General features: G+C 39.4%; 3 protein-coding genes across 4 annotated transcripts; all 3 read left to right on the forward strand.

Annotated features, from left to right (window-relative positions):
• The first annotated feature begins 4313 nt into the window (after window positions 1–4313).
• Window positions 4314–22417, forward strand: slc25a14 (solute carrier family 25 member 14). 2 transcript variants are annotated; one of them, XM_063011752.1, is made up of 9 exons: window positions 4314–4389; window positions 5091–5189; window positions 6143–6281; window positions 7655–7749; window positions 13554–13639; window positions 14762–14857; window positions 16263–16387; window positions 17077–17290; window positions 19142–22417. In XM_063011752.1, exons 1-9 carry the CDS (start codon window positions 4377–4379, stop codon window positions 19181–19183), a joined length of 909 nt encoding a protein of 302 aa, XP_062867822.1. In that variant the 5' UTR covers window positions 4314–4376; the 3' UTR covers window positions 19184–22417. The 2 variants fall into 2 exon arrangements, with proteins under 2 accessions (XP_062867822.1, XP_062867823.1); XM_063011753.1 differs by lacking the exon at window positions 4314–4389 and adding an exon at window positions 4402–4497.
• Window positions 22418–28746: 6329 nt separating this feature from the next.
• On the forward strand, window positions 28747–75728 carry pof1b (POF1B actin binding protein). The gene is made up of 13 exons (XM_063011271.1): window positions 28747–29244; window positions 34128–34199; window positions 59976–60151; window positions 64779–64809; window positions 65016–65093; window positions 65294–65386; window positions 68470–68583; window positions 69617–69769; window positions 69947–70066; window positions 71985–72113; window positions 72643–72713; window positions 73481–73627; window positions 73926–75728. Exons 1-12 carry the CDS (start codon window positions 28828–28830, stop codon window positions 73605–73607), a joined length of 1581 nt encoding a protein of 526 aa, XP_062867341.1. The 5' UTR covers window positions 28747–28827; the 3' UTR covers window positions 73608–73627; window positions 73926–75728.
• A 29407-nt stretch (window positions 75729–105135) lies between these two features.
• Window positions 105136–113243, forward strand: LOC134330282 (protein sprouty homolog 2). The gene is made up of 2 exons (XM_063011339.1): window positions 105136–105511; window positions 109726–113243. Exon 2 carries the CDS (start codon window positions 109794–109796, stop codon window positions 110643–110645), a length of 852 nt encoding a protein of 283 aa, XP_062867409.1. The 5' UTR covers window positions 105136–105511; window positions 109726–109793; the 3' UTR covers window positions 110646–113243.
• The last annotated feature ends 30936 nt before the right edge of the window (window positions 113244–144179 follow it).

A 144179-nucleotide genomic window follows, 5' to 3' on the forward strand; every position in this document is an offset into this window, starting at 1 on the left:
TTAAAGAGGAGAATTATGTCCATGCTGTTGTGTTGTTTGTATTGCTTGGCCTCCATCTTTTGCCTTCACCCAGGCAGGCACAACTGTTTCTCTCATGGCAACAGGTAAGTCTTTGCTTTCTGTGTTAATGGGATTTAATAACTATAACTATAGGGCAAGACAGGTCAGTATGGTGCACTTCTCCAAACATGCCCAGCTTTTTAATAATGTTGCATGACCATCAGTTTGAAAGACAGTGGCTGGCATGTGTCTTGGAGGAAGCACTGTTAGCCTTTACACTTAGCCAGACACAACTAGTATGTGGTAATGATTGTCACTATTGCTAGACAAATGCTTTTAAAAGTGCTTTTAAAAAGTGCATTCAAACTAACTGCTGGTATCTTTCCCTCCATCTGTTGCAGAAATCTGGTGACAGTTTTTCAGCAGCTGTACCAGCGAGTAGTGAGGCTGCTGTGAGGAGTCCCCTGTTTCTACACACTGGAGGCAAGATACAATTATACCAATCATCTGCAACCTTCTTCACAATGTAGATTTCCATATCCTGATACTGGATTATGAACTTTTGAGACTTGAACACATCAACAACCTTTTTAATAACATGGGAAATTATTTTATATGATGGTTTTACTAAAAATGTATTAAAAAAAGAAATTGGTGAGGACATTACTGCAGGTTGAAGTGGTATTTGAGAGTGACAGCTGTAAGGTTAAGGACTGATTGCGGTTTCAGTGACACAGATATTTATCATCTGTGTAGGAAGAGTAATGTGGATATGTAGAAAGTAGTCAATTTAAACTCAGAGCCAAAGTGGAAAAAATGGATGATTCTTAAAAAATGCTAATTCTTTAAATATAAATAACCCAAAACTCAATTGCATCACATTAAAGAACTATATAAGTTTTTTAACATTGTGGGATTTATATTTAAGTTTCTGTTTGACCATGTGCTGTTTTAACAAATGTAATAATTAAAGACAACACAAAAGAGAGGCTTGCAAACCTTTCTGAAATATGATTCTGTCAAAGAGTGGTAATTCTTTGCTCTAAAGTACCTAGTTAGAACTGGCCAGACATGTTATTAGATTATTGAAGTGAATCTACTTAGGTAATTCATAATTGTGTTTCACTTTGCAGAAAAGTGTGTTTACTGCCACATAATGTTATACATCTTCTCATGTGCATTGTTTCTATTTCACTGTCAGTCTATACATGATACCCAATAAATCGTTTTATGCTGTTCTGGTGTATTATTTTAAACAGAGAAAGTAATAAAAAAGTAAATATAAATATCATATACATCTATACTGGTTTATATTTAAGAGCAAAAGTGGTACTTTATCTGTTTAATATTGGTCATGGGTCCAGCAAACACTGGGTGCCAGACAAAAGGCTGGACATGGCTTTCTTGGTCAGGGTCCATGCGTACATTTTTTATTGATTGGTCAAATGCAATTACAATACAAGCACTGTTAAACTGTCTGTGTGTAATCTGAAGAGAAAATGCAACAATACCATGAGTCTAGCATTCAAAAAGAGAGCATTTTTAAAACAAATTTAAAAATGCAATACATGGGTTTGCAGAGGTCAGCAAAGTGAGGCCATGAAAAAATCCAACCACAACAACCACGATTTGGCAAGTCACTACTGTTGTTACAGCTGCTGTTTGCAGGTACTGTGGCATATTGCTGTGTCCCAAAGAGAATGCCGTCACAACATCACCTGTAGCAAACACTTCCTTTCACAAATACCCTTGTACATTTGGAAACAGACTATGGCACAGATAGTTCTGTATTTGGATGCATACCATATTGTACTGTAGGGTACTCTGTAATGGGAAAGGGGCAAGAGGTAGAGTATGGGTAGGGTGTCCATACGTTCGGTATTAGGGCAGACAGACAGTTTTTTCATCTGCCTGTTTGCAGTCTGGCTCAATGCCTGGACAGACACGTGGAAGCTAACCGAACGCTTGTAACAATCATAATTAATTCGCCTGTCATTGGCTTACAAATAAGTTCAAAGAAATTACTTGTATTTCATATGCTTGAAGCCACCACTTTCCATAAGGTCATCAACCACTTTATTGCAGAATGTCCAGCACTGAAATACTAGTTAATTACTAAGTTTAAATAACTGTTCACACTGTCAACATGCCAAAACGAAAAAGAACATACATCTCTAAGTGGTCAGTGCACCACTCTTTTGATATGAAAGAGAAGGAAAGATGAATTTCATGCTTTTTGTACTGAAGTATCACAAGTAGACTCTAAATGTGGTGAGTAGAACATTCATTAATATGGCAATTTTCTAGATAATATGGTTGCATTACAATAATATCAATTAAGGTTTTCATTTTGTGTGCTGTAGACATGATCCTGACTACTGTCATGTCCTCCTTTTTGGGGTCTGGTGTCCTTGTTTTGGGGGTTATGGAAGTGGCCATACTATATACAAGTATGGGTCACATGGCAATGGAAGCAGCTGTTAAATGTGGAGTTACTGTTTTAAAAAATGTACCATAACGTGCAATAGAAAAAAGACGTTACAACTTTATTTCCAAAATATTATATTATTCTTTAAGTCTGGCTCATGTTGATCCAGGACTCAGGACTCGTACTAGCATCCAGGTGGTGAAATAAACTTGGGGTGCTCGGTGGGTAGCACTGTCGCCTCACAGCAAGAAGGTCCTGCGTTCTATCCCAGGTGGAGCGTTCCGGGTTCTTTCTGTGTGGAGTTTTCATGTTCTCCAAGTGGCCAAGAGCGACACACACACAGGCGACACAGACTTTTTTCCCCGATCGCGTATTAAATCCGTTATCTGATATACAGTACAATCTAGCGCACTGTGTAGGGAACATAAATCAATTGTCTAATATACTGTCTAGTGCACTATGTAGGGAACATAAATCCGTTATCTGATATACAATTTAGTGCACTATGTAGGGAACACAAATCATCATCTAGTTATACTTTCTAGTGCACTATGTAGTGAACATGAATGCGTTATCTAATACACTATCTAGTGCACTATGTAGGGAACATAAATCCGTGATCTGATACACTATCTAGTGCACTATGTAAGGAACACAAATCATCATCTAGTTATACTTTCTAGTGCACTATGTAGTAAACATAAATGCGTTATCTAATACACTATCTAGTGCACTATGTAGGGAACATAAACCAATTGTCTAATTCACTATCTAGTGCACTATGTAGGGAACATAAATTCATATCTAAAATACTATCTAGTGCACTATGTAGGGAACATAAATCCGTTATCTGATATACAATTTAGTGCACTATGTAGGGAACCTAAATCCGTTAACTAATACGCTACCTAAAGCATTGTGTAAGAAACATAAGTCTATTATCTAGTACACTAGCTAGTGCACTAAGTATGGAACATAAATTCTTTTCTAATATACAATCTAGTGCACTATGTAGGGAACATAAATCTATTATCTTTCACACTATCTAGTGCACTATGTAGTACACATTAATGTGTTTGTGACGCGAACAGTTAGCTTAGTAGCTCAGTTAGCAGCTCCTAAAAGTTCTGTTATCACCCATATCCTTTGGTGTGTGCGAGAGGGTTTTTTTTTAGCTTGGGGGCTTGGGGGGTTGGGGTCGAGGTCCGGGGGTACCTCCCTGAAATGAGTTTTTGCAACTTGGGATGTCTGAGTAACTACTGTTTTTGTCACGAGTGTAACCATAGAGTGTAAAACATGACATTAAAATCCTAATAAATGAATAAACTTTTCCTGTAGAGACGACTACCCACCTCTTCACTAAATAGTTAAATGGGAACTAACATTATGTCTCCTAAGAGAAATACTAAAGAAGAGGTCGTACAAGATGGCGACCGGTGAAAACGTACTTTAAGTTTTGTCCGTTATGCTCGTCTTAACTCGTCTCTCACCTCACATATAAATTATAGTTTTTTCCTGCAGATTGATGTAGGAACGTTTTCGCAAATGTTTTATGTAAAAAAGAAAATATAAAACGTTGTGTTGTTAAAAGAAAGACCGACGCACCGAAACAGAAGTTCGATTTGATGAGCTAACAGGTGTGGCTTGCTAAGTAGCGGGATGGAGAAGTTGAGTAAAACAGTGACAAAAAGAGAAATACTAAAGAAATACTAATGAAAATGCACTTAAAAGTAAATATATCAGAAATTCCAATTTTTATTACCCTGAAATGGAAACAAAGTAAGGAATAATGTTGTATTTTCACATGTAAGCATTATTTACCGTGTTAAATAAAATGTAGCTAATGAAGCAAAGTTAACTGAAGTGTTTTGAAGTGCAGGGTGACTTTGGAGCTGCGTCACGCGCAAAAGTGGGCTGAACTTCCGGTGAACGGTGCTTCCTGTTAGAAATGAAAGCGAGCGGTGAGGCTGGAGAAGTTTTACTGTGCTAACTAATGTAGCACTTATACTTGTTGCAGCTCAATGGAGTCAGAAATTAAATAACGGCAACATTTCTTCGTTTTGTATAAGGTAGGTTTGCTCTGTATGTGAGAATTGTTGGAGTTCGGAGGCGCATTGTTTTCCAGTTTATTGTCGTGAGAGGAGTTAGCTACATAAATAACGGACAGCTAATTACACTATATATAGCAAACTAGCTTTATATGTTTACATGTGAAACATTGAACTCTAGCAGATTTTACACTAAGTTATGAAGCGCCGCTGTTTAGAAAACTAGTGAAAGTGGTTTACTGTTAGTATGTAGTTGTTTTGAGTGAGCACTGCTCGCTAATGTGACTCAAATGTGCTCACAAGGTTTCGGAGAATTTTATCTGTACAGAAACGCTGTCACTCAACCGGCCGCTCACCGAACTGGCTACAACGAGAGATCATTTCGACCAATCGCTAGCTCGTATTTTCTGATTGACAGCGTTTCCAGCCAATTAAATCTCCACAATATTGCGATGGCGCTTGCATGAATCTTTAATGCGGTCTTTTCCCCCCTCACTAGTGCACTGCACGTTTGGCTATGCGGCACACTACATTAGGAGCGTTAACGACCATGTTACACAGCGTACGATTAAAACAGCTTATTTTTAATCATTTTGCTTTCTTGCTATTTCTAGTGGGCCTCCACCAGGCTGAAGGAGCCGCCACGGAAATGGCCAGCCTGAATTGGAAGCCGTTCGTGTACGGGGGGATGGCCTCGATCGTCGCTGAATTCGGTCAGTGGGCTGCACCTGTTTCCTTCTGCATGATAATCTGCTTTTATTTTAAAATGTCATTCAGTCAGAATCATGATATGTATCGGATCCGATCATGCACGGCTGTGAATTTCTGTATCAGCACGAAATTGGCACATCATTTCTGTGTAGTTGCGCAAAAATGCCAACCGGTTGGGTACCGAGCGATCGGTCCAAACGTACACATTGACTGGGTTTAATATAGAGTTGCCAGGTGTCAGGATTTGATCGGACAGTCAGTTGTTTAGCTTTGCTGTTAAGATTTGAAGATAAGGTTTATAAACATCTGATTTCAGTGAAGAGCTCAAATTTGCTTGGTGTAGATCAGGGGCTGCAATATTACCATTTGCTATTTTGAAGGGTCTTTTTACTGAATATTTGTAATCTTTAAATTGGTCTTGCAGTCTCCTTTCATTGGCCCATGTTAGCATTTTAAAAAATTGTATGATCCAAGCCATTTTTACAATTTTCACATTGTATATTTATTGATGCATGAATCATATTTCTTCATTTTTGTGGTATACTGGCAGCAGCATATTCATGTTAAAAATAATAAATGTTTGAACAGATAATTGGTTTCGTTCTGTTACACGTGAACTGACTTACATCCACCTGAAGTTACAGTAGTTTGGGTTATGCACAGTTGTAATATAACTTAACCCTCAAATAGACTGAAATCAAGTTGTTGTTTTGCATAAGTCTTATGCCAGCAAAGCTGAGAGGAAAACACAGCCATATTGGCCAGAAAAACATGGGCATATTGGCCAGAAGTTATTAAATAATTAAAGAAAATGTTGTGATGGGCCATCTACCATTACAGCCCCTTTACAACCCACCAGTTGTTAACCACTGCTGTTAAAGATTTAGTCCTTTAGTGTAAATAGAGTGCTACTTCATCCTTTAATTTTATGTTATTTGCCTTTTAAATTCTGCAGGTACTTTCCCTATCGATCTGACCAAAACACGTCTCCAGGTCCAAGGCCAGTCGCAGTGTATGGAAGTCCGCTACAGGGGCATGTTCCATGCTTTGCTCAGGATCGGCCGAGAAGAGGGTGTCCGAGCCTTGTACTCTGGGTAGGGGCATGTGATCTGTATGTCAGCGCAACTGAATGTCAGCGCAGGGTCAATGCCATTTTCAGATGCTCACTTGACAGTTTAACTATGCTACTGCCATTTGTTTTGAGAGATTTGCAGAAAAACACTCTCACTTGCAGTCAAGTTTATGACTGGTTCTTGGCCAGCAGTCGAAATGACCACTGATCTTTCTGAGCTGTCTGTGACCCTAGCTGCAATCATTTAAAAATAGATGATATTAAAACCAGGTGTTGTGTAGAGATAGTTGAGTGAGCTGCTGTATCTAGTACATATTTCTGGCATGATCAGTGTGGCTGCTGTTCTTAGTATGCAGCTTGATTGCTGGGCTGGAGGTTCAGAACATTACATAGACCATTAAATAGACCAGTGTCGGATTTATAGATAAAGTAGTTTATCTATTTTCTTCCTAGTTTTTATACTCGTACGTTATTCACAAATGCATTTCTGTAAGCTTTGTGTTTACCATTGGCTTTGTAGAGATAGGGTTTATTGCAAAAAAGAAATACTCTGTTTTTAAATAAACAACTGTATTTTTATGTAATAGTTCTTACATATTTTAACTCCCTGCCTTTAACTAAACTTCTTAAAACCAGTTCCATTTTCAACCAGAAATCTTTTTAACCAAATCTTGTTCTTTCCTATCTGCACTCATCTCTGTCAAATGAACATTAGGTAAAGCAAATGCGTTTATTCAAAGTGACTTCCGATTGTGACTGACTACAATTATGCAATTAAGTAGTAAGAGCCTTGCTCGGTGGCAATCTGGCAATGGTGTGGTTTGAATCGGCAACCTTCCATATTACGTTTTCAGTAACTTTACCTCTGAGCTACCATGGCCCTAACCTATCTGGGTTGAGCATCAATGATGTGTATCTAATTGTACAATAACTAAGGAAAATAATTAAAGAGTCAGATAAGTAGACAGATTACGCAATCACAGCGCTTATTAATTTTATTTTAATTACATGTTTAATCGCTACTTCATCCTGATCAGTGTCTCGGTGGGGCCGGTTTTCCCTGAATCACCGGATGTAATGCACTGCCATACCTCAGATAGGATGCCGATCCATCACAGAGCCTTAGCCATCTTCCCCTCAGACATAGACAATTTTGTCTGTTTGTAGACCCCCAATCTGCCTAAAGCACTGCTGCCATTTCGAACCCTGGAACCCAGTGAAAATAGGCTGTGTCACCCAAATCCCCCCCCCCCCCCCCCCCAGTTTAAAAGCAAGATTAAAACTTATGTCGATCTTTATAACTAAATAAAATTACTTGAACGTTCTGTTTGTTCTTTCTCTCTCACTCTGTCTGCCAGTATTAATATCACTAATATAGGCTTTTTTCCATTTAAGGATTTCGCCTGCACTCCTAAGGCAAGCTTCTTATGGGACGATTAAGATTGGCACATACAATACACTGAAGAAATTATTTGTGAGCAACCCTGAAGGTAAGTATGGAGAATTCTTTTTTTATTCATGTCATTATTCATAGGAGCGACATACAGTTGCTATTTGTACTTAACCATAGTAAGTGGTCATCTAAAGTAAAATATTTTCATTGCCAAAAAGATGGGATTACGTAAATAGCCTATTCTCTAAGATTAAGGAAGCCCCTTTTCTGTTCCAGCAATAATGTGCGTCTTTGCACAAAGCAAGGTCTATAAAGACAAAAGCACAGAGCCCTAACCTCAGCCTCGCTGAGCAGCTTTGGATTGAACTGGAAAATGACTAACATCAGTGCCCAGCCATACAAATGCTTTTTTTTTTTTTAATTGTGTGGGCACAAATTCCCACAGGCATTCTTCAAAGTCTTGTGAAAAGCCTTATCTAAAGAGTGGCTGTTATAGCTGACAAGATCACATAGAGGTCACTCTATTTTAATTCTATTTGTTTTTTAAATAGAATAGAATAAAATGCCTTTATTTGTCATATATACATATACAGTTGTATAGTACAATGAAATTCTTTCTTCGCATATCCCAGCTTGTTTGGAAGCTGGGGTCAGAGCGCAGGGTCAGCCATCGTACGGCGCCCCTGGAGCAGAGCGGGTTAAGGGCCTTGTTTAAGGGCCCGACAGTGGCTGCAAGGCAGAGCTGGGATTTGAAATGGGATGTCCAACAAGATCATGGTCAGATGATCAAATACATTTGGCTCTATACTTTGTCTCTCATTCACTGCTTGAATAAAATTATGTGGACACCCAGTCATCACATCTGTATGTGTTTGTTAAACATCTTATTTCTCAGATGTTGGTGCTATAACAGCGGCCCCTCATCTGGGAGAGCTTTCTATTAGATTTAGCAGGGATGTCCTTGCATTCAGTCATAATGCAATGCATTAGTGAGGCATAGCTTACAATAGGTGCTTTAATCCATCCCAAAGGGGTTAGTGCCAGACAAACTCTTCCACATCAGACTCAACTATATTTTTTGACCTTGCCTTATGCATAAGGAATCATTTAGCATAAAGAAAAGTTCTTATAATATTTATAGTATTGATAATATTACTAATAATATTTCAGTATTTTGAGGACCTAAATGAATTAAACAGGTTAAATCAGATGTAACTTCTTGGCTGGAATGAAAAGCTCTTTCTGTAAAGCCCCTTGCTTTATTACTCTAGAGCAGGGTGTTTCAAACCCTGGGGATCACGAGCCAGTTAAAAAGTGGGTCGCAGAGAAAAATAATAATAATAATTACATAAACTTGTACGCAAACGCCCGCTTGTGAAGGCCTTATGTTATGTCTTGTATAGAGAGAGTAAGATGCATTGTGTTGCCTGGGTCGTGTAAAAAAATCATGGATAAAATGTGGGTTGCTTAAAAAAAAGTTTGAAAAACCCTGTGGGGCACATCAAAGGGGTGCGAGTACCTGTCCAAGGGGCATGACATTACAAGATTTTAATTTTTTTTTACTTCTTAAAGTAAAACAATTCATTTTTCACCCACAGGAGACTAGTCTAGTTTGATTAGTCTCGCTGACCACGCACACACACATTTACTGTTCTCCAGTTCAGTCTGAAAAAAGGACATTCGGCTAGCAAAACTTAAAAACAGGGCTAACAGTAAAGATAAATCGGTGACACAAACAATGACTGCTGTTATAGAACATGGGTGTGTGTGTGTCGTTAAGAGAGCTGTATAGTGGGAGATGCTCTGTTAACAATATCGCTATAAGTGAGTCCTGAGTTGATTTGTATAAAGCGAAGCAAGTTCAAGGTCGGCACACGGAAGAGGGCGCATATCCAAAAAGGTTGAAAACCCCTGCTCTAGAGAACAGGTTTCTATCTTTTTAGAGTTCTGCGGTGAGATGCCTTGTAGAAATAGTTGCTTGGCCATGGAAAACCATTCCATAAAGCACAATATGAACAGCTCTTTGTGGCTCAGCAGTGTCTTATTAGCCTAATCCTGCATTCACCAGCTGTCACACGCAAAGTGGGCAGAGTCGGCAACGTGAGAAGTTGAGCAAGATGTAACTTTATGCAAATTAGGACTGAAGTGCTGTGGTGATTACCAATAAGAATTGAGCGCCGAGCAGAGTGGTATGCGTTTCATCACCGCCACCGTGAAACCACGCCACGCTTCGTTTTTGGTTTCTAGATAGATAATTGTTCCTACTAGAGATGGAAGCAGTGTAAAGCACCCGCAAATAGACGTCAATGACAGACTATTTGTCTAGACCAGGGGTTTTCAACCTTTTTGGACATGCGCCCCCCTTCGTGTGCCAACCGTGAACTTGCGCCACGCCCCCCTACTCTTCGTCAACCACTGCACAGAAATCATTGACAAGACAATCATTCTGACAAGGTAAAATAACGTCAACATTCATTATAACAGTAAACACGGAGAGATGACTGAGAAAAGAAACTTACGCTGCGCTTAAAATGAATTGACTCCTGAGTCACTTATAATCGATACTGTGAACAGAGCGTCTCTCTTAAAGACACAAACACGTCCTATAACGGCGGTCGTTGCTTTTGACACCGGTTATCTTCGCTGATAGCTCTATTTTGAAGGTTTTTTTTCAGACGGAACTGAATAACATTAAACGTGCGTGTGAGCGTGGTCAGTTAGAGTAATGAGATATGTCTCCCGTGGGTGAAAAATGAATTGTTTTAGAAGTAAAAAAATCTCGTAATGTCACGCCCCCCGGTCAGGCACTCGTGCGCCCCACAGATTGAAAACCCCTGGTCTAGACTGCACAGACAGTGATGCACTATGCAGGGATGAAATTTATAGACATGCAATTACTCTTCAGGATTTTTATTTTTAGTGGATCACATCTGATTTTTGGTAAAAACTGGGTGGGAAGTTATCTGATTTGTGGTCAGATTGTGATTGGTTTTTTTTCTATAAACTCGATATTAGCCAGTAATGTACATTACACTGCTATAGCATTTGCTTTTTCCCCCATGGCATCAATTAAACTGTGTCAACCGAATGGTGATAATGATGCTGCTGGTGTGAACAAAGGGCAATGAGCAATCAGCAATTCGAGCTTTGAAAGGCAGGAAATTGCTGATGGTGTGAACGCAGGGTTAGATTCAAGGTCAAATCTGGTACATGTCTATATGGGCCAATAATTGATTAACTTCTAGGATGGTGTTGTGTTAATTACTGAGTTCTCTGGTCAATACCATTAGACTGCCAGTGTTCTAACTGGTTGGATGCTTGCTTTTTAAACCTTGTTTACAAGGGGTGTCTGTGTACATTTGGCTCCAACATGCTCCAACTACTGTACCTCTTTAGGTGGTACATGTTGATAGAACGATCATACTTGTGTAGCATCTACATCACATCCTGGCTTTTCTAACAACCTTCAGGTCAATTGTTGTGACTTTTGTCTTTTAAAGCAGAGTGCATTCACCATCACTAATGCACCATTTAAGCAAAGTGCAGACAGGAGCAGGAGAGTGCTGTTTCAGAGTGCCCATCTGCAGCTTATCTGGCACCAGCGCCATCACCCACTTTTACCCTGCCGAACAAACAGGAAATTACTTGAACCCCTGCCACGATCAGTTTGTTCAATTTACAATGGCTCTGTTTAATTTACTGTGTCTTTTTTCTTGTTTTCCTTTGTTTGTTCGTTCTTCTTTTGTAAATCTCACTGCATGCTTTGCCAAGAGTGTTACCACTAGGGCTGGGTATCGCCACTAATTTCCTGGATCGATTCGATTCCGATTCACAAGGTCCCGATTCGATCTTCGATTCGATTTTCGATTCGATTTTCGATTCAACACATTTAGGCATATTTGAGTTACATTAACAGGTTTTGTTTAAATATGTACAGATGTTCAGAGAACGAATGTGATAATTGTACAAAGAACACTCATTATTAAAAATATTTGTGTATTTTGTTTACATAAATAATTAATCCAAAACAGAAAACAGTAACATTCATTTTTTATTATTATTTTATATGTCTGACACGCTACAACATTGTAAATGTAATGTAAACATACACCTGGCTGTTGAACAGCTTATGCCAAGTTTACACTACACGACACTCTGATTAACACCTGGTCGCTGTAATGTTCACACTGCACGACTCACAGGCGATGGGGGTTTTTACACTACACCATCTATCACCGGGGGAATCACAGGCGAGCTTCTCTGGTCTCCAAAACTACGTTTTGTCACGAAAACACACGTGAGAAGTGATGAAAGGTTTAATGATACCACGTCCAAACATGCACATCAACAAGTAGCGAGAGATGAAAGTTTGTGCGCTGATGAAATAAATGAATCTGAGTGGATTTGGCAACACGAGCAGCATGGCTTGTTCTATAGTGAGTTGGAGGTTAATAAATATTTTGTTTTGTAGAGAACGATCAGGTCAGAAATACTGTAAAACTCGCGTGTGCTGATGTATTCTGATAGAAACTATATTGCGCTCCACCACCTGTTTACAACCTCTCCCCTGTGTTTCCCCTCGCTGTTTCTCACATTGATTGAGAGCCGAGTTTTGATCGCAGAGCGAACACCGAGTTCCTCCCGAATCCAGCACCGACCCGTCGCCGAGCGAAAATCAGTGCAAAAAGTTGTGTAGTGGTCATAACTTGAGCTTCTGCCATGCTAAACTGATGTGCAGGTCAGATCTCGTTGCATGAAAAAACACTGGCTGGTCACGCGAAATTAAAGGGGGTAACAGATTTCCGTGTGCACCGTAAAAAGGGGCGTATTTAAAAGATCGATCTCGCGTTTATATGAATCGATATCGGATCGTTCAAATAAAGATCGATTCGAATCGAAAAATCTATTTTATAAACCCACCCCTAGTTACCACTGTGTCGATTGTTTATTTTGATACAGGCTTTGCTTTGCCTGCTGGTGTAGGATTCCAGTGTCAAAATAAATAGCACGTGCTGGACCATGCCAACTATTGGACACATTAAGCAAGGCATTACTGTGACTATTGTTGTACACTTGATCCATATAAGTATTTTTTGCCTTCTACTAATGTTGTACCTACTTTCAGTGAGGGGTGGCTAAGTGGGTAGCACTGTCGCCTTACAGCAAGAAGGTCCTGGGTTTAATCCCCAGGTGGGGTGGTCCAGGTCCTTTCTGTGTGGAGTTTGCATGTTCTCCCCGTGTTCTCCCCTACCGTTCCTGTAATAAATGTAACCAAAAGTGTAAAACATGATGTTAAAATCCTAATAAACAAACTTTCAGGGCTAGATTAACAGTGGAGAATTACATTAAGTTTTGCCTACATTTGGGTACTGTACTGAAAAGTGCTGTGAATGCTCTTTCAGTATAGCAGAAGTTAGATCATGTTTGCCATTTTTTCAGTTGTATTGAACCTGTTTTACTGTGTGCTGCTAGCACCATCCCAGAAGCAGGTTAACACACTTATGGTAGAATTGAGGAAAGTGCACAAGTGTCCTCCCAAATTATTTTTCTTTAAATAGTTTTTTATTCTCAAAATAGAAAAAATCACGGCACTTAATCTGGGGTTAGGTAACTGCATGTGTTTTTCACTGGTAGTTGGGGGTGGCTCGGTGGGTTGCACTATCTCCTTGCAGCTAGAAGGTCCTGAGTTTAATTTCTAGTTTGGGAGGTCTGGGTTCTTTCTCTGTGGTGTTTGCATGTTCTCCTCGTGCGTGGGTTTTCTTTCTGAGCTTGGGTTTCCTCCCAGAGTCCAAAAACATGAAAGTGTGGTGAAATGGAGATACAAAATTGTCCACAACTGTGTTTGACACAGTTTTATATTTAGAAAAAGATTTTAATCTGAGTACCATCTTTATTTTGCAGATGAGACCATGGTCATCAATGTATTCTGTGGTGTTGTGTCTGGAGTTTTGTCCTCATCTTTAGCAAATCCCACAGATGTTCTTAAGGTAAGATGTTCTTTTTTTATTTCAGTTCCATTTTTTACCACTGTTTCATCCTGACCAAGGGTGGCACTTTGGATCGGTGGGTAGCACTATTGCCTTACAGTGGGCTGGATTTTGAAATAGAGCAGTCCGGGTCCTCTGTGGGGAGTTTGCATGTTCTCATCGTGTCTGCATGGGTTTCCTCCAGGAGCTCCGGTTTCTCCAACAGTCCAAAGACTTGCGTGTTAGTTTAATTGTCTCCTCCCTATTTGTGTCATTTATTGCAAACCTCATCTTCAGTTTATTATACTCGCGCTGCTCATCGTATTTCACTGAAGGTTCCTAAAACGAACACCATTTTTGGTCAGTCATCATTTCAAGTGGCTGCAGCCATAGACTGGAACAAACTGCAAGAAACTCTAAGGCTGGATACATTTATTTCTAAGACATCTTTCAAAAAACTAATTACAGATATCTTAAGAGATACATGCAGCTGTATGACAAATTGATTCTTCTTTTATACTGTTGCTGGGTGATTCGACTATGTGTTGTGTATTGTATTGTGATCATTGTTGTTTGTTTTCAATGTCATGTAAATTTGTTTGTATGATTATTCCTCAAGAGGCTTTGCCTTTTGCCAGGCCGCCATTGTAAATAAGAAGCAGTTCTTAATGACTTGCCTGGTTAAATAAAGGTAAAATAAATAAAATAAAATTGGGGATACAAAATTGCCAGTGACTGTGTTTGATATTTAGGTTGAACTGATGAATCATGTGTAACCTGTAACTACCTGTCCTGTCAAGAATGTAACCAAAGTGTGTAAATCATGATGTTAAAATCATAAAAATTTAAAAAATAAATATTTTGGTCGGTCCTGTTCCTTTGGAATCACTGGGTGCAACAAAGTAACACACCATGGACAGGATGCCATTCCATTGTAGGGCCACCCCCCAAACATAGCAGTCATGTATGTATGTAGACGTCCGACTGGCCAATAGTACCATTGGGATCCACGGTTTGAATTTGCTACAGAACAAATTTTAATGTTTTTATCAGCTTTGAAAAATGTAAGCAATAATCAATGTAACCTTAATATACTGTAGTAGTTTTGTGGTGTTTCATTGTCTCTTTCTGCTGTGTGTGCAGATTCGTATGCAGGCTCAGGGCAGTCTGCTACAGGGCAGCATGATGGCCAACTTCATCAATATCTACCAGACTGAGGGCACCAGAGGACTCTGGAGGGTAAGGCAATGCAAAATGGTTTCTGATCATATACTTAACCCTTCAGTTGTCTTCAGTAATTTTGGTTTAGGTTTTGTTGATGCATGCAGTTTAAATGCTTTAAGCTTTTTAAAGTTCATTTCATTTCATTTTCATCCTTTGGTTTATCCTGGTCAGGGTCGCAGCAGGTCCAGATCTACTGGAAAACATTGGGTGCAAGTCAGGAATATCCTGGACAGGGTGCCAATGCGTTGCAAAGCTCTCCTCATCAAGACATAGCCAAAAGACTGCTGTACCACCTGAAAAGGCTTTCATTCTTTCCTCAGTTGACCTTTTAAGGGCTGATTTTGGAGCAGCCTCTCAGCCCATGGTGATTTAAAGCTGTACATAGTGTCACCTGTGTTCCAGCAGCTAATTCTATTTAATTCATGACAAACCTTGGTGGTTATTGAAATACATCTGACCATCTGAACAAATTTCCCCTCTACATAAGATGACCGGTTTCCTCTTTGACCTTGGCAGGGACACCACTGAACCATGTAATATGAAATAGGTGCAGTCAAACTATTTACATAGCCACAGGGAACTCACCGCCTACGGTCAGTCAATCACTAACAAGGCATTAGGTGGAAAAGTGAAGAAAAGTTATATGATGTGTTATAGAACTTTCTAGAATGCCAATTAATATTGTTGTTATACCGTGAAGGATCCACAATGTTAAGATTCAGGCAAAATACGTTCTTGGAAAACGAATGTTTTGATAGAGGAGATATTGTGTAAGGTGCTTTTGAATAGGTACAGTGTGTGGCTGAAAGTACCGAACATCCCTCTTAGTAATTGAGTCTGTGAGTTTAAGTTTATTGAAGCAATAATATAAAATAATTATATGCTTCCAAGTTTCCTGTTCCAGCATGACTGTACTCCTGTGCACAAAGTGAGCTCCATAAATACGTGGAGCTTTAGGATAAATCAGAACGTTGGTTGTGAGTCAGGCCTTTTTCGATCCAAAAAAACTGCTCTTTTGATTAGATGGATGCAAATTTCCACACACACCCACACACTTGAAAAAGCTGCACAGAGCTTCCCCACAAGAGTGATAAACGGCTACAAATAGGATGTCCAACAAGCTTATGGTCAGCTTTTGGCCATAAAGTGTAGTTAAATAATCAGTAAACATTTAAACATTGGTTGAATTTCTGTGATGGATTGGCGCCCTGTCCACTGTGTTCCTGCTTTGCTGCAACCCTGACCAGGTTGAAGTGGTTGATGAAAATGAAATGATACTATAACACTTTGGTGTCTGTGCATTTTAAAAACATCTGAGTCTAAATATAGCTGATTTGTCTTGTTTTTTGTTAGAAAAGTAATTGTATTGTATCAGATTTAGATCATAGTCTGACCTGGTGTACTGAATTGTGTGTTGCAGGGCGTAATCCCTACAGCACAGAGAGCCGCTATCGTGGTGGGTGTCGAGCTTCCAGTGTATGACATAACCAAGAAGCACTTGATTCATTCTGGGTTGATGGGAGACACTGTTTTGACGCATTTCATGTGAGTAGAGCCTAATTTAGAAAGTGCAGAAAATCGCAAAATGATACCATTCTATATCAGCTGGAAATGGAAATGAACACGTGTTTCTTAGGGATGTAACGATACACTCTACCCACAATGCGATGCGATTCACGATACTGGGTTCACGATACAATTTTTTCCCGACTTTTTTTAAACAAAATTTAATTGAAGACATTATGACAAAGTTTCCTTTTATTACTTCTCTTAAAAAAATAAAATACTGTATTTGTGCTTATCATTTATCTAAATAATGAATGCCCTTTTATTTTTGAGTCAGGTACAAACTATGCAAAACAATGCTGCACATTTCCCTTTTTGTGTAAAAAAAGAAAAGAAATAAATCCCACATTAAATAAATAAATGAATAATAAAAATAAAGAAAGTATCCTCACATAAATAAATTTGGCTGAAAAATTCCAAACCTGGCAACCCTGTAGTGACGTCAACCAGGCCAGGTGAATAGTGCCAGTGCCCTCTGCTGTTTAAAGTGAATATTGATTCATTATACATGTAAACCGATTCGAATCGTTACAAATGTGAATCGATTTTTAACTGTCTTGTGGTGCATCGTTACAGTTACATCCCTAGTGTTTATTGTATTTATATATAGGAATCCTGATTTAGACCTGATCTAATCAAACATCTTATTTGTAATGTTATGTCTACAGTTCCAGTTTTGCTTGTGGTCTGGCTGGGGCGCTTGCCTCTAACCCTGTAGATGTGGTGAGGACTCGTATGATGAATCAGCGTGTGCTCTCTGGGAACCTCTTGTATAAAGGCACACTGGATGGACTCATGCAGACGTGGAGAAACGAAGGATTCTTCGCTCTCTATAAGGGCTTCTGGCCTAACTGGCTGCGTCTAGGGCCCTGGAACATCATTGTATCCTTCAAAAAAAACTATTCTCTGTTTTGTCCAAGCACACTGCATTCATAGAGGACCACACTGGAGGCATGTATTCCTTATTTTGTTTGTGAAATATGCTTAAATAGGAACAGTACTTTTTATACGACGGTATTGGGTCATAACTTGGTTATTTTATTTTTAGTAATTTTACTGGTGTGCTCCTTTAATAGAATTCAGATTTGTTTACAATGACTGGCCACTAGAGGTCGGTATATTATCACGAAGCATTGTGTCTTTTCTACGTTTTGTTTAGATACTGCTTTAACACACTGAAGGGTGGACAGAATATCAGAAACGAACATTTAAAGGACTAAATACAAATATTCCTGCCTTTTTTTAATAACAGCTTTAATGTTTTTATGGTATTGAGTATTGAAGCATTGATATTAAGTTACATAAAACATTACAATTTTACAATTCATAATACACTGTCTGGCCAAAAAAAAGGTCACCACCTGGATTTAACTAAGCAACTAGGTAAGAGCCTCCCATTGGATAATTACTGCATGGGTGATTATGTTTCAGCTGGCAACAAGTTATTTAACCCTAACTGATGCAGTGAGTAGCTTCTCATTTGTTAAACAACCATGTCGAAAGACACATCCTGTGGTCGTGGAAAAGATGTTAATCTGTTTCAGAAGGGTCAAAATATTGCCAGAGAAAACATCTAAGGAGATTGCTGAAACTACTAAAATTGGGATAAGAACTGTCCAGCGCATTATTAAAAAGTGGAAGGACAGTGGGGAAACATCATGTTCGAGGAAGGAATGTGGTCGGAAAAAAATCTTGAATGATCGTGATCGGCAATCACTTAAACGTTTGGTGAAATCAAATGGTAGAAAAACTACAGTAGAACTCAGGGATGTTTAATAGTGAAAGTAAGAGCATTTCCACACGAACAATGAACTGAAAAGAACTCAAGGGATTGGGACTAAACAGCTGTGTAACCTTAAGAAAACCACTTGTCAGTGAGGCTAACCGGCAAAAACGGCTTCAATTTGCTAGGGAGCATAAAGATTGGACTCTGGAGCAATGGAAGAAGATCATGTGGACTGATGAGTCCAGATTTACCCTGTTCCAGAGTGATGTGCACATCAGGGTAAGAAAAGAGGCGGCTGAAGTGATGCACCCATCATGCCTAGTGCCTACCGTACAAGCCTGTGGGGGCAGTGCTATGATCTGGGGTTGCTGCAGTTGGTCAGGTCTAGGTTCAGCAACGTTATGTGCCCAAAGAATGAGGTCAGCTGACTACCTGAATATACTGAACGACCAGGTTATTCCATCAATGGATTTTTCTTCCCTGATGGCACGGGCATATTCCAAGATGACAATGCCGGGATTCATCGAGCTCAAATTGTGAAAGAGTGGTTCGGGGAGCATGAGACATCATTTTCACACATGGATTGGCCACCACAGAGTCCAGACTTGAACCCCATTGAGAATCTTTGGGATGTGCTGGAGAAGACTTTGGGCAGTGGTCCAAATCTCCCATCATCAATACAAGATCTTGGGGGGAAATTAATGCAACTCTGGACAGAAATAAATGTTGTGACATCGCAGAAGCTTGTGGAAACGATGCCACAGCGAAAGAGTGCCATAATCAAAGCTAAAGACGGTCCAACCAAATATTAGAGTGTGTGACCTTTTTTTTGGCCAGGCAGTGTATAAATTCTTTAATTAATTAGGTATCACATTCTGTTGTTTTTTTATATGTATTAAATACAAATAGATAGGGGAATCATTAATTTGTTTTGCAGAAGCATTCCCAGTGTTAAACTGTTTCACTTATTGCGTCTATATGGTTGCTGTCCTTGACTAAGTGTTCAGTTCTTCATCACCTATGAACAGCTGAAGAAGCTTCCATTATAGCTGCACCATTGACACTCCAAATGCTAAAGAAAGTGTGTATGTGTGTGTGGGGTGGGAGCAAGAAACACCCCACGCCCTTCCTGCCTTTGTCCTTCCTCAAGCATTAACAAGCACTCCTTCATCGCATTACCTGCACGCTGATTTAAGTCTGATAGTTTTTGGTGTTTTTTTTTTTTTGCATAGTTTTGAAATTTTAATTTATTTTGCATCCAAAGCCTTTTTTATTTTATCCAGGCAGCTACATTTTCAAACAACTGTTACAGTTTGTAATGATGTCAGCAAGTAGCCATGTATACAAATGTTGCGGGGAAATCAGAAACTGGAAACATCTTCAAACTGAAGAGTAATTTTATATTAACAAGTGCATCGAGTCCCTTCAGTTTAGTGATCGGGGCTTGGTAATGGTTGTGGCATGGATTCAGTCAACGGAACAGAACTGGTTACGCAATGGATACAAGAGTATCGATACTAAATATGTGAAATGCATTTAGGGTAAATGCACTCCGAATAAATGCTTTTAAAGAGTATTCTACTCAGATTTGCTTTATGCTTTAGTGCTGCACAATTATGTTGCCTGTAATTGCTTAAAAAGACTAAAGCCAAATTATGACCCTGCTCTGAACGTTACTGTAGGCAAGAGGATGGCTCAATCTAAATCTCTGGATCTCTAAATCTTTGGAATATACATTCTGCTACATTCAGTCTTAAGGATAAGTCAAGTTCTCTTTAAGTCAGGTTCTCTTTAAGGACACTTCAGTTAAGTTTAATGAATGTTTCCATTCTAGTGCATATATTGAGTGTATTAAGTGTGTAAACGATTTACTGACTAACTTATTTATTAAAACATAAGGAAACTGTACTGCAGTTAATCAGTAATTATTCTTAATGCAAATACCTTTGAAACCAGTTAGTTGACTGTATTGGCTCATTTATAAATATCACATCACTACTGTACATACTCATACACTGTGGTGTGCTAAACCCCGATGCACATCTTAAGTGCAGAACTTTCTTATTTGAATTAAGCCTAGGACTGGCTGGAGATTTAAATTGGGCCTGTCTGGAATCTTTTTTGCTCACATTGTTTCGTTTTGCTAAACTTTTTGTGCTGTGACGTCTGTAGCATTTTGTGATTTACACGTTTTGTGTGTAGCATTTTCCAGAATAATCTTTTGGATCACGCACAGAACTGAGAGCACTGAACGCAGGGTCTTGGCTGTCTTTATATAAAGTGTTTGTATGTATGGGCGTTTGTTTATAGACAAGCATGTGTGAAATATAGATTAGCTGTGGTAAATTGTACAGAATTCTGTTGTACATTAGAATGTATTAGTCTGTTCTTTTAGTCCATCAGATGCTAAATTTGTTGCCAAAGTGTACTGTACTGTAAAGAACTGCACTGGTATTGTTCAAAACAACACATCAGTACTGTTACATACTTTACGTTGGTGAGTCCTAAAGATTTCATTACTGAGCTTTTTATTTTATCTATATCAATGCTTTTAATATGCATTTGTATTGTAGTTATGGGTTTGGGTGCTTGTATTACTTTTCTTTTACACAAGATTAAATCAGTAATACGGATTTGCTTCCAGAGTCATTGTGTACATACATTTAATACAAAATAAAAAAGTAAAGGCTTATGAGCAATTCTAATAGACAAACAGTGGTGGAAACTAGTGAACACAACACTGAGCCTTTTCATGTCTGTAATGGTTACACTGATTAATAATTCACAGTCCAGGTTGAAATAAAGGGTGTGAACTCTGGTATTACATAACTTTTGGAATCTCTTTCCGGTTATTGCTATTCTAACTCACACAGGAAAGAGACTTTTTGTGTTCAAATCCAGGCTTCTTTAGGCCATGCCACATAATTTTAGTTTCGGGTCAGTACCATTCCACGAACGTCATGAACATTTAACCATGGTTTTGACTAAGTATTGTGTTTTGCATCGTCTTTTTTCATTATCCATCTCTTGTAGGTTTGGGTTGATGGACAGCGGTAGCTAAACCAAATTTTGTTCATAAAGTGTGTGTTGCTCATAAGTGGGCATTTGTTGTGTACTGAAATTGCATGAGTGCTTTTGATATGGACTTTTGAATGTTGTTTGTTGAGTAGGAACATAGAGGTAGTTTTAAATGACTTGATTAATTACAAATTTAAGTATCTCTTGTAGCTCCTTCATCTAACACTGTCAGCTGAGAAGAGTTTAGAAATGGTATATGTAACTAACTGTCTTGCCCAAAATAGTGATGCAAAAATGTAGTGGTGTTGCATTGATGCTAAAAGGCAACAATAATAACAATAATAACTAAGCGTACATTTATTTTATATAAAATATGAATTGACGCTAAAATTACAGGCATTACTTGGGCATTCCAAGTGTACTGATGATACGAAGCTGTTTCCAATTCAGTATTTTGACAATGTTATTTGTATGATCTACCCCCCCCCCCCCCCCCATGTTTTTGTTTGCTATGCAGAGTTTGAGTTTTGTTTCACACAGTATTAACAATGGAAAACTCTTTCAAATGCAGGAAAAACCAAAAACACACTCGAGCCAAATCATTAAAATTTTATGCCCTGTCCTCAATACTTAAAGCCTAGTTTTGTTTATTTCTTTCACTTTGTTTTGTCTGTTTAGCACGTTGACTGAATTGTTCATATTTTATATTAGATCATTTTTTAAATGGAAGCACTTTTCCAAATTAATTTCATGTATGGATTATTTGCAAAATTTAAAATTGATTATGCATAGCAATGTTTAAGCTATGTTTAAGCAGATGTTAAACAAATTATATTGTCCTTCTATCAAGCATATGGTTTGTTTCTGTTGTACTTCAGAGAACAAAATCTGTAAACTTTGTTCAGGCAAGTAGAATATGAAAAACTGTATTGGATCGAGAAAGGAAGCGCCATGTAACTGCATGTAAATGTAGATTTGGATCAAGGAAAACAATGCTTACACAGATTGTATTAACTGATGTATGACTTTTACTTTTGCTTTAACTCCAGTCAGAATTATTTGTTGGAGTACCGTTCTGATAACTCGCACTCTTTGACCTGGCAGGATTGTTTGCATATTTTATTTTAACTTAACATGTTACAACACATCCTTGCTGATAAGTTGCAACAAATGTAATGACAGTTGGTTATATTATTAAGCTGGCTTTGTTTTTTTATTGTATAAATGTGCACCTGATAATAAAAAAAAAGTTTGGTTGGTCTTCATTTTGAATTGTTACTGGAATTAACACTGTTCGATTATTATTATTATTTTACAAAAGACACATTAAAAGCATGTTTATTCAGACACTTTTTAAAGAGTTCCAACACATTCTGTACCTCACTTACCATATAGGAGCACTCTGTAGTTCTACAATTACTGACTGTAGTCCATCTGTTTCTCTGCATGCTTTGTTAGCCCCCTTTCATGCTGTTCTTCAATGGTCAGGACTCTCCCAGGACCACCACAGAGTAGGTATTATTTGGGTGGTGGATCATTCTCAGCGTTGCAGTGACACAGACATGGTGGTGGTGTGTTGTGCTGGTATAAGTGGATAAGACACAGCAGTGCTGCTGGAGTTTTTAAACACCTCACTGTCACTGCTGGACTGAGAATAACAGATGGACTACAGTCAGTAACTGTAGAACTACTGAGTGCTACTATATGGTAAGTGGAGCTGATAAAATGGTCAGTGAGTGTAGAAACAAGGAGGTGGTTTTATTGTTATGGCTGATCGGTGTATATACAGCAGTGTTCAAAAAAATAGCAGTGATTTTAAAAAAGTGAATAAAGCACAAAATCATTATAATAACTTTTATTTCCATAAATGCAAATGCACTGAAAATACTACACTTTTAAATTTAAATCAAAACATTAACAAAATGTAGCCAGTTTGTGTTCATCCTTTACAGAAAGTTAAGAAAAATGAATATTAGGCTGTTCAAAAAAATAGCAGTGCCAGCATTTTTCTTTAAAAACTCAAAAAATTTATGTATAAACTGAAAAAAATGTTTGAGGTTTCACTTTACTTTAAATTACTGAACTAATATTTAGTGGCATAACAACTGTTTCCGAGATCTGTGTTGCATGGAGTCGACCAACTTCTGGCACCTCTGAACAGGTATTCCAGTCCAGGATGATTAGACTACATTCCACAATTCTTCTGCAATTTTGGGTTTTGCCTCAAAAAAACGTGTTTCAGATGTCAGAACACAAGTTCTCTATGGGATTGAAGTCAGGGGATTGTGCTGGTCACTCTATTACCTCAATCTTGTTTGTAACCAAGATGTTTTGGGTCATTGTCCTGTTGAAACACCCATTTTAAGGATATTTCTTCTTCGACATAGTACAACATGATCTCCTCAAGTATTCTGATATATTTAAACTGATCCATGATCCCTCGTATGCCATAAATAGGTGTAACACCATGGTATGAAAAACATCCCCATATCATCATTTTGTACCACCATGCTTTACTGTCTTCACAGTGAACTTTGGCTTGAATTTAGTGCTCGGGGGTCGTCTGACATACTGTCTACGGCCACTAGACCCAAAAAGAACAATTTTGCTTTCACCAGTCCACAAAATGTTGAGCCATTTCTCTTTGGACCAGTCAATGTGTTCCTTGGCAAATTTTAACCCATTCAGGACACGTCTGTTTCTTAACAACGGGACTTTGCAAGGAGTTCTTGCTGGTAAATTGGCTTCACTTAATCATCTTCTGTACTCACTGGTAACTTCAGATGTTCCTTGATCTTTCTGGAGGTGATCATTGGCTGAGTATTTGCCATTTTGTCTATTCTTCGATCCTTTCTAACAGCAGTTCCACGCTTCCTTCTGCGTCTTTCAGGTTTTGGTTTTCACCTCAAGGCATTTGAGATCATTTTAGCTGAGCAGCCTATAATTTGCTGCACTTCTCTGTATGTTTTTTCCATCTACAATCAACTTTTTAATCAAAGTACGCTGTTCATCAGAACAATGTCTGGAACAACCCATTTTACCCAGTACTTCAAAAGGAAATGTGCTATGACCAACCTGTGCAACATTTGCCACCCTCCTTCCTTAAATAAGGGCCAAAATTGACACCCGTTCTTCTGCAGAATGAATGACTTCACCAGTTTAAATCCTCACTGCTATTATTTTGAACAACCCCCTTTCAATCAATGCTTCGATTACTCAGCATGTGCGGCATGCATGTCCTAATTGTTGGGTTTGTTTTGTTTTCATTACTCTACTACACTTTCAAGTAAATTATTTGCTATGTAGAATTATCACTTCTACTAAAAACAGTGATTTATCAGGTTAATGGTGTTGGACTGCTATTTTTTTGAACACCACTGTACAACCAACAGCATACAAACAACTTCTCATTATAAAACAGTAGGGTTTAATTTAAAGGCTGGCCCACCATGTTGCTGATATAACAGTCTTCACTCCATTAAAAAGGAATTCCAATATATTTTAAAACGTGACTAAAAATGATTTACCCGCCATATGCACATCACTGCTCTTGGGTACAGATGTTGGGTAATAAGGGTTACATGTAGTTTAAGCTCATCCCACAGTTGTTAAATAAGGTTAATCAACAAACGTATTTTAATTGTATCATGAAGATTTCATTTCACTGAAAGCAGAGATCTATCCCAGTACCATTAATCCTTCACACATCCTTGCAGTTGGCTTTTCAATAGACATGTCATATTTTCTTGCTTTTACCAAAACAGATTCATGTATAATTCCAGTAATTGCTTTTAGACAAAGAATATTACCACATGAAGAATGTGTATGGCCCATTCCACTGTCCTTTTTGAATATGGAGATACACCTGTTCACAGTAGGTGTGGTTGCAATAGTCAAATCCGGTAGTTACTAGGGTGTCAACATACTTCAGTCATGTTATGTAACCAAATAGTTCTGTTTACGTTCAAATCATTCAGTATGGCGCACCTCACATTACTCTATAATATAAAATTAGTACAGATCATTGTTTATTTAACTCTTACCTGGTACTTTCTGTTTATATTGGTAAAGGATTTGCACGGGAATTGTTTATTTCTCGATTTGTGGATGATGTAAGGAATCGTTTGGCAATTTATCGAGTCGACTCCTTTAAAAACAATAACAACACATTTTGAGTGGTTCATTTAAACAGGTTCGAAAGAATCGATACGGTGAAAGAGGCGTAACATCAAGTATCGGCTCTCATTGACAGACTCCCGTCGATACCTACGCCTCAGGAAAATCATTTGAACGTATGTGCTAAGTGGCTCCATGCAGAGCTAATCACAATACTCTATTATTTGTATATTTGTGAAAGGTTTTTGAATAGAGCAACGTAATGCTGTTTCAGTTATTATTGTTTACACATTTACACTGTTTCCCCCCAAAATAGTCTTTTTCACTGGAAAATGTATTATAGTTATAATTTAAGATATGAATCATTTAGAGTCCAGGTAGGACAGTAAGGGATAATAGCTTTAGATGTTTCAGTTCACAAGATTGGGTGTGGGGGGTCATAGAGGTAGGGTTGGCAACTTTGAGAACTGGAAATAAGGAACATCCTGGCGGGTTGGCGGAAAGCATAGGGTGGGGGTGGGGGGGGGGGGGGGGGGGGGGTCTTACACCGTCATAGGAACATTATCAAAATGTTTTATTTAGGCTGTTTAACATTTATTATTGTCATTCTTTATAATAATAAATCAGAACCATATTTTAGGCAAAACAACATGCATAAAGAACATCATGTAACATTTTTTCTTAATAGTGTAAACAACATTTTTACATAATCCATCTTCACACTGACATGTTGCCCCGGTTCTGGACTGCTTAGGGGGGCAGTGAGAAAATCTGGAGGGGGGCAATGCCCAACCCAGCGCCCCCATAGCACCGGCCCTGTTTGTGTTACTTTAGTTTCGCCCTAAGCCGGATTCGAACCTAGGGCGGAAAGATATGCGCTCTGCACACTGTGCTACTCAAACAGCAGAGTAATAAACAGGTTGTTATGCTGATATAACCTGCGCACACACGGCGTTACTAAGACTAAAAGTGAACACTACTTAAAATAATAACCAAACGCTTTCTAATTCCCACGGTAGCAGCAGTTTCTTTTTGTTTCATACATATGACCCTGTCTCAGTCTAATCTGCAGCATTTCTCTCCTATTGATAAAAATACGGAACAAAGTGCGTCCCGTATCGGCTCAATATGGAACGCGACATTTAGTTTCCAAATAAGGAACGATTCCGAATTTTACGGGACGGTTGGCAACCCTGCATAGAGGTACCTTGTATTATGAGAAGTAATTCATTTTAATTGGCCTCAGAATAAGCATGCAATTGAAAATGCATACACGAATACAGAAACGCTTGTGTTTTACACAAGGACATAATCACAATATTCATTGAATATTTAGATGTGCTCAAAATGCCCCTCATAATAACAATGTAAAAGTAATGAACATATTCCACTGTAGTAAGTGGAACATATTCCACTTACTAGCTTTAGTAAGCTTGTAAGTGGAATAAGTAATGAACATATTCCACTTACTAGCTGTATTAAGTGGAATAGTCAAATCAAAGTCAAAGTTGCTTTATTGTCAATACTGCAATATGTATAGGACATACAGAGGATTGAAATCGCGTTACTCTCAGACCCGTGGTGCAACACTAAACATTAATTTAAAAACAATAAACCTAGAATATACTGTATGAAAAATAAAAAAATAAAATAAAAACACTAAAGCGCAAGTATATTTACACTGACACATAAAAGTATGAAAAATATAGTACTAAAATATGAAAATTAGAAAAAAATAAAGGTCCCAATATTAACAACCTAGACAGTAAAGTGACAAAGTCTTTGTGTAAAACTAGTGCAATTATAACGGCAGTGCAAACTGGATGATCTATAGATAGTTTAAAGTGATAAGTGCGCATTAAATAGATCCTGAATGTTAGGATTCGTCGGTGTTACTATCAGTTATTGGTGGCAGGAATATTTTAGAGTAAACTCCAATCACCCCACACTCAGGTAGAATGATGTTTAGTGGCAATGGCAATGTTTAGTAGCAATTAGTACAGGTACTTGTTTTACCACACCAATGGCTAACTGGTGTACAAAATCAGTTTGTTTTCAAATTTGTGTCATCAGCTTGGGGAATGCTTTTTACTTTGCACAGGGATGCAGTCATGCTGGAACTGGAAAGTGCTTTCCCAAGCTATTGCCACAAAGTATAAGGCATATAATTTGATTTATATAATTGTTTTTAAACACCTGTTAGCCAAGGGTGTGGCTGAAACACTTAAGCTAAATAATTAGAAGAGCGTTTGCATACCATTGGAAATGTAGTGTATGTAGGACTATTCAGTTTGGTGCTCCTATCACTTGTTATTTGCAATAATTTAAAGTACTGCAGTGGAAACAATAGCTCATTAGGTGAGGGGGAGAAGAAGAAGCATATTGTCATGTATGCATATTTTGTTTTCTTAAGGGCCTTGTGGGGGCGGCACGGTGGCTCAGTGGGTAGCACTGTCGCCTTACAGCAAGAAGGTCCTGGTTTCGATTCCTAGGTGAAGTGGTCCGGGTCCTTTCTGTGTGGAGTTTGCATGTTCTTCCTGTGTCTGCGTGGGTTTCCTCCGGGACCTCCGGTTTCTTTCCACAATTCAAAGACATGCAAGTGCAAGTGTTTGACATTAAAAACTAGTGAACTGATAAATCTTGTGTGATAGGGCAGTGATAGCTCAGTGGTTAAGGTACTGGACTAGTAATCAAAAGGTTGTCGGTTCAAGCCCCACCACCGCCAGGTTGCCACTGTTGGGCCCCTGAGCAAGGCCCTTAACTCTCGATTGCTCAAAAAATTGTGTTCAGTCATAATTGAAAGTCTCCTTGGATAAAAAGCGTCTGCTAAATGCCGAAAATGTAAAAATGTAAATGTGTAATGAGTACCGTTTCTGTCATGAATGTAACCAAAGTGTAAAACATGACGTTAAAATCCTAATAAATAAGTTTGTTTGTTTGTTAGGATTTTAACGTCATGTTTTACAATTTGGTTACATTCATGACAGGAACGGTAGTTACTCATTACACAAGATTCAACAGTTCACAAGATTATATCGAACACAGTCATGGACAATTTTGTATCTCCAATTTACTTCACTTGCATGTCTTTGGACTGTGGGAGGAAACCGGAGCACCCGCAGGAAACCCACGCAGACACGGGGAGAAGATGCAAACTCCACACAGAAAGGACCCGGACCGCCCCACCTGGGGATCGAACCCAGGACCTTCTTGCTGTGAGGCGACAGTGCTACTCACTTAGCCACCATGCTGCCCTAATAAATAAGTAAATAACATATGGGCCTTGCTCAGCAGGTTCGAATCATGAATCAAATCAGAGTGATTCTAAAGTGATTCGGTACGCCCATCCCCACCTGTTGGTCCTTCCTCCTATCAGGTATCGAGTCTTTGTTGTAACCCCGCCCACAAGAACTTCCCACTCCAGAGGGGAATTCTGTAGCTTCCGAGTTGTTGCTCCTTCGGTTCAGAAGTCGCTGAGTCAACTCACTTCTCTGATCGTAATTACTGTATAATAAGTAAAACTTGGTTACATTTCTTGTGGATTTAACCTAGTTTGAGAATGACGCTTCCTACAGCGCACAGCACCACAACTTACCGCACCCTGAGCGTCTCTTCGGATCCGGACTCGGGAACAATGATACCGGCCGGACAGTTTGAAGTAGCCGGGGGCGCGACCCTGCGCGCGGTCAATATGGGTCATGTGCGGTACGTTAACGGACCGGTGGACGGGAGCGGGCTTTACGGGAACGTTCGTGTTCTGATGCCCATGCAGCGTCAAGCCGAGTCTTACATGGTGGTCAATCAGGGTCAACAGATGTTCACACCGCTTTACCTGCAGAACCCACAGAACGTACAAAACGTTCAGAGCGTACACAGCGTACACAACCTACAGAACCTACAGAACGTACAGCACGTACAGAACGTACAGCGCCTTACTGTGGACGAATCTGATGCGGTGTTCCAACATCAACAAGTCGTAAGTTTTTATTTCTTGCTTAAAATCAAGTCACTACACCGTCATCGCTGTGTGATAGTTGGCTGCACAGATGTCTCTCTCTCTCTCTCTCTCTCTCTCTCTCTCTCTCTCTCTCTCTATATATATATATATATATATATATATATATGTATATGTATATGTATATATACAGTGGGGGAAATAAGTATTTGATCCCCTGCTGATTTTGTAAGTTTACCCCCTTACAAAGACTTGAACAGTCTATAATTTTTATGGAAGGTTTATTTTAACAGAGAGAGACAGAATATCAACAAAAAATCCAGAAAAAAAACATTAAATAAAAGTTATAAATTAATTTGTATTTAATTAAGGGAAATAAGTATTGAATCCCCTACCAACCAGCAAGAATTCTGACCCCCACAGACCGGTTATGTGCCCATGAGGCACACAAATTAGTCCTGTCCCTGTATAAAAGACTCCTGTCACAGAATCAGTTTCTTCCGTTCAAATCTCTCGACCACCATGGGCAAGACCAAAGAGCTATCAAAGGATGTCAGGGACAAGATTGTAGACCTGCACAAGGCTGGAATGGGCTACAAGACCATCAGCAAGAAGCTTGGTGAGAAAGAGACCACTGTTGGTGCGATAATTCGAAAATGGAAGAAATACAAGATCACAGTCAATCGCCCTCACTCTGGAGCTCCATGCAAGATCTCACCTGGTGGGGTAAGAATGATTCTGAGAAGGGTGAGGTCAGCCCAGAATTACACGGGAGGAGCTTGTCAATGATCTTATTTCCCTTAATTAAATACAAATTAATTTATAACCTTTATTTAATGTTTTTTTTCTGGATTTTTTGTTGATATTCTGTCCCTCTCTGTTAAAATAAACCTTCCATAAAAATTATAGACTGTTCAAGTGTTTGTAAGGGGGTAAACTTACAAAATCAGCAGGGGATCAAATACTTATTTCCCTCACTATATACAGTACAGGCCAAAAGTTTGGACACACCTTCTCATTCAATGCGTTTTCTGTATTTTCTATGAAATGTATTTACATTGTAGATTCTTACTGAAGGCATCAAAACTATGAATGAACACATGTGGAGTTATGTACTTAACAAAAAAAGGTGAAATAACTGAAAACATGTTTTATATTCTAGTTTCTTCAAAATAGCCACCCTTTGCTCTGATTACTGCTTTGCACACTCTTGGCATTCTCTCAATGAGCTTCAAGAGGTAGTCACCTGAAATGGTTTTCCAACAGTCTTGAAGCAGTTCCCAGAGGTGTTTAGCACTTGTTGGCCCCTTTGCCTTCACTCTGCGGTCCAGCTCACCCCAAACCATCTCGATTGGGTTCAGGTCCGGTGACTGTGGAGGCCAAGTCATCTGCCGCAGCACTCCATCACTCTCCTTCTTGGTCAAATAGCCCTTACACAGCCTGGAGGTGTGTTTGGGGTCATTGTCCTGTTGTCCTGTTGTCCATTGTCCTGGCCAAAAAAAAGGTCACACACACTAATATTTGGTTGGACCGCCTTTAGCTTTGATTATGGCACGCATTTGCTGTGGCATCGTTTGCACAAGCTTCTGCGATGTCACAACATTTATTTCTGTCCAGAGTTGTATTAATTTCCCCCCAAGATCTTGTATTGATGATGGGAGATTTGGACCACTGCGCAAAGTCTTCTCCAGCACATCCCAAAGACTCTCAATGGGGTTCAGGTCTGGACTCTGTGGTGGCCAATCCATGTGTGAAAATGATGCTCCCTGAACCACTCTTTCACAATTTGAGCCCGATGAATCCTGGCATTGTCATCTTGGAATATACCCGTGCCATCAGGGAAGAGAAAATCCATTGATGGAATAACCTGGTCGTTCACTATATTCAGGTAGTCAGCTGACCTCATTCTTTGGGCACATAACGTGGTGACCTTTTTTTGGCCAGGCATATATATATACACAGCAGCCAACCATCACAAACCAATGAGGGCGTAGTGACACGATATTTATCCATTGCTATGTGATGGTTGACTGCACAGATGGTTCAGATGGTTTCTTCAATGGCCAATTAACACAGCATATTTCAGAATGAACCAAAAATGATCAAAATAGGTGGACTGTAGGCCTATTGTAAACCAAATCCATACCAAAAAACCAATGGACAGGTTGGAGATTTTTCAAATAGTCATAAGTTTGCTATTTCTTTTTGGTTTTTATATTGTTACGGTGAAAAGTAATGACAGTCTTAGCAGAAGCAGATGTTCTTCCCCCACCCACACCCCACCATAACGCTACATTTACTCAGTACAGTTTAAACCGACGGGCCTACAAACCCCGAAGGCCAATAGATTTACAGGTGGTGATAATGCTGCCTTTGTTATTTGACAGTTTCACACATTTTTGTTGAGATACTAAGCGAAACCTTACATTTTTATGAACATTTCTGCACTCCTTTTACCCATTTGGTGAGGATTTTTAAAAATATTATGTGGTTTAGTAAGCTATAGCAAGGTTTTCAGGACAGTTAGTGCTATCATGCAGTATAGGCATAGACATGGGATGTGAGGTCTCAATATTTTTATTTTTTACTGCTAATGCACACGTCCGACAACTAAGCAGCTGGATTTAAGCTCTTAATCGCTAGAATAATTTTAAGTTCCCAACCAACAATTCTGACATTTCTTTTTGAATTACTAAGCTTGTTTTTGTGAAAACTAATTGATTGGCTTTTCTCATGACAGCTGTCTCTGTGGGTGTGTGGTTGCATGTATGATTGGAATGTGTGTGTGTCTATGGTTTTCAAGTTCAAGAGGCTTTATTGTCATTTCAGCTCTATACAAGTACATATTGAAACGAAGCAATGTTCCTCCAGGACCAGGGTGCAAAACAGAACACAAGTGCAAACAACACAATGTAAACAGTGCACACAAAAAGGAGTGTAATAAATAAATAAATTAGAGATATTTTCGGGACCTAAAAAAGAAAAGAGGATCAAAACACACTACCGGACCCAAGTGTGGTGATCGGTCAATACATGATACTGTGTAAATGTTGGTCAAAATGCCTCAATTGATGTTCCAGTTCATTCCAAAGCTGTTTAGTGGGGATTGAGATCAGGGCTCTGTGCAGGTTACTGGAGTTTATTAAAATCAAGCTTTTCTTCATGTCTTTATTACATGTCCAAGGAGCTTGCTTTGTACACAGGGTTACAGTCATGCTGGAACAATAAAAGGCCTTACCTAAATTCTTGCTGCAAAGCCGAAACCATATAACCTGCTAGCAACTGTTGTGGTTGAAACACATGAATTAAAAAATGAGAAGAAATGTCCCAGTGTATGTGTCCATATAGTGTACGTTTCAATGTTCCACTTAAAAAAATGCCAGGGTACCATATAGGTCTAAATTTAGGGTTTGAATCAATGAGAAGGGATTACCCTGGTAATAATAAAAGCCAGTGTACTGATCCTTATTAAAACAAATTCAAAATGCATTATTGGATCTGTGAGTGGCAATAATCTAGGAATGAAATCTGTGTAACATATGCATGTATTGTTATTAGTTTAATAGCTAAAATTTTACAAATATATTTTTTAATTTAATAATCTAAATAATCTATAATCTAAATAATCTTAATAATCTGAGTTGCTGTATGCAAGGTTAAGTTCTAATAGTGTGTTCAGTCACTCAGAGAAAAATGAACAGTTGCAAATATCATTGAGTAGCCTCTTGCACCAAAGGGTTCAGTGTGTTTTATGTTTTGACACATTCACCTGATCACCAGTATTAAATATCTGCAATTATCTGGCATCAAAAATTCCTTCCACCCAACAATGTGTTGGCAGTTCATGGCTTGTCCCTCCTCAGGCCACTGTCAGTGGGTATTTAGTATGACTGCCTGTAAGCAGCCATTGCTGTTTCATAGCAATCAGTCCCAATCAGTCATCTGGCCATAATGATTTTATGCCTGCACGTATCACTAACACATGTAAACAACATGTGTGCTATTAGAGTCACTGTTCTCTGCCATGCTTCCTCATTTCTCTTATATGAAAATTAGTCAGGCTGCTTTTCTTTATTCCTAACTCCTCCTTTTTAGGAAACAAGAAAGGAAACAAGAAAACAGGACTCAAAGCTGAACATATTTGTGAAATGAGACGTCCTCGCTTACTAAAGCTTTAAGCAAAAGTGATGTCACTTATTAATGACGTGACCGGTTGTCTTGCATGTCACTAACATCATTCGAAATAGGCAAGTTAGGATTAGAATGACCTGAAACAAATTGTTACATGACATGGTAATAGACCTAAAGCACGATTTGGTCCTGTCATCGCTCGAGATGTAAGGGGTTTGGGCAGACAGTGTATCCTGGCTCTAAAGGCATCTGAACCTTCAGTTCTCTGACTCCTTGAAAGGCATTTAAACTAATGAGATGTCCCTAAAGATGGCCAACTTTGGTCTTCAGGATCACAGGCTAAAAGACGAAGACGTTGGGAATTGATGAACCGTTGATTAGTGTTTTAGTAGAATCTCTACAAACTGCTGCAACATAATTGAAGGAATATAATTGTTATGTTTTATTATTACAAAAAGTGTGGCAAACACCAGAATGTATGATAAATGTTCATCATTTTGCAGACTATCTTTAAACTGGCTGGCTTTCTGATCTTGTAGATGAAGTTCATACACTCTCTCATTTGCTATCACAATGATAACATGGATGATTTATACCAAAGTAAAGCTCATTTACACACCTGATTTACTTACTGAATCAGGTCTGATAGGCTGTCAAACTGTGATGGACTCTGACCCTTCAGGACTGACATTAAACTCCAATATTTAAAATAAAAGCCCTTTTATACATGCTGCGTAACACAAGCTGTTCTCATTTCTTTCTTTTGTGTTTAGATCAGCAACGGCAAAATCTCAACAGAGTTCAGCGCGCCGCCGAGCCCAATCAAGAGCCCCGAACCCCTGGAGGTAAGAGCCTCTAACAAAGTCACAAAACTCTTTGAACATTCCTTGCAAGTGTTTATGAAAATATTTGGCCGAAGGTGCAGCGGTTATATATTTTTTAGACATTTCTGTGCAGTTGAATGGCACGATCTTGTCATGATGACTGGGTGAACCTGAAGTGAAGTTTGTGTGTAAATGTGCCAGTGGTGTTTACGGGTTTGTGTGCTATGGCTTAGGGCGGTGTTGAGGGTGTGTCAGAACGAAGGAATGAACGAGTTTGTTCCCACATGAGCTTGTTGGAGAAACGTCTAGTAATAAAAATGCAACCGTTCAAACCTTTAACCTCAGTTGAAAAGAATTGTAGACATTTTAAAGTAAATCGCCTCAAGCTGGGTGACATCTGGTGCATGTACTGTAATGTCACATTAAAAGATTTGAATCTTTACAGTATTAAGATAATGGAAGCATTGAATTGGTTATATTAACATTTACGGCATTTAGCTGCCGCTTTTATCCAAATTGACTTACAATTACGACTAAACACAATTTGAACAGTTGAGGGTTAAGGGCCTTGCTCATGGGCCTAACAGTGGTACCTTGGTGGCAGTGGGGCTTAAACCAGCAATCTTCTGATTACTAGAGTCCAGTACTTTAACCACTGAGCTACCACTGCACTGTTTTGATGTATAATAAGGCACCAACACAAAATTTTTTTTTGATGCGTTGGCAGTACCACAAATCAATCTAACTGACAGCAAGTAAAAATATTTGAATGTCATCTGATGAGTTTTTTTTTTAGTTTCTCTTTGATCTCACCCTCAGTGTACAAAAGAAAGTTGTCACTAAACATAACAATGTAGATTGTCAGGCGCCCAGATGGTGCAGCGGGATATTCCGCTAGCACACCAGCGCTGAGATTCTGAACTCCTCGGTTCGAAACTCAGCGTTGCCACCGGTCGGCTGGGCGCCATCTAGCGGGCATAATTGGCAGTGCCTGCAGCAGACGAGATTCTACTAGGGCGGGACGACTGGAATATGCGGGTGGGGTCTTTAAAACGCTGTGTAAGGACCCTTATTGGCAGATAGAGAGGCACCTGTGCAGAGTGCATAGGTGAAAAAGGGTTCCGCTAAGGGCTGTGCGCGGGTCGGAGGGGTCGTGAGCAGCGATATACCCACTTCGACTGCAATCAGGGATCCCCCCAGCAGCGGAAGACAAATTGGCTATGCTAAATTGGGAGAAAATGCATAAATAAATAAAAAAACAAACAAGAAAAACAATGTAGATTGTCAATTAAATAACCCAGCTGCTAGCTGTGTTAAGCTAACAAACACTATAGATCTTATTTTATTGTACCAAATAGCTCATACCTTCCAATGCCCCTGCTGGTGGTGCTGGTAACTCATAACACCAATAAAGATCGTAGATCGTACAATCCACTGGATATACTTTGATATGCACTCCATTGGTACAGCGGTCTATTACAGTTTGAATCTGTCAGTGCTATCAGCCTAGTCAAGTGTCTACACAGACACGTTTGGCTGTGTCGAGATAAAGACGACCAAAGCCCTGCGATAGAGTGGCATCTTGATACTTTTTACCTTACAGTGAATTAAGTCTATTGATGTTTGTATTTTTTAATATTTACACTGTTAATATTTACAATATGGTCAAAAGTATGTGTACACATGACTACTAGCTGGCTGGACATCTTATTGTAAAATTATGAGCGGGAGACACGGTGGCTCAGTGGCTAGCACTTGCCTCACAACAGAAAGATCCTGGGTTCGATCCCCAGGAGGGGCGGTCTGGGTCCTCTCTGAGTTTGCATGTTCTCCCCGTGTCTTCATGGGTTTCCTCTGGGAGCTCCGGTTTCCTCCCACAGTCCAAAGACATGCAAGTGAGGTGAACTGGAGATACAAAATTGTCCATGACTGTTTGACATTAAACTTGATGAACTGATGAATCTTGTGTAATCATTAACTACCATTTCTGTCATGAATGTAACCAAAGTGTGTAAAACATGATGTTAAAATCATAAATGAATAATAAAATTATTAGCATAAATGTGCAGTATGACTTGCAATCAACATTTTAATTAAACCCAGGGGCTGGAAGCAGGCCGCTGCTTCTGGTTTCTCCAAACCAAACTTATCAAATCATATCTTTATGGAATCAGCTTTGTACACCGGGCACCAAAGTTTGAAGCATAAATTGTAATTTATATAGTTGAATTGTTTTTGCAACAGGAGTGACGGACACACCCAAACTAGGAGGGGTTCCCACATACCTTTGGTTGCATAGTGAAGTTTTGTTAATATAGTGCTGTTAGCAGGTATTGTTGATTTTCTGAGTGCTAGTATAAAAATGTGTGCATTTGTTTAATCAAATACACAGTCAAATGATTGGCTATGTCGAAAGGAATCATCATCACATGTACTATCAACTAAAAGTTATTGGTACATGCTTGGACAAACAAGGCAACCATTAGTGCAGTTTGATTTTATGTTCATGCATTAAATGATTTAAAATGCATTTACCATTTTGGAGCCAGTTCCCCTGGGAATCTTAGTCATTTAATGACTTATTAGCCCGGGCAGGCAAAAATGCAAACGCTCAGGGAGTGCTTCTGATTTTAGTGCCTAATTATTAGTCTCTCAGTTCCTGAACTCAGCAGAGCCAGGCACAGACATGCTTAGCTTTTTCTCAGACGAAGACATGCCTGCTTTATGCTTGCTGATAGATAATCTTATAGATGCTTATAGTCCTCGGGCAGAACTCCACCAACTTTGCTGTGTGTGTTCGTAATTTGGCTGTACAGTTTCACACATTTCAACCACTGTATTTTGGACGAAGAATGTTTCTTAGATCAATAATCATCACACAGTGTACTGGGTGACTGTGGGACGACAGGTGTAACTTGGTTTGATTTTGAATGGATGGCAGTAATTCCTCACATTTTTTTGTATGCAGGTTCAATAGCAGAGCAGTTTAAGTAGATTCCAAAGATGCAATTGCGTCCTCTATAAATCAGTGCTCTTTTGAGCTGCCCGACCAGTTGAATTCCTAAAAACCTTTTTTATTTTCCTATAATGTAGTTATGATTGTCACGCACTAACCAAGGCAACCTGGTTTCACGGCAGCTATAAATCTAAACAGGTAGAGCCTAGTTATCTCTAAGTAAGAACAGTCCTGTGACTCTTTGTAAATGGCAGTGTCGTATACAATGTCATTGAGAAGCTCAGTGCTTGTTCAGAAGGTCCTCACTACCCACTTACATACACACAAACCCAGATGGACGTAACTGGCCAGGATTGGTAATTAATATGCACTGTTGGACAGCATGACTTTGCAGTGACTATGTTGCACTTACAAACACAGCAGCACAGTTCAGTTCTGTTCTATTGGTGGCAAATTAACAGCTTTAAATGAGATCTGACAATGAGTGAATTCATTTGGGAAATTTTAACATCAGGTTATTGATAGTGTCCCTAATTTTCTCCCATAATCTAGTCGTATCCAATTACTCTGATTGCGTTACGCTTCACCTCTACCGATACAACCCTCCACTTGTGACTGAGGAGCTTCGCAACTGACACACGCCCCCTCCGACACGTGCGCAGTACTGATTGCCTCTTTTCACCTGCACGAGTAGTTCATATGCGGATCAGCCTTGTGCACGGAGAGCCACACTCTGATCGGCATTATTCCCCAACCCTGCGCAGGTGCCATCAATCAGCTAGCAGTTATGAGGAACCCTGGTCTGGCTCATCCCACCCTGAACAACAGCCAGTCAGTGTTCATGTAGCTGGCCAGCCCAGCCGAATGGCAATACGATGTATTTGAAATCCCAGTTCTGGTGTGCTAGTGTATTTTACCGCTGTGCCACCTGAGTGGCCCAAGTCAATTTTATTTTATTTTATTTTATTTTTTTATAATTTTTTACCCCTTTTCCTCCCCTTTTTAGCGCATCCAATTGTTCAATTAGCATCGTGCTTCCTCTCTGTCTATGCCGAACCCTGCCCTGACGGAGGTGATTGAAGCTAACCCGTATCCCCTCCGAAACACGAGCAGCAGCCAGATGCATCTTTGCCACCCACACATTGACGAGTTTTGGCGCCACCTAGCGTTGCATGCGGAGAGACACACCCTAAGGGCACCCTCTCCCATCTCTGTGTAAGCGCCTCCAATCAGCCGGCAGAGAACGCAATCGCATTCTGACAGAGAGAGACCCACATCCAGTTCTTTGTCCCACCCCCCACATGAGCAACCGGCCAATCGTTGCTCATATAGCCACTCAGCTTCGAACCGGTAAAGCAAGGCTGGATTCGATACCACGCTTCTCAGAATCCAGCCCTGGTTGCAGCGCGTTTCTTTTTACCGCTGCGCCACCTGAGTGGCCCAAGTCAATTTTATTTTATTTATTTTATTTTATTGTATAGCGCTTTTTACAATAGACATTGTCTCAAAGCAACTTATAGCATCCAGGACCGACAGACCAAAAACCCCTGTTAAGCAAACCAAGGGTGACAGTGGCAAAGAAAAACTCCCTTAAAAATACAGCAAAAAAACCTTGAGAGGAACCAGACTCAGCAGGGACCGCCATCCTCATTGGGTGTCATTTGTCTTTCTTCATTACCAACCACTTAATCCAGGTCAGCGTGGGTCCGGTGTCATCTGTTAACACTGTGCACAAGACATGGACACTCTTCCATTGCAGGGCTCACTCACTTACTCAGATTACAAATTTAAGTAGCCGATTTATCCTTTAGTCTTTATCTTTGGGAGGAAAACAGAGTTACCAAAGAAAACCAACACACATGGGAACATGTGGGTCTGTAAATAGTTTCACATTGAAAGAATGTGTACTATTTACAGACAGTCTGGAGGGGAGGTATCGAACCTAAAAGCTCAGAGACCATATTGCTTTGCGACACTCACAAACTTGTTTTCTACACCCGAATGGATTTGGAGGAAGCCAAAAAATGCCCTCATCACTGTCTGCTGCCAACTATTCAGATCATTGATTGATTAGGTCGTTCATTTAATGGGGGGGATTACAGGATCAGGTGCACCCTATGGTGCTAACACTTTTTCCTAATGAAGATTTCATATTCCAAAATAATGCTCTCATACATGTGACAGTTATTCAAGAGTGCTTTGATGAACACCAGGATGTGGTCAAGCCTCTCTTATAGTTACCAGATTTACACATCACTGAAGCTTTATGGGAAGTTCTAAAGCTCAGACAGCTGTACTGAAGATTGTCTCTTTGAAGAATGCTCCAATGTCCCACCACAAACAACTCAGGACTTGTATGAGCACATTCCAAAAAGGATGAAAGATGTTCTTTAGGCAATGGGTTGCTACTTTTTATTGCCTCTTTTATGTTAATAAACTGGATTTCAGTTATTTTGTCCATACATGTTTTTTTTTAAATTAAATTAGTCAGTGGTATAAAACACCAGACACTAAAAAAAGCAACAGAAGAATGGAGTGCTGCTGTTTAGGGTTTGTCCTGTCATCAAGAAACCATGCGCTTTTAGATAATAGGAGCGACATAATTGCACCCTACAACTAAATTCTGTTTATAAGTGCATAATTAGAGCCTTACAGTGACCGACAGTATGCTGTACAGACAGGGTTTGGACTTTTGGGGCTTTGCATACAGTGTATCACAAAAGTGAGTACACCCCTAACATTTCTGCAAATATTTCATTATATCTTTTCATGGGACAACACTATAGACATGAAACTTGGATATAACTTAGAGTAGTCAGTGTACAGCTTGTATAGCAGTGTAGATTTACTGTCTTCTGAAAATAACTCAACACACAGCCATTTATGTCTAAATAGCTTGCAACATAAGTGAGTACACCCCACAGTGAACATGTCCAAATTGTGCCCAAATGTGTCGTTGTCCCTCCCTGGTGTCATGTGTCAAGGTCCCAGGTGTAAATGGGGAGCAGGGCTGTTAAATTTGGTGTTTTGGGTACAATTCTCTCATACTGGCCACTGGATATTCAACATGGCACCTCATGGCAAAGAACTCTCTGAGGATGTGAGAAATAGAATTGTTGCTCTCCACAAAGATGGCATGGGCTATAAGAAGATTGCTAACACCCTGAAACTGAGCTACAGCATGGTGGCCAAGGTCATACAGCGGTTTTCCAGGACAGGTTCCACTCGGAACAGGCTTCGCCAGGGTCGACCAAAGAAGTTGAGTCCACGTGTTCGGCATCATATCCAGAGGTTGGCTTTAAAAAATAGACACATGAGTGCTGCCAGCATTGCTGCAGAGGTTGAAGACGTGGGAGGTCAGCCTGTCAGTGCTCAGACCATACGCCGCACACTGCATCAACTCGGTCTGCATTGTCGTCATCCCAGAAGGAAGCTGACGCACAAGAAAGCCCGCAAACAGTTTGCTGAAGACAAGCAGTCCAAGAACATGGATTACTGGAATGCCCTGTGGTCTGACGAGACCAAGATAAACTTGTTTGGCTCAGATGGTGTCCAGCATGTGTGGCGGCGCCCTGGTGAGAAGTACCAAGACAACTGTATCTTGCCTACAGTCAAGCATGGTGGTGGTAGCATCATGGTCTTGGGCTGCATGAGTGGTGCTGGCACTGGGGAGCTGCAGTTCATTGAGGGAAGCATGAATTCCAACATGTACTGTGACATTCTGAAACAGAGCATGATCCCCTCCCTTCGAAAACTGGGCCTCATGGCAGTTTTCCAACAGGATAACGACCCCAAACACAACCTCCAAGATGACAACTGCCTTGCTGAGGAAGCTGAAGGTAAAGGTTATGGACTAAACCCAATTGAGCACCTGTGGCGCATCCTCAAGTGGAAGGTGGAGGAGTTCAAGGTGTCTAACATCCACCAGCTCTGTGATGTCATCATGGAGGAGTGGAAGAGGATTCCAGTAGCAACCTGTGCAGCTCTGGTGAATTCCATGCCCAGGAGGGTTAAGGCAGTGCTGGATAATAATGGTGGTCACACAAAATATTGACACATTTGGGCACAATTTGGACATGTTCACTGTGGGGTGTACTCACTTATGTTGCCAGCCATTTAGACATTAATGGCTGTGTGTTGAGTTATTTTCAGAAGACAGTAAATCTACACTGCTATACAAGTTGTACACTGACTACTCTAAGTTATATCCAAGTTTCATGTCTATAGTGTTGTCCCATGAAAAGATATAATGAAATATTTGCAGAAATGTGAGGGGTGTACTCACTTTTGTGATACACTGTACATGCATACATCTGTCTACTTCAGCAGGCTATGTTTTTCTTAGACGTGTTGAGATTGAAGATGTAGTGTATGCAAATGTAGCGTGCTGAATATAATTAAATATTACTCACCAAACACAATAGGATGCCACAGGTGATAAAAACACATGTAGTATTAGTAAGTCATTGTTTTCAAACAGCAGTGGTAATTAACCAGTTTGGTTTCTTTAGAGTGAGCGATAAACTCAAACAAAGGTCGTTATATCATTTTACTATTGAGGTCTGATTGTGATGCATTGGACATTTGAATGAAAATTTACTTGCAGGTTCTTTTCAACATTTTTATCAGCACAACCGTAATGGATTATGAGCCACTTTAAGGCAAATTAGCATTTTTAATGCTAATAATCTGTTATTACGCCGGGTCAGAATTTATTTTTTTGAAACTCACATTTTTATTGAAATTTTTACATACATATAGGCAGAGAGATACATATTTGAGGTATGTATTCTGTCGCAGAAAAAATTAGAACATATGTGGCAAACAAAAATTGAAAAACAAAACATAACAGTCATGGTTACAAGTATCCATTATCAAAATACAAATACATAAAGGTAAATCAGTCAATCCTTAGGCATCATTTACTGTGTCATATTGTGTCCATTTCTTCCATTTAGTCACAAAGACACTTTCTCTCAATCTAAGCCGATAGCCGGGTCAGAATTTTAAAGGAAATCAGATGTTATAGTGTTTAAATTATTAGTAGGTGGCAGTATGTAAAGTGGACTACCAGAATCACTGGACGCAATGCAGTAACACACTCCAGACAGGGCATCAATCCATCGCAGGGCCTCGGCCACACCTCCCCACAGACATAGCCAATCATGTCTGTCTGTAGACGTCATGACTAGCACCGCTGTGGATTCGAACCCTGGCTTCCAGCGGTAGTATGAAATATTTTCATTTTTAAATATTGTCATTGTTGCTGGCGCTCAGCAATGATTGGCTGATGTTCATACAGGGTGGGAGCCGGATAGGGACTCTTCATAACTGATGCAATTACGACATCTGCTGGCTGATTGATGGTGCCTGCACAGAGTTGAGGAATAAAGCTGATCCGCATATGAACTCGCCTCGTGCAGATGAAAAGATGCAGTTGGTTACTGCACACGTGTCGGAGGGGGCATGTGTCAGTCTCGCTCTCCTCAATCAGGACGGGGATCGACATCAGTAGAGAGGAAGCATAATGCAATTGGGTAACTGGATACGCTAAAAGTCAGGAGAAAAAGCATAAATAATATATACATTATATAAAAGCTGTATAAAAGCTGAAAATAAGGTGTTACCATTTAAACTTTATTTATAATACATGTTTTATAAATGTGGTAAAAATTGATTATTCCAAGGATCTCTTTAAAATAAATATAACAGCTTTTATTTTTGTAACTGCAATTATATTCATCTTCACAAGGCAAATCAAAGGCAAATTAGCAGGTGTAGATCAGAACAAATACCAGCAATGAGAACACAAGATGGGTGTTTAGTTACCCACCTGCAGGTAGAATAACAAACACATGACCCAGGAGCTCTTCACACAGCGGGGGGGCATTCTAAACACCAGTACAAAACACACTTGTGTAATGTTTCTTACACGCACATGTACGTACGGCTGGCTCTATAAACTCACTGTGAACTTTCTTTTTCATTACTTAAAAATAAAGATGGATGAAGTGCACGCCTAGGAAGAGATTACATTGACTTGATTTAAGTGGCGTACAAGCAAAGCGCTCAGCAAAATGCATCCTGGAAATCCACCTTGATTAGAGGTTATGTTCAAAAATAATAGGACACACCTGTTGTAGCTAGTATGTGTTTTTAGCAGGTGGTAGAGGTTTGTGTTTGTTGGTTTTTTTTTTTTTTTACTTTGAGCTAAATGAGGGCTTAAGTTTGTAATCTATGCTCTAGCATAAAGGTTTTCAAGCCTGTAAATAAATTTTTTTATAAAAAAAAATGCACATTACTATAGTAATTTCAGCTTTCCTCAACTTGCATTGCAAACCTGTATATTATTGAAATGCCTATGATTGCAAAAGGGTGTATTGTTGTGATTATTTGATGTGTTGGTATTATTTATTTAATTAAATATTTTATAGTAATTTAATTAATTTAATTATTTCATGTTTAGTTTTAATTATTTATTTAATTTAATTATTAATTTTACTTAATACCTTCATTTTCGTTTTAGCATGTATTGTGCAATATATAGTAGTAGGTAACAGTTTGAGTGCCCATATATGTATGTATGCCCATGTAATTTTAAACCAATAAACACAGTCTATGTAGACAATATAGACAATACAGTCATTATCTATTTATTTATTCTTTATTTTAACACCCTGAAAGCTAAAAATGGCTGAGGAACATTTAGAAGTGAACCTGCTTCTTCGCTTTGGAACGTTGTTTTGTTACATAACCCAGCTGCACTTAGCTTCATATTATGGAATGATGACAGGATATTTTACTGCAAGATCTGTAGAACCAGCAGTATTCATGGTTCCATTAATGACAGGTCTCCCAGGCCCTAAAGCATCCCTTCCACACCTTCACTCTCCCTTCAGTATGTTGGAAGTAATCACATGTCCTCACAGCCCTCTGTAGGTCACCCCACAGATTTTCAATTGGATTCAGGTCTGGGCTTAAAATTTTGATCTTCTTCTTTTGTTGTAGCCATTCTCTTGTTGATGTGGAGGTATGCTTTGGGTCCTTGTTGTGCTGAACGGTAGTGGTGGTAAATTCGGTTCATTTTATGGACTCGGGTTAATCTGAGTCACTCAGTAATGTGATCCGGTTCACTTGGGTCAGTTGAGTCACTTGTACTGACATCTTGATTGCGATTGATTTACTGCATGAAAATGCATCCAAATATCACCTGTCTTCTGTGCACTCATCTTCTGTAAATAAATCCTTCTCTCCTAATTCTCTTGGCACCTCACGCTTCTCTTATCAGTGACAAGTTGACACTTTTTTTTAAGTGGAATCTTACTTATGGGGGAGAGGGGGGTGGACTCACCTATTAATCAGATGGGTATATTAATGGATGAAGGGTTCAAGGGGGATGGTCAACAACAAATTTCCATGGTAACCTCACCCAGTCAGGCAGCCACAGTGGCACCAAAACAAACAGTCAATAAATTACCATGGAGGCTGTGATACTCCTTAAGTGGTACGGTCCTAAAGTAGCCTGTAAGCATTTGCATTTTAATAATAACTTATTTTTTTTATAATTTAACTATATTTTGTTGTTCTTATGCTTACAAGAAAATATGCTGCATTACTAATCTATACCACTACTACTGATAATAATAATAGCATGTGCATAAAATCAGCCACATAACGAACACCAGTGTGTTTAACTGCTTGTTTATTGGAATATTTAACTTATTACTTAGATTCACAGAATGGAGTGGAGTCAGTTCACGGTGAAATTCCTCTTCATTTTTGGCTTTTTAGCAGAGGTCTGAAAGTTTTGTGCCTGATATTTGGAACTGTTTCTAATTCCCTCGACCTTGACTAAAGCTCCAGTTCCATCTGAAGAACATTAGACCCCATGCATAATGCTGCCACCACCTAATTCAACTATGATGTGTTGTTTTTGCATACCAAACATACCTTTTGGGATTATTTGGTCTCATCAGATCATAACACATTTACCACATTCTTTTGGCAGACTTGAAATCTACCCTACAGCCCTGATACATGAAGAATACAGGAGATTGTTTTCACATGTAGTACACAACCAGTACTTGCCAGAAATTCTTGCAGCTTCTTTAATGTTGCTGTAGGCCTCTTGGCAGCCTCCTTGACCATTTTTCTTCTTGTCTTTTCATCAGTTTTGGAAGGACATCCAGTTCTTGGTAATGTCACCATTGTTTAATATTTTATCCACATTTTGATGTCTACACCGTGTTACACATGTAATGCCTTTTCTGAATGATATCTTTCAACTATTAGATCTCTTTGATGCTTTATGAGCTCTTTGCTGTAAGATTTACATAGCAAATGCAGGACAATCCAGCACAAAGGCCGAATGTGCCCTGGGAGCACCCCAGCTCGAATGTGCCCTAGGAGCACCCCAGGCCGAATGTGCCCTAGGAGCACCCCAGCTCGAATGTGCCCTGGGAGCACCCCAGGCCGAATGTGCCCTAGGAGCACCCCAGCTCGAATGTGCCCGAATGTGCCCTGGGAGCACCTCAGGCCGAATGTGCCCTGGGAGCACCCCAGGCCAAATGTGCCCGAATGTGCCCTGGGAGCACCCCAGGCCGAATGTGACCGAATGTGCCCTGGGAGCACCCCAGCCCGAATGTGCCCTGGAAGCACCCTAGCCCGAATGTGCCCTAGGAGCACCCCAGCCCGAATGTGCCCTAGGAGCACCCCAGCCCGAATGTGCCCTGGGAGCACCCCAGCCCGAATGTGCCCTGGGAGCACCCCAGCCCGAATGTGCCCTGGGAGCACCCCAGCCCGAATGTGCCCTGGGAGCACCCCAGCTCGAATGTGCCCTGGGAGTTAATCAAAGTCATTTAAATTAATGTCAGGTACTACTAATTAACATGAGTGTGCACACTTATGCAGCCACATTATTGTCCCCTCTTAATTGTTTCTTTTTCAGTTGAATTATACTGATTACAGGTCACATTAAAGGTAGAAATTATATCTGAAATGATCTTGGTCTTATTTTTTCTTTATCACACAAACCTGCCATTGTAACAAGGGTGTGTAGAATTTTTTATATCCACTGTAAAAGTAAACACCTGGAACCTGTTATTCTGTAAGCAGTGAAAAACAGAATTACAAACACACACACATACAGTGTAAAATATATATATTATACTGTATATACCATATATACACTGATCAGCCATAACATTAAACCCACCTCCTTGTTTCTGCACTCACTGTCCATTTTATCAGCTCCACTTACCATATAGAAGCACTTTGTAGTTCTACAATTACTAACTGTAGTCCATCTGTTTCTCTACATTCATGCTTTTCTTCAGTGGTCAGGACTCTCCCAGGACCACCACAGAGTAGGTATTATTTAGGTGGTGAATCATTCTTTGCACTGCGGTGACACTGACATGGTGGTTGTGTGTTAGTGTGTGTTGTGCTGGTATGAGTGGATACGAGTTTTTAAACACCTCACTGTCACTGCTGGCCTGAGAATAGTCCACCAACCAAAAACATCCACCCAACAGCGCCCATGGGCAGTGTCCTGTGACCCTAAACAGCAAGGTGAAACAACTAGGCAGGAGTGTCTAATAGAGCGGACAGTGAGTGGACACGGTTTTTAAAAACAAGGAGGTGGTTTTAATGTTATGGCTGATCAGTGTATATATATATATATATATATATATATATATATATATATATATATATATATATATATATATATGTAAATGTTTAATTTAAAATAAAAATGTAAAACAATTAAATAAATGTAAATAAAAAAATTGTTTTAATATGAATGGTTTAATATTTAAAGTTAAAGATTTCTGATATTGAGTATTTTATTTAAAAAAAAATGGTTACTTTCAATAAAGATAAAAAAGGGCAAAAACAATGACATTTTGAGGGAGAACATTGTGTCATTAGACATTAATATTTGTAATTTTATTACTTAATATTTTTAATTTTTAGAAAAAAAAAAATAAGCAAGGTAAAGAAGACAGGATACTGAGTACTTTACTTTAAACAGAATTTCTGGCAAAAATCAGATCGCTTATTTCAAAGCACTCATGCCTGTTAAGAACTACATCAAATCGGTTTTACAGATCCCTAAAATATGCTGATGGATTAAAAAATGTCAGGTGCTTAAATAAGCAGCAGAAGTAACCAGTTTCAGTTGTAAGAACAGCACTAGACCAGGCTTGTTTACCAGAAGGTGTGGTAAGCCCCACCTCATCTCTGTTTTCACTGGTTAAACACATTAGTAGTTACAATCGATTCTGCCCCAGGCTTGTTCTGAATAAAAGCTGAATTTAACGTATCTACTGAGACAATAAAGTAAGCAATGCAGTTTACAGTGAGACTATTAAAAACAGTACACTTCTAGATTACAGCATTAATAATGAAATCTACTCTCAGGTTCTCTGAGACGAATCGTTTGTTGTTTTGCTGTTCGCTTCTCCTTAAACAGGATTCTTTCTGTCCGTGTCTGCTCTAGCATGGTGAAGCCTGGCAACCTTTGTTTGAAAAATGAGCTTTCTGCCTCTTGCTCTTTCCTTCCATTCATTACAGGCCTCAGTAATGGCTGTCTATTCTTACACTGTAACAGAGACTCACACACTGGCCTGTTCCTGCCCATTCGACTGACAGAGAAGCCCTGTAGTGCAAAGATGGAACTTTGCACAGTTGCAGGCTTGATTATGTAACTTTACAGTCTCTCTCTCTTCATGAATCTGAGGAATTCCCTTTCAGGGAGTATTGGGCTGGATTTAGTTGTATTATATTGCTTCTCTTAAAGAAAAGTTTTGATTTTTTGTGGAAAAAATACACAAAGAAAATGAAAAATAGACCATTTACTCACATATAGATAATACTTGTGTAACAGTATTCAGTAAATCATTTTAATTGCATTTTTTGTTCTTGTTTTTTTTTTTTAAACAAAGGGCTGTCGCTCCCAAATCATTCTTACTACTAATAGTCTTTTAGGTTAAAAATGTTTACATTTGTGAATAGCTTAAAACTTGCTGAAAGATTTGGAATCAGATTTATTCTCTCTAGCTGTGGTTCTTAAATCACAACTCACTGCCCAGACCTTTTTTGTCATGTCACATAATAACAGTTTTGATTTACTTGGCAAAGAGGCCACTGACAGTTGATGCCACAGATGCCTTAATAGCTTAGAAATGGCTTTAAGTAGCAAGTACTGACTTTGATGGCACAGATTTAAGAGCATTGATTTTTTGTAATGCTTGCGGCTAATAGAAGCCATCAAACTAGCCATATTCACATGGACTTACACGATGTCACTAACTATAGGCAATCACCACCTGAGAATCAAACCCAGGACCTTCTTGTTTTCCTGCAAAAATGAACTCCTATACTCTATTTTTTTTTACCTACGTACTCTGCACAGGCGCCTATCTGCCAACCAGGGTCCTTAAAGAGTGCTTGAAGACCCCACCCACATAGTCCGGGTATCCCGCCCTAGCAGAGACGTGTCTGCTGCAGGCACTGCCAATTATGGCCGCTAGATGGCATCCAGCCGACCGGTGGCAATGCCGAGTTTCGAACCGAGGAGTTCAGAATCTCGGCGCTGGTGTGCTAGCGGAATATCCCGCTACGCCACCTGGGTGCCGCCTCCCATGCTCTATTAAAACCACTGCTCCATCACATTCTTCCTTGAACGAATACACTTCTCTAGATTTGCATTTATTTGGGCAAATATAAAGCATTTTTGCATTTGGATTTATGACAACATTTCAATGGATGAATATTGGAGTGGAGCTGCTTTTTATCTGGAGCCAAATTTCAGTGTAGTAATGTTGTTTTTTATGTGGTATGCAGAAGGTGCACATGTAGCCACACCTTTCCCATAGACAAAATATATAGAGAATAAAAAAAAATAAAAAAATATTTGCTTCAAAAGCTGTAAGCTGACTGTAGATTTCTTTGTTTGTAAGAATTTAGATAAGAATTTGCAGATGCTCTTCACTTGGGCACTTGGGTTGTAGTAAAGGCTGTAGCCATAAATTGAACATTGGACAATTGAAATTGAACAAATATAAATGGGATGCGGGGGGGGGGGGGATTAGGGTTTCCTGCCATTCTAAAACATCCTTGCCATTAGTAAATGATGGAAACACTGACGGATCATAACATTATGCAAAGCTAATTTTGAGCATATCCAACATTTGGTAGGTTTGTTTGTTTATTAGGATTTTAACGTCATATTTTACACTTTGGTTACATTCATGACAGGAACGGTAGTTACTCATTACACAAGATTCATCAGTTCACAAGGTTATATCGAACACAGTCATGGACAATTTAGTGTCTCCAATTCACCTCACTTGCATGTCTTTGGACTGTGGGAGGAAACCGGAGCACCCGGAGGAAACCCACACGGACACGGGGTGAACATGCAAACTCCACACAGAAAGGACCCGGACCGCCCCACCTGGGGATAGAACCAAGGACCTTCTTGCTGTGAGGTGACAGTGCTACCCACTTAGCCACCGTGCCCCCACATTTGGTAGGTACTTGTGCCATCCGGTGGGGCGGTCCAGGTATTTTCTGTGTGGAGTTTGCATGTTCTCCCCGTGTCTGCATGGGTTTCCTCCGGGAGCTCCGGTTTCCTCCCCATCCAACATATATTGTAATTACAGTCTTGGTTTCAGTATTTATAAAAAGCAAAAATTGTGGCAATGAAGCATCGTTTTCAGCAAATAAATTGGCAGTATTGATATTGATCTGTGCCCAGTGTGCATGTATGTGGTAGTAAGTTAATTATTATGACCAGATACACTTGGTTGACTGTGACAGAAAAGGGAGACGCTTGCTTTTGGTAGTTCTTTCTGTGAGTTTTAATGATAAAGAGCTTGCAGTCATAAACTATAGAGAATCTAAAGTACAGGATATGAATCAGTATGATTTATGGTCTCTCAGGTAAGGTGTGGAACCGCTGTCTTTGTACTTTTTCATACAGTCCTTTTACTTTCTCACACCTGTTTATTCTTTCTTCACACACCACCTTTCAGTTCAGTTTCTGTTGAAGTTGAAAACTGAGAACGGTCGGTCCACCTTGTAGATGTAAAGTCAGAGACGATCGCTCATCTATTGCTGCTGTTTGAGTTGGTCATCTTCTAGACCTTCATCAGTGGTCACAGGACACTGCCCACGGGGCGCTGTTGGCCGAATATTTTTGGTTGGTGGACTATTCTCAGTCCAGCAGTGACAGTGAGGTGTTTAAAAACTCCAGCAGCGCTGCTGTGTCTTATCCACTCATACCAGCACAACACACACTAACACACCACCACCATGTCAGTGTCACTGCAGTGCTGAGAATGATCCACCACCCAAATAATACCTACTCTGTAGTGGTCCTGTGGGGGTCCTGACCATTGAAGAACAGCAGGAAAGGGGGCTAAAAAGCATGCAGAGAAACAGATGGACTACAGTCAGTAATTGTAGAACTTCAAAGTGCCTCTATATGGTTAGTGGAACTGATAAAATGGACAGGGAGTGTAGAAACAAGGATGTGGTCATAATGTTATACCTGATCGGTATACATGCGCAGTATGCAGAGAAAGTGTTCTGTTTTTTATTTAATTAATTATTTAAATGGTTATTTGAACTATTATGCATTAAAATCACTGACGGAAGCTGTTTCGTGTCAGTATGAAGTCAGACTGCAAACTGCACATGTGGATCTCTTTGTATTGGTATTTACAGGAATGTTTTTGCTTGATTTGCATATAACTCTGCCTACCATATTACTTTTACCCTAATGTTGTCTGGAAGAGCTTAATACACCGAATGTTCTGCTCATTATGTTTATTTAGCGCTTGTTGTGAACTGCCGCCAGCTACTGTTTACAATCTACATTCATGATGCTGAACTGGTTCTGCTCACGTTGTTCATGTTCATCTTACTGTCCTACGTTACTGCTACATTCACTATATTAGACATGTTGTATTTAAAGAAATTATAAAGACTAGTTCTGATGAACTTCTGTGATTGTTTTATATTTTAATTGGAACACTATGAGCCTGTCAGCTAACAGTTTGAAGAAATTAACAAAATTTTAATCCCTAGTAAAAAAAATGGAGACTTGCGATTTGAGCCTATGAACGTGAATGTAACCCAGAATTGATTTGGAAAGATTAAATTGCATTTACTTGCCACCGGTTGGCTGGGCGCCATCTAGTGGGCATAATTGGCAGTGCCTGCAGCAGACACGGTTTTGCTAGGGCGGGATGGCCGGACTATGTGGGTGGAGTCTTCAAATGCTGTTTAAGGATTGGCAGATAGAGAGGCGCCTGGGCAGAGTGCATAGGTTAAAGAGGATTCCGCTAAGGGCTGCGCGCGGGTTGGAGGAGGCGTAAGCACCAATATACTCTCCTCGACTGCAATCAGGGATCCCCCAGCAGCGGAGGACAAATTGACCATGCTAAATTGGGAGAAAAATGGGAGAAAATGTATGAAAAAAAAGAAAAAAAAACGGCATTTACTAGGACGGCAAAACCAGAATTGATTCTCAAGTCACAAGGTGCAAGTTAAACATAGCAAAACTGCTTTCAAGGCTAAACTATAAAATCTCCCACCACCGTGTTCACTTTACTAATCATGAAAAGTTTCCACTGGGACTTAATGCAGCTTGATTGCACTTACCTGGCTTAATCACTATTATACACCGACCAGACATAACATTATGACCACTGACAGTGAAGTGAATAACACTGATTATCTCTTCACCACGGCACCTGTTAGTAGGTGGGATATATTAGGCACCAAGTTAACATTTTATCCTCAAAGTTGATGTGTTAGAAGCAGGAAAAATGGGCGAGCGTAAGGATTTGAGCGAGTTTGACAAGGGCCAAATTGTGATGGCTAGACGATTGGGTCAGAGCATCTCCAAAACTGCAGCTCATGTGGGGTGTTCCCGGTCTGCAGTGGTCAGTATCTATCAAAAGTGGTCCAAGGAAGGAACAGTGGTAAACAGGGTCATGGACAGCCAAGGCTCATTGATGCATGTGGGGAGCGAAGTCTGGCCCGTGTGGTCTGATCCAACAGACGAGCTACTGTAGCTCAAATTGCTAAAGAAATTAATAGGGATGTCCCGGTCACGTTTTTTTGTTCCCGATCATTAATTTTGATCCCGATCCGATACCGAGTCTCAAACCGATACTTGTATTTTCTAGATATTGTCTAGATAAGAACTAGATAATACTGTTCACACAGTGCACACTTCAAGTACATTACAGTTATTCAAATTAATCCAATGTATATGTTTAACAACTGAATAGCTCTGCAGTGCTGTAGGAAAAAAATGATTTTTCATTTGGATGAGGCATCCAAGCTATTGCTTAATTTTCTTTTATTTTTACAATGGTTTGTATTGTGACAATGGTTTGATGGACGTTTCTATGCGAAGTGAGTGTGTTTTGACCCTTTGGGGCTTCCATAGTGCATGGAATAGCGTGCTTGGCTAACGCGATGACTCTAGCTGTCCGTTATTCGGTACCGTAACAGAAGAAGTTAATAAAGTGTTATGCTCCTGACAATTTGTGAATATACCGTGTATTTATTTCTTTATTAAATGAGTGCATCACTACGTTGTTTTGTAAACCGGAGTGATCCTTGACTCACACACCATATAAATAGTACAATTCTACAGTAATGAACGCAGCTCTGCTCCTACCGCCTCGTGAAACGCTCGCATTGCAGACATTACACTTCGCTGTTGGACTTGTTTCACTGTCCAATTTAAAGTATTTTCACACAGCGGACATGCTGACGTAAAACAAAGGATCGGGCTTAGGATCGGCCTTAGTAAAGCCGATACCGATCAGTTAAACAATGCCTTGATCGGCCCCGATTCCGATCTTTGAGATCGGATCGGGACATCCCTAGAAATTAATGCTGATTCTGATAGAGAGTTGTCAGAATACACAGTGCAGCGCAGTTTGTTGTGTATGGGGCTGCATAGTCGCAGACCAGTCAGTTAGGAAAGTGGTCATAATGTTATTCCTGTTCGGTGTATATACCACTGTAATCCACTCACTCAGTGGAAGCTGGTTTCTTACATTCAAATAAGTAATGTGGACTTTAACAGGCTGTAAAGTTTATAAACTAGAAACACCCACTTTTATAAGACTACTTTGTGTTTGTGGTGCAGACAGCTCACTTAAATTGCTTCTTTCCACACACCAATTTTGACTCTGTAGACAAAACATCTGTAAGTATTATGAAACTACATCATATTTCTCCCAACATCTAGATTCATCAAACCTCATAATCATGCTTCAGGCTTTTTCCTGATAAAATCGTGTTTTTTTCTTTGATCGACAAACCTGGCTTACCACTCAGATACTGACATCCTGAAAATAACTGTAAGGCTTTGCTGATTTATACTCATGCTGATTTGTTTTAGTGCATAATGTGTTTTGTTAGTTCAGCTGATCCACTTGGCTTTGAGAGATTTTTTACTGTTCATTTTGGTGTTGTTTTACATTCCGTTCAGAGATCAGTCAGACACTGGGAACATTTGAGCCAAAGGAAGTGTAAAACCTTTTTCTGATCCTTTTGAATATTTTAGAGCAGAGGTAGGTTTACCTTTCCCACACCAAGAAGACGTAGACGTGTTTGTCGTAGTTGTTTTCTTTAGTGCATCACATGAGAAACGTTTTGCGCTTCGCTCTGACCCTCGGCTCAAACAGCCGATTTGCTCAGCTCTCTGCTTGAGCGACAAAACATCACAAAAGTTCCACGACACGAACATCCATTTGTGTGAAATAACCATTAAATCCAGTTTAAAAGCTCCACATGTATCTGTCTTTAGCTGGATTAACTTCTTGTGTGGTGGTTCTGCAGCTCGGGGTTTTGAAAATCAGCTTCTCGGGAGAATCGAAAAAGCTTTACATAAAAAAGCGTAACTTAAACTAAAAGTACCACACAGGGACACTAAATTTATCTTCGTTATTACTGGTTATAAGTGCTCTGTACTGGTTATAAGTGCTCTGTATTGCCCAAATTCATCGGTCATTGTTTTAGTACAATAAGTCATGTTAAGTTTATTTTTCACGTTAAGCGTTGTTCGTACTTTCTAGAGCACTTTTACAGCCTCATATCACACAGTTCATCGCTTTGAAAATATCAAATTTTAATCAGATGAACCTACACCAGTCGAATTGACGGAATGAGCAGCCCGCTTTTGTTGAGTACAACCAAAGGCGTAACACCCAACCATAATTGCTTTCTACTTTAATGTAGCTAGCTACTAAAAACTACTACACTGGTGAATCGTGCTGCTTCGTGCGGTTATTTAAGAGGCTTATAAAAGAAAAAAAAAGAAAAAATTAAGAGGATTCCAGTCTAGTGACATCAATTCAGTGCGCAGTAGCATTAGCTTACATGTAGCACTATACATATTTTGACCCTTTAACGACTTAATAATTCAGAGGATCCAGTGATAATAGACAGAAGAATCTCCATAAAACAAAACGTATCAGCTTTGGAAATTTTTTTTATAACTATAGGATGCAGGAGAGACAATTTGCGAAATCTCCATTCATATTTCCCATTCAAAATTTCTCTTAGACCCGGGTTACCAAATATGGGCATAACAACATGGCGTGGACTACAAACTGACGACACGACTTCAGTGGTCTATAGCGGTTTTACAGCCCCTACACTGTGACACGCCCACAGATGAGGTCACGGTCCACGCTGATTGCTTATGCACAGACTGCCTAATGAATGGAGCCTGCTTAGATTCTAAACTTTAAAACAGTGCTGTCAAGGCTAATGTGTTCATTTTTAACACAAACTTTTATTTAACTAATTTTGCACTGCACCGGATGGGGGCCGTGGGTGTGTGGGGGGTTGAGGGTGCCTGCCACCGCTGCAAAAAAAAAATTCTACATGAAACACTGGGTTCTGATATTGAAAATAGAAAAAATAACCATTTATTATCAACATTTATGCAATGATTTGCCCACAATAGTACTGTTTTTTGCTTAAAACAATGATTAATGTCAATCAATCTTATGATTAATCAGCTCGGTTGACACTCAACACATCAAACGCTGGGCTTTTGGTTTAGTCACCACCTTCCTCAGGAAATCCATTAATCAAAATAGTACTTACAGAACATTTCATTCTGAAGAAGAATAATTCATTCATTGTCTGTAGAAGAAAACCGGAGCTCCCGGAGGAAACCCACGCAGACACGAGGAGAACACCTAGGAATCGAACCCAGGACCTTCTTCCTGTGAGACGACAGTGTTACCCACCAAGCCACTTTTAATCTTTTTTTACATTACATTTCTTCTCCTTTCTCCATTCACAGCAACATAGGTCACTAATCTGTGCACGTTGGCAGCCGTATTGTTAAAAAAATGACCCAAAGAGGATGGAGGTCCCTGCTGAGTCTGATTCCTCTCAAGGTTTCTTCTTGTAATTTTAATGGAGTTTTTCCTTGCCACTGTGGCCCTCGGCTTGCTCAATAGGGGTTTTTTGTCTGTTGGTCCTGTTGCTTTCAGACAATGTCTATTGTAAAAAGCGCTATATAAATAAATTTGACTTGACTTGACATCTGTATTAGGCACAGTTTTAGGCACAACTAATTCAGGAGACAGATATGGACTGCAGGCAAGCCAGTCAAGCACATACACTCTTTGTCTCTAAAGCCATACTGTGGTAGGGGCATGCAAAATGAGGCCTGGTATTGTCTTGCTAAAATAACAATGGGCTTTCCAGGAAAATACAGTATATCACCTTGATGGCAGCATGTATCTCTATAAAATCAGTCGGTGATACCTTCACACATATACACGTTTTTGAAGGGATTCACTGCATGTTCTTGATATCTGTATTGGGAAAAATAAGACTGGCGCATCTTTAATTGTTATCCTGGAAGACTTTATAATCCAAAAACACCGGCTACACTGTTCAGTTCATGTTTTTTACATCATTTATCCAGTTTAACATGAATTTCAGAGCTTTGCCGTGGGGCCGTAATGAGTATGTCAGAGTAATGAGATCATCTTGTAATGAGGTGCAGCCTAAATACAAGTCAGCGCAAGTTAGAATCAACGCCGGTTCAATACCACTTTTCGATGAACGTAGGTTAATCTGCTTTGTGTGCTTCACTCTCGCTGCTCCCAGGAATCCAGTCTGACTGCTTTACCACACCCCTGTTTTCAGTCTAACCATGGCAATTGATACTCTAACCTTTTATTTTGCGTGCAACACCATCTCATAATGTCAGAGTACAAAGTGACGGTTAGAGCAAAGCTACTACCGGTGCTTCTTGTAATGACATGGCATTTTGAATTTTTGGATTTGTTTTATTAATGGAATGAATATTAAAGTATGTATTTAGAAACAAATACGTATATAAGGAAATAAATACAGGACACAGGACAGGATACAGGACCATCTAAATTAATAACAATAATACACTGTTGCTTATACTGTATGTTATCATCAATTACAGCTTTTAAGACATATAATTTAAGAAGTGAGTTGCATTTTGCAGAATTTGGGTTTTATTTTCACTCTGAATTTATCAAGATCACAAGAGGCCCTGTAAACTAAACTTTAAACTCAAAACATAATAACTTTAAAATCCACTGTTCTGATTTATTTTGGCTTATATTTAGAGTTGATGTCTTGTCGAAGCGTTTAGATTGAGTACATTGTCCAACAAGATATAGTTTTCATCTAATACACCGATCAGCCATAACATTAAAACCACCTCCTTGTTTCTACACTCACTGTCCATTTTATCAGCTCCACTTACCACATAGGAGCACTCTGTAGTTCTACAACTACTTACTGCAGTCCATCTGTTTCTCTGCATGCTTTGTTAGCCCCCTTTCCTGCTGTTCTTCAATGGTCAGGACCCCCACAGGACCACCACAGAGCAGGTATTATTTAGGTGGTGGATCATTCAGAGCACTGCAGTGACACTGACATGGTGGTGGTGTGTTAGTGTGTGTTGTGCTGGTATGAGTGGATCAGACACAGCAGCGCTGATGGAGTTTTTAAACACCTCACGGTCACTGCCGGACTGAGAATAGTCCACCAACCAAAAATATATCCAGCCAACAGTGCCCTGTGGGCAGCGTCCTGTGACCACTGATGAAGGTCTAGAAGATGACCAACTCAAGCAGCAGCAATAGATGAGCGATCGTCTCTGACTTTACATCTACAAGGTGGACCGACTAGGTTGGAGTGTCTAATAGAGTGGACAGTGAGTGGACACGGTATTTAAAAACTCCAGCAGTGCTGCTGTGTCTGATCCACACATACCAGCACAACACACACTAACACACCACCACCATGTCAGTGTCACTGCAGTGCTGAGAATGATCCACCACCTAAATAATACCTACTCTGTGGTGGTCCTGTGGGGGTCCTGACCACTGAAGAACAGAGTAAAAGCAGGTTAAAAAAGTATGCAGAGAAATACTGTAGATGGACTACAGTCAGTAATTGTAGAGCTACAAAGTGCTTCCATATGGTAAGTGGAGCTGATAAAATGGACAGTGTAGAGACAAGGAGGTGGTATTAATGTTATGGCTGATCAGTGTATGTCCTATTACGTCGCTGCATTGCTGTTCTCCTTTGATGACACATAATGTTCTATATTTGGTTCATCTGATCATTGTTCTTTCTTCTGCTTGTGTATTCAGGCGTCATCACAACATTTAATTTTGATTTGCATACCTGATTTGGCACAGTTTATGCTGGATGCCCTTCCTGACGCAACCCTCCGTTTTTTTATCCAGGCTTGGAACTGGCACTGCGAGGTGCATCTCCCAATGGCTCGGCCATTCACCTCCCCCTGTCGGACATAGCCAGTCATATCTGTGTAGACCTGTGTATCGACCCGATTGGCTGATAGCACCACTAAGGTCTGGTGTTTGAATAGTCGGCTAGCGTATTTTACCAGGCCACCCGAGTCTCTTGATCCGACTGTTGTGCTTATTGGTGTAAATGCTCCAGTGCTAATTTTATACGTGGTTCTTTTTTGGTAGAATAGGAGTCGGCATGGGGTGTTGGAACGAAAATTTTGCAGTGTTGTTCACTGCTTATTGTTCCTGCAGTTGTTAGTGTATCCTGCAGCTCCATGACTGCCGACTTCTTTCATACGTGTACCGTTAGTCTGTGGAAGTTGTGAAATCTTTGGAAACCTTGTGCCACACCTGTCACGGAATGATTTGCGGTTCCACAAACTATCTACTGATTATCAAAACCGGTTGTACTGATAATGTTGTTGAAGACGACTCTGTAGATTATTTCATTCATAGCTAGTGAAATTAAATAGCTCCACCCAACCGACCCCCTGAGTGGGTTGAGTTTTTACTTGCAACCCCTGTGGATTTGCATAATTCAAGAACTTGTGTTTATGTTTGTCCATTTTCTTAGTACTGATCTGTCAACACAATGTCTGATTAAATCATTCAAGATGAACTATCTATGTTTTTTTTTATTGACTTGCGAAACAGGTTGAGACTATTAGTCCAGGTATCACATGTCTGTCAACTTTTCTTTTAGGAATGTTCTGTAAACATCTGAGAACTGAGGACACCTGTTGTTGTCAAAAACACTTAGTGTGCTTAACAGTCCTAAGTTTTGGACATTTTCCTTCAGTAATAACATGCAACATTTATTCAGCAGAAGACGTTTTCTTACCATAAATCCACCCTGTTGTATCAATAATGTCAATAATGTTGCTTTGCATTCTTTTGCTGGAACACAGGAAGGTTTCTGAAAAGGACTTCATCTACTATATAGGGCAGCATATTGTACCACTTAGCATTAACAATGCCCTTACAGAAGTGCAGATTACCCGTTCAATACCAGTGCAACTCCACTAGCAAACCCCCGAGACTATGAAAGAACCTGGCTTTTGAACATAGCATTGGATGTTCCTTTTCCTCTTTGGCCTAGAAACACAATATCCATTATTTATTTATTTATTTTTTTAATGCATTTTCTCCCACGTCCAATTTTTACCCAGTTACATTATGCTTCCTCTCTACTGGTGCTGACCCCAGCACCAATTAAGAAGAGTGAACTGACATACGCCCCAAGTTCAGTAGCCGACTGCGTCTTTTTACCTGCACGAGACAAGTTCATATGCAGATCAGCTTTGTGTACAGGGAGCCACGCCCTGAGTTATTCCTTGACTCTGTGCAGACGCCATCAATCAGCCAGCAGAGGCTTTCCGCCCTGTATGGACAACAAGCCAATTGCTGTTCATATAGCCACCCAGCGCAGAGCTGAGTTTTGAACTGACAGCTTTGGTGTGCTAGTGTGTTTTACCACTGTGCCACCTGAGCGGCAATATGCATTATTAAAAAAAAAAATTATATAAAGTCGACTTTGTTCACAAACGTTTATCACAGATGAACCTGATAACTCCAGAGAGTCTGCAGCATTTCTTCATATTGTTGTTTATCTGGGCTTGGGACTGGCACTGAGAGTGCACTGAGAGGTGCATCTTCCAATGGCCGGGCTATTCGGCCTTCCTCTGTCAGACATAGCCAATCATATCTGTGTAGACTTATGTATCGACCGGTTTGGCTGGGGTTATTGTCTTTGCATTACTGATTTTGATTAACTATATTTATACTTACAGCATTTAGAAGATGCTTAGTACATTGCAAGCATTTTGAGGGTTAGGGGCCTTACACAGGGGCTTAACAGTAGCAACTTGGCTGTTGTGGGGCTTGAACCCACAACCCTCTGATTACTAGTCCAGTACTGCCACTACAACCTGACTGTACATAACTGAGTTTACAATTTTTTTCTGTCTCTGGTTGAAGGTGGTGGACAGCAGCTTGCAAAATGTGAAGATAGATGTGAAGACCGAGGTGGTGGATATTGAGCCACTGGCCAAACTGGATACACGCTACTTTGGTGAACTGCTTGCTGGCCTGTACCAGAAAAATTCTGACATTCACACCTGCATCTCTGAACATGTGGCCAAGATCTCTGGACGGTATGAGTAACTTCAAATTTTTCTCCTTACTGATTATTTCTTGCTTTATAATTACAATTTCAATTTCATGCTTGGGGTAAATAATAGTGCACACGAACATGTGTCAAGAAAATTATAATCGCTATCAATTGGATCAGAATCAGAATCAGATTTATTGGCCAGGTATGTGGATACACACAAGGAATTTGTTTCCGGCTGATGGTATCTCTCTAGTAATGGTACGATACAGTGTACAAGCAACGTATAAATTTAACATTAAACACAAAATCACAAAATTATCCAAACTATAAGATTATATACACACAATATACAGATATGTAATTTAGCAGCATCTGAAATATTTAAAAACAGTAAAGTGCACAACATGTAGGATGAGTACTACTGTATAGTGTAGTAAATTTGGCAGCAGATGAATATTTTTACGCTTACGTATTATGTATTATCAGTCATTTATTTATTTAGTAGGGAGATCGCCTGTGGGAAGAAACTGCTTTTGAATCTGGTGGTTTTAATGTGGATTGATCTATAGCGCCTGCCGGAGGGGAGGGGTTGGATAAAGTAATGTACAGGGTGTGAGGAGTCAGTGATAATTTTCTCTGCCCGTTTCTTGGTTCTTGAAGTATACAAGTCCTGGAGAGAGGGCAGAGGAGCACCAATGATTTTTTCAGCTGACTTCACCTGTCGCTGCAGTCTGTTCCTTTGTTGTGTTGTGGCTGCACCAAACCAGACTGTGATGGAAGTGCACAGAACTGATTCGATGGCCGCAGTGTAGAATTGTCTTAGCAGCTCCTGTGGCAGTCCCAGCTTTCGCATTTTCCACAGAAAGAACATTCTCTGTTGGGTTTTCTTGATGGTGGAGTTGATGTTATACTCCCACTTCAGGTCCTGGGAAATGATAGTGCCCAAAAACTTGAAGGACTCCACAGTTGAAACAGGACTGCCTAAAATTGTGAGTGGGAGCCGTGCTGGTAAGTGTTTCCTGAAGTCCACTGTCATCTCTACAGTCTTGAGCGTGTTAAGCTCCAGGCTGTTCTGACTGCACCAGTGCACCAGCTGGTCGACCTCTCCCCGGTAAGCAGATTCATCTCCGTCGCGAATCAGACCAATGATTGTAGTATCATCTGCAAACTTCAAGAGTTTCACAGATGGGTCACTGGAGATGCAGTCATTGGTGTAGAGTGAAAAGAGCAGTGGTGAGATAACACTTCCCTGAGGAGTACCAGTACTGACTGTGCGAGTGTGAAAAGTGACTTCTCCTAGCTTCACCTGCTGTGTTCTGTCAGGAAGCTGGTAATCCATTGACACATGGCAGGGGGCACAGTGAGCTGAGAGAGTTTGTAGGAGAGAATTCCAGGGTTGACAGTGTTGAAAGCCGAGCTGAAGTCCACAAACAGGATCCTTGTCTGGATGTATTGGATGTATTAATAAATATTCTTTCTCTGTTTACTGAAACTTGTTGTTGTGGTAGCCTAGTAGGTAGAGCTTTGGGCTATTAATCGGAAGATTGTTGGTTCAAATCTTGGCTCTGCTATGCAGCCACTGTTGGCCCCTGAGCAAGGCCCTTAAGCCTGTCTGCTCCAGGGGCGCCATACAATGGGAAATTAATTGTACTGTATGTGTGTATATGTAGTAATGACATATAAAGGCATTCTATTCTATTCTTCAATCAATCTAATTCAATACAGATCACCATATTATTATACTCCAAGGTCAGGGGTTGCATCTCAAATGTATCCCACTACACATATTATTATGTCACTATTCAATTAAATCTCTTGTTGGTGTCAGTAAACTGATACTCATCTTCGGTGAGATTATATCTGGAATAAGAGTACTCCTTTGGAACAGTGGTAGCCTAGTGGCTAGAGCCTTGGGCTATTAATTGAATGGTGCAGCCACTGTTGGCCTTTTAGGCAAGACCCTTAACCATCTCGGCTCCAGGGGCACTGTACAGTGGCTGACCCTGCGCTCTGACCCCAGCTTCCAAACAAGCTGGGATATGCGGAAAAATAATTTCATCATACTGTATATGTGTATATGTATATATGACAAAAAAAGGCATTCTATTCTATTACATTGTGAAATGTTGGCGAATTGTGCTAAAATAAATATTTTATTTATGACACAATAAAGCAAAATTGTCTTTAACTCAGCCACACAAACCTGATCTTAATAGATTACTGTTGGATTATTTCTGTGGGCGACACGGTGGCTCGGTGGGTAGCACTGTCGCCTCAGAGCAAGAAGGTCCTGGGTTCGAGCCCCAGGCGGGGCCGTCCGGGTCCTTTCTGTGTGGAGTTTGCATGCTCTCCCCGTGTCTGCGTGGGTTTCCTCCTGGAGCTCTGGTTTCCTCCCACAGTCCAAAAACATGCAGTCAGGTTAATTGGAGACAGTGAATTGTCCTATAGGTAAATGGGTGTGTATGTGTGTCTGCCCTGCGATGGACTGGCGCCCCGTCCAGGGTGTTACTGTGTGCCTTGTGCCCATTGAAAAGCTGGGATAGGCTCCAGCACCCTTCCCACGACCCTAACTGGATAAGCGGTTAAGAAAGTGAGTGAGTGAGTGAGTGTTATTTCTGTTTTTAATGCAGTGCTGTACTCTTCCTGGCTACTCCCCAAACCTCCTCTTTACGTGACATTGTGTGTACCATTGCTATAGGTACCGCACCAATTAGACGTACTATATAGTATGATGGTGTGGTTTGGAACAAAGCCGGTTCTATTCATTGCAAGTTAGAATTCATGGCAGGACTGACATATAAATAACTTTTAGTATGAAAGACGTTTTATTTGATGAAAGAAGCACACCTGCAACCTATGAAAGTAATGAAGTAAAGTAATAAAATCTCATTAAAAAAAGAATATGTGCTTAAAGAAGGCCAGAGCTTCATTTCAACCTAATAGTGCAAACACTCTTTCCTGAGGTTTTCATATGAGAAAAATTTTAGTTTAAACTAGAAGTATTAATACATAATCTATTACTACTTAGAAAACGTAGATCCAGTAGTCATGTACCAATATTCCAAGAATACTGCTACAACAGAATGTTACTGGATGTGTACATGGTGTATGTGCTAAGAAATGTGTCAACTGCATTGTATGACATCCAAAACCCAGTTCTAGCTGATTTAGACCAGTTCCTATGTTTTAGCTAAGAAATAATACACACCAACAATATACACTGATCAGCCATAACATTAATTACACCTCCTTGTTTCTACACTCACTGTCCATTTTATCAGCTCCACTTACCATATAGGAGCACTTTGTAGTTCTACAATTACCGACTGTAGTCCATTTGTTTCTCTACATATCTTTTTAGCCTGTTCTTCATTGGTCAGGACCCCCACAGGACCACCACAGAGTAGGTATTATTTAGGTGGTGGATCATTCTCAGCACTGCGGTGACACTGACATAGTGGTGGTGTGTTAGTGTGTGTTGTGCTGGTATGAGTGGATCAGACACAGCAGTGCTGCTGGAGTTTATAAATACCGTATCCACTCAATGTCCACTCTATTAGACACTACTACCTAGTTGGTCCACCTTGTAGATGTAAAGTCGGAGTCGATCGCTCATCTATTGCTGCTGTTTGAGTTGGTCATCTTCTAGACCTTCATCAGTGGTCACAGGACGCTGCACATGGGGCGCTGTTGGCTGGATGTTTTTGGTTGGTGGACTATTCTCAGTCCAGCAGTGACCGTGAGGTGTTTAAATACTCCATTAGCATTGCTGTGTCTGATCCACTCATACCAGCACAACACACACTAACACACCACCACCATGTCAGTGTCACTGCAGTGCTGAGAATGATCCACCACCCAAGTAATACCTGCTCTGTGGTGGTCCTGGGAGAGTCCTGACCATTGAAGAATAGCATGAAAGGGGGCTAACAAAGCATGCAGAGAAACAGATGGACTACAGTCAGTAATTGTAAAGTACAAAGTGCTTTTATATGGTAAGTGGAGCTGATAAAATGGACAGTGAGTGTAGAAACAAGGAGATGGTTTTAATGTTATGGCTGATCGGTGTATATATTTGTTAAACACTAGGATGAACTACAGCACCCTCCATGTTCTCCTTGATCACCCAGTTTAAACATTAATGAACCCTAATGGAAAGTTCTAAGTCTCCCAAAAGACTAGAAGATTTTCTTGAAAAAATGCCTCAACATTCCACCAAAAACCATTCAGAACTTGTATGACAGCATTCCAGAAGGACTGAAGCTTATCCAGAGGCATTTTTTCCACAAGCTTCCACATTTCTGCTTACTTGAAATGATAATGGCCTGTTCTTTAGAAATCTGCTGATAGCTGCTAAGATCTGATGATTGTTTTTATTGTGTTATTGTCATGAACTCAAAAGTTGACTAGCTATCTCTGTCAGTCCATACAGTCTTTTCAATACCCTGATAAGAAACCATTAGGATCATGTAATCCTGAGGTTGCATATACTAAGCATTTGCGAAACCTCTCCATTTCCCCTACTCACGAGAAATTCCAGAGGCAACATTATGATTTTTGAACCTTGCTAAACTTGCTGCCGTGGTTAGTCTTCTTACCTTTGTGTTTTTTTAATGTTCCCTGCTGCTTGTTAAGTTTCTCATGCCGTGTCTTGTTCTCTCACTCAGAAAACACCTGGACTCCACCAGTGATTACAAGGTAGGGTGTGGCAACACTATCTGGCTTAGCAGCACCTAATGTGCATGTAGTAGTTTTTTGAGGTCATAAATGTAGTAAATATTGTAGTCATGACATTTTATATATTAAATATCAGGATCCAAGAATAAAATCACTGCTAGATGTTGCATTTAAGCTAACAAGGGGTGTGTGGGTATGTGTCTGTGTTTGTTCTTTCCCTGGAGTAGGAGAAGGAAGAGATAGAGCAGCTCATTCCTAAAGGCATGTCTGAACTGACCAAGCAGCAGATCCGCTACCTCTTACAGGTGTGTGTGTGTGTGTGTGTGTGTGTAGTGATATATCAGTCCCGCCATGCGGTGGTTGGGACAGTCATCCCCATTTATTTAGCCCCACCCGTTTCTCAGGCTGCCCCACCTTTACTTATGTTACTGTGTAGTTACGGTAATTACTTGTTGAGGCTTTGTTGAGATTGCTACATGACGTCAGACTCTCGCTCTCATTCCAGACACGCATGACCGCCGATAAGACCATGCGTCTTCTTCTGAGCACATTCAGCAACCTGAAGGAAGAGCTGGTGCACCTGCAGAATGATCTGAGGGTAAGAGTGCCACCTTTGTTTGTTTGCATCTCTACTGCAAACTAGGGGTGACTGACATGTAATCACAATCCAGTACAAACAAGCATGATAACAAAATATAAAAAATAATAGTGTAATTCCATATCATTCACAGATTCAGAGGACATAAATAAAAACAGATTATTAATAAAAGTAAATAAAAACAGAACACAGTGGTACCTTGTAACTCAACACCCCCTACACTCAAAATCTTTAAAACTCAACGCCCTTTGTCAAGAAATTTGTACCTTTAAACTCAACATTACCCTTCCCTACGTCATGCGAACATGAGGAACTCGTGTTACAGTCAGGGTTCTGAGAAATTGTAAGAATCAGCTTTTCCGAGAGTCTAAAATGCTTATTGTTTAAAAAAATAATGTAACTTTATGTATTCAATAAACGACATAGAAACACTAAACCTCTCTTAATTATTACTGCTTATTTGTTCTTTCCACTAATTAAGAAGCTTAAGAACAATTACGAAGTAAAGGTAAAGCACAGGTTTTATTGCATTTTTAATTGATACTGTTTTTTAATTGTATTTCATTGTTTTTTTTATATTATACTCGTTTTCTATTTAGTGTATAAGTGTCAAAAACAACTATTATTTTACATTATCCTAAAATATTATGGAACACATGAACAGGCTTCTCATACGTCCTTATGGGAAAAAATACCTTAAAACTCAACATTTCAAGTTTCAAGGTACCACTGTATTAAAAAACAATAAAAACAGATGATTAAAAAAGAACAATGAATAAAAACAAATTATTAAAAAAGAACAATGAATAAAAACAGATGATTAAAAAAGAACAATGAATAAAAACAAATTATTAAAAAAGAACAATTAATAAAAACAGATGATTAAAAAAGAACAATTAATAAAAACAGATGATTAATAAAGAACAGGGAATAAAAACAGATGATTAAAAAAGAACAATGAATAAAAACAAATAAAAAACAACGAATAAAAACAAATTATTAAAAAAGAACAATGAATAAAAACAGATGATTAATAAAGAACAGGGAATAAAAACAGATGATTAAAAAAGAACAATGAATAAAAACAAATTATTAAAAAAGAACAATTAATAAAAACAGATGATTAAAAAAGAACAATGAATAAAAACAAATTATTAAAAAAGAACAATTAATAAAAACAAATTATTAAAAAAGAACAATTAATAAAAACAAATTATTAAAAAAGAACAATGAATAAAAACAGATGATTAAAAAAGAACAATGAATAAAAACAAATTATTAAAAAAGAACAATTAATAAAAACAAATAAAAAACAATGAATAAAAACAAATTATTAAAAAAGAACAATGAATAAAAACAGATGATTAATAAAGAATAATGAATAAAAACAGATGATTAATAAAGTACAGGGAATAAAGAAGATTATTAGGGAAACAAAGTATGGACTCTGGATGCCTATTTTAAAAAATTTTTGAACCGATGACTGACAATCACTGGCTGATGGTTAACTGTAAACCAGCAAGCATACAGCATCCCGTTAACTAACATTCCTGTAATACCTAATAAAAATAACACAACCATGAAATACATTAGCACTTTCCAATCCATCTTATTTAGACTCCTGACTGATTGCAGATCATTTTTGCTACTCTTGACGGTGTGCTGTTTTGGTAAACACTTCGGGAATTTTGGATCAACTGTGATGCTCATTTGTATTGGTTGTACATGTACATTTGCAGGTAAACTAATTTAAACCTGATTTGTCTGGCAGATTTTATTCACCCCAAATGCTGTTGTAAAATGTATACACATTCTATTATGGGTAGGATTTTGCTAATTCTTGGCATCCAAAGTAGCAAGCCTGGTTCTTTACTCAGTTTCATTAAAGATATAAAACACATCTATGTCATGTGATGCATGTAAAAAGTACTCATGACACCATGTAACCAGTGAGCAGTGACTCAAGTCTCGGGGCAAAAAAAAATCCAGGTTCCTCATGTGTAGTTTTTATCAGTTGGCTTTAATGAGTCTTCTTGTGCTGTGCTGTGTGTTGTGGTTTAGGTGAAATCCCCTTACAATTCACTGAATCAAGTAATATGTTAAACTACTTTTACACTCTTACACACTGCAGTGTAAATATCACCTCATGTAGGTTTCATTAAAAGACCATTTACAAAGTGCACATGGGTGTTGACTTTGTAGAATTTATCAAGGGCTGTTACCTTGTGTGATGTTCATCAAAGCATCAACAGTTTACACTAGAGGTAAACTAAAGGCAAGATTTGATGTTTTATCTTATTAGCCAGTAGGCATACATTTGTATCAAAACCATTAAAAAAACACACCTTTAACAGGCGATCCATTAAAGATGCATTAATATTGGCCGGGAGTTAATAATTAAGTGAACAGAACTACTAATATTTACTTCTAAATCCTCATTATTGCCAAGTTTCTTTATCAGTCAGGTGTTGGTGAGTTGGCATGTGTGTGTGCCAGCTAAATTATCCCAGGTTTTAGTCGTGCAGTTATGCCAACTTACTTGCAAGGTTTAAGGAATTCATTAGAGGTATTCAAACATTTGACATAAGTACAGTTACAAATTATAAATTATAAGTATGTGCTTTTATATAAAATATTTAGTCTGTACTTGTATTTGTATTATAATCCATTGGAGAACATTCGGGTACACTTGTAATTTTGTCTCAACAATTACTAAACACACAGGTTGTAAAGAGCAAGTGTAAATAGTTCATTTAACTAAGCATTACATTTATAAGATACCATATGATACCAGTGACAGATAAACATACTACATGAGAGAGTGTTCAGGTGACGTCCACTGCAGTGCCACTAGCCTGGTCAGACACTCAGCAGACATAGCAGACATCTGAGTGATGGAAGGCCGGTTGGAAAATTATCCTTAAGCCGCTGCAACAGAATAGCGTCTTCTAATGTCTGGTTGTGGTCTAATGTTTTCTTTGTGAATGGTTGTTTGGGGTGGTGGTTGGAAAACTAAAACTATAAAATGAGTCTAATGAGATTAATAAATGTATCTTATATGTGAATATGTCTTATGTGTGCAGCGTCTGGAGGGTGAAAAAGACCAGTTGGAGAAGGACCTAAGCTTTAAAGCTGACCAGGCTCAGCAGTATGACAGACTACTGAACAATCTACGTGATAGCAACAGACAGCTACAGGTATGTACTTTGTCATCATATAACAAAGGTGCCACCAGATCACGTTCTTCTTAAAGATTTTTTTCTATGCATTTCCCCCCTTTTTCTCCCAATTTAGCATAGCCAATCCGCTGCTGGGGACCCCAATCGCGTCCAGGGAGGGTGTATATTTGCCTGACACACACTCCCTCTGACGTGTGCACAGTCCATCAATCCCCTCTTATTCACCCATACTTCAGTAATTTTGCACTTGAGGTCGGCTTCGCATATGGAGTGCCGCACCCCGATCTCTGCGCTTCTCCACTTTCCGTACAGACACAAGCATTCATATCCCCACTCCTCAGTCTGGTCTTTCCCACACAGCAGACTGGAAGCCAATTTTGTCTGCTGCAGGTGGGACAAATTCAGACTCATCACTCCAGATTCATCACTGGTTAAAAAGACAGCAGCCTTTGACATTAGCTTATGTAAGCCTATATAAGTCTATAGGCTTAGATTAGCTTAGAAGTTTAGCTATATAGCCAAAACTTCCATAGCTGTATTGGTGTAGCTAAAAGAATTAAACTCTGTAATGAAAACACATCTCTATACTTTTGGTAGTGTAGTGTATATTATTAAAAACAAATTAAATAGTGAAACATTGGCCTAAGCCAGTTATATGTCATAGCCACTCCCCCAACACTGCATATTTAGCGTACGCTTTATCCATCCAATAAAAATGTATGCCCACCCACAGGAATCCCATTAAACTACTGAAGGGCAGGCTATAAAAAACTACAGGAAGGACACATTTTCTTAGACGTCATTTGCTTCATTGATCGGTATGGGCCAGCTGCAGTGGCCTATGGAGAATCCCCAATGGCCAGATTGTAACAGCATTTTAGTTCAGGCCAGCAGTTTAAGTATTCCAGAAGTCCTAAACAGATTGTTGTTTTAATTTCCAGCATATGTAAAGCTAATGTGCCATTCAGTCCAGCAACAACTATCCACAAAAGTGTGTTATAAACATGTTTGTGCACACATATATGTTGCTTTTGCTCCCCATGTCTCTTAGACCTCCCTGAAAGAGAGCACCACCACCCAACGTTCCTTGGAGGCTAAGGTCATGAGCAGCAGCAGTGCAGACACGGGTAAGGAATTCCGCATCAAAGATCTGGAGAGCTCCAAGAGGGCTCTGGAGCAGGAGAACGAGCTTCTGCGCAAGAAGGTGAGAGAGGCTCAGACACTAGCGGATGACATCTTTGCCTTGTACATTCTGATAAATAAAAACATCCTTATTGATTCACATTGTCCTTCTCGTCAGCATTGCTGGAGGTTAACATTTAACAACGTAACAGTTGCAGATTTTGATTTGTGTGTGTGTGTGTGTGTGTGTGTGCTTTAGCTTGAAAATCAGAGCAGTAATTCTAATCTGAGCGCTAAGACACAGGAGCTGTCCAGACATTACGAGCAGATGCTGAGTGAACTGCGGGATGAGAAGGACAGGGAGCTGAAGACCATGAGGGTAAGATAAATATTATGGAATCAGCAAGGAAGAAGGAGGAGGTAGGAGGCAGTTCTTTATTAAAAATTGCCTTTGAATGGTATTACAAAAGCCAGAGCAATGACCAAAACCACTTCCACTACTGCATTACAACATGCACAGAATGGGTATACTCCACCAGAGACAAAGTACATCCTGTATCGGTAACTTACAAACTTAAAAACGAACTCAAAATGCGCTATGCGCTTCGGCATTTGGAATGTAACTATTTACATACAACCAAACCACTTTTGGCTATGGCCGCACAGCATCATGGGATCTATTCTGCCCTAGCACAGGGAAACACTTCCCGGTCTTACTACAATCCTGAACCAGTTGGTAGCCACAATAAGAAGCCTCTTAGACCGTGACTTTGAACAAGAGGGAAATCCTTTTATTCTGAAAAACCTCTATTCATAAAAAAAATTTCATAACATTATAAAAATGTGGGTTTGAAACTGCTTGAGTGTTAAATATTTTCATAGTCTGGCCTCTCCGTATGATTTTTGTTAACTTTGATACATGATAGGGCTGGGTATGTTTTTCTTCAATATTTAAATATTCAAAGCAGCTTTCAGGTTTCAGCTTTAATTACTCTGATGACTTTTTAAATAAAACAAGTAAACAATCCTATATTATCTTATTGATTTCAGGGTTATAATGTATGTGCCAAAGCATATCATGCAGAAATAGTCTTCTAATAACAATTAAAAGCTATTTTCTTCATTATGAGAGGCTGGTAACCTTTATCTAACACTGCAAAATTACTATTACAAGGGTTCTTTAAAGAGTTCTGCACTGTTTTAACCCTATTTATTAAGAATTATAACTGTTTAATGCCATCAGCAAAAAATATTTTTAGTTGAGCACATAGCCACTGATGCACCACTGCATTCACAACATCATCACATGAAAATCTTCCCCTTAAAGCTTCTTTGAGCGGTCCAAAAAGGTAGACATCAGATGGAGCTAAATCTGGACTATAAGCTCTCACAGTCTCTCAGACATGACCAGTTACTACTCCTCCCACCCTCACCAATTGCAGAAACTTTTTGAAGATCTTTTATATGAAACCCTATTTTGATACACATCAGAGTGTGTGCACTAGTATGTTTATACAAAACGTTTGGAGACACAGATCCGGTCTGTGTAAAACGAATTACCAGAATGTGAACATTAGCATTAAAACAATCGGTAAATGGAGTGGATTCAGGAGGTATTCAGACCCCCTTGATTCTTTGCACTCTTTATTTTGAATGGATGTAATTGCCATTTTACCCATCGATCTGCACTTAATTGCATATAATGACAAAGTCAAAAATGCATAAAAAAACTAAAATAGCTTATTCACAAAAGTATTCAGACCCTTTGGCATGTCACTGAACATTGTGTTCCCGTACATCCTGGTAACAATCTTTCAGATAAGTCTAGAATTTAATTGGAGTCCATTTGTTGAAATTTCAATTGATTAGACATAGATTGGAACGACACACACCTTGGTCTTTAAGGACCCACAGTTTACACTGTATCACCAGCATGAAAATAAAGCCAAGAGGTCCAAGGAACTGTCTGTGGATCTTGAGAGGATATGCTGTAAAGAATTGTTGTTAGAAGTGGTTACTAAAGGGATGGAATACTTTTGTGAATAAGTTCACAATGTTCTCAGTCTGATTTTAAAATACTTTGAATAAATAGTTTGATTAAAAATGTAAATATACCATCAGCAAAAGCGGTTGAATTGCCTTTGTCTAATACATAATTGTGTACTTCTGTAAGGCGTAATAAGACATGACCAGTATTGTGTAAAGTTGTATGAATAGATAACTTTTTGCCTGCTAACACTGTCGCTTAATGCATATTGTTACTTGTGTGTGTGTGTGTGTGATTGTGTGTGAAACAGTCTCAGTTGGTGACGATCCAGACAGAGCATACTACAACAAACTCCGGTGACAAGAGCCTGCAGCTGAAGATAAATGAACTCATGTCCTCACTGGAGCAACGTGATTCTTCTATAAGACGCCTAGAGGAGGTACATAAGAACACACGCAAGCCTATTACTAATGCGCACTATGCAGTTTTTTAGGCTTGTGTTCCCAGTCTATATCAAATTTTGAGAAGGTGCACAAGTCTCTTTTTGATCAGCAAATAAAGCTGGCTTGTCCCAAGCGCTCATGTAGTGGGAGTGGTAACGTGATAAGTGGTTCAGAGATGCAAGTTGCAGAGGCTTTGATACTTTCTAGCATGTTTGAAATGATCCATATAGGCATGAGTTATGTTTGTGTTTCTAAATTACCAGTTGCAGTTCTAGTGAGCGACAACCAATGAACAGTTAAAACGAATAATACAAATTAATCATTCAAATTGTGAGAGGTGTATTACAGGGTGCATGTTGTATTTTTATACAGCCAGTCAGCTTTTAAATTGTAAAACTTTGGTTTGCAGAAAGCGTGTGTGTTTATGTTTATGCTTTCTTTTCATGGAGTTGACAGCTCTTATCTTTAAAGATTGTTTCCCCCTTTTAATGCATCTGACCTTTGGCCTCTTTTGTTTGCCCTCAGGAGATTAAGCGGCTCCAGAAAGAGAAGTATGACCTGTCCAAGAGCGTCACCAATACTGTTACCACCAAAACGTAAGACGGAGTGTGGATGTGTTGTGTGTTACCATTTTTTGTTTCTTCTTACACCATATGCATTTCATGCTTGACTCAGTTTTTGAAATAAATATATATTTTTAAATAAATTTTTATTACCCAGAAATCAGCACACAATTAGCTTATAAAAGGTTTTAAAATTCATTGGAATCCAAGGAATGCCATGTACCCTTCGAATGTGTGAAGATTTACTTTATTTATTTAATCTTAACCTTAATCAGATGACTGTTAATGCTTTCACTTAAATTTTACAAACTTTAAATTTTAATTAATTTTAAAACAAAAAATACAAGAATAAACCCTCACTAGTCTTTCTTACTAAAACACATACACTAAATCAATACTAAACAACATATAAGGGTTCAGTTAATGCTCCTTTTAGACCCATAACAGTGTCATATGTGGAAAGTTCCGGATTGAAACAGGTGTTTTCAGTCATTTCACATACTTTGCTGCCTTGTATCGTGACTGTTCTAACTTTTTTGGGATGTGTTGCATTCCAAGCATCTATAAAGTTTGCAAGGTACAAGAATTCTCTTGCTTCTGTTGTTTTTGTACAATATCTGTAAAGAACAGCTGACAAATTACTGTTTTACTTGCATTTTACCTAATGCCCCAACATATTTTAGATAGGGTTGGTAAATAATGTTTGATTTACTTGGCCTAATTTAAAAGCAAAAATTACAAGAAAGAAGGATAAACTCCTATTAATCATTTAAACTATGTCTGTCCTCTTATCGGCGCAGATACTCTAACCAGTACCCAATACTGGGCCTGCTGAATGATAATTATCAATACAACCCTTCATCACCTGTCAGGCAATCCAGCACCATGGTTGTTACGAGGAGATCAGAATTATCCAAACAGCACTGAGTGGGTTTTACACTGGAAAGGTAATATGAATGTCCATCTATAAAAGATGTAATTAGATGTCTCATAGGTGTAATGGTTATTCATGTTGATTGCTGAATTTTTTAAAATAAGATAAGATTTTGGTTGAGAAACATTCAGCCATGCAGCAGTCCAGGCAAGTTGCAATTGGTTACATGATGTTCCTCATAAGCTTATTGTAATTGTAAGTTATCAGCTAGCTCACTAGGAACTTTTATTAGTAGACTATTATTATCACTGTGTTCTGTTTTTTTGATCCGTTAACCATTATCCTACCCTAAAAGTGCTTTTCTTTGACAGGCATGAACACGAAGATGATCCTGAATTTGCACCAGTTACCGCTTGATCTCCTGTCTCATCCCACCCACGCTCCCTCTCTCACCCGTATTCACACTCAACCTATTTTATTCCCTTCATTAATCTGTTTCTTTCCATTGCTTCATCCCTCTCTTAATGGCCTGCCTGCTGCTTGCTCTAGGGCTCTGTAGAGTGGTGGTGGTTCTTCTGATTTATTAGGATGCCGTATTACCAGAGTTAAGGCATCCAAAAGAACAGCTTAAAGGCTGTTCTGTAGATGGATGAAGACTTGATTTGATCTTGACCTGCCAGAAGACATTGGATTTAAGTTTATTGCTTAGCTTTATGCATTTATAAAAAAAACTCTGCTAAGTGAAACTTGGTTGCAAACAGCTCTGTGTTCGAGCCACCTTAACCTTAGCAGCCTCTGGTCAGCACTGCTGTAAGAATGCATGTAAGCAGTCGGAGTGCAAATGCTTTGGTAACGTTTTAAGATGTAAGAATGTAATGTGTATCTGCCTTGGTTGCTGTCCTTTACTGGTTATGGTAGAATGTGCTTCATTTTTGTGCTTCATACAAAGTATTTTATTATATTTTCTGTTTTTAAGAATATTACAATGGGCAGTGTAAGTGGTAATGCAGTAATGTGGTGATGGGATATTTTTGCTATAAAACAATAGAAATGGAGGTCTTTGGTGGTCAGTGCTGGTTGTCAATGCTGCATGTAGCAATGAATTAACTATCATATAAATAGAAAAAAAAATATTGAAATGTTGGGTTGATGTAATGCAATAACAAAGCATTAGCTTTTTACCATGCTAAAACTGCAACCTTTGAATTCATTAATGACATCTAACTCTTTCAAACCCCTTTAACAACATGTCTTATAGAGCTATCTCAGTTATATTTAACAGTGAATTCCAACTGAATTAATTTGAAGTTATTTGATTAATAAAAGCTCATTTGTATTTCTAATTAAATCTGGCAGCTAATATGTATTTCCAACTATTCTTCTAATTACAGTTCAAAGTAACAAGATTGAAATCTTAAAACTAAATAGTATATGTAATTTACAAAGATATACAGTATAACTGTATATGTGATTTTAAATGGTGAGCACTTGCATTGCTAGTAGATATGTAGACAATGTGCAATTGCATCACATTACACTGTATGACACACAAGTAACGCAGTACCTCTCAGAATAGGGTTCATATAATTGTGTTTGCTTGCTTTATTTAATGAGAATTTAGTTTTCCTTTTAAAGCTCAAAATACTGGAAGAATTTTTGAATGAACCACCTGCTTGGTTTTATCATCAGACATTCCTGCTGTTTTGCTAACGTACTGCTGAGCTTAGTCATCTGTCTCCCAGTTCTATTTAACAGTAACACATCTGCTGTTATTTAAATTGATTAATAAAGGTTGGTTTGTGTAATTTCTTTAGCCAGAGTAAAATTAGAATTTGCCAAAACAAGAACTTATTGTAGCTAAACTAGCTGAAATAACTAATTTGGACAAACCCAGTGTGTTGTGCACAGCTTTGGGGATCGTTAGCAATAAACCATGTAGAAGTGAGACGTAGAACTTTGATTTATTAAAACTAAAACATTAACACTGAAATTAAATAAGTAAAACAAATCAGATTTATCTACCTTAACAGGCAGATTTTTATAGGGAACAATGGAAATGGCTGTCGTTGGGGCATAGATTTTTACCAAATATTTTTTTAAAAAAGCAGATTTTTTAACATGCTGTTGCAAATTCAGTTATGTTTTTAAATTAAATAAAAAATTTATTAAATGTTGTCTTGTTTTGTCTGTTACCTTTATTGAGTTTAAAATACTGGGAGATTAAATGGATCACTTGTTTGAATTGCAAAAAAACTCAAGTGTATTCATAATTATTGGCACCCCTGATAAAGATGAGTGAAACGAGCCATAAGACATTCCCATTTTAATCAATCAGCTTAATCTGACACTGGAAAAATAAGAAAGATCCAGCCTTTAATTGAAGTTAATTTAATTGGACAAAAATATTTGTATGTGCCACGTGGGAAATGCCACACTGTGTTGTGTTCATAAAATAGCTACTAACCAAAAAAATGCTCCTGTCTACAGTTAGGGCAATTAAAACCTTACAACCAATGAAAAATCAAACAAACTTGCCTTGACAAGGACCCAAATTTGTTTTCCCCTAGGCAATGTAAGAGGGTAAGAGGAGCAAAAACATTCTCAGAAATCACTGTTGATTTTTGGGAATCACAGTAAAAAGAAACTGATGCCTACTGTTGTGCAGCAAAATCTGTCTGCCTCTGCCAAGAAACTAAAAATGGGTTGTTAGTGAGTTATAAAGTTTCAGCATGGAAATTGATATATGTTTCTGTTAGCTTTAAAAGTGACATCAAGGGCACAAGGGGACATCAAGGGACAGTAAATAATTCGAACGTGTCCAGATCAATACAGAAATTGTAAACTGAGAAAATCAAGCTTCTGTCTTGGGCATCTCAGTCCTCAGATTTAAACCCCATTGAAAACTTGTGGGGTGAACTACAGAGATGAGTGCACAAGGATTATGGACAGGATAGATTTTCTAAAGAGGAATAATCTCAACTCCTCTGCTTTGTATTCTCCAATTTAAGTTATAGAAGCCTGAGTGCTGTTTTATTAGCAAAGGGAGGTTGTACAAAGTATAGAACGCATTTGTGCCACCAAATGGGCACATGTGGTTAAGATCCAATTAATTAGATCCAAGAGAAAGTTTCAGCATGGAAATTGATATATGTTCCTGTTAGCTTTAAAAGTGACATCAAGGGCACAAAACCATATAGTAGCATTAACTGTGGTTCGCATTATTTGTTTTTCTGATAATAATTAGGCCTACATTTCATAATCGCAGAAGCCTTTAAGTATACAAATCTCGACTAAGGAACCATTGTCTTTAAGAGTGTGTGCAAATCAAAACAGTAATCAAGTACAGTCAGGTAAAATGTCAATATATGTACTTTATTTGTACTTGTAAATAGACACAGACAAAAAACTAAATACTCTTTGTGCAAAATAAGCAGCATGAACAATACAAACAACAAACATTTACCGCTACATCCGCAACATTGTCGCTGTTCCACCCGCTGGCAACCAACTTAGCTTATCAATGCTGTTAACAGATGATAATTTATCCAAACAACGATCCCTGGCATCCTAGCTGAGTTCGTCTCAGTATGGTTTCCTCTCATTTTGCTTCTGCTTCTCCAGCTTTTACTGCTTCAAAAGACAAAAAAAGTAATAAAAGTGTCTTTGCTGCTACTGTAACAGACTTTTATGTAAGAATGACCGAGTTATATTAAATGCCCCAATAGTCATTCTTACATAAAAGTCTGTTACACTACTTTCACTGTATGGCTGACAAAAACATACATCCACAGCGGCGCATCAGTGACGTCACAGGCACTAAACATTTACATTTTCAGCAGACGCTTTTATCCAAAGCGACTTACAGTACTGTGACAGTATATTGTCTAAGCAATTGAGGGTTAAGGGTCTTGCTCAAGGGCCCAACAGTGGCAACCTGGCAGTGGTGGGGCTTGAACCAGCAACCTTCGGATTACTAGCCCAGTACCTTAACCGCTAGGCCACAACTGTCCGCATCTAGGAATAAGGTTAGAATTAGTGTGCGATATAGCAAAATTTGGTATCGCTCCGATACCAAGTAAATACAGGGCCAGTGTCGCCAATACCTATACTTTTTACTTATAAAAGCAGTTTGTTTAGTTTTATGTAGGGGAGAGCAGTGTGTTATGATTTATGAGTAGGGCATTTATTACTATAATGAACTATGTCTGAGGTTTTTTTTCAGAAGCAATTATATAATAACAAAACATAATTCATCCCTTTTATTGCACTTTTCTGAAATTATCCCCACACAGCTCCTCTCTCTCAGTCCCTCTCTCTCTCTCTCTCGCTGCTACATGTGTTCGGTTTCTCAGTGCCCTTAGTCACGTGACGGTACCACAACAAAACACAGCAGATCAGGAGGAGTCAAGTCAAGTCAACTTTATTTATATAGCGCTTTTTACAATATACATTGTCTCAAAGCAACTTTACAAAATCCAGGACCAACAGATACAAAAACCCCTGTTGAGCAAGCCGAGGGCGACTGTGGCAAGGAAAAACTCCCTTAAAATTACAGGAAGAAACCTTGAGAGGAACCAGACTCAGCAGGGCCCATCCTTCTTGGGTGGCCTGGAGGATACTTTAAATAAATACACGATTTACACAAATCATACAAACACAGAATTAAATGATCTAAAAGTCATAACTGGTAATAAATAGATAAATAAACAATTAAATAATAATAGAGTTGTTATCCGCTCTAGTCTTCAATAAAGTCTGTAGTGATTTCTTGTCGTTGCAATTACTCCAGACCCGTCACATCTGACAGGAGCAGCATCGTTGTCCCGGCAGTCTCGACTTTAATCCTTAACCTCGGCGGGTAAACAGGTTTCCATCAGAATGCCCTCGGGGTAAAACAACAGAGAATGTAGTTAATAATGTACAATGCTAGTTGACAAACAGTTTTACAGAGAGTTTTAGACTCCGGCAGCCCTAATTATTACAGCATAACTAAAAGGGAGAGCGAGCAGGTAACAAGGTCATGAAGGCTTTCACAGGACATCAGCGCCCATCTCCCCACCGTCATCAAACCTGAGTGATCGGACAAGAGAGGCAGGACGACAGCAACCCAACATCCCTGATCACCACAAGTTTCTATGACCAAGAACCCCCAAGCTCTGCGCCTTTGTCTATACTAATCAAAAGCCTGAGAAAATAAATATGTTTTCAGTCTAGACTTAAACATTGAGACTGTGTCCGAATCCCGAATAGAGGCAGGAAGATTATTCCAGAGTTGTGGAGCTTTGTAAGAAAACGCTCTTCCACCAGCCGTGATCTTTTTAATTCTAGGAACTATAAGTAACCCTGCATCTTGTGAACGAAGTGGACGTGCTGGATTGTAGTAATTAATAAACTCACTCAGATACTGTGGAGCCAGACCATGTAGCGCTTTATAAGTTAGTAAAAGTATTTTGTAATCAATGCGAAATTTAACTGGCAGCCAGTGTAGAGATGATAGAACAGGAGTAATATGGTCAAATTTTTTAGTTCTAGTTAGCACTCGAGCTGCTGCATTTTGAACTAACTGGAGTTTGTTTAAGGATCTACCAGAGCATCCTGTTAGAAGAGCATTACAATAATCTAACCGAGAAGTTATAAACGCATGGATCAGTTTTTCGGCGTCATTAACAGATAGTATATTTCTTATTTTAGAAATGTTACGCAAATGATAGAAAGCAACTCTAGTAATATTATTAACGTGTGTATCAAATGAGAGATCTGAATCTATTGTGACACCTAAGTTTTTTACATCTGGGCTGGGAGTAACAGAGAACGTGTTTAAGTTTAGCACCAGGTTAGACAACTTGTCTCTTGCAGCTTTAGAGCCAACAAGTAAAACCTCAGTTTTATCTGAATTAAGTAAAAGAAAATTACACGACATCCAGTTTTTTATGTCGTTTACACAATCTTCTATCTTACTGATTGTGTCAGTATCATTTGGTTTGGCTGATATATACAGCTGTGTGTCATCTGCATAGCAGTGAAAGTTTATGCCATGTTTATGAATAATTTCACCTAGTGGAAGCATATAGAGTGTAAATAATAGCGGTCCCAGTACCGACCCCTGTGGAACACCATACTTTACTTTTGTAGTTTCCGAGCATTTATTATTTACATAAACGAATTGAGAGCGGTCAGTCAGATATGATTTAAACCAAGAGAGTGCGAGTCCTTTAACACCTACTGTATTTTCTAGCCTCTCCAGTAAAATGTTATGATCGACCGTATCAAACGCTGCGCTAAGATCTAATAGAACAAGAAAAGAGACACATCCATTATCAGAAGACATTAACAACTCGTTAACTACTCTAATTAATGCGGTTTCGGTACTATGGTTGGGTCTAAATCCTGATTTATTTTTCATGAATACAATTTTCATTCAAATAAGAACATAGCTGTTTGGAAACGACTTTTTCTAATATCTTTGAGACAAAAGGAAGGTTTGAAATTGGCCTATAATTAGATAAAACATGTGGATCAAGATTAGGTTTTTTAATCAGGGGTTTAATAACAGCACTTTTAAACAATTTAGGTACATATCCAAGGCTAAGGGATGCATTGATTAATGTAAGCAGGGGCTCTACAATAGCTGGGAGTAAATCTTTAAGTAGACGAGTTGGAACAGGATCGAGTATACACGATGATGACTTCGATGATTTAATCAACACAGTTAGTTCATTTTGGGAGATTGGATTAAAGGAATTTAGTTGGATTAACTCGTTACTATTATCACCAATGCTGCTCAGAGTGAGTCCATACTTAACATTGGCAGGTGACACACTCTGACTCTGAAGTCGTATTTTTTCTATCTTGTCATTAAAGAATTTTAAAAAATCATCGCAGGTACAGTCAGGTGGTATATTAGATTCAGTTTCATTGACGTTTTTAGTTAATTTGGACACTGTCTCAAAAAGGAATCTGGGATTGTTTTTATTTTTCTCTATTAGGGACGAATAATATAAAGATTTAGCTTTTATAAGTGCATGTTTATACTCAGTTAGAGCATCTTTCCAAGCAAGAGCATCTTTCCAAGCAGGAGTGAGGTGAGCATGTAAGATGTGAGAGGAGCGGCTCTGTACACACACGGTTTCTACTTTCTTATGAGACGGGAGAAACGTGCTGAATGTAGCGGAGAAAAAGTAAAACTGAAGTATTGATACTACCGATATTTGGATTGATGCGTCCATCACTAGTAATAAGGTTAGAATAGCCATGTGAAGGTGTCATTACCTAGCCTAGCCAACTAGTTCACAGCTGAGATACTGACTTAAACCCTAATAACTCCATAACACCATTACTGTTATTATTATGAAATATATTTAAGCAATAGAACACGAGAGGGAGTGTGTTATCGCGAATAACATCACGGCTGTGATTTGGTCGCAGGCACGAGCCGAAGGCGAGTAGTGCACATAGTGCACTAGATAGTGAATTAGACAATGTTCCCTACACAGTGCGCTAGATGATTGTGTATCAGATAATGGATTTAAAACGTGACCGGGAAAAAAAGTCTGTGTCGCCTGCGTGCGCGTTTATGTGCATGAAGCTTGTCGTTAATGGCAACGCGTCAGCGGAGTAATACCATTGTGGTGTGAAAAGACTGTGCTGTTATCACGAATATCAGCACGGTTAGAACGCTTCTCAACCAATCAGATTGTAAGGTCAGAACTACCTGTTGTATAAATACAATTAACACTTGTGTACTGTGTGCAGTATTCTAACTTTATGAAAGACATTACAGCTGTGAGTTAATATCCAAGGTTAACAACATGGGTACTTGTACTAGTGTTAGCTGCTGAGCTAATTGCAGTGATTTCTGTTTCTATAAACACTGTATTTATAACTCTATCATATTAATATTGTAATACATACATTTATGTCAGATTTCTTGTTTCTGTGCGCTTGGCTTTCTCACAACGTTACCGTCATGGCGTAATTTCCCTCGGGATAAGTAAAGTATCTATCTCCACCAAGCGGCTAACTCGTAGTTGTGTTTGCTGGGTGAATAAATGTGTACATTTTTAATAGTGACCGAATATATGTGTTCTTGTTCATTTATTCTGTTTACATTTTAGCACAAAGTCAAAAGAAAAGAGCACTTTATTTATTAAAACACGAACGCGGAATGAGAGCCTCACTACGCATGCGCAGACGAAATGAGAGCCTCACCACGCATGCTCCGATTCACGAACCTGACCTACGTATTAGGGTCGTTTCGTGAATTTGCGTAAGATGCGGAAAGTACGTAAGGTGCGTTTGTACTTTACCTATGTATAATTTACACTATAAATTCCATAAAAATGCCCCTATTTCTGTATGTGCAAAGCAAAGTACTCAAAAACTTAAAATCTTCCAATTCCTACCAATGTACTGATGTCTGTTAGGATTTTAAAAACATAACGTGATGGTACCACAACAAAACACAGCAGACATGGTCTTTAAAAGTAAAACTAAAGTATCGATCCCATCACACTAGTATCGATCCGATTCCAATACCAACCTTGGTATCAGTAATATCGATATTTGGATCCATCCGCCCACCCCTAGTTTTTTATAAGCCAGAGAAGTGCAGTGAAAAGAGGAAATTTAGTTGTATTATTGTATATGATTGTATAAAAAAAAAAAACTGAAAACGAATTTGTTATTTAATAATTTTGTGTATTTTACAAAAAGCCAGAAAAGTGCAATGAAAGGGATAAATTATGTTTTGTTATTATATAATTGGTTCTGAACAAAAACCTCAAAGTTATAGTCATTATAGTAATAAAAGTACTTTTTATTTGCCTAAAAACTGTTTTATACGATGGCGTATAAGAATTTTTTTTTTAAAGTTTCGATTTCGAGAATAAAGTCAAAATATTATGAGAATAAAGTCGAAATATTACGAGATTAAAGCTGAAATAATTACGAGATTAAAGTCGAAATAATTACGAGATTAAAGTCGAAATAATTACGAGATTAAAGTCAAAATAATAACAAGATTAAAGTTGAAATATTATGGCCATAGCAACCTCCTTATGTTAAAATGAGGGATGTTCATGAATTGTACTTTTATATCAGTTTCACAAATAATGAAATCCCCAATCTCCTGCACATCAGCACCAGTTTGTTATTAGTATAAGGACGCTGAAACGGCTTTGCAATAAACTGGGTTTATTTAGAAGAATGTGTGCCAACGGTGCGCTCGGCGTCTGTGTCGTCAGCAGTACTTCAGCCGAACCTTAAGGACTCGTACGATAGACTAAAGCCGTATGGCATCGCTATAAATGATTGCATTGAAGGGTTTAGTCATCATGTCATGTGGATGGAAGTGTACAATACAAACAGCCACCCAAAAATAATCGCGGGTTATTGGATAACCAAAGTAACACTTATTATAGGCTGCCTTCAGTGCTTAGCGTGCCGATCCAGGTACTGAGACCCGTGCTTCTCTGAACTGACAAACCTACGACTGCTGCACACTCTCTGGCCATAATATTTTGACTTTATTCTCATAATCATTTCGACTTTATACTCATAATCGTTCGACTTTATTCTCATAATCATTTCGACTTTATACTCATCGTTGGACTTTAATCTCATAATCATTTCGACTTTATTCTCATAATCATTTCGACTTTATACTCATCGTTCGACTTTAATCTCATAATCATTTCGACTTTATACTCATCGTTCGACTTTAATCTCATAATCCTTTCGACTTTATACTCATCGTTCGAATTTAATCTCAATCATTTCGACTTTATACTCATCGTTCCACTTTAATCTCATAATCATTTCGACTTTATACTCATCGTTCGACTTTAATCTCATAATCATTTCGACTTTATACTCATCGTTCGACTTTAATCTCATAATCATTTCGACTTTATACTCATCGTTCGAATTTAATCTCAATCATTTCGACTTTATACTCATCGTTCCACTTTAATCTCATAATCATTTCGACTTTATACTCATCGTTCGACTTTAATCTCATAATCATTTCGACTTTATACTCATCGTTCGACTTTAATCTCATAATCATTTCGACTTTATACTCATCGTTCGACTTTAATCTCATAATCCTTTCGACTTTATACTCATCGTTCGACTTTAATCTCATAATCATTTCGACTTTATACTCATCGTTGGACTTTAATCTCATAATCATTTCGACTTTATACTCATCGTTCGACTTTAATCTCATAATCCTTTCGACTTTATACTCATCGTTCGACTTTAATCTCATAATCATTTCGACTTTATACTCATCGTTGGACTTTAATCTCATAATCATTTCGACTTTATTCTCATAATCATTTCGACTTTATACTCATCGTTCGACTTTAATCTCATAATCATTTCGACTTTATACTCATCGTTCGACTTTAATCTCATAATCCTTTCGACTTTATACTCATCGTTCGACTTTAATCTCATAATCATTTCGACTTTATACTCATCGTTGGACTTTAATCTCATAATCATTTCGACTTTATTCTCATAATCATTTCGACTTTATACTCATCGTTCGACTTTAATCTCATAATCATTTCGACTTTATACTCATCGTTCGAATTTAATCTCAATCATTTCGACTTTATACTCATCGTTCGACTTTAATCTCATAATCATTTCGACTTTATACTCATCGTTCGAATTTAATCTAAATCATTTCGACTTTATACTCATCGTTCGACTTTAATCTCATAATCATTTCGACTTTATACTCATCGTTCGACTTTAATCTCATAATCATTTCGACTTTATACTCATCGTTCGACTTTAATCTCATAATCATTTCGACTTTATTCTCATAATCATTTCGACTTTATACTCATCGTTCGACTTTAATCTCATAATCATTTCGACTTTATACTCATCGTTCGAATTTAATCTCAATCATTTCGACTTTATACTCATCGTTCGACTTTATACTCATAATCATTTCGACTTTATACTCATCGTTCCACTTTAATCTCATAATCATTTCGACTTTATACTCATCGTTCGACTTTAATCTCATAATCATTTCGACTTTATACTCATCGTTCGACTTTAATCTCATAATCATTTCGACTTTATACTCATCGTTCGACTTTAATCTCATAATCATTTCGACTTTATACTCATCGTTGGACTTTAATCTCATAATCATTTCGACTTTATTCTCATAATCATTTCGACTTTATACTCATCGTTCGACTTTAATCTCATAATCATTTCGACTTTATACTCATCGTTCGAATTTAATCTCAATCATTTCGACTTTATACTCATCGTTCGACTTTAATCTCATAATCCTTTCGACTTTATACTCATCGTTCGACTTTAATCTCATAATCATTTCGACTTTATACTCATCGTTGGACTTTAATCTCATAATCCTTTCGACTTTATACTCATCGTTCGACTTTAATCTCATAATCATTTCGACTTTATACTCATCGTTGGACTTTAATCTCAATCATTTCGACTTTATACTCATCGTTCGACTTTAATCTCATAATCATTTCGACTTTATACTCATCGTTCGACTTTAATCTCATAATCATTTCGACTTTATACTCATCGTTGGACTTTAATCTCATAATCATTTCGACTTTATACTCATCGTTGGACTTTAATCTCATAATCATTTCGACTTTATTCTCATAATCATTTCGACTTTATACTCATCGTTCGACTTTAATCTCATAATCATTTCGACTTTATACTCATCGTTGGACTTTAATCTCATAATCATTTCGACTTTATTCTCATAATCATTTCGACTTTATACTCATCGTTCGAATTTAATCTCAATCATTTCGACTTTATACTCATCGTTCGACTTTAATCTCATAATCATTTCGACTTTATACTCATCGTTCGAATTTAATCTCAATCATTTCGACTTTATACTCATCGTTCGACTTTAATCTCATAATCATTTCGACTTTATACTCATCGTTCGACTTTAATCTCATAATCATTTCGACTTTATTCTCATAATCATTTCGACTTTATACTCATCGTTCGACTTTAATCTCATAATCATTTCGACTTTATACTCATCGTTCGACTTTAATCTCATAATCATTTCGACTTTATACTCATCGTTCGACTTTAATCTCATAATCATTTCGACTTTATACTCATCGTTCGACTTTAATCTCATAATCATTTCGACTTTATACTCATCGTTCGACTTTAATCTCATAATCATTTCGACTTTATACTCATCGTTCGACTTTAATCTCATAATAATTTCGACTTTTTTCTCAATCATTTCGACTTTTTTCTCAATCATTTCGACTTTAATCTCATTTCGACTTTTCTGATAATATTTTGACTTCATTCTCATAATATTTCGACTTTATTCTCATAATATTTCGACTTTATTCTCATAATCATTTCGACTTTAATCTCGAAATCAAATCGAAACTTGTACGACTTTATTCTCGAAATTAAAATGTACAAATATTTTTTACAGTGGCCATAATACGCTTTTAACATGCACATGATTAACTAATTAACAGTAGAAAGTAAAATCACAAAATCATTTAGTAGTCATAGCATATTGATGATACATTTACATGAAAGTAAATAAACTGCTTTTTTAAGTAAAAAGTATCGGTATTGGTATCGGTGATACTGGCCCTGTATTTACCTGAATCGATATAAAATGTTGCAGTATCTCATACCACTACTGTGCACACATGCTATCCATGCTAACCTGTTTGGTAGTTGTTTACTTTCAGCCAGCAGGGGGCGACACAGACTTATTTTTGCTCTATTGGAGGCGCGTGAGCGAGCAGGCGTCCTATCTGCATGAATGAGGTCATTAAAACCAGAGAGAGCCTGTTAGTGCTGGCCACCATTTTGATTCATTCACAGAACGGGCATCCGCCCTTGTACTTCCATTCATAGCCGCTGATCTACAAATGCTAAATTAATACTGATTATTTTCATGTAGAACTATTTTAGTAATGAATATACACTTTATTATAGTTATTCTCAGTACTTTTATTAGTATTTGTTGTTAACAAGGTCAAAAACAATATGTAGTGGACAGTTTATAGTTGGAGCTCTGTATTACAGAAAAAGTTGCTCTTACTCATTTGCATAAATGCACATTTTAAAATAATGTACATAAACTGATTTACAATTCAACTACTTATATATATGACATAATGGCTTCATTTAATATACTACATTATTGATAAAAGTGCATATATAAATTACAAAATAATAATACAATGATAATGTAATATAGTTTATACACCGATCAGGCATAACAGTGCTGCTGGAGTCGTTAAACACCTCACTGTCACTGCTGGACTGAGAATAGTCCATCAACCAAAAGCATCCAGCCAACAGCGCCCTGTGGGCAGCGTCCTGTGACCTCTAATGAAGGTCTAGAAGATGACCAACTCAAGCAGCAGCAATAGATGAGCGATCATCTCTGACTTTACATCTACAAGGTGGACCAACTAGGTAGGAGTGTCTAATAGTGTGGACAGTGAGTGGACACGGTATTTAAAAACTCCAGCAGCGCTGCTGTGTCTGATCCACTCATACCAGCACAACACACACTAACACACCACCACCATGTCAGTGTCACTGCAGTGCTAAGAATGATCCACCACCTAAATAATACCTGCTCTGTGGTGGTCCTGTGGGGGTCCTGACCATTGAAGAACAGGGTGAAAGCAGGCTAAAAAGGTATGTAGAGAAATAGATGGACTACAGTCAGTAATTGTAGAAGCTGATAAAATGGACAGTGAGTGTAGAAACAAGGAGGTGGTTTTAATATTATGCTGATCAGTGCTGTCTAAATAATTCTCTTTTGAAGCACTGGGATTCAATTTTCACCCATTTCTTTATTTTCCAAGTTCATCTGATGGACTAACATCAAATGGGATATAAGTCCGGAGATTGATTTAGACATTCAAGTGCCTTCATCTCATTTAGAAACCAAGAGTTCTTTTGGCAGTTTGCTTAGGGTTTTTGACTTGTTAGCTGATAGAAATGAACTTCTCCTGCTTTATTTATGTTTAACTTGATTTCATGGTCTAGACTTCACTGACGGTATTTTTTGCAATTCTTTGTCTCTAAACATTGCAAGTTGAACTACTAAAGTTTTTATATAATCTGAATCTAAATGCTTTCTAAATGCATACTAAAGTGCAACTTCTATGTTGCTGGGTGTCATGTGTTACATGCTGTTAAAGAAATCCATTGTAATTTTGAGTTTAGTTATTTTAATCCACAACCATTACTATAAGGTATATAAAGTCAATTATTTAAAACAAATTCTATGCTTCCACCTCTATGGCAACTGTTTAGGGATGGTCCTTTCCAGTTCTAGTATGTCTTTGCTCCTGTGCACACAGCCCAGACCTCAATCCTACCGAACACCTTTGGGATTAAGTGGAATGACTGTGAGTCAGGCCTTTTCGGGATGGGATGGAGATGTCCAAATAGCTTAAAGTCATGTGTCTACATACTTTTGGTCATATAGTGTATTATGTACTAGGGCACTAGGGCAGTGATAGCTCAGTGGTTAAAGTACTGGACTAGTAAACAGAAGGTTGCCGGTTTAAGCCTCACCACCACCAAGTTACCACTGCTGGTCCCTGAGCAAGGCCCTTAACCCTCAATTGCTCATTATGTTCAGCTCATTGTGTAAGTCGCTTTGGATAAAAGCGTCTGCTAAATGCTGAAAATGTACTCATGGTAACCCTCATTTAAGTTGCACAGGCCCAAAAATACGAATGCAATCCCCACCCTTCAATATATTTCTTTTCCGTTTTGAAAATCACCTAGTCAATCTCTCTCTCTCTCTCTCTCTGCTCTGCTCTGCTATGAGAGAACTGTATGAGTGGGGCTGAGAAGCGAGCAGGCTTAGTAATGGGAAGGCATTGATTATGGCTGATAATTCAGGGCTTTGATGTGGATAATGCAGCCTCTCTCTTCCTGCACTGGCCATGCACTCCCTGCCCCTGGGACCACATAGGATATTGGGTTTACAGTCTCTCTCTTTCTCTTTCTCTCTATTTCTTATTTGCTCACTCACATTATCGTGACACTGTACCGTCATATGACTTTAGTATTGTAGAACATTTCTGATGAATATACAGTCAGGAAATTGTAAAGCTGTTTTATTTCTTTTTCTTTTTTGTGGCTATAGCTGTTTTGCATGATCACTGTTATTCTCCTGTCTTCACTTCTGTCATGCTTCGGTAGAATGTGTGTGGTACTTATGTTGATTGTGTTATTCCATAATTATTCTTTATAAGGCTACTGGTTAAAAAAGAAATGTACCTAACCAAACAACATTGTGAAATCATCATGTGAAATCAAATATGTACTGACAAATCATAACTACATAGGAAGACAGATCCAGTTCCTTGTTTCTACACACGTTGTTCATTTTATCAGCTCCACTTACCATATAGAAGCACAAGAATAACTGACTGTAGTCCATCTGTTTCTCTACATACTTTTTTAGCCTGCTTTTACCCTGTTCTTCAATAGTCAGGACTCCCACAAGACCACCACAGAGTAGGTATTATTTGGGTGGTGGATCATTCTCAGCACTGCAGTGACACTGACATGGTGGTGGTGTGTTAGTGTGTGTTGTGCTGGTATGAGTGGATAAGACACAGCTGCGCTGCTGGAGTTTTAAAACACCTCACTGTCACTGCTGGACTGAGAATAGTCCACCAACCAAAAATATCCAGCCAACAGCAGCTCTATGGGCAGCATTCTGTGACCACTAATGAAGGTCTAGAAGATGACCAACTCAAACAGCAGCAATAGATGAGCGATCGTCTCTGACTTTACATCTACAAGGTGGATCAACTAGGTAGGAGTGTCTAAAAGAGTGGACAGTGAGTGGACACGGTATTTAAAAACTCCAGCAGTGCTGCTGTGCCTGATCCACTCATACCAGCACAACACACACTAACACACCACCACCATGTCAGTGTCACTGCAGTGTTGAGAATGTGGGGGTCCTGACCATTGAAGAACAGGGTGAAAGCAGGCTAAAAAGGTATGTAGAGAAACAGATGGACTACAGTCAGTAATTGTAGAGCTACAAAGTGCTTCTATATGGTAAGTGGAGCTGATAAAATGGACAGTGAGTTCCAAAATCTAACAAATTTTCAAATTCTAATTTATATCCCTAAGTATATAAATCCGATCTCTAACCTGACTAAGAAATAAACTTCACAGGTTACATAAGTTGGGTAATTGGAACCACCAGGTTCAACCACCCTCACATTCCTCCCCCATGTTTTTGTCCCAAACCGCACGCCACCTGCTATGTACCCCCACTGCCCAACACTCTCCCTTCACACTGTTTTCTGACATGAGGGGAAATCCACCACTGCCTCCACTACTGCCTTTCTAGCCCCAAGTCTGTGGAGCACATGTCCATCTTTATACCCAATTCTTCCTGAACTGCTTTTCTGTTGTGCTCAAACAGGTGATGGGTGGGTTGCACACCACCACTCTGGTAGGCTTTTTGATGTGGTGAGATTGGTGCATCCTGGCAGCTGGGAAAACAATTCAAAAATCTATTTTGCGAATCAGCCACTTCCACTCCCTGGACCAGAGAGAGATGGTTTTCAGTGGGGATTGTAGAGAAATGAGGTGTTTTTAGGACACGCTGGTCCAGGTCATTCTTCATTGTCATGACTGACACCAGACCCCAAGGGACAGCCTCCATCCATTTTTCCTCTGTGAGCCATAAAAAGTAAGCTGAAATGAACCTAGTGGAGGTCTGGGGTATGTTCTAAATGGTAAACATTTGTCCCAGTTCATACTCTCATTGTGGATATACTAATGAATCTTGTGTTTTAAGGTTTTGTTACACAGTGTCCCACTAACCCAACCATCAGGATGGTACATGTTTGTGTGAATTGCCTTTATTTGTAACTTTTCGCATAGTGCTGACTACATAAATGATGTGCCTTGATCAATCAGGATATAAAACGGTGCCCTCAACACACTTTTGGCTGAAATTGTCCATAAAGGTACTACTTCAGGATACCTAGTCAGGTTGCATAGTCAACAATGACTAGTAAGAACCGATGCACTTGTGCTGACAGATCTAATGGTCAAACAAGGTCCATGCAAATGTATTTAAAGTGTACCTCTAGTAATGGGAGGTGCTGCAAGGGCAACATTTGCATTGGCTGTTGGGTTTACCAGCTGACACTTTATGTAAACGCTTAGCCAGTACTAGTGGGATGTTAAGCAGTGTAGTGTTTTTCGTTAATCCCTAGGTGCCCTGCAATGGGGTTATAGTAACTCACATGGAAAAAGGGTTACCTGATGCTCTTTGGGACCATAAATGGGTCACCCCACTGGGTTTTACCCAGTTGTCCTGGGTTTTGGCAAAATATTTAGTACATAACTTTATTACATAAAAAGTGGCTATAAATGGCGAAGTCAATTAAAAAAGAATACATACAAAAGAAGATTATTAACAGTGATTTGACTCATCAGCTTGTCTGTGTTGGGCTGCTCTCTCCACCTTAAAGAATGCTGTATTTTACATTAACTATCCTTACCCATTTAACCTACTATGAAAAATATATTCACCGATCAGCCATAGTATTAAAACCACCTCCTTGTTTCTACACTCACTGTCCATTTTATCAGCTCCACTTACCATATAGAAGCACTTAAAGTTCCACAATTACAAACTGTAGTCCATCTGTTTTTCTACCCTATTCTTCAATGGTCAGGACCCCCACAGGACCACCACAGAGTAGGTATTATTTGGGTGGTGGATCATTCTCAGCACTGCAATGGTGGTGTGTTAGTGTGTGTTGTGCTGGTATGAGTGGATCAGACACAGCGATGCTGATGGAGTTTTTAAACACCTCACTGTCACTGCTGGACTGAGAATAGTCCACCAACCAAAAACATATCCAGCCAACAGCGCCCTGTGGGCAGCGTCCTGTGACCACTGATGAAGGTCTAGAAGATGACCAACTCAAACAGCAGCAATAGATGAGCGATCGTCTCTGACTTTACATCTACAAGGTGGACCAACTAGGTAGGAGTGTCTAATAGACTGGACAGTGAGTGGCCACGGTATTTAAAAACTCCAGCAGCGCTGCTGTGTCTGATCCACTCATACCAGCACCATGTCAGTGTCACTGCAGTGCTGAGAATGATCCACCACCCAAATAATTCCTACTCTGTGGGGGTCCTGACCATTGAAGAACAGGGTGAAAGCAGGCTAAAAAGGTATGTAGAGAAATAGATGGACTACAGTCAGTAATTGTAGAACTACAAAGTGCTTCTATATGGTAAGTGGAGCTGATATAATAAACATTGAGTGTAGAAACAAGTAGGTAGTTTTAATGTTATGCCTGATCAATGTATATTTCCTTTTTAAAATAGACACTTCAAGAAACATTATGCAACTATTACATGTTAAATAGATGGTGAAGGACCTAGTAACTACAAATATGGTCTAAACTTAATTTTGAATGTAGATACTAGGTTTTGCCATTGGAGGCAAGATCTGTCATGGTATAGAGGTGCATTAGTGCCCACAGCATGGGTGACTTGCATATGTGTTTATTTCAGCAAGACAATGCCAGGCCTCATTCTGTATCCAACCATAGACACAGAATGTGTGTGCTTGACTGGCCTGCCTGTAGTCCAGATCTGTCTCCTATTGAAAATGTGCATCATGAAGAGGAGAATGTTGAGCTACAGAAGTCTACTATCACGCAACAATGGACAAAAATTCCACTTGTAAATGGCAACAATTAGTATCTTCAGTTCCCAAACTATTAAAAGGTTTCATTAATAGGAAGGGTGATGTAACACAGGGTAAGTACATCTCTTTCCCAACTTTTTGGAGTGTGTTGCAGGCATCAAATCATCCTTACAATTGATGACCATCAGGAGAGACAAATCATCCTTAAATTAAACTGGACTTTGGTGTGTTGTTTGGTCTCCTTTATGGCACTAACAAAGACTTCTACCCTGTTAAAGCTTAGTCATATTTTGGTTCTGTTTGAAGGTTTAATCTGAACTGCACTCAACAATGAAACTGATAGGAAATGAGAGAGAGAGCATATGAGTGAGTGGTTAGAGAGAAGTGCTGTCTCTCTAGGTTCATATTTCTCTACTCTGCACTGCACTTCAATAATTAATATTCATAATCACATATCATGTCAGCAGAACACCCACAACTTCCTCTCTTAGAGGCCTGATCGGATCACCTACATCAGATTCCACTGTCACATCAGCATATATTCATCTCATTACATTACAGTCTTCATGGATTTTTGGCTGGATTGTTGTGTTTAGCTGTTTTAAAATAAAAAGAAATAGCAAAAACTAGGCTGTATGTAGAAGATTTGAAAATCTGTGAGGCAGATCTGAAAGTGTTGCGTGATATGTATTATTCTTTACCACCCCCCACTCTTGAAAGAATTCACTCTTGGGTGCCTCTGCCCTGTGGCCCCTGTCGACCCCTTTACTTCTTTTACTAGGGCCCCTGTTGAGGGTCACTGGAGTTACATTTGGACACACACAGTATCAAGACTGAACTAAAACAATTGAATACACATATTCCTTCACAAGAACCTCCCCAACCCTTTGCCCACCCCTTTGCTCCTTCATCATCTATACCAGTACAAGTTTCTTAAGAGATCTGCCGATCTGTCAATCTCAGGTCTGACAGGAGAGCGGGACTCGCTTTGACATTTCACATGTGTCAGTCTTCACTCCGTTTTCTTTTTCCACTCATCAACCTATGACCTCTCGAGTGGATGAAGTGAATAATCTTATCACCTCCACTTACTGGTGTCTATCCTAAGTCTGTTGCACTCTGCCAACTTGTCAAATCTATAGAGGAGCCACAATAAGTGCCATGAATGCCACATACTCATGGCCAGCTTTGCACACACATGCCTTTTGAATAGTCATACTATTTGTTTATGGGTTAAACCTCATTTTGACTGTTTGGTAGGACAGCAGCTACTCCTTACTGCACAGCCCTGTTTAACTATTTTGAAGAGCCACTTGTAATGTCCTGGGAAAGCAAATGTCCCAGAGCTGGGATCTCGAATACATCGTATCAAATCTCAGCTCTGCATGCCGGCTAAGGCTGAGCGGCCACATGAACAACGATTGGCCTGTTGTTCATATATGGGCGGGACTAAGCCGGATGGAGTCTCTCTCTTTCCTGACTGGTGCAATTACGACCTCTGCTGGCTGATTGATGGCGCCTGCACAGAGATGAGAAAAGAATGCTTTCAGGGTGTGTCTCTCCGTACACAACGCTGAGCTGCACTGCACTCGTCAAAGTGTAGGTGATGAGATGCATACGGCATGCTGCCCACGTGTTGGAGGGGGAGTGGGTTAGCTTCGTTCTCCTCAATCAGAGCGGGGATCGGCATTGGTGGAGAGGAAGCATGACACAATCGGGCAATGTCCAACTGCAAAAGCGTCCAGCGCTAAAAGGGAGAAAAGAGGAGAAAATGCATAAAGAAAAAAAAAGTTAGGATGGGGCAAAATAGGAATGAAAGGTTTATAGAATATTTACGTTGCACCTTTTCGAACATTCCACAATAAGCGGACGACTTGATAACAGGTTTTAGTGATTGGGTATACAAGGAGAATTCATGATAAGCTCAGTCTTTGTAAAGATGGGTCATGGGTGACAACTTTGTGAAAAACTTTGAGAGAATTGTCATTCTGATAAAAATTAATTTAGGTTTTTCACCATCTACCATTCATAATATTGTCAAAAGATGTAGGAATTTATGAGAGAATTGTGTGTTGTGTTGGGAAGGCTAGAAACCAGAAACCACTGTTAAATGTTTGTGACTTTTAGCCTTGAGGCCCCTTGACGGATTGATTTTCTGTCAAAGGTGTGTTACTGCATTACAACATACAAATGAAATGAGAAAAAATATAATGTTGTACACATTTTTAGACAAATGGAAATTTAATCATTGTATAATAATAATAATAATAATAAAAATTATTTACTGCATTCAGTGGCATTTCAGCACTAACTACACATGGCTTTACACTTCACCAACATGTTGTTATGAGTCTAGATTCAGGAATATAACGGGTGGATATTGTTATCACAGCACACAAGTGATCCTGGCTGTGTCCCAAACTTCATTCTATGTTTTACAGACTTTTAACTATGGTATTGCCAGTTCACTAATTAAGCATTTCATTAAGTATGGTAGGGTGTGGTTTGGAACACAGCCTCTTACTATCACTGCTGTTCAACCCTCACAGGTCTCTCCAGACTAATTTTGTTAAAGATAAAGTTTGGCCCTGCAAGACTTGATAATTAATAATAGTCTTTAAATAGCAAATGGATAAGACAGTTTGACATGTAAATATGAACAGTATTGGGTTAAATGTATTGGGGGAATTTGACTATGAGCTTACTGGACATGAAATACCACGGGCATTATAAGTTTTACTTAACAGTACAGGGCGGCATGGTGGCTAAGTGGGTAGCACTGTTGCCTCACAGCAAGAAGGTCCTGGGTTCGATCCCCAGGTGGGGCGGTCCGGGTCCTTTCTGTGTGGAGTTTGTATGTTCTCCCCGTGTCTGCGTGGGTTTACTCCGGGTGCTCCGGTTTCCTCTCACAATCCAAAGACATGGAAGTGAGGTGAATTGGAGATACAAAATTGTCCATGACTGTGTTCGATATAACCTCATGAACTGATGAATCTTGTGTAATGAGTAACTACCGTTCCTGTCATGAATGTAACCAAAGTGTAAAACATGACGTTAAAATCCTAATAACCAAACAAACTTAACAGTACTTAGGATTAATGGGAATGTTTTGTGTGACCAAATGTTGTGATGGAATCAACCCAGCTTATCCACCAATTTTCCTCACTGGTAAAATATGGGGGTTCTTCAAGAAGTTTCTGCACTTTTTAAAACACTATTTATTAAAAGTTTTAAAAACAAATGACATCACCTTTCCGATGCACTCAATTTTGTCTTCCGCTGCTGAGAGATACCAGATTGCAGCCGAGGATAGCACGTTGCTGTACACGCCTTTTCCAACACATGCACAGCCCTCCTCAGGCGTCTCTTCCGGCAATCAGGGTCCTTACACAGCGTATGAAGCCCCACCCACCCACGCACAGTCCGGCCCACACCCTGCAGATACGGTGGCCAGTTAGCACTGCCAATTATGCTCACCAGATGGCGCCCAGCCGACCGGTGACGACACCGAGTTTCGAACCAAGGAGTTCAGAAATTCAGTGCTGGTGTGCCAGCGGAATATCCCGCTGCGCCACCTGGGTGCCACGTCGTACCAACTTTTTAATGCCATCAGCAAAAATATGCTTTTGGTTGAGCGTGTAGCCACTGATGCATCGCTGCTTTCACATCATCATCACATGAAAATCTTCTTCCCCTTAAAGCTTCTTTGAGCGGTCCAAGGTGGAAATCAGATAGCACTAAATCCGGACAATAAACTCTCTCTCAGTCGCTCGGACACGACCAATTACTACTTCTCCGACCCTCATTGTTTTCAATTAAAATATGAAAGTGTGGAAACTTTTTGAAGATCCCTCGTATGTTTGAGATCAGAGCTTAGAAACATGATAAAAATTATTGTTATTGATATAATTCACACTGTTCTGTAAACTAGCTAAAAAAAGACCTTCCTTTATTATATTTGCACTATTAAAATATGTAGAAGAATAAATTATAAAATTAGTTTAGAAGGTGGATACAGTACAAATCAAAGCATTGTTATAATGCTTCATGTATTATTTTTCCACTTGTGTGTCCAGGAGGCTTATTGGAAATGTCGTGACTTGAGGTGCTTTCTTTAGTCATTGGTCTGTGTCTCGCTGGCTTTATCACACCATCACTTCCTCCATTTCCACTTTATCTGATTGTGGGATAATGCATAAAGACGTATAACCGGGTGTGCTCTGTTTTAAAGATGGGCTTAAAAGGCCATGCTTGCTTTTCTCTCTATCTTTTTTTCTTGCTCTCTCTCTCTCTCTCTCTCTCTCTCTCTCTCTCTCTCTCTCTCTCTCTCTCTCTCTCTCTCTCTCACTCTCACTCTCACTCTCTTTCTTACTCTCTGTCTAACAGGACTCAATCATACTTAATGCTGTCTGTCCCCTAACATCCTTCTCTCTCTCTCTTTCTCTCTCTCTCTCTTTCTCTCTCTCTCTCTCTCTCCTCCACAGGGCCCTTAGTGATGCACTCCTGGCCATTAATAAAAATTTTATACATAGTCAGGAAGTGCATTTGCAGTGGGAGCGGCTGAAGGCTCTCAGGCCGGCAGGAAATGAGCTGCTGGCTGGCGGCCAGACTGGCTATTCCGAGGGGCTGCGGGCTGGGCCAATCAGCTCGTGCCGCTTACTTAATGGAACATGGATACTTCAGCCCCAAACTATCAGCAACAATTATGCCAAGGCGTGACGGTTTGAGAAAAGGGGGGCTATGTGTGTTTGTATTTATGTGTGCAGTTCTTCATTCATTTCAGTGGATATGTCCATGTTTCTGTTCCAGGACTGGGCAGCTTATGTACGAGCACTGTCCATGTATTGATCGGAATGAAAAACCAGTAACACCAGTGATGTGTAAAGGTATCTGTGCACGTGTGCGGGGGGGGGGGGGGGGGGGGGGGGGGGGGGGGGGGGTTTGTTAATTTTGATCGGATGCAGATGGTGGTGTTTATGTAACTCTGTGGTACAGGGGGAGAGGATGAGGGAGGGCTTGACTGATTGTTTGGAAGAGTTAGGCACTCTGACTGTGTGGGATTCTGGGGCAGTTTCGTCCTATTCCTTCTAGGAACCAGGCTGTGAGTGAGTGGTGTTTTGCAACAGCACACATTCACTAAATGATTAAAAGTATGTGAACACCTGACAATGAGTCAAACCAAGGGTGTTCATATGGAGTGATCAGAGCCTTCACTCTTTTAGAAAGGCTGTTTACAACGTTTATGAAATGTGTCTGTGGAAATTTGTGCCTATTTAGTGAAAAGCATTTGTGATATATTATGATACAATATTGTGCAGAACAAGGTCTTTGTGGACCCTGCCATGTGCACAAAAGAAAGTTTGGGAGAATATTCATACAAGGGATTTCCACACTTTTATATTTTGGTTGGAAACAGTGATGGTGGGAGGAGTAGTAATTGGTCGTGTCTGAGAGACTGAGAGAGAGCTTATAGTCTGGATTTAGCGCCATCTGATTTTCACCTTTTTGGATGCTCAAAGAAGCTTTAAGGGGAAGAAGATTTTCATGTGATGACGGTGCATCAGTGGCTACACGCTCAACCAAAAACACATCGGAAGGTGACCATGTAAAAAAAGTGATGTAGTTTGTTTTTGAAATTCTTATTAAATAGAGTTAAAAAAGTGCTGAAACTTTTTGAAGAACGCTTGTATTTTATATGACTGATTATACACCAATTAGGCATAACATTAAAACCACCTCCTTGTTTCTACACTCACTGTCCATTTTATCAGCTCCACTTACCATATAGAAGCACTTTGTAGTTCTACAATTACTGACTGTAGTCCATCTGTTTCTCTGCATGCTTTGTTAGCCCACTTTCATGCTGTTCTTCAATGGCCAGGACCCCCACAGGACCACTACAGAGCAGGTATTATTTAGGTGGTGGATCATTCTCAGCACTGCAGTGACACTGACATGGTGGTGGTGTGTTAGTGTGTGTTGTGCTGGAGTTTTTAAACACCGTGTCCACTCACTGTCCACTCTATTAGACACTCCTACCTAGTTGGTCCACCTTGTAGATGTAAAGTCAGAGACAATCGCTCATCTATTGCTGCTGTTTGAGTTGGTCATCTTTTAGACCTTCATCAGTGGTCACAGGACGCTACCCACAGGGTGCTCTTAGCTGGATATTTTTGGTTGGTGGACTATTCACAGTCCAGCAGTGACAGTGAGGTGTTTAAAAACTCCATCAGTATTTCTGTGTCTGAACCACTCATACCAGCACAACACACACTAACACACCACCACCATGTCAGTGTCACTGCAGTGCTGAGAATGATCCACCACCCAAATAATACCTGCTCTGTGGTGGTCCTGTGGGGGTCCTGACCATTGAAGAATAGGGTGAAAGCAGGCTAATAAAGTATGTAGAGAAACAGATGGACTACAGTCAGTAATTGTAGAACTATAAAGTGCTTCTATATGGCAAGTGGTGCTGATAAAATAAACAGTGAGTGTAGAAACAAGGAGGTGGTTTTAATGTTATGCCTGATTGGTTTAAGTAAAGCTGATGAGTTCTTTGAGTCCATGCTCTTTTCACCTTTCAAAACAAGCAGAATGTAGATTGGCCACTTCTGCCCAGGCCTGGGCGTGTTTCTGCCCTGTGCCCAGTTTTTCAGGCTGGCACTGAACCCACTGCAACTCAAATTTTGATTAATAAATAAATAAATGAATATTTGGATGCAGCATTTGCTAAAACTGAACTTTATTTTGATGATATGGCAGTCTTTAGATAAAGGCAACTAAGAAAATAATTGTACTACTTGACATGGATATATTAAACAAAGAATTAGACAAAGAATTGATGCAAGAAATGATCCATATATATATATATATATATATGTATATATATGTATAGTATTACTGTTTTATAGAGTAACTATAGTACTTCGACAACATTTCCACACAAGCAATCACACCCAAGTACATGTTACACAGCGCCGGCAGAAATGAATGACTTTGTCAGCTGTGTGCCAGTCATTAACCAGGCCATTTAACATTGATCCTGCCATGGCCTGGTCCGGCCCCCTCTTCTTTGGCACTGCAATCAGGATCTATGGGGCACGCTGCCTAGGGGGATGTTCAGACCAGTCAACACTCATACAATAGCCGTGCATGTTTTGAACGCTTTTTTTAACAACAATGAGTATGGATTCGTAGCAGGGTAAATCAAATGTTGGGCCATTTAGATTTGATCTAGCTTTCATGTATGAATCAATATTAGTGCAGGATAACAGAGACAGGAAAAACGCACACAGGCAATTCCTGAAATACCCATTCATAACCGGACACGAGTAAATACAGTAGTATTCTGGGACAGGGGGGGAGGGTAAATTTAGAACACGGGGTTAACACAACAGGAATGTATGTATTATGTATGTACCAGGATGTTTTCTGCATTTTGGTACATAAACAAAGCTAAATTAAAATATGCATTTAATAAGTGGGACGTTTGAAAGAGATTTTTTTGCTCATGCTGGGGGGGCATGAGAAAAATGGAAATTCGTTTGTATCAAAACTGCCTCCAATTAGAAGCTGCGTAAACACGGATAACAACAGTCAAGCAAGCTTTAATGTGCTGCAGAACATGCACAGCAGCTTTTAATTTTTTAATACAATGCAAAGTTTGCTTGACTGTGGACTGATCAGCAGCATCCAAGTTATGAAAGAACATAGTGATTTTGGATTACACTTAATAATATGGAGAGATTTCCTCTCAGTCTAAGGTAACAGATGTTTTTTTTTAACCTTGGCGAAGAGACCACTGTTCCATGTACTTTGTAATTGATATGTAGTAGGATGTAAATACAGTAGCTCTGGGCCCCTGCTACATACACACAAGAGTGACAGTTTAAGTAAGACACTGTGTTACACTGATTTTTTTTATATTAGTTAATTTTGCAGGCTGTTTTTTATTTGTATGTCTTTTGGTTAAATGTACTTTGTAATGGATTTTTTACACTATTTTTTTTTTTTTTTTAGCATCCCATTTTTACCCAATTGCGTTATGCCTTCTCTCCACTTAAGCTGATCCCCTCACCGATTGAGGAGAGCGAGACTGTCACACGCCCCCTCCAACACGTGTGCAGTAGCCGACTGAATTTTTTAACCTGCAAGAGGCAAGTTCATATGCCAATCAGCTCTGTGCACGGAGCATTATTCCTTGACTCTGTGCAGACGCCATCAACCAGTCAGCAGAGGTCGTAATTTGCTCAGTTATGAGGAACCCCGTCTGGCTCATCCTGCCCTATGAACAACAGCCAATCGTTGTTCATGCAGCCGCCCAGCTAAACCGGGTGGCAGAGCTGAGATTCGATACAATGTATTCGAAATCCCAGCTCTGGTGTGCTAGCGTGTTTTACCACTGTGTCATCTGAGCGGCCTCCAACTGAGCGGCCTTTACACTATTTATTTAAACATTTTTAATCCAGTAGATTGTGTTACATTTTCAAAAAGCCCTCTACATACTAACCCTACATTCGGCACAATTTTTTGCCTTTTGTTGTTTGAGTCGCTCATTGCTCATCATATTGTGTTCATACTGGAAGCATCATCACCACCTGTTGAAGTTTGGTAGCCATGGTGAACTGACGCCAAGCAAAAAAAGCAAATGCCTTGGCAGTACAGCATATTTTACTTCTATCCCACCTAGTTTTTCTGCAAAAAATAAAAATCTATAAGTTTCATTCCAGTGTAGTCCATCACTGTCTGTGATCACTGTCAACATGACAAGAAACCTGCGCTGGTCTTTGCAATCGCTGCTGTCTTATTTGTGGTTTTACACAGCAAGTATGAGTTTTTCATCTCTTGTAGTAACTATTATCTAGGAATCAAAAATGGACCATAAGTATCACATACTGCTCTGCTAAATGCTTAATTCCTATTGGTAATTGCCACATTGCTTTGCTCCTAAATTGCATAAATATAAACTTTGGTCCGCCTCCTTAAAGCCACTAACATTTGCTCCATCTCCTGCCGTCGGAAATCATCAGCTCTGATTGTAAATACATGACAACCGGTCACTTTGTCATGTCGCTTTGCTGCCGGTCTGAACGTAGTGTTACGATGGAGCTTACTTTTTTATTTGAGAGTTTTATGTTCCAATCATTAAGCTGCAGAATAATAACCCTGCAAAAATCATTAAAATCCCTTGACTGCTATGACAGACAGTACATGTTCCTTGTATGTAACGTAAACCTTTGACTTTGACTGAAGGTGGATTGTTATTGTAGTTTTAATAGTAGGTATCTATAAATGTACTCAAAGAGAGATGCTGTATGCTGTATGCTGTTTCGTTAAAGCATATTGCCCATCTCTGCTTGTATAACACATGATGTAAATGATGTAAGTTAATAGTTAATTTAATAGTTTTAATTAGGTAAATACATATTAATTTGATTAGGTAGTACATATTACAAACATTCTGATTTCACAGATGTGAAGTTTTTAAAATTCTGATCAGATGTGCAGTGCAACCTGAGCTTTAGATTGAATTTGCTCGGGACTGAGAAATCTGATTCACTTTCTGACTCCCTGTTCTGTTTGGCCATCTCAGCTATTTCCCTCCACAGGAAGCCAGGAAGCACCCTTCTTCCTGCCTTATTGCGCACACACACACACACACACACACACACACACACACACACAGAGTAACCTTGGAGATATCTTCCCTGTACTGTCAATAAGAGGACATAAGTAAGGCGGCAATCCAAATACACGCGATTTGATGCGCCGGTATTGTTCTCATTTAACAGGAAAACAAGCTAGGACATGCAGGTACAACACCAGTGCATGTTTGCACAGTTGTATCATGCCACAAAATGATTATATCTGTCAGCGGCGTAGCCGGGGATTAATGTCGGGCCTTGTCCAGGAGTTGCAGGGGGATGTGCGCAAAGTAGAGCTTTTCAATAGTTGCTAATCTTACCACAAGCACAGTGCCATTATGATAAGGTCTCCTGGTATCTGGTGGCAACAACACAAGTAAATAAAATAGATGTGGGCCGTGTTCCAAACTGCCATGAACTTGAACGTCAGGTTCGGTGTTATTCAGTGTAGTAGGATGCAAATAGCTCTGGGCTGCTGCTACATACACGCTCGGGTGACAATTGAAATAAGACATTGTGTGTCAGTGTTTTAATTTCTATCTTGTTTTATTGCTTTAGGGATTTTTTATATTCAGTTTTAGTTGTTAACGTAGGAGGAGAGCATACATGCACACTGTCATTGTTATACAGTATTATGCACAGCATGATGTAATAATGGTCCATAAATAAAGGATTAATTATATATTTAATTGTGCTACAGTGATTTCTTTTATATTAGATGATTCTGCATGCTGTATTTTTATTTGTATGTCCTTTTGGTCAAATGTAATTCATTATAATAATTGTATTTTCTGTATTTTATATTTCATTTTTAACAGATTAACTTAAAACATGTGCTTCTGTGTTTTACGTGTTTGAAGCTAATGCAACCATAATTTCATATTAGTCACAACTAGCGCAACTAATGTAAAACATTCATTCATTCATTGTCTGTTTTACCACCGCTTTATCCTATTAAAGTTCATGGTGGGGTCTGATTTACCGTGTGAAAGGCAGGACACGCCCAGGACAGGTCACTAGTCCATCACAGGGCAAACACACACCTAGGAGGACTTTAGTGTCTCCAATTAACCTGACTGCACATCTTTGGACTGGAAGGAAACCAGAGCACTAAGAGGAAACCAATGCAGACACGGGGAGAACATGCAAAATGTACACAGAAAGGACCCAGACCGCTACACCTGGGAATCAAACCAGGACCTTCTTGTTGTGAGGCAACAGTGCTACCCACCGAGCCAACATGTCACACAACCTGGTAAAATTCAGGGTTTTTTTTAGTTAGTAACTGAATAAACACAGGGGCGGCACGGTGGCTAAGTGGGTAGCACTGTCGCCTTACAGCAAGAAGGTCCTGGGTTCGATCCCCAGGCGGGGCGTTCCAGGTCCTTTCTGTGTGGAGTCTGCATGGGTTTCCTCCAGGAGCTCCGGTTTCCTCCCACAGTACAAAAACATGCAGTCAGGTTAATTGGAGACACTGAATTGTGCTATAGGTGAATGGGTGTGGGTATGTGTGTGTATCTGCCCTTCAATGGACTGGTGCCTTTCCAGGGTGTTACTGTGTGCCTTGTGTCCATTGAAAAGCTGGGATAGGCTCCAACCTAATTGGATAAGCGGTTAAAAAAGTGAGTAAGTGAATGAACACACCATGAACAGGGAGCAAACTTAAAAAGCTTATCTCATTTAAAAAATTGCCAATACAGCAATATATTAAAGAGTTATTATAACACGCACATGTGATATAGAGTAGAATTTAGTAATAGTTACGAAAAGCCTTAATGACCTTGTTACCCGCTCACTCTCCTTTTTAGTTATGCTGTAATAATTAGGGGTGCCGGAGTCTAAAGCTACTCTCTGTAAAACTGATATTTTACTTAATTCACATTTTACATTTTTAACTACATTTTCTGTTGTTTTACCACGAGGTGGTTCTGATGGAAACCTGTTTACCCACCCGAGGTTAAGGAATGAAGTCGAGACTGCAGTGCCAACAATGCTGCTCCTGCCGGATGTGACGGGTACCTGGTGTGTTTGCACCAAGAATGTCAAGAACTCACGACAGACTTTATCACAGACTGGACTGAATAATAACTCCAATTATTTTTGCTAGTTATAATATACAGTATATATTAAACTTCATTTTAATTTGTGTGTGTATGATATTGTGTAAATCCTATTTATTCAAATTATTCTTCAGACCACCCAAGAAGGATGGGTCCCTGCTGAGTCTGGTTCCTTTCAAGGTTTCTTCCCGTCATTTTAATGGAGTTTTTCCTTGCCGCTGTCGCCCTCGGCTTGCTCAACAGGGGTTTTGGTCTGTTGGTCCTGGATTCTGTAAGTTTGCTTTGAGACAATGTTTATTATAAAAAGCACTTTATAAATAAAGTTGACTTGACTTGATGAGATCACAGCTGCTAAAGTGATTAAGTACGTACTATCTTTACTTTGAAACTACTGTGTTTTGAGTTCTGCTGCACAAAGAAACTGATCAATGATACACATTCATTTGTTACAACTAGTTTGAACTTTATGCAAAGTTTTACTAGCACTGGAAGTTTGTTAGGTAAAACTGCGTGCAAGCATGAGTTATAACATAGACATTAGTGGGTGAATATATGATGATTATTTTTTAAACTGTGTAAAATTTGAGTGAAATACAAGTGCATTTTATTCCTTGTGCCCTGTCTTTTTGTTGAGTCATGCATCTATCTTCTTTGCCTCTTCATCTAAGCCTTCATCTCCTCTTTCCCTTCCTCTCACTCTCTCTCTCTAGCTTCAGGCTAGGCTCAGAGAATCATATGGAACAGTGCCTGAGGGGAAGCAAATGAGAGATTCAGTTTCAACCTGATGATGCCACTTAGCCATTAACTATCTCCAGCAAGACCCCCCCTTCCTTCCCAACCGTATGGCAGCCCTCCCTCTCTTTATCTACTATTCATATCCGACAACCCCTCCCCCTCCCTTATGCTCTCTTTCCCACCCTCTGTCTCTCTCTCTCTCTCTCTCTCTCTCTCACTCTCTCTCTCTGTCTGTGTCACCCTCACTTACTGACATACACACAACCCTCCGAGAGTGAATGGATGAGTGCAAGAGCAGGAAGCGCTGACCAGAGAGAGAGAGAGAGAGCGTGCAATTGAGACGATCCAGCGCTCAGACACTTTCAGCTCGTACTGAGACTAGACGAACTGCAGATCCACTGCTCTTCAGCTTTATGTAGAAGTGCAGGAAGTGCTCCTGAGCCCTGCTTTCCCATTCACTTCACCCCGAGACCTTTTTTGTGTTGTTAATTGGAATATTTAGCATGACATGTTACCCTTCTTTCTGGGAGAATCCTCACTTGGAGTGCTGTGAGTTAGTGATTTTTCTTTCTTCGCTCAAGACTCAGTGCTGATCAAGTTCTAAGAAGGGGACTGCCTGCATGTGCTCGACCCCTAAACAAAAAAACTCAAACATTTTTAGGGTCCAAGCTAAGCAAGCAGCCAAAGTGGAAAGAAGAAGGCGCGGAAAAGAAATTAAAAGTACTTTTTGAGGTGTACAATGGATCTCCCTTCATTTAGAGGTGAGTGATATATCTATAAATTAATTTTCACTTTGCTTTATTGTTGCACTTTATGCATATTAATTGTGGACTTGTGGAAACGTGTGGGGTCTGTGCTGGTGGCCTGTTCAGGGACACAGCCCATGCATGGGGCTTGAGGCATGCAGGGGTGGCATTGATTGTCCTCAAGGTCAGCGCTGTCAATACAGACAGTTTTGGCAAAGGCTGATAGAGGGGATAGTAGCGGAGTGGGAGTGATGTGCTGATTTGTTTTTGTACATTGGGCAACTTTTACATGGGTCAAAATTGCAAACTATAAAGGTGTAATAAGTAAATTTTATGCCTCTTTTTTTGGAGTTTAATTTACAAGTTAAGTTTTTGTAAAAAAAAAAATATATATATATATATATATATATATTGCAACATAATTTTTTCCTGACGTATGTTTTTGTGTATTTTAATTGTGTTGCTTTTTTAAAAATGAATTTGTACCCCTGCCTCTCTCTCTCTCTCTGTTGCTCTCTCTTACCCGAACTAACTGGTAAGCAGTGTCTATTTCAGTCCTTCCTGGGGGTCAAATTCAGCACATCCGGAATCTCAGTTTATTGTCATGCAATCCTGCTGAGTCTCCAGAGGATCCGGGGGTAGGGTGTGGGGGGCGGGTTGGTGCCTGACGACTGATGGGCAGCCAGAGGTTTTGGCTAATCAGCTTTCATTCAGCACCTGCCATTTTTCAACAACTCGCCTCCTGAGTCTTCTTACAGAAGTAATCACAATTATAATGCCAGGACTGAGCAAGTATCAATGACTAGTTGGAGCGCTGCACGGTTATCAAGTGTTACTAAAGTACGAGGAACAGTTGACCACTGGCAGCCTCCTCCAATCCACCTTCTAACCACACATGCAATTTTTTAAAGTAGCTCACTTGATTTTACATTGTCCAGCGATCCCGCAGGATGGTTGCTTTCCCCTTACTCACTTGCTGCCTCTGTTCCTCTCCCAGCGCCGGGGTTTTAAGTTACCAGTGTTGTGTGCTGATTGTTATGAATAATATGCGCTCCTTATCCTCTTCCTGCCTGGGATCAGGTTACCCAGGCCAAGGATATGTGCAAGTTACCAGGCACAAGGAGCCCTGAGGCAGAGCCGCAAGGCATAGCTCACTCATCACCGATACTCCCAGAGCGCAGGAGCCTATCTTCAGGTTACCCCTTACGGCGGGCAGGACTGAGTAAACATATTCCTTTCTCTTCTCTCTCTTTCTCTTCATCTCTTCACATGCAGCTGTTTTTCCCTTACTCCCATGCACTCTGAGGCTCGCCTCTGCTGGGAAATCTTGACCTGAGACAGGTGCTGACTTGAGAACCTATGATGTGTTGATGGTTCGCTTTTGCCAAAGTTGGTAATCAAAGTGGCTACTCTTGCTGGGGCTAACACCCGGTCATTTATTTTTTTCCCCCCAGTACTGTAAAGAAATACATCAAATTCAGAATGCAAATACATTTCAGTATTAAAAGAGGTCCTGACGGACATCAAGGGTGATGCTAATTTGATCTGTTTGACCTGTCAGCATACTTGGTGTGTAGCCATGTTGGCAGTCCTTTGCAGCACCAGCCACACAAATGATAACGTCATTAGCAGAAAAACAGACCGACCCATCAGACACAAGACCAGAAAGTGATTTTGACGAATCACAGAATTGCAAAAGCAGATCCCATATGCTAAAATACATCATCTTAGCTGTTGCCAGTTAAAATGATTTATGTGACACTAGACATGAACCATAACTATAGAACTATAGACCCGGCTGCCCTGATATTAGAGCCATGCTGTACCTTAAGTCTGTTTCCTGTGATGTCCCACTTCATTAAATGTGAGTTCTTTTAGAGGTCATTGTCAAAAATGAGAAGGAAAGAATGTCATCTGAGCTCAGCAATCAATAGTTCAATACAGACTGTTAAAAATAATTGCTTTGCTGTATTAGGTTCTACACCAGTAAATTTACCATTTTGTAGACTTTTCAGTAATTAGGGTTGGGTCACCGTTGCAGATATTTGTCAGTGTTCGGACTCTAGCAGAGCCTCTCCATTTGGCCTCACCCAGTTGTGTGGTTTCGGGGATCTGAAATTCACGAGTGCTTTGGGACATAGCAGGGAATAGTAAAGTGCTTTTTCTAGGGTTGGGGAGGGGGTTCTTTGGGCTTCCTGATGTCAGCACCTTGCATACACTACCGCTGGATAGTGACTTATCGATCCGTTGGCACCCTGGCTACTTAGCGAGGTCTGGTGCTTGAATGAGTGGGGGGAGTTTTACGGTCACAACGTCTAGTGCCTTTCAGCACTTAATTTACAAGGCAAGCATTGCGGGGTGAGGGCTGGGTTAAATAGTTTGGTCTTGGTAATACTGGGTTTGCATCTTTTGGCAAAAGTGGAAATGTCCACAGCAACATGTATTAAGGGCGACACGGTGGCTAAGTGGGTAGCACTGTCGCCTCACAGCAAGAAGGTCCTGGGTTAGATCCCCAGGCGGGGCGGACTCCCCTTGCATGTTCTCCCCGTGTCTGCGTGGGTTTCCTCCCAGAGTCCAAAAACGTGCAGTCAGGTTAATTGGAGACACTGAATTGCCCTATAGGTAAATGTGTGTGTGTGTGTGTATGTATGTTTTTGTGTCTGCCTGCGATAGACTGGCGCCCCGTCAAGGGTATTACTGTGTGCCTTGCGCCCATTGAAAAGTTGGAATAGGCTCTAGCAACCCCCCCCTTCCCCTCGCGACCCAGATTGGATAAGCGGTTAAGACAGTAAGTGAGTGAGTGAACATGTATTAAGAAGTATAAACATACAGTTTGGGCTTGTCTTTAACATGTGTGAAACACAATGTCCCAAACTGTTGTTTATGTATCTTATAATCTTTTAATCAGTTAGATAGCTTGAGTTTAACTTGTTAGTAAGAGCCCAGTGGAAATTTTCAAGTAAACTGAAGTGTTGCTTTAAGTGATAAATGCTCCCAAGTGCTGACACAGTTGAAGAAAACCACATGGAGAGGACATGTGCAAATGCTCTAACAAATATGCAATCTGAAAGTGCCTGACATGACACAGATGAGCAAACCCAAAACTTCCTCTCTGGCCCGATCACAGATGTGTGGTTGGCGGGAAGTCCAGCGTTGTTTGTGAAATCAGGCCCCAAATAATGAGCTCATGGAAATGAACAGCAGGCCCCTCTAAACAATTAGATGGACTGATATGCTCTGACTGCAGCTCTCTGCTGGGTTTGATGCAATTACTCTACCGGACTTCTCTTTCCTCCTCTGTGTAATTTGAAAATGTATTCTGTACTTCCGACCTGGGGCTTCTTATCTTGACTTTATGGGTGAGTGGTGGGGGTGGAGGATGGATGCTATCTTACCTTTTTTTTTGCAAGAGCATCCAAGGCTCTTGCCAGGAATTCAGCTGACTGTGCCCCGGATATTTGGCAGACTGGGAGCAGACACTGCTTCCTCTAATTGATGCCCTTGCATATGGATTTCCGTTCCTGGTTATATCAGACACGACTTTCCTCTCGTGTCTAATCTCTTCATCGGGTCCGCTTAGAATGCTTCTCTATTTATCCCAAATCAAGCTTTGTGAACACTGACCTCTTTTGTTCACACTAACAGTTCTGTTGTGCAATCCAAAAGGTATCCAGCAGAACTCAGACAGCCCCGAGGGTTTGTCAGATTTTGAGCTGTTAGTTTATGTAGTGTCGTAAATGCACAAAACGTCAATTCAGTCCAAGTTTCTGTTGGGGTTTGACATTGAATAATACAAGCAGCCTGTTTCTCAATTCCAGGATGCTGATGTTTTCCATGTACATTCCACCAACCATGTTGTTCCTGTTTATGGAGGATAAGGCTTAACAAAAGAAATGTTGCAGGGAGGGGCTGTTGGATTCCTCTGAGCAGCTGGGGGAGAAGATTCCTCAGGATACTGACACTAGGTCCTTTGGGTTCCCCTGTTTTTGGGCAGTTTAATGCTGTCAGTTTCTCAGCTCAAATTCCCGTCCCTTGTGTCAACAGCTGTGTTGAGCAGATGCTAAACTATAGTGTTATGTCAATAGCTATATCTCCAACCTCTGCCTAATAATAGCTCTAGCATTACAAGTAAACAGGCTAAGCAAAATAAAACTGGGTTATAGGTACATGAATATTGGTTGTACCTTTAGTTCTTGTTATTTATGGTATTGTATTATTGTGTCTTTCAGGTTTATCAGATGTCCCATGATAGGTGTAAGCCTTGTATCCAAGTCGCTCTCCTAGCAGCCCTTGTGACATGATGGATTCAGCACCTCCTCTCAGGATGGACCACGATGCCTTGGACCTCCAGCAGGTCTCAGTGCTATCCATTGATCAGATCAGAGCGATAAGGGCTAGCAATGACTATGTGGAGCGCCCAGTCACGCTAGACCCTGCCTCTCAGGTGGGCATCTTCTATACGCACGATGAGCGTCATCAGATGCCACGCAGTCAGAGTCAACACCAACATGCTCATCTGGCTCATCTAAGTCGTTCTAGCACTATTAGCTCTATGTCCCGTGGCAGTGCTGCATCGGATCAGAGACTACTTTCAGGATTTACATCTTCCCATTCTGGCTTGGCAACAGTGGTGCGTTCCCAACCCAAGGGTGACCTGAAACCAGACTCATTAAGTAAAGGCCTGGCTGACGGAGATGATTTAGGCTTGCATCTTTTCATTTGCGAACGCTGTAGCCGCTGCAAGTGCCAGGAGTGCTGTGCCCCACGAAGCTTGCCCTCCTGCTGGGCCTGTGGGCAGAGATGTCTGTGCTCAGCGGAGAATGCTGTGGAATATGGCACCTGCCTATGCTGCGTCAAGGGTCTGTTTTATCACTGTTCGGCGGACGATGAGGACAACTGCGCCGACCGACCCTGCTCTTGCTCTTCGGCTCATGCCTGCTCTCGCTGGAGCACCATGGCTATTCTGTCTCTCTTCCTACCCTGCTTGTGCTGCTACCCTCCTGCCAAGCTGTGCCTCAATATGTGCCAGCGTAGCTATGACCGCGCCACGCGACCCGGCTGCCGCTGCAGCAACACCAACACTGTGTGCCGCAAGATCTCTGCAACCAATCCTGCACCTTTTCGTAAGACTCTGGATAAGCCCGTATGACACTCAGATTCTATCACTGCATTTTCTCTTCGGCATTCCTAAGGACCTCTGATCACGACCACGCTCAAGAACAATTGCTGATCTGCACCCAATCAATCAGGCCAAGCTGCATCAAGTCCAATGGAAACTTCTGAAAAACAAAACAAAACATCTATTTATTTATTTATTTATTTGACTTTCCTGGGTAAAATACATAATGCAGGCCATATGCAACCTTCACAGGGAGTAAGCTATTATAAATACTGGTGCTGTGCTGAGTGAAACTTTCAGGCGTGGAAGCCATGGTGGTCAACGGAGAGTCAATTGAGAGGGCTGTGTACCTGACGACCATCCTCAGCCATACTGCATGCACAATCATTATGCAAGGCGGCTGACATTTGATCACGTTCGGAACTAGAGACACTAGAGTGACAAAGCTCAAACCAAAACCAAAAACACTGACAATATGAGTACAATACAAGTATTTCAGACACTAAAAAGGGACCATTCAAGGAAAATGAAGCTCATTCAGAAATGGCGTGTGAAAGCAGGTCACAAGAAAAGCCTTGGGCTCGGGCATGTGTGGATTTGAATGGATGAACCTGGGATATTGATTGTGTGTTTGTGTGTGTGCATGCGGATGTGTACAAAAGACACATAAAGGTGTACGTGCATGCGTGTGCAGTCTCAGGCCTGTGTCTGCTGTCAGCAAAAGCATTCCTTTTTTATTTTTAGAGAAGCTGTTCTGAAAGACAAAGTGTCTGGTCAGGTTTCCAGCCCAGGGCAGCCTGACGCCAGCCTCTCCCAAGCGCTTTCACATCCTCGCCATTCCACCCCCTCCTCTTGCCCGCTGCTCTTTCTGATATCAGTAGTGTAATTCTTCTAATTCTCCAACTATGGGACCAAATGCTGTTCAGTCATCGTACATTCCTAATCAAAAACCTCAGCCAGGAAGTATATGACTCGTGTCCTGTTTTTTTCTGCTGCTTTCAGGATGACATGCTATGCCATTACTTGGAGAACTATCAAAATCAATCTTTAGGAAACGTGTAAGACCACTACGGGCCGGAAAATAGCACTTCAGCGTGGAGCCTAAACAGCATAGAAAGCTACCGGGGTGCCCTATTTACTCCATAGCCATATATTTCTAAGCACTTTGGACTTATTGACTGGCTCTTTTTCACTACTGTGTCTGATCGGCAGGAAGTGAGGGCATACAAGGGCTTGCCTTGGACGCAGAAACTGTGAACTCCTTTGAGACAAGAGCTTGATTGCCTGACCAGAATGAAACCATACTTGGGAACAAGGTGAAACAGATGCACTAATATCCAAAACTGGGATGTGAAAGAAATCAAGTCTGTTTCAAGTGTGTATTCTGCCCCTTATATGCACACTGCTCCTTGATGTTAAGAGTTCCTTTGCTCTATTTTTGTATGTATGTAGGGTTGTTATTGTATTTCTATTTTTTATTCTATTCAGTTAAATCTGTTTATTATTGTTACAATTATTTTCTATTAGCATTGACAATTAACTTTAAATCAAAAGCCTGGCTTCCAACTTACTTCAAGGCTGCCTATATGTTATGGGGGAGAGGTTCTTTGTGGTTACCATTTCTTTAACATTACAGTGCTATGATCACCCTATAATGATCTACCTTATAATAATTACTGTGTAATTGGGACTATTGTTTCACTGTTGCAAAATTGCAAACCCCTATGAGTCCATTTACCCCATTAGTGACTTGTTCACATTCTTTCAAGACAAGTATAAGTTAAAATTACATTTAGGTAAAGTACAAATGTGATTAAATGTAACACTCATTAGACTAGACTTACTCAAAGAAAGCTCTCTAGCAGTGCAATGTAGGAGTGTCTGATTTTGGCCTCACAGAGAATGCTCATTTTTGAGGTGGCATGAATGTTAACCTTTTGAATAACTAGTCATTATTCTCTAAAAAGCAAAACTCTTCTAAAAAAAGCATTCCAAACTCAGGCAATGGTTTCAAATCTTCAAATATGCACCTTAAAAATGGCATTTTCTGTTTAGAAAGTAATGTAAAGCCATAACGGGTGACACCCTTGAATGAGTCTCAAAATGTTTTAAGGGTCTTATGTTTGCCACTCAGTATTATTCTGCAAATCTAGCTGCCTCTATGTACTACTACAAGTCCAAAAAATCCAGTATCCCCAAAGACATCTCACAATGTGAAACCATGATGAGCAGCCTCTCCTCCATGGTTTAACCTTGAGAGACAATCTCTCCATGTATGAGTCATATTGTAGGGATGGGTGCAGTATATAGGTACAAGCATTTTACTGAAATGCCTAATCGGTGCTGACCGCAGTCCGCAAGTTAACCACTAAAATTCGCCATGTTGTGCTCCTAAATGTCGCTTTGGTACCATTGGCATCTTGAGAGTTGTAAAAGAATTAAAGGAGAGAGATCTATACAAATAAATATATTATATATAAATAAAATATATATACATTTTACACATTTTGGTTTGTTGCCAATATTATTGACAATTCACAGATATTTATTTAAATGGTTGTGAGAAAAGATAAGTATTTATTTATGGTGAATGATGTAATGAGTTCAACTTTTTGCCTTAAGGCTAAGGGTAACAAATAAAAAGTGTTTTCAAACAACCTGCTGTGTGACTATTTCTTATATTTTATATCGATTAGGTGAGGCTATAATCCAATATGTACACTCCTGGACACATTAAGCTTTTAACTGCCCTAAGAGCTTAATGGTTCTAACAATCATTGGTCAGTAAATTAGCAAGAACACTGTTAGGATGAAAATGCACAATGCTCATTGCTGAACTTTCACAGAAATTCACATAAATAGCACTCTTGTATGCAAAGTTAACTTTGCGTACATAATATGAAACTCAAACTTACACATCTGGGTGTTCAAAAATTGTTATTTGGATATATGCCACACCCAGTGTGACCCAGCTGACCTCAAGCCTGAAAACAAGCTCTTCAAGCAGAGACGATCACCTGCGGCAATTTTAAGTTGTCAAAGACAGGAAAAAGCTTTCATCACCTGTCAGCAGTACTGAAGACCTTGGAAAATAAGACTCTTTCAAGAAGAACAATAACCTCAAGGTTGTTTAATGCAGTTTTTTGTTGAGATCTGTTAAAATCCATTTCTATGTAAGACAGATATCAAGGACTGGATTAAGTATTTGGCAGAATATGGTGTATATGCGGTTCAGAGTGATGGACTGATGAATCATGGTTTAAGTTGGTCCACTGAGGTGTCTTTAAAGATCTGGTGAGTAAATGCACCTCTAAAACCATTATGCATAGAAGTAGATGTGTCATGGTTTGGTTAGACTTTTTTAGCTGCTGACACTGGTGAGCTGCTTCACAGTTAAAAGTCAATTAATGCTTAGTAGAGGAAAATCTTGCAGAAGTGCTTGCTTCTCACAAAAAGGTGGTTTCCGAAGAGGAACAATCACATTATACGTTTTAACAAGACAATGCTTCTGCTCACATTGCAAAGTCCATCAGACTTATGGTTTGGCCTTTTCAGAGTCTATTGGTGACATAACTAATCAGAAAAAAATCTTAAATAGACATCAACTGTTTTAAGTCATTAACATAGAATAATAGAACAGCACTGACTCTTCTTTCTGACCATTAAAAGCTTAATTATTTTTTATTTATTCATGTATTTATTTTAGCATGGTTTTTGAACCCAGGAGTCTATATGTCAGCAACAAATGCTCTTACAAAGGATATATACACAATGCCTTATTTTAATTGTACAAATAATATATAATAATCTAACAAAACATTTTTTGGATAAGTATGTTACCTTAACAGGTTTGAAATAAATTTAGATTTTTTCAGATTATAATCTGGGGTAGGGTGCAGCTAGTCTGGTGTCCATTATTTTGTGAAAGACTTACTTACTTTATTCATTAAAAGGAAAAAGTTAGTAAACACTATTTGGCCATACTGTATGTGAAAAAAGTAACTGCTTCCTTAATTACCAAATGTGTTGATAATTGGGTTCAATTAGACTAGACACTCTCATGCCTGGTTGCTTCCAGCCCTGTTGAATCCAAACATCAACAAAATAGAACCTTTTCATCAATGTAAAGAAGGCACCACACTACACCACAGTCAAAAGAAATCCCAAAAGAGATGAAAAAGTATGTAATTGAAATATATTATTCAAAAGGGTTACAAAACCATACCTCTAATATCTCTTGGATTACAGTTAACCGCAGTATGTATGGGTCTTTTTAAATGGAACAGTAGTGAATCTTCCCATGAATGGCTGGTCTTCTAGAATTTTCTCAAGGCTTCTTTGTCCCATGAAGGTTCTCGCAAAAGAACCCAGATGATCATTCAAGTAACTGCAGGTCTTGCTCACATCAGATAGATCAGTTTTCATGATTCCACTATTAGAAGGAGACTGGGCAAAATTATATCCATAGAACAGCTGTGAAGTAAAAACCACAGCTAAAAATAAGGAACATAAAGGTCTGCCTTATATTTGTTAAAATCCCTAGATTATCCCCAAGCCTTGGCTTTGTGTTTCCTCATGTTCTACTTGTTTACATTAGATTCTGTAAGAAAAGTAAAAGTAGAGCAGTTCAGAAGAAGGTAAATACTTTTTTTTCATAGCACTCTACATGCAATAACTACTTTTTTAATTAGTGGCATAGATAGTTGTATTATATTATTTCCTCTGATATTATATCCAGCACAAACTAGAGCTGACAACTTCACACTGTTTATATTATTTTAATGCACTTATTTAAAAAGTACATTCAAATCTGTGATCTTTTTCCAAAGTCAGGAATAAAACCCAAACTGTCATGGTTTGTTAAAAGGGAAGGTAGTATGGATAGGAAGATATTAATTAGTAATTGAAAAATAATCGCTAATAACAGGTCTGCCATTAATTAGAAGCTACTAAAATACGAATGACACTGTCCACAGTCAAGCAAGCTTTACGCTGCCATAGGCTTAAATGCTGTTCCACTGAAGTTTATTGCTTATTACATTGACAAATTACATTTTAATCCATTTGTATCTAATTTCCCAACTGTAACTTTATCTCACTGTCACTGCAGACCCCTACCCTAACCAAGGGGAACCATAGACGCGCCCCCTCCAACATTTGGAAGCCAAAAGTCACAGTTACACCACTAAGTAGTTGCTTCTGTTTTTTTTTTTTTTTTGGAATGTTCAATCTAACTTTTCTTAAGTGACATGGTCTGTTTCAGAAATGTGCTTACTTGCTTTTCAGTTATGCCAAATACTAAGAAATTCCAAAATCTATGTATTTTTTTATGGTAAAATATTGTATTAACTTGCAAACTAGAAGCATATTTACTAATGGCTCCAGATTTTGGCCCCATTGTATCTGAACACTTTTGCTGGACGACACAGATTAAAGTTTGGCAATGGAATGTTGTTTTATTTCTCATTTATTTTCACTAATTATTTCATTCAAATCAGATGGATCTGGGGTTTGGTGCAACCCAGAAACACTAAGTGCAAGACAGCCAAGCCAATGCGAGCACCACAAACTTCCTTCTGGTTAAAAAGAAGAAGTCAAATATTTCTGCCAGCTCAGTAAACGTAAAAAAAGTTTAAAAATATAAATACTGAATAAAAATATAATACTGTTGTATTACAGACAAAATAAAGTATTACTATAACACACGTGTTTTATTCATAAAAAATAGAGTTGCCTAACAAAGTTCAGTGAGTGCAATGATTTCTGCTTATACAGAGCATTATTTAACTTAACAATTTTAAAAAGAAATATTTTAATAATTTCAGCTGTTTTGTCCTTCATTAACCAAATCTTAAATGCCTTATACATCCCAGTAACTATGTCATGTTTAATGTAAGGTAAAATCTGTAGAATTTAAGACCTAGACTTTAACTGTGGCAGTCTCTTAGGAGAGCTTTCCTTGGTGTCATCAAATAAAATAGCCCTTACCCCTCAGCTGTGCACTATGTAAAGCACATATAATCCAAGACAAACCCTAAAAAATAATAAACTTTACATACATGGCCTGAGGAGAGTGTGTGTACGATTGAGTTTCATCTTGGGTTTATGAATCTTTACTTCTCTCTTCACAATTCAGCCTGTTTGATTCATAAATAAATAATCAAGGCCGGCTAGTGCTAATGGCTTCTGAGAAGAGTGAATACAGATGTGTGTGTATGTGTGTTCATTTTCATCCGAGTACACGCATGTTCCAGAGACTGTTCCTGTTCCACATCACATTAGGAAAGAGCTCTGTCCGACTTCCCCAAAACTGACATTCTGCATCCTCGGTTTGCATTCTGGCATTACGTCAAACCCACTTTGTCTTTCAATTTGAGAGGGGAAAAAGCATATGAATAATGCACATGTAGCCCCGACTAAGAAGCTTTTACATCTCTCACTACGTGTCTCCATCAGTGCATACAATTCTCAAGACGATTTCTATTCTCACTGACCGTGGTAAAAGAAAAATAACGTAAAGTCCTCCAAAAAGCAGTTATCACACCAGACGCAAATTCACTTTAAACTGACTTTATTTAAACAAATATTGGCCTTGTGGGCCAATAGCAGACAAGACAGCACATGAAAAGGGCAGGAATACACTTTATGTGCTTAAGTGGATATACAATACTACATTTGCACCTTTCTAATGTCCTCACTGGATGCTTTATCTAAACTTAATAATTATTTACAACATTTATATCCTTAATTCCTTACAAAACTGTCCTGTACTGATTTTTGTATTTTGCTGATTTTAATTTAAATCAGTCCATGGGTCCAAGGCATCCATCCTCAGCTGACAAATGTAAAGATTTCCATGTAATGAATGGCTCATAGAATAAGAATGAGAGTGAACTCCTTTTAGCTAATAACAAATCTGACTCTATAGAAATGCTCCTTGCGTACTTAACCTTTAACCTGACCAATAAAGGACAGGGAGGAACAGGGTCAATTGATCTTCTACCATGCTGACCTCTGTGATGGTTAAAATCCCTTGTCCAGTGGGGACAGGCAGTGTAAAGAAAAAACCCAGGAGCCAGTCTCAAAGCTTAAGTGACTGTGATGGCTGCAATAATAGATGTCAGTCAGAATTCTATTCATGTCACTCACCGAGCACCTAAGAATGGAAGCTATGCTAATTTGACACTCCTGCTGTTTACCATTTGCCAGCTTAATTGAGTGTTTTACTTTTAGACATCCCATTCTTAAATATGAAGGTTTTAAGCTTTGCATTTTAGCAGTGTTGAGAGATTTCTTAGTTTTCAAAACTTGTCTTGACTTCCACAGTTCCATTTAACTATCTTCCCTGCTTTGTAGACGCTAAACCATTTTTAATCTGCTTCGATTGCTTAGTGGAGTCTATGATCATTGAGTATTAGCACAAGGTTTATAGAGTTCAAAAATGTATTACACTAGGGAATTTCCATCAGATGAGAATTTCTTTTGACAGTTCTTAATCTGTCTAATGAGTCGGCCTTAAAAGTTAATTATTTATTACTTCGTAAATCATTTGCTTTGAAGACTGTGTTCACTTATTTCCACGAATTTGAATCAAATTTGGTAAGAGAGGCCCAAACAATCATTTTGCATACCATCATATGTGTATGGCAGCAAAAGTAGATGGCTAAAACATGCCAATAAACAGAATTCTCTTAAAAAAATAACAAACCATAATATTAAAATGGATAAAACAGGATTTTGGTTTGGATGTGTCCTTGTTGTAATCTTGTTACCATTATACTGCAGTAAGGCTGTATGGCACCCACACTACCTGCTATGCCAAAATGCTACTTAGTTTGTCACTTAAAATGTTAAAGCATTAATGGCAAGTTTAAAAAAAAAACATATGATCATTTGTAACAGCCCGCAGTTTAATGAGAGTCTTTTTACAAGATTTTGGATAGGAATTTGTGCTCATTCAGGCCACCAAAGGGCATTTGTAAGGTCATATAGTATTCTTTGATGAGAAGGCCTGGTTTGTAATTAATATTCTAATTCAGCAATTGTTCCAATTGTTTAAGGGCATTGAAGTCAGGCCTCTGTAGGTAAACGATGTGACCAGTTTTTGCAGGTCATGTGCATTACTATAATTGTGTTAACAAAAAGAAAGAATGTTAATAATTCAAATAATGCTAAAACTTTAAGTTGTCAAACATACTCATCAGTAACAGCACCTGTAATAATACTATAAGACCACAATGTTATTTGATTTAGATTGCCTTCACCATGCTGGACGCAAGCATCTAATTGCTGCTCAGAAAAAGCTAAGGGGTAAAACTGGTTGGCTGTCTGGCATGTCACCTCCCTGGGGGGCAGTGGAGTCTCATAGACTAGAGGTAAACCTGTGGCTTTGCCAGGAGGAGGGGTGTTGGAGATGCAGGCGCCAGTGAGTAAAGAAAACATAATATATTGTTTTAGGTAATATGTGTTAATATGTATATACAAGTAAGTAAAGCTATGCAAAATTCCAATCTCTAACCTTTGAACAAACTAGTTCTACAATCAGCAGTTCAGAATTGCACAGTTCTGCAAGAAAATCATACATCTGGCAACCCAAAACAGCCACTTTTTGATTGTGTCCGTGTGCCATAATATACTACAATTAGTTTTAAATACTTTTATAATACATTTTATTATTATGTTAAAAACTCTTGCAAATTCTTGCATTCCTTTGCCCGACCCTGCTCACGACCTTACTGTCAGGGATTTCGAATACACGTAAGAATGAGTAACCACTTTATCCTGATAAGGGCTGCTGTGGTTTCATAGACTACAAAAAATTTTAACAGAGGAAGAAGATAACCTCACAGACAGTGACCAAAAGTGAGTATTGATTCCAAGGATGTATGGTACTCACACTACCTACTATGCCAAAATGCTACTTAGTTTGTTAAAGTCACTTAGAAAATTTCACTGGCAAGTTTTAAAAAGCAAACATATGATTCATTCAAAAAGCAATATTTAGAACTTCTAAAACACAAAATAATACATGTAATAACATATTTGCTACCAAATGGCATTTGTAAGGTCATTTAGTAATCTTTGATGAGAAGGCCTGGCTCGTAATCAATATTATTATTCAGCAATTCCAACTGTTCAATGGGATTGAAGTCAGGTTCTGCAAAGACCTCTGACGTTTCACCACAACAAACATGTCAAACCATATCTTCATGGATTTACACAGTCAACGGCTGCAGCGCGTAGCTCATGAAGGAAGTCATGTTTCGTGAGCTGGCTTGGTGGGTATATAAGGCTGCACATATATCACCCTAATTGCTGTCATGGGTAAAAGTAACATGGGTAAAATTGTCTTCCCTGGCGTGGATGGGATCTTCCAGCAAAGCAATGCAACATATCACTCAGCTAGAAATGTCCAACATTTGTTGGAAGAGCATGAGCAAGACTTCCAAGTACTACCCTGGCCCCATAATTCCCCATACTTGAACCCAACTGAGCATCTGTGGGATTGAGCATCTATGGATTCTCCCCTACGCACCCTCCAGCAGCTGTGGGATGCACTGCAGTCAGCATGGCTTCAGATACCTGTGACATACTACCAGGACCTTATTGAGTCACTCCAAGCCCATCTAGTCATAATAATGTGACTTGACTGTGCAGCTTTGTGGCACAGCCATGCTCTGAAAGAAAACTGTTGCCAGTTGGAAACAATTGGAAACATATAATTGGTTTTATATCTTAATATTAATCTATTTAATACACCTCTTAGCAATGGGTGTGGCTGAAACACCTGAACTCAATATAGAAGGGGTGTCCACAGATTTTTGGCCATATGGTGTATAATGTATATGCAGAGCTCTGCTAAAGGAGTTTCAGTTTCACTGAGCTAGGCTCCAAAACAACTTGAACTAATGAGGCATCAGAGTACTGCTAGGGAATTGAGGAGTTAAGTTTCCTTGTGGCACATGTTTTATTTTGACCCCCCTCTCTCCCCCCCTTTCCTCTGTGCTTTCAGAGTGGGCCCATCTGCGTTGTGGTGAGTGGTTAGAAACTGGTGGTGGTTGTGTGTTAAAAGCGTGCAAAGTATGTTTTAGGGAGGGTAGGATTGGCGTGCGGGGAGAGGTTGACGAGGATGTGTGGATCCAGCTCCTCTCATGTGGCCAGAGGGACCTGGGAAAGAGGAAGTGGGGAAAATGGGAGATTTCCTCCCTCTTAAACAGTTTCTACCAAATCACTTTCGAATGTGTGGTTTTTGCACTAGTTGAAACGTTGAAGTTGCTTATTTCCCATCTGGCTCGATATCTTAGCTAATCAAATAAAGATCTCCTAAAACAGATGAAATCATTTACAAGTCGATAAAATGTTTTTTACTGTGTGTTGTAATTTAAAGAGCCAAGAACGAAAGCTGTTGAATAGGATGTACACAGAAAACTTAATGGCCCACGTCCTAGTGCTGAGGTATGTACCGAAAGACAGGGAGGATAAATGGAGTGTGTAGAGCAGGGGAGTCGGATGAGAGGGTCCGAGGGAGCAGTGAGGAGAGGCAGGGAGGAGGTCTGTTTGCAGGGCTGCTGGGTTGGCTGAGTGCGGACAGCTGGAGGAGGAGTTGATGGGAATGGTATCTGCGGGGTCGGGGGTCAGCGCAGAGAGCTTTAACACATTTCCGCTGCCGGCCCCATGGCCCTGTGCTCTCTGGAATTCAGTTCTCCTCTGCCTCCCACTTGCAGACAGCGTCTCCTTGTATGAGTGTGTGTGTGTGTGTGTGTGTGTGTGTGTGTATGAACATAAAATGTAAACGAACATTTAAACTATGACTATGATTTATCTTTTTGATAATCCTGCTCCGTACGTATGTGTGCCACATATATTTCTTTGCGCCCCGCGGCCCGAGTCTGTTGGTGTGCCAACCCCCTATCCAGTGACAGCATGGATCTAGTGCTTGCACTGTAATATAGATCAGGCTAGGCAGATCCATGTGTGCCTGTCATTTCAGCTGCGGAAACGTCGAGGCCTTCGCTCCCTCCCAGCTGCCTGCATATTGAGTGGCTGCATTTTTCTCTCCTTTTCTCTGATGGCCCTGACTACAGCCGTGCAAAGAGGCCAAACTATGATGGGGATAATATCTGTTATTTGGCCTCGGCCAGAGCAGTGGCCCACACTTCACTACCATTAAAGGACATTAGTGTGTGTGTGTGTGTGTGTGTGTGTATGTGTGTGAAGTAGAAAGAACCTAGGAGCCAAAGAGATGTCTGTATATGTCTATGGCAAAGCTTGTACATCCAGTAACTACACACACACACACACACAAACACACACAAACACATGGAGTAAGAGAACAAGTAGAAACAAATCAGCCAGCAGATGTTCTCGATTGTGGTGATCCAATATCCTTTTGTATTCCACTGTTTAAAAAAAGAGGGCTGTGGAACTGCTCCCCTGGGGGATGCAGACAGAGATTCTCACAGCGATATGGCTTTACTGGGTCCTTTACAGCATTATTTTGGACTGGGAATCATTTTTGCTTTGGTTTAGGGGCAGGTCATGTATCCAACATGCAAAAATGCAACAGGAGAATTGGGAATTGCTATTTTCACGTAATCAAGTGTTTAGTAGATGTTATTCACACACACACACACACACACACACACACACACACACACACACACACACACACACACACACACACACACAAACACACAACAACAACAACAACTGTACACTATCTGGCCAAAAGTATGCACACATCTGACCATGAGCTTGATGGACATCCTGTTCCAAAACCATGAACATGGGCTCAAGATTTTGAACAATGTCTGTGGGAATTTGTTCCTATTTGATTAAAAGAGCACACATAAGGTCAGTCATTGGTTAAAAAGGAGTGGCTTGCAATCAATGTCCTAATTTATTCATTAATAGTGTTTAGGGTTTAGGTTAGTGCTGTGTGCAGGCCACTAAATCTGTTCAGACCATGCCTTTATTGACCCTGCTTTGTGGACAGCAGCTTAGTCATGCTTGAGCAGAAAAGGGCCTTCCCCAAAATGTTGCCACAAAGTTTAAGCATTTAATTTACATTTACGTTTTTCAACATTTAGCAGATGCTTTTATCCAAAGCGACTTACAGTACTGTAACAGTATATTGTATATGGCCTTGCTCATGAGCCGAACCATAGGAACCTGGTAGTGGGGGGTGACCTTTGAATTACTAGTCCAGTACCTTAACTGCCCAACATATCTTATACAATTGATGGTTAGTACAGTTGATTTCATACACCTTTTTAAAGAGGGGGTGGGGTTCTTGATTTGGATGTTCTCAATTACCCTGTGCACTGTGGTGATTTTTGCCTGCCTCACAATATCCATGCTAGCCATGCTGGCCAACAATGCTCATGCTGGCTAGCACATCCTTCCTCCAGTATGTGTGAAGCCATGTACACCGACCAGTGAACAGAGAAAAACTGCTCCCTCTGTATACTTCTGCCACTTTTGCCAGCATCTTGACCAGATAGTCCCTGTTCTGGCAGAAGTTCCCATCCAGTCCCCCTCCATCAAGAAATGGCTACAAATGTAGCCACTTGGTAAAAGAAAGGTCCAGACCCTCTTCATAAAAGAAATCCTAGTAGGTATAAAAACTCTCTTCATACTGGTTAGGTCTAGTTACCCATTAGAGGGGCATTAAGGTTTTAGTACAATTATCCAGCCTAGACTGTTTTTTGAATAATCATTTAAATAATGTGTTCAGTGAAGGTGTAAATCTAATGTTTCATGTGTCATGTTGGTTTTATTATATTATTACAATTACAATTATTATTATTATTATTATTATTATTATTATTATTATTATTATTATTATTATTATTATTATCATTATCATTATCATTATCATTATTATCAGTTGTATCACCTTTTAATTAATCTACAAATTAAGGTAATTTCAGTAAATTCACAAACCATTTTTTTGCAGCTTTATCTAGAGCTTTGCACTTTTATGGCACTTTTACAGGCATATGCATGTGTCTGTCAGTATGTGTGTGTACAAGCAGGGGTATCTAATTCAAGGAGGTTAAAGGCTGGGAACAGGAAACAGCATTGCATTCCTAGCATTTTTCTAAATGTAGCAAATTGCTGAACACATTGATTCAGCCGGACGTAGTTACCTAGCTGAGGCCCGGAATTAATGGTAAGAGGGGGTTGTTGTGTTGTTGTAGGGATAAAAAGAGAGCAGGTTTTTATTTCTGTTCAGTAAGTCATGTTTCATTTTCTGTGACAGACGCCATCAACAAAATATCATGTGTGCCTCATAGACAAAATAAAAAGCACACAGGAGAGAACTTCTAAATCAGTTTTTAAGATTTAAAGTTGAGGTACAATGGGTTATTTATTGCTTTTTCATCTCTGGGTAAAAAAATCTGTAGCAGCATAAAGAAAGTCGGGTAGTGGTTGGTTGGTTGGTTGGTTGTAAGTCACTTTTTCAAGTCCCACCACTAAGTTGCCACTGTTTGGTCCCTGAGCAAGGCTCCGATTCCAAAATCTGATTACAGTATGAAGTGATTATTTCTAAATTTGATTTATCAATACTTATTCATTTTAAACACTCATCCTAAACATTAGAATAAATTCTATAGAAAGCATTTTGTCTGATGAATAGAGATGGTAATAGAACTTTTTCTTCTCAAACGCCCCCTTAAACTTACATACCTTTACACCAGGGGTGTCAAACTCATTTTCACCGAGGGCCACATCTGCATTATGGTGGCCCTCAAAGGGCCGATTGTAACGTATCCTGCTGTGATAGCAGTCTGTCTTTTAAGTTTTGGACAATTTGTTGTTTTTCTTGAAGGCTAAATTATGTGTTTGGTGTCGAAATGGCAACTGGTATGGTATTTATAATTTATATCTACATTTATATTGTATTCCTTTACCACAGACACGGCCTCATAACACCAGAGACGTACCGGTTTCTCTTCTATTTTTAATAATCCCTTTATCATGGTCGGTTTTGCTGCAAACACTGGGCACTGGGTAGGAATACATACTGGACAGGATGGTAATTTATACACTTGTGTAGTTACTCTGTAAACTTCTTTAAGGTTTGGAAGGTGGAAGGAAACTGGAGTACCCAGAAAAAACCCAATGCAGACCGGAAGTACATCCAAAACTCTTTACAGACAGACCAAAGGTATCCCAGCTTCCCAGGACCCATGTTGCAGTTCAGCACTCTTCTGCACATTGAGCAAGTAATGCACTGGGCCTCACTGTATATAGAATCAGATTTATTTCTGGAGTTACAAGTTTTTTGCTTTTTAAATGATACAAACATTCTACATCCTAAACAACATTTCCTTAAGTTTACTAAAATTGCTATTAGATTCCATCTGACAATATTGTTCTAAAGTTATTGAGCTATAGTTATTACAATACAATCTACAAACTAAGTAGAAAATCTCCAGACTCCTGTATGAACCATTGTGTGATTGACAGCATTTAAAACCCATTTATTTTAAATGACAGGTAAATTAGGCTCTAAATTATAATACACGTGTAATAAAAAGTTTGCAAACCCTTTGGAATTACCTACATTTCCACAACAATAACTGTTTAAAAGTACTCTGTGTTTAACCTAATTATTATACTAGACATAGACCTGCTGCTTAAACTACTAACACACCAACTTGCTGAGCAGGGAGTCACTTGTATTTGCTGGAGATAATTATATCTATTATATCTATTTCTTGCATAAACAAGGCAAGGATTTTTTTCTTGACATTTTATTCTCAACTACCAAGCAATGACCTGTACATTTTTGGTTGCAGTTAAAAACTCATGATTCTGTGTGAGTGCAGGATGTCCAGGCCTTTTGCCAACTCACTTGAGCCAAACCATGATGGAATGAGGTTTGGAATTGGGTTTATTGTTGTTGTCCAGTGCAGTGAACATAGAACTGTGAATTTCTGGACATTCTGGATAGTTTGCTGTTACTTTTAGATTAGCATTGCTGTTGATGTCATCTTTGCAGGACCCTCACTCTTAGGTTAACATCTCACTGAGGTTCTCAGCACCAAGTTTTTGATTTTTTCTCTGAGGCTCTCTGATATTAGTCTTCATCAGGCAATGGTTTACCTTAGTATACCTCCTTAAACTGGGACACATTCAGAAAAGTCATTATCCTAGAGCTTTACATTTTATCATCATTGTTAATGTTTATTGTGTTCAATAAAGACATTAAAAGTACAATTGTTCATGAGATATGAAGTTAGGCAGATTGTATGTGTCTGATATTATGACTTAGATGATGATAATACTACATTTGTAAGTAACTCATGCAAGAAATAAAAAAAAAAAATCCAAAGAAATAAAGAAGGTTTGGAACCAACAGACAGCATATGGTATTGTATAATTAATAACCAGATTACAGGAACAGATTGAAAAATGCTTTGGTAAATGCAGTCTAGACAATTAGTCAAGTCACACCATTCATGGCTTAGCAGTGCAGCCTAAATAAGGCAGAAGAAGTGACTCAGATAGAGCGGATGATAAAAAGGAAAAAAATAGATCCTGTCAGAACAAAAGCCCAGTTTTGGAAGTAAGACTGCCATGTCCAGGCTAGTCCTAGCAGTTATAATGGTGGTAGTGGTAGGGAGGGGGGTACTTACACACCTGCACTTGAATGGTAAACACGCATACAGACAGTCAGGATGAGTGGTGTGGAAGCGATGTCTATTTTATAAAGAAAGAAGTCTAAAGTAAATTATTTAGTGTACTCTATCTTGGAAGTCCTTTATTTTACCATACACTTTTCAGCTCTTTAAGTTCAGACCGTCATTCAGACTTTTGGAGATAGTACACAGTGCCACAACACGACTAGAGTAACCAGATAGAGAAGAAAATAATGTTCTGTAAAAAAAAAACTGTTGAGGTCAGTTCGGCAAACTCAGGTGGCTCGGTGGTGTGTTGCGGTAGCTTGCATTTGGTGCTGTTGGTGGGCCAGGAGTCCACACACTAATAATTGGCTAGCGCTCTGTGTTTCCCAGTAGGATCAGACCTGCCACTACACTGACCAGGATGAAACGGTTGATAAAAATTAAATGATATACAAAAAAATATAAATGTTTGTCATAAACTGAATATTATTATACTGGAAAGTGTGTCAAAATTGTAATGATGCTGTTGGTTGTGAACAAGTTTCAGATAATATTTAGTACTTTAGTACGTGGTGTGCAGTTGGAGATGCATTTGCATTTTGCCCCCAATTCTCCTTCCAATCTTGTTGTACTCGATCACTTCCTCTCTGCTGCTGCTGACCTGTCCTGACCCCCTACAGATAGAGCCGTGACTAACACATGCCCCCTCTGATATGTGTGCAGAAGCCGAATGCATCTTTTCAATTGCGCAAGGTGGGTTCACATGCACTGATCTCTATTATCCTCCGTTTCTATGCAAACGGCATCGATCAGCCAGCAGAGGTCGTAATAGCAGCAGTTATGAAAAATCCCCTTCGGCATCCAACCCAACGGACGACCCAATCAATGTTCCTGAAGCAGAGCTTGAGGTGTCAGCTTTGGTGTGCTAGCATGTTCTACCGCTGTGCCATCTGAGTGCCCTCATTTTATTGTTATTTGTGCCATGCTAAAAATGTGACCTAAGTAATCAATATAAAAAATTGTTAATGTAGAAAAAATGACTTTTTTGTAAAACAGGTATACAGCATTGTATTATTTCTTTGTTCCAATTAAAAATATTCTTAATGGCTTAGAATAATAGACAAGCCTGCACTGTAGAAGCACAGCAGACCTAGAGATGTGTTTCGCCCTGAATCATTATTAAAATATTCATTTGATTTAATTTACTGTAGTTAAATAAGAAGAAACATTTTTCAGAGAATTGTAGTCAGGACCAATAATAAACCAAGACCATGGTGCAGTGATCTTACCTATCTGAAAAACTACAACTATATTTGTAACAATAAAGCTTAACCTTCGTTGAAGTTGTCAAACAAATGTTTTTATGCTAGCTGTGTGTATGAATGTATACAATTTATAAAAATTAAGTACATTTAAATATTTTTGACAGTCATAAAACAGCTTTATATATACACACATAAAACTATCTTTACTGCCTATATCTGCTGCTTATGTTTCGCATCACAGAGCCAAATCCACACAGTCCTCATTTCCTGATGCTCCACGCCGTCCAGGAAAGTGGCGCCCGCTGCCAAGCGGGAAGAGCGTCAGTGGCCGAAAAAGCCACTGGGAGGAAGTCGGAAAGAACATGTTTGATGTCAGAGCCAGCTTATTTTTGGGCCCGCAAGGAACAAAAGGGCTGGTATATTTAGCCGTGGTCAGGAAGCAGACCCAGAGCAAGACTGGAGGTTCGACGGAGGCCGCGCTGACTTTCCCACACTCTCCAACCGGAAACAGGCCATGACAGCTGGTCCACCAAGAGACCCCAGGTCACCTGTTTAGGGGAGCTATGAAGCTCAGAGGAAGGACGAGGTTATACAGTCATCCCCTTTTCGATCAACATCCTAGCTTTCTCAGACTGACTAGAATTGGAACTTCCCTAATGATGCACCACTCCGGAGGAGATGGGGTCACTGGGAATGTCCTGCACATTTTTTTTTACAACATGAAGGTCAAATTTCAGCTCTATTCCAGTTACAAATTTGGTTCAGTTGTTAATGGATGATTCAAGGATTTATGTAGTAGGTAATAGTTTAAAAATGTGTATTTGTAGGTTTTAAATTTTAATTATCTATTTTATGAGCATGATAAGAATGATAACACAGGAGACAAATTGTGGGAAACATGTAAATAAATAAAGTATTCTTGCATGTAAGAAGCAGTATTTTTAAATTAATAAAATCGCATTCGGAATTAATGAAGGGAATATTTATCGGTGCCCCAACTGATAATTGAAGAAATTTGACCCATCTATATCGAAGAGCAGGAATGTTTTATGAGCTCGGTGGAGTTGAAAACAGGTCCATCTAAATAGCTTGTTGGATCTGGGTCTATGTCCTGTCTTAGAATAATTGAACAGCATGATTTTTCCAGACACATTTCCTCTGCAGTAGGATATTCAGTATTGAGTTGCAGTTTCATTTATTTATTTAATTAGTGCAGCTTGCATTCAGGAAGGTCTGGGCATGATGATGGCTGCTTAAGCATTTCCTCCACATTCTTCTTTTGATTTTAAGGTGATTGAACCCATACATTTTGGGAGGTATGCATGTTTTTTTATGTCAGTCAAAATTTCAGGATTAAAATAAAATTCTACAGCAATCTACAAGGTAAATCATTAGTTTTTTTTGTATGCAGATGTTTATTTATTACAGAAATTAAACCAAAATAACATTACAAATAGGGTGTTTAAAAATTAAGAAGAGCAGGCAAAATTGGTTTATGTACGGAGTGCAAAAAGAAAACCACTGCTAACCAGAGGGTCGTTACGCTGGTGCAGTGGGTAGCACTGTTGCCTCACAACAGAAAGGGCCTTGGTTTGATTCCCTGGGTCCTTTCTGTGTGGAGTTTGCTTATTTTCTGTTGACCCCAAGCACTCTTCCAAGCCAACCAAAGATTGGTGAGGGGTCAGTCCTGGAATATTCTGGAGTAGCCTTACCAGTCTCCAGATTTGAATCCCATAGAAAAGCTTTGGTGTTCAAGAAAACAAAAGCCATCAAAGGTCAATAAGGTGGAAGCTTTTGCACAAGTAGAATGGGCAAAAGGAGAGGTGACCAAAGCTTGCTAGCCCTTACCGAAAAGCCCTTACTGAGACTATTATTAATAGCCGAGGCTATTATTAAATAATAGTGCACATGGATATTTGTCAAGAGAAAAAGATTTCTTTCAGGTGAATTAAAATTATATTTACTTCTTAGAGATATAACATATATAAGTTAGGTTACTAACTACTGATCAATTTACAACCCCTCTAAAATAGCTTTTAGAGGTGTTTCTATTATATTAGATCAATCAGAGAATATATTTACCCAGAAAGACCCAACAAACAGATAATGTGCTGACAATTAGTAAAGAAAATAAGAACTGAAAGTTGCTTTGTCATTTTCCTCTCCTCTCCTATAACGGTAAGTCATGCGATGATGATTCTACTACACACTGGGGTTTGTCTCCATCATGTGGTGGTGGCTGTCTGTCAACACAAAAATAGTTTTTCTTCTAAAGTCAATTAGATTTTTCTTAGGATCTTTGTTTTAGCTTTTTAATAGAAAAAAATATTTTATTAATTTTTAATTAAAACAAAAACCAATTACTATTCAAGTTCTCAAAGTTCATTTTTTTGAGCCGCTCAGGTGGCGCAGTGGTAAAGTACACTTGTGCACCAGAGTTGGGGTTCTGAATGCATCACATCGAATCTCGACTCTACCCTTCCGACTGGGTTGGGCGGCAGCATGAACAACGATTGACTGTTGTTCAGGGTTAGAGGGTAGAGAGTCAGAGCACAGGTCCTCATAACTGGTACAACTGCGGCCCCTGCTGGCTGACTGATGGCGCCTGCACAGGCCTGAGGAATAATGCTGATGGGGGTGTGACCCTCCGTACACAGCGTCCATTAGTGTATGAACCTGACTCGTGCAGGTGAAAAATGCAGTCTGTACTGATTGCGTACCGGAGGGGGCGCAAGTCACTTGAGAGGCGTCCTCAGTCAGCGGTGAAGGGTCGAGCCAGTATAGAGGACGCAGTCAGAGTAATTGGACACGACTAGAATAGGGGAGAAAAAGTGGGGGAAAAAAGTGGGGAAAAATAGATAATAAAAAAAATAAAAAGTAAATTTTTTGTTGTCTTAGAGTCAAATCAAGTATCGTTATGGTGGCTTAAAGTGGTTTTCATTAAAATAGCAAATGTGTAAATTGCTTAATTGCTTAAGGGCCCAACAGCGGCAACCTGGCAGTGGTGGGGCTTGTACCAGCGACCTTTCGATTACTAGCCCAGTACCTTAACCACTAGGCTACAAATGCCCTACCATTATAAATTACAAGCCTATAATAGCCTAAAAAATATTGTTTAAAAATGGTATTCGTATTGCAAAAACGGTTCAATTAAAGACAAATGTTTATTATGTAATTATTATGTATGGAACTTTCCACAAATTGTGCTTTAATGGGTATGAGATAAATTGTAACGGGTCGATATCAGGAAGCGTAAATCCACCCGCTGTAGTTCCAACAAGACTACAAATCCCAGGAGCCGCAGCGCTCATCAGCGCTAGTGCATTACACCTGTTTTACGCCCTATTTAAGTCCGAACAATGGTACAGTGCTGAGTCATTTGACTTCAGCCGGTAAGGTAGACGATTGCTATGCTTTAAGCAAGCAAGCAAAAAAAAAAAAAAATTTTTTTTTATCTTGTCATTGCTTTTAAACGCTTTCAGCTACTTAATTTGAAATTGAATCTAAAGAGTCGAGTCGTTAACCCGATTCTTCAATTCTTTCCCCGATTTGTATTATGTTTTAAATACAGGTTAAATGATTACCATAATTACTGTTTTCAGTTACTTTATTATTTTATTTTTTATTTTTATTTTTTTACTGTGCCAGCCTTTATTTGAACTGGGTTTGTAGAAAATTAACAAAACATGTGATTTGAACAAGGGTGCCCAGACTTTTGTACACAAGTGAATGCACGTGCAGGATGTATTCTTGCCTACTGTCCAGTGTTTCGGGTTGGTACAGGACCCAGCAGAACATGATGTGGTTGAATTAGAAACAATTTAAACGAACGATTACATCATGCTGCATTTTCAATCAGGGTGAGGATGCAAAATGTTTCTGAGTCAGTTTCATGGTCCTAGAAATAAGTGGCTAGCATGCTTATGTAATGTTGCACAATATTGCAAACTAATTTTCACAGTTTATTAAGAGTTCTGCTGTATTTTGACAGCATGCTAAGGCTTTTTTTTTTTTGCTTAGTGGAAACCGGTCTACCATGTGAGTCCTAATGCCTGGCAACTATATCTTACATCAGGCTTAAGTGCAAAGATGCAAAGACAACTTCTTTATTCACTAAAGACCAGAGAGATCAATTATTAAACGCTGCTCCACTTTTCTAAAGGCTTTGCAAGAAAGTGTTCTCATGGCATGCCACTACTGATTTATAAATCTGTCCTGAAACCTAAAGATGGCAGTGTTGCTATATTCATTCAAAATGTCAACTGGATTGAAGAGCTGAAATGTAGACTCGAATAACATAGCTTTAAAGACTTTACAACTGAATAGCACGTTTTATTTAAGATTTTTTTCTTTTAATTTGACCCAGATGTGGGAAATACAGACTGTAAATGTCTTAATCAATGAAATGTCCAAGTACTGAACTTAAAGTACAACTGACTCAAAGTTAATTAAACACACAAAAAAGCTAACGTTTGTTTTTGGTCGAACTGCCTATGTTGGCTTTTACAGCTGGGATCTCTGGGATATGTCTCTATTAACTTTACACAACTGGATACTTATATTTCCCCCATTCTTGTTTGAAAAAGTGCCTAAGCTCTGTCAGATTTAAAGAAGAATCTACTAGGTGAATCCACTAGGTTACTAAGAGAGGTTTCACAACAAAACCCTAATCAATTCTTCCCCATAATTTTAATTAGGCAACACAAACTCTTCACCTAATGTTTGTTACATCCTTTGACTAATGGTTGAGCCACTGGGTCTCCAGTCTAAAGAGATTTTAAGAGAAACCTGTTATTTTCTGAACAGTTCATATACTATATGTGACAATACGTATGTGGACACTAATCACCAAGTTTGTGTTTCAGCCAGGGTGGCACAGGGGCTACGTGGGTAGCACTGTCGCCTCACAGCAAGAAGGTCCTGGGTTCGATCCCCAGGCGGGGCGGTCCGGGTCCTGTCTGTGCATGTTTGGGAGCTCTCGTTTCCTCCCACAGTCCAAAAACATGCAGTCAGGTTGATTGGAGACACTAAAGCTGATAGATGCACTATAGGTGAATGGGTGTGTGTATGTGTGTGTGTGTGTCTGCCCTGCGATGGACTGTCGCCCTGTCCAGGGTGTTAATGTGTGCCTTGCGCCCATTGAAAAGCTGGGATAGGCTCCAGCACGACCCTGCGACTCTAATTGGATAAGTGGTTAAGAAAGTGAGTGAGTGTTTCAGCCACACTTATTTCTAACAGGTGTAATAAATTAATTAAATACATTTTTGGAGGAATTAGAACATTGATTGTGAACCAGGTTTTCTTATCCTACTTTAGTGGCTGATGACATCACAAATGCTTTTTTAACTAAACGGTCACAAATTCTCATACACTCCACAATTTTGTGGAAAGCCTTCCCAAATGAGAGGCCGTTGGTGGTGAAAAGGTTCTAAATGAATGTGCATGGTTTTAACATAGGAGTTCAAAAAGCTCATAGTCAGGTGTCCACATAGTTTTGACCATATAGTGTATTGCTGCTTGCACTTCTTTGGTAAATAAAAAAGGTTGCATGTTTGGAGTTACTCTAACCTCTTATGTTTTTATATTTATTTTATTTTGTTATTTGATATAAAAAAGGCTCTAGCAGATAAACTGCAAATGTATTATCATCCAGGGTGAAAACGTAAAACAGGCAGCCATGGCCAATCAATATACATCTTCTACTTACTCACTCACAGGAAAGAGCAAACTTAAAACAATTAATCATTTGCAGAAAATGTTTGTAAATCTTTTGAAGTTACCCAATTTTTTTTTCAGGGCATGCCATACAGAATCAGTAGGGTTAGGATACATTCATATGTTGTTGTTGTGTTGCGTTGAACCTTTTAAATCTTGGTGTGATATTTGCAGTGTATTCTCATATGTCTTATATACATTACTGACCGAGGGGAAAATTCCTACATAGAGACCTAACAAATACAGAGGATTATGCCATGCTTCCTGTATTTGCCACTGCTCATGCAAGTGCCTTAACCAGATGGTAGAATTCGATGTTGCAGTGGAAAAGTAGGTAAATCCCTATTCAGCCTTTCCCTGCCAGGTAATCTCAGCGGAGCTATCGGCCAGCTGAGCATCTACACAGACATGATTGGCTGTATCTGAGGGCGTCCAAAATGCTTGGTTTTCTCTGGCTGCATCTGCCCCTATAAATACTTGATTGGGTTTAGATCAGTTTAGATCAGAGAAATGTTGTTTCATATCTCTGTGTACTGTACACTGTATTCTTGCTTAAATGACAATAAAACCTACTTGTATTTGTATTTATATACATCAAAAAGAGCTTACTATTCCACCCTGGACACCTCATTGCAAATGTTTAAGCCCTGTACACTTACTTCAGTGAACACAGTGATTTAGAACTTTTATCTACCAGAACTTCTAATCTGAAGTAGTAGAACAGGTAGTATTGGTATTAATTAACACTCGCCAATTAGGTTTAACACTTTTTCCTAGTTAATGTCTCTTTGTGGAAAACTGCATGGGCTTAGTCTTTATACTTTGTGACCTCCTGTAACTCAAAAATGACAGTGTGTGTATTGGCTAAAATGTGATATCTGAGGGATTTATTTATTTGCTGGTGAAAGGGGAGGCTTAAAAGAGATTGGGGAGTTTAAGGCCAAAAAATTAAAGAACACACAAGTCTGGGAGTAAAAAGGGGTGTCTATTTTTATTATTAATTCTGAAAATGAATTGGGTGGGTGAGGGGCTAATAAGCACTTATAAGAGATTTTTTTCTTTTTCTTCTTATTTTTCTACCGATATAGAAATGATTGAAATCCCAGCAGGCCTCATTATCTGAATCCTCCTGACGCCTAGGGAGGGCTTAAGGTCCTAAAGTAACGATTCGAACATGATTTGTATTAAAGCCAACAATCTCTTGCACTGGAACATTAAATTACTGAAAACTCAAAAAAGAGAAGGTTGGTTACTATAATTTAGGTCTGTGTCTCAAAGTGAAAAAGGAATATTATGGAGGAATATTTTGTTCATCTTTTTGTAGATTAAAAAGTTACTCTTGGTTGCAGAGTTAACATGTAAAAAAAAGTAAGATCCTAGGCGACCGTGTTTAAAAGGATGTTAACTACAGGACAAGAAACAACCAGCTGTAGGACGTTTATAGCTTAATGTCATGCATATGCTGCTTTACTAATTAAGGACTCGTGGGAACCTTTCTTCTATTGTATGTGTTAATTAATGCTTTGTGTCCTCTTGTTGTTAATGACTTGGATTCATCCTTACAAATTTATTTCTGACAGGCACATGTCTGTACCAATTCAATGCACGCAACATGTTGCTCTGGCTGCTGTAGCACTGTTTGATATTAAATCTGTCAAGCCGATTGAAAAACAAGTGTAACAGGTAGGGAAATAGAGAGAATAAGTAAGAAAGAGATAAGAGACACAGCCCTGGGCGGGAGGAGGAGATACAAAAAGTTTGTCAGCAAATGGACATAATCTGCATTGAGTCAGGCTTTTTACAAGTCAAAGAATGAGCTCGGTGACCCTCGTTGAGCTCCATTGAATGGGATCGTACCATCAAAGTGCCAACCTCGACAATCCCCTGCTGCTGGGACACAGCGGGTATGCTTAGTTCTTTGATTCCAGATGCAATATTCCTAACACTCAGAATGCCTTTACTTCGCTCGACTCGATGGCAATGCAGAACGCCTGGCCTCATGATGCCTCTTCTATCATCTTTCCTTCCCTCACTTCTTTCTTAAGTCTTTCGTTTTCTGTTTGTTACATCCAATAAAGTTCTTTGAAGAGACAGAAAAGAGAGCGGGAAAGAGAGGATCAATCCTCTTTCTGAAAGATTCAAGCCTGAACAGGGCTCCGGTTGCTGCACTGAGCGCGCCCACTGGCCAATCGATAGCTCGAAACTCGAAGTGTGCATGAGGGAGGTGGGTATTGAGAAAGGAAGAAATCCCCAGTCGAATGAAGTGCAGCTAAATAAAACACCAGAGGAAAAACAGGGATGTCGAGAGGAAAGCCAATTGACAGGCTGACAGGTTGATGAATAATCTCAATTCAGGTTTGAATCATGGGGCAGTGAGAGGTGTGGACTGCACCTGGCTGCACCTGTGTGTTCTGGCAGGTGTGGAATTCAGGATAAATTGATAAAAGTCTAGAAAATATAGTATGTTTTTTTTAATCCAATATATCTAAAGTGTTTAATGCTTAAAGGCTGACATTGTCAGTTATTGAGTAATTTAGACTAAACCTGTGACCCATCGAATTTAGTCATTTGATTATAGGTTCAGTGCACAGTTGACAAAGCTTTGTTTGTTTAAAGTTAATAATAGTTCAATTGTTTTTATTATGTAGCTAGGTCAAACCAGTCAAAACAGTTTTCGATATTCAAGAAGTGCAATGTTAAAAATCTTTTTGTTATGTACAAACCCTTTTTTGGTTCGGACATTCTTTAAAATGCAAAAAAACAAGAACCTGTGATTTGTCACTTTTCATATAACTGACAAAAGTTACATTTATTGGCTGACCAATTGTATTAATGCCTGCAACACACAAAAGCCAACATCTGCCATGGAATGGGGGTGCATCAGAGTCCACTGCATGGGTGATCTGCATATGTGTGATGGTACCATTGACCTGAGGCATATATTTGGATTTTAAATAGACATACATTGTCATCAGGGTGGTATATTTTCCTGCAAGGCTCAAGGTTATTTCAGCAATCCAATGCCAGGCCTCATTCTGCACAAACTGCAACAGTTTATTCAACATTTAAAGCCCTTCATAACCTCTCTCCTGTCTATCTTACAGATCTCCTTCAGATCTATACCCCATCCTGTTTTTTGCGTTCCTCAACAGCAGGTCTTTTGGACATTCCACGTATTAAGCTTTGTACAGTGGGTGCCAGGGCCTTTTCTTACACTGCACCCAAACTTTGGAACACACTTCCCTCATATTCCCTCATATTATGGCTTTAAATTCTATTGCTGAATTCAAAAGTGCTCTTAAAACCTTTCTATTTTAATTGTCCTTTTCTTGTTAACTGTTTGATTTGGTGTTGGTGACTGTGATTGTGAATGTGTTGATTGATTACTGTTTACTGATTATTATTTTATATTTAATGTTGATTGTTTATTAAAGCAATAAGCACGAGAGAAGCGGAGTGCCTAAAACGTCTTTCCCCATGATAAAATCATAGCAGTAACGCATGGTCTCGAGTGGCTTATTGCTTTTATAAAACGGCGGTCAACATAAAATATAATAAAATACAACAATGTTCAATTTATAAATGTTTTAATTTACAAAAACACTTACAAAAAGCATTCTTCCTCGAAATCAGGTAGTTCGTTAACAGTGTTGCTAGGCAACATAAGGGTGAACATAACATTCACAATAACCAAGTTTGTACTTTTTCAGTGGCGTATTAATATGGAATGATGTGAGGTGGTCATAGGTGTGCGTATATCGGGGATTTTACAACGGCTCAGCCAATCAGATTTTCGGACCGGAACTATCTGTTTTATAATACGTGTTTACTGCTGATTGTATAACGTACGGTGACCTTGAGTGTCATGAAAGGTGCCTATAAATAAGATGATAGATAAGATTATTATTATGATTCAAATTGGAAATATTTTCTTTATACTTTGTCAGTTAAATGAATATTTCAACAGAATTAACAAATCACATCACTTGATTCTTGTTTTTATTTGTATTCTTAAAAATGTCCCAACTTCTTCGGAAATGAGGTTTGTAGATTGATTGGTAAAAATGGCATTGAAAACCGAAACACAGACAAAATGGAACGAAATGCTTTAATTCAAACCATTATACACAAACAATGGAGACCCACCAAGTGTTAACCAAAGACATTTTTTCTTCAGTCTCGATCCCAATATTTGCTATGCCCTCATAACAGTCTTGAGGTACTCACAATCAAAAAGGCATATCAACAAACATGAAAATCCGTACCAATCAGAGAAAGATGACCCCCAGGTTAACAGATTATGACTTTATCCGCTGCTAATGAGCCCAACATTTTCGTTCCCCTTTAAATCAATACACAGAATATAAAATGGCTTGGCCTTTTTAAGGCTTAAGGACAAGATCAGCATGGTTTGACTTTCATGAGGACAGGCTAAAGCTGCTCAACATTATCTAAGAGGCGTGGAGCAGGCCCGGGGGAATTGTGGTGCATTTGTGCCTATAATCATCGGTCGCCCTATTAGAGTGGTGGTGTGCTGGAAAAATTAGTGCTGGCCTACGTTTGTGAGGGATCTGTGTACATAATTATAAAATTATGCCATAAGGCACAGCATGAAAACCTTTGGGTTGAGAAGTTTTTTAATAACTTAACCCAGACAAAGCATGTATTATAACAAAGCACATTGTATTATACTATGTAACATTACTATAATAATTTTAATCTTTTATTTAGACTTAAACACTCTACATATTCTGATTTAGCTATTGTTATCTGACTGTATGTCTGAAATGTGGACAAATCAGAATTTCACACAGTTACCACTTCCAAGGACTATTATCATTCAGTAATTATATAAAGTATATTATTTATTAATGTTGGAAGATTGCTGACCAGTAATTACTTATGATTACCAATAATTAATAATTACAAATAGTTAATATCAATAGAATGTAGAGTACAATCTGGTTTAGCAGCACTGACTCCTATTTGATTAAAGTTAAAATGTGGATTAACTGGAATTCAGTCACCAAATCCACAAATGTTTAAGACTAATCAAATAAAAAAAAATGGAGGTTTAGTTTGAAAGCATGCTTCAAAGGTTTTTTTTTTTTAGTTTATATCTGTGTGTCTGGATTATGTGGGCAGTGGTGGCTGAGCGCTGAAGGTACTGTCTATGTTGCACTGTTGGACCCTTGAACAAGGCCCTTAACCTGCAGTTATTTGAATGATACTTCCTATCAGTTGTATGCTACTTTGAATACAAGTGTCTAAAATAAATAATAATGGTCTGCTTTTTCTACTTAGGACTTCTTAAATAAACCCAGTTTTAATATGCACATACACTAAAATACACACACTCACAAACACTTGCACATATACATACATACACCAACACACTTAGATTCTGACACACAATCATGCTTACTCACACACACACAGGCGCATATGTACGCATGCTCACACACAAGTACTTACACACACATAAACTAGCACACATACGTACACTCAGACACTTAACTGCACACATACTTATACTGGCACAAAAGTACTCACATTATACAGTGTATCACAAAAGTGAGTACACCCCTCACATTTCTGCAAATATTTCATTATATCTTTTCATGGGACAACACTATAGACATGAAACTTGGATATAACTTAGAGTAGTCAGTGTACAGCTTGTATAGCAGTGTAGATTTACTGTCTTCTGAAAATAACTCAACACACAGCCATTAATGTCTAAATGGCTGGCAACATAAGTGAGTACACCCCACAGTGAACATGTCCAAATTGTGCCCAAATGTGTCGTTGTCCCTCCCTGGTGTCATGTGTCAAGGTCCCAGGTGTAAATGGGGAGCAGGGCTGTTAAATTTGGTGTTTTGGGTACAATTCTCTCATACTGGACACTGGATATTCAACATGGCACCTCATGGCAAAGACCTCTCTGAGGATGTGAGAAATAGAATTATTGCTCTCCACAAAGATGGCCTGGGCTATAAGAAGATTGCTAACACCCTGAAACTGAGCTACAGCATGGTGGCCAAGGTCATACAGCGGTTTTCCAGGACAGGTTCCACTCGGAACAGGCTTCGCCAGGGTCGACCAAAGAAGTTGAGTCCACGTGTTCGGCGTCATATCCAGAGGTTGGCTTTAAAAAATAGACACATGAGTGCTGCCAGCATTGCTGCAGAGGTTGAAGACGTGGGAGGTCAGCCTGTCAGTGCTCAGACCATACGCCGCACACTGCATCAACTCGGTCTGCATGGTCGTCATCCCAGAAGGAAGCTGACGCACAAGAAAGCCCGCAAACAGTTTGCTGAAGACAAGCAGTCCAAGAACATGGATTACTGGAATGCCCTGTGGTCTGACGAGACCAAGATAAACTTGTTAGGCTCAGATGGTGTCCAGCATGTGTGGCGGCGCCCTGGTGAGAAGTACCAAGACAACTGTATCTTGCCTACAGTCAAGCATGGTGGTGGTAGCATCATGGTCTTGGGCTGCATGAGTGTTGCTGGCACTGGGGAGCCGCAGTTCATTGAGGGAAACATGAATTCCAACATGTACTGTGACATTCTGAAACAGAGCATGATCCCCTCCCTTCGAAAACTGGGCCTCATGGCAGTTTTCCAACAGGATAACGACCCCAAACACAACCTCCAAGATGACAACTGCCTTGCTGAGGAAGCTGAAGGTAAAGGTGATGGACTAAACCCAATTGAGCACCTGTGGCGCATCCTCAAGTGGAAGGTGGAGGAGTTCAAGGTGTCTAACATCCACCAGCTCCGTGATGTCATCATGGAGGAGTGGAAGAGGATTCCAGTAGCGACCTGTGCAGCTCTGGTGAATTCCATGCCCAGGAGGGTTAAGGCAGTGCTGGATAATAATGGTGGTCACACAAAATATTGACACTTTGGACACAATTTGGACATGTTCACTGTGGGGTGTACTCACTTATGTTGCCAGCCATTTAGACATTAATGGCTGTGTGTTGAGTTATTTTCAGAAGACAGTAAATCTACACTGCTATACAAGTTGTACACTGACTACTCTAAGTTATATCCAAGTTTCATGTCTATAGTGTTGTCCCATGAAAAGATATAATAAAATATTTGCAGAAATGTGAGGGGTGTACTCACTTTTGTGATACACTGTATATACACACACACTTACATGCACATACACTCACTCACACCCACACATGCACATGAACACAGAATATACACAGACACTCACTCACACACGTACTTGCACAAACACGACCACACACAATCAACACAGTTTGTTCGCTGGACTCTGACAACTTAAATACATACAACGACTGTATTGTACTACTGTGACTGTATTACTTGCAGTTTTTGCATTTTTGCACCTTACTCCTTTTATATATCTTTTTTATAGGCCTTTTTGTATTTATTGTACTGTTGTTTATCTGCACTGTGTATTGTATTGTCTTGCACTTTTTGTTCTATGGTGCACCCTGGTCCTGGAGGAACGTTGTTTTGTTTCAGTATGTACTTGAATATAGCTGAAATGACAATAAAGCCTCTCTTGAACTTGAACTCTTAATGTTGACAGCAAATTTAGCAATGTAGCAGTAGTTAGCAATCACTCATTATTAAAAAAGCAATAGTTTCATCTATAAAAATATTTTTAGACCCCCTTTGGGATTTACTGTTTAGTAATGCTTTTAAATGTTCTGTAAAATCTATAGTGTGCATAGTTACAGTACTACCACATTAGTACATGCAGAAATCAATTGTCTAGTAATAACCAGAGGAATGACAGCATAATGCACTTTTTTCAACTTAAAAATTAATATTTACAAATGAAACATCACATACGTTTAAAAGCTAATTATCTAAATCAATTGTTTTTATCCATCTAGCTGTGGTTCCCTTTAAAAACTGTACTTAAAAACTGAGATATACAGTGTATCACAAAAGTGAGTACACCCCTCACATTTCTGCAGATATTTAAGTATATCTTTTCATGGGACAACACTGACAAAATGACACTTTGACACAATGAAAAGTAGTCTGTGTGCAGCTTATATAACAGTGTAAATTTATTCTTCCCTCAAAATAACTCAATATACAGCCATTAATGTCTAAACCACCGGCAACAAAAGTGAGTACACCCCTTAGTGAAAGTTCCTGAAGTGTCAATATTTTGTGTGGCCACCATTATTTCCCAGAACTGCCTTAACTCTCCTGGGCATGGAGTTTACCAGAGCTTCACAGGTTGCCACTGGAATGCTTTTCCACTCCTCCATGACGACATCATGGAGCTGGCGGATATTCGAGACTTTGCGCTCCTCCACCTTCCGCTTGAGGATGCCCCAAAGATGTTCTATTGGGTTTAGGTCTGGAGACATGCTTGGCCAGTCCATCACCTTTACCCTCAGCCTCTTCAATAAAGCAGTGGTCGTCTTAGAGGTGTGTTTGGGGTCATTATCATGCTGGAACACTGCCCTGCGACCCAGTTTCCGGAGGGAGGGGATCATGCTCTGCTTCAGTATTTTACAGTACATATTGGAGTTCATGTGTTCCTCAATGAAATGTAACTCCCCAACACCTGCTGCACTCATGCAGCCCCAGACCATGGCATTCCCACCACCATGCTTGACTGTAGGCATGACACACTTATCTTTGTACTCCTCACCTGATTGCCGCCACACATGCTTGAGACCATCTGAACCAAACAAATGAATCTTGGTCTCATCAGACCATAGGACATGGTTCCAGTAATCCATGTCCTTTGTTGACATGTCTTCAGCAAACTGTTTGCGGGCTTTCTTGTGTAGAGACTTCAGAAGAGGCTTCCTTCTGGGGTGACAGCCATGCAGACCAATTTGATGTAGTGTGCGGCGTATGGTCTGAGCACTGACAGGCTGACCCCCCACCTTTTCAATCTCTGCAGCAATGCTGACAGCACTCCTGCGCCTATCTTTCAAAGACAGCAGTTGGATGTGACGCTGAGCACGTGCACTCAGCTTCTTTGGACGACCAACGCGAGGTCTGTTCTGAGTGGACCCTGCTCTTTTAAAACGCTGGATGATCTTGGCCACTGTGCTGCAGCTCAGTTTCAGGGTGTTGGCAATCTTCTTGTAGCCTTGGCCATCTTCATGTAGCGCAAAAATTCGTCTTTTAAGATCCTCAGAGAGTTCTTTGCCATGAGGTGCCATGTTGGAACTTTCAGTGACCAGTATGAGAGAGTGTGAGAGCTGTACTACTAAATTGAACACACCTGCTCCCTATGCACACCTGAGACCTAGTAACACTAACAAATCACATGACATTTTGGAGGGAAAATGACAAGCAGTGCTCAATTTGGACATTTAGGGGTGTAGTCTCTTAGGGGTGTACTCACTTTTGTTGCCGGTGGTTTAGACATTAATGGCTGTATATTGAGTTATTTTGAGGGAAGAATAAATTTACACTGTTATATAAGCTGCACACAGACTACTTTTCATTGTGTCAAAGTGTCATTTTGTCAGTGTTGTCCCATGAAAAGATATACTTAAATATCTGCAGAATTGTGAGGGGTGTACTCACTTTTGTGATACACTGTAAATGCCCATTCAGCATGAGTGCAGATTTGGTGGTGCTTTTTACTTTCTCATCTATATGTGGATGAATGAACAGTTTAGTCTGTTCATATATGGTTCTTCAAATTTTAGCATTTAGTGTATGAGCACCCCAGTCTCTGAGCAAACATTTCCTGCTATGCTTCTCTATGTATCTTTGAAAGACCAGTAAATCCCTATCCATCTCCTGGGGCTGGTTACTGGATAGCCCATTAATCTGCCCATGCATTCCCCTTACCTGGGCAAACACCATTTCTATGCAGTAAACAGTCTTCTCACTTTCCCTCGGCCTGCTCGAGAGGCCAGTCCAGGATCCTGGTGCAAGGTTAAATTCTTTCAGATCATGTACACATAATGGGCTTGGTTAATATTCATGATGGGGGATAGGTACGGCGAAGGTTAAATTTGACTTACTTTTCAAAAGCTTATCACTAATGCATGATGGCAATAAGAATATTCAAAGCGGCTGGGTGACCAAAGGTTGATGAGATCCTTACCTCTCAGCTGACATTTTAAACACATTACCATGTGGGCACCCTGCCTCTCAATTGCAGGCAGGGAATAAATTGTTGGCTAATAATGGCTCAGTCTGGTGAGCCAAGCAAAGACCTGAATTATGATGTTTCAGGTGATTGGGCTCTTTAAAGGCACCTTGGTTTTGAGACCATTGGGAGAGCTGGGAAAAATCTTAATAGTTTTTCAAACCGAATAAAAGAGTAAGAGATTACCAGTCAATCTGTAATAACCAGAGTTAAAGAAGTAATGCTTTTTAACTGAACTTATCAAACAGGCTTTAAAAAATGAAGAAAAATGCTACAATGCATGGTGATACAGTCTCAGGATGGTAAAGCCTTTGGACAAACCTAAACGTATACCCTAATGAATTAAAAACTGTGGTGTGATTTTTATTCCACATCCTTTGCATGTTTTTATTGCACACACTAATTATGTATTTATAATCCTGTCAGGAAACAACTCCTCTGGGTTACCGACTTCTCCCTAAGCCAGGTATTCCAAGTACAGCTGTAACCCAACATCCCCTAAACTCAAAATCTTTGAAACTCAACAGCTTTCGTCGAGAAATTGTTTTCCTTTAAACTCAACGTGTGTGCGATTGCTGCTTTGTTCAGTGCTCGGCTTGAGCGGTGCAGTAAAACGTCATCAAAGTGTGAATATGAGACAAATCTGCATTTGTGTGGAACAACCGTCAAATCCACTCTGAAAGCTTCACATACTGTATATCTGTGTTTAGCGGGATCCTGTTTCACTTTTAAACTTGTGTTACAGCTCAAGGTTCTGAGAAATTGTGAGAATCAACTTTTCAGAGAGCGTCTAAAACACTTCATTAAAAAAGCTTAATGTG

The sequence above is a fragment of the Trichomycterus rosablanca genome, chromosome 16 (genome assembly GCF_030014385.1).
Source record: "Trichomycterus rosablanca isolate fTriRos1 chromosome 16, fTriRos1.hap1, whole genome shotgun sequence".
NCBI lineage: Eukaryota > Metazoa > Chordata > Actinopteri > Siluriformes > Trichomycteridae > Trichomycterus > Trichomycterus rosablanca.

Coding starts and splice junctions, on each gene's coding strand:
- slc25a14 (XM_063011752.1), top strand. Junction 6,282..7,654: donor GTCCGAGCCTTGTACTCTGG/GTAGGGGCATGT, acceptor TTTCCATTTAAG/GATTTCGCCTGCACTCCTAA. Junction 14,858..16,262: donor GCACCAGAGGACTCTGGAGG/GTAAGGCAATGC, acceptor TGTGTGTTGCAG/GGCGTAATCCCTACAGCACA.
- pof1b (XM_063011271.1), top strand. CDS start 28,828: ATGACGCTTCCTACAGCGCACAGCACCACAACTTACCGCACCCTGAGC. Junction 34,200..59,975: donor AGAGCCCCGAACCCCTGGAG/GTAAGAGCCTCT, acceptor CTCTGGTTGAAG/GTGGTGGACAGCAGCTTGCA. Junction 70,067..71,984: donor GGGAGCTGAAGACCATGAGG/GTAAGATAAATA, acceptor TGTGTGAAACAG/TCTCAGTTGGTGACGATCCA.
- LOC134330282 (XM_063011339.1), top strand. CDS start 109,794: ATGATGGATTCAGCACCTCCTCTCAGGATGGACCACGATGCCTTGGAC.